The sequence below is a fragment of the Balaenoptera physalus genome (assembly GCF_965194825.1).
Source record: "Balaenoptera physalus genome assembly, chromosome: 14".
NCBI lineage: Eukaryota > Metazoa > Chordata > Mammalia > Artiodactyla > Balaenopteridae > Balaenoptera > Balaenoptera physalus.
This window is the reverse complement of record NC_138893.1, coordinates 15,964,704-16,108,882: the sequence shown is the minus strand read 5'-3', so window position 1 is coordinate 16,108,882 and position 144,179 is coordinate 15,964,704. Positions and strand designations below refer to the sequence as shown.

Genomic DNA, 144,179 nt, shown 5'->3' with positions numbered 1-144,179 from the left:
CGGGAACAAAGCACAAAGGAGAAGGAAGGAACAAACCGGGCTTGTGTCCGGTTCAGAGAGTGCCACTGTGTTTATCCAACAGGACAGAACTGTTGCATTAAAGACACATCACCAGGACCACCAAAGTCAAATCTTCCCCGACCAGACCCTGAGCGCCAGCCTGGGCCCAGGACTCTGGGTTGGTTCCTCTAGGGGCTGCAGGTGGGCAGGCGGCCTGGGCAGTGCCCACCGACCCGAGGACTCGCCTCCTATCCCCTGTGAGAGCAGAGTGGGCAGGGGGCCTCCAGAGACCAGCTGGAAGGGAGTCTGCGGGGGTTGTACTGATTTATGGGGGCCTTTCAGGGCCAGAATGACACCATCCACCCACAACCTACCTCCTGCTAGTTCATATTCTCAGGGCTTTAAATCATGGTAACAGCCCTGCAGGAGCTCTGAACACTCAGGGGCTTCCAGGAGCAGCTCAGCTGGGCCACGTGGAGGGAGAGGCGCGACTGCACTGCCCTCCTTTCCCCCACCTGCTCGAAACCACCCCCGGCTCCTGCCTCTCGGGCCTCCACTCAGGCAGATAATCAGCAGGGCAAGGACCTTCTTTTCACTGACTTAGAAGCTTCCTCAACAGAAAAAAAATACAGAAGCTAGAAAAAAATGATTGACATGACAACTCACACTTACCTCGTATTCCTAGTAAGCTTCAAAGCAAACACCTGCTACTGTCAACAGAGCAAATGGTAAAGCACTAGGATGGCTGAGTTCTTTCTTTAAACAGATTCTACCAAACCACTTCAGTCTTGCTGGGCTGGAGAAATTTCTGACTGCCCAGGGAATCTGAGTGCCCACCCCAGCTTTCAATGCCAGACCAAACCTTTGAAACCTACGGCCTCTTGTAAGAAAAAGAAATAAAAACCACAGCACACTAGAAAACCTGTTTGTTGTTGAGGACTCCACAATAGCTCGCTCTCCATATGGTAGCTATAGTGAAGAGCACGAAAAACAAAGCAGGTAGAAGCAGAAATTAGGCAGGAAATGAAAACCAGGCTAGCTGGAAACTGGAGGAAAACTTTAGGAAGCAATGTGACAAGGAAAAGGGAAATGGGTGGATGATTTCTTCTCTGAGATCAGAACTGCGTTCCCCAGCTAATGTTTAAGGCGAGCCATGCAATTACCAGACAGCCAGGAGGCGTTAATTATGCTCCCACTATGTGCTTGCCATTGTGTTTGGAATTAGAGGTTGTCTCTGAGATGATCTAGGCTCTTCTAGAAAAAGAAATCCAGCATTATGAATCTAAATCATCCAGAGATGCCCATGGAACCCTTCCTGTACTGCTTCTTACAACAGAAGAGATTCTCTTTCTGACACAGGGAGGCCGGGAATGCGCTGTGATCCATCAATTCAACTCAAGCGAGACGCTCAGGAGGCCGGGACACACCCCGCTACCCCCAACTTGCTTTATGTTCGATGGACTGTCACATCACTGTTTTCTCCAAACCTCCAAGCAGGAGGTGAGGACTGTGATTTCCTTCAAAGGGTACAGTGGGCGCCAACACCGCCAGTAAAACACGCTGCTTGAGGAAAGGTTCTAAGTGCGCAGCCCCTGATAGCCGCCTGGGGAGTTTGTTTTTTGAGTTTTATTCTCTTATGATCAAAGCGGTGATTGGAAAGGGGGACATTGTAAAATGGGGCTCTGATTAGGACTCTCTGAATTTATATTCCAGCTGGCAAAAAACACATCTGAGTCATTGACAAACTCCAAGATTCTATGATTCTACTAGCTATTGGAATGAATAAGAGACACATCATTCCAAGAATAGTGAGATGAGCAACTACAGACAGCATGGGACCCAGATGAAGCAGAGGTCAGAGCGGGCAGGGATGAGCTTGGCCTTCTTGATGGGGGGACTGGGCTGATTTCAGACAAGAAAAGGCAAAGGCATCACTGTCATGGCACCATGGGCAAAGACGGGAAGTGAACATGAAGCCAACAGGTTTCTGAGGATGCGTGATCCGCCCAGCAGGCGGGGAACGTTCACTGGAGGAGGAGACGGAGGATGAGGTCATCAGTCGTACGGGGGTCATTGGGGACCTATGAGTGGGAATCAAGATATTGAAATCAGTCTTTTACAAAGATTCATCCGGTATCAAAGGGTAGAAAGGATAGGAGAAAAGACAGAAGAGAGACAGAGGAAGTCTCTAGGAAGCCCGTACAGTAAGGTAAGGGCCCCTGGACAACACAAAAGGCAAGACTCAGGGTCCAGGTGACCACGGAAGGCAGAGGGGTGATGGAGACACGTGGAGAGGGTGAGCTCTGTGTTTCCAGCTAACTCGGTAGCACTTCCATTGAAGCTTCTCTAGCTGCCACCATTGTCACATCCAAATTCTGCCTTCAAATCAGAGTCTGATCCTGCAAGTTGGCGCCTCTCTGGGGGCTGTTTTCATTAGGAAAAATTTCAAGTGTTCTAGCAGAGACCCCAAACAATCCGGATTCAAGGTGGACACGGATTTCTCTCTCCTGTTATCATCCACGTGTGACGGTCCCCATGTGACAGGCCCATGGCCGGTACGGCAGCCGCCCACGTCTCAGACCAGGCCCCGCCTCCCCAGTCGCTCTGCCATCCCTGTGGTGTTCCCTTGTTGGCGTTCCCCAAACTCGCTGCTCCCCCCTCCATGGTCTTGGCGGCAGGATGGAAGAAGGGACGGAAGGAGAGAGCACTCCTTCCTTTTAAGGGAATGACCTAGAAGTTGCACCTAATAATCTCACTCACAGCCCTTTGGCCAGAGCTCAGCGTGTTGCCACGCCCAGGGGCAGGGAACTGGAAGGTGGAGTCGGGGTCCAGGGAAGCCCAGGTGAAAATCCCATCACTGTGAAAGAAGGAACGGATGGCTGTTGGGGGGTTGCCTGCAGTGTCTGTTACAAAAGCACTTCACCGAAAGTAATAAACCAGACCTTTTTGAGCAGTGTGGAAAGAATGGTTCCAAGAAAATGATGGAACCATTAACAGAAACAAGAGGAATGAGGAGGGGTCAGCAAGTCAAGTGAGATGATTAACTCATGTGGGGATGTTGTTTGTTTGTTTGTTTGTTTTATTGAAGTATAGTTGAGTTACAATGTTGTGTTAGTTTCTGGTGTACAGCAAAGTGACTCAGTTATACATATATTCTTTTTCATATTTTTTCCATTATAGTTTATTACAAGACATTGAGTATAGTTCCCTGTGCTATACAGCAGGTCCTTGTTGTTTATCTATTTTATGTATAGTAGTGTATACATGTTAATCCCAAACTCCTAATTTATCCCTCCCCCCACTGCACCTTTGGTAACCATGAGTTTGTTTTCTATGTTTGTAAGTCTATGTTTTGTAAATAAGTTCATTTGTATCATATTTTAAATTCCACATATAAGTGATATCATATGATATTTGTCTTTCTCTGTCTTACTTCACTTAGTATGATCATCTCTAGGTCTATCCATGTTGCTGCAAATGGCATTATTTCATTCTTTTTTATAGCTGAGTAATATTCCATTGTATATATGTACCACATCTTCTTTACCCATTCATCTGTCCGTGGACCTTTAGGTTGTTTCCATGTCTCAGCTACTGTGAATAGTGCTGCTATGAACATTGGTGTGCACGTATCCTTTCTAATTAGTTTTCGTCTTTTCTGGATATATGCCCAGGAGTGGGATTGCTGCATCACATGGCAACTCTATTTTTAGTTTTTTAAGCAACCTCCGTACTGTTCTCCACAGTGGCTTCACCATTTACATTCCCACCACCAGTGTAGGAAGGTTTGCTTTTCTCCGCATCTCTCGTGGGGATGTTCTCATGAGCCTCCTGAAGGGCACGGCTCCTCCATTTAGAGAACAGGCCCTGGAGCTCAGGCGAGAGGATGGGTTTGAAGACCCAGGTGACAGTCATGATGGCAGAGACCAGGAATGCCCTCCCTGGGACTGAGAGATGGGCCTTATCTGGGCCTGGCCAGCGGGCTCACAGTACTGTGGGCAAGTTCCGAGATTGTCTCCAAAATGCCTCTGTAAATCCCACTCTCTGTTGGTGTTGCTTATTCCCAGTGGCACTGGTGATTAACCTTGGGGAAAAAAAGGTCTGTATTTGAACCCTTGATTGACAATGACTTCTCGTTACTAAGCAAGCTGGCACTTTCTTGATGCCAGTCCCTTGTCGCATGTGTGCACCCTGGTGGGGAGGAGAGGCAAAGACAAGAAGAACAAAAGCACTGAGAATTTTCAAGCCACCTACCGCAGCGCCAGCTGCCTTTTCTTTGGCAGTTGCCAGCATTTTTAAGCATCTGGAGTGTTTCATTCCCCCACTGCTCAGTCGTCCATTTTTAAAGTGTTTGCGTCCATAAGTAGGATCGGGGTCAAGTGGATGGGTACCAGCACCTTCACCTGGTGGCAGAGATGGATCTCTGGCCAGTAGGAATGAAGTTGGCTCCAGAATATAAAGTGGTCCCCTGTTCCAGGCTGCTTGGCAAAGTTCTAGCTAAACTAGGGAGCCAGTAGCCCACCCGTCTGGAAGACAGATGTAAATGTCAAGTGCTGAAGAAATGTGGCAAATGTGGCCAAAGGGGGGGACGGAGGCAGTGTTCCAACCCACACATCTGCGGAAGGCTCTCGAAATCCCAACTGTAAGAGCACTATTTTGTCTGGGGACACTCTGCACATCAAAAGACAAAGTTTTATATTGAATAATTTCTGTCCTGGGGCAAGACCAGGAATGTCACACAAGATGTTTAGATTTACAGGGGGTGCAGGGTAAACCAGTAGTAAATGAAGTCCAGCCGATGTTTAACAGTTTGGGTTTCCTGCCAGCCAGTGAGGTACGGTTAGCAGAGAAGTGAGGGCATGCCCACTTTTAATAGTTTCGTGAACTAAAGAGGCAAATGTAACAAAGAGGCAGCTGATGCCTTTGCTTCCAGCACAGAAGGAAACTAATATTTATAGAGAACGTAGTGCATTTAGGACACTTTATATATCATAAGGGTTGGGTTTTGTTATTCCTACTCTACAGATGGGGCGCCTGAAGCTCTGAGAGGTTAAGTCACTCACCCAAGGTCACACAGCTAGTAAGCTGTGTGGGCAAGATACGAGCCCAAGTCAGTCTTCACACTGTAACTTACATCTGAAGAAAGGAGGTTTAAGAACAATCCATGCTGAATTTATTTCAGCTTAATATTGATGCCATGTCATTTTAATAGAGCAGAATAAGACAAAATTTAAGAGTGAGGTATTGGATACCATTTTGTAGGATGAATGAGAAGTGGTAAAAAAAAAAAAACCACTGTCAAAAAGAAATGCACAGCATAGACACAAAGAAGAATTCTTTATAGGTAGTAGAAAAGAGTGAAAATCATCATAAGTCATACCCAGAATTTTTTATTAGAAAGTGTTGTATAAAATCTTGAACATACAGTGTTTCCATAAAATGTAATAGCTATAGATTAAAAAGATTAAAATATCTATTTTAAAACTAAACTAGCTGGAGAGGGTGTGGAGACAAGGGAACCCTCTTGCACTGTTGATGGGAATGTAAATTGATACAGCCACTATGGAGAACAGTATGGAGGTTCCTTAAAAAACTAAAAATAAAATTACCATATGACCCACCAATCCCACTACTGGGCATGTACCCAGAGAAAACCATAATTCAAAAAGATATATGCACCCCAATGTTCATTGCAGCACTATTTATTATAGCCAGGTCATGGAAGCAACCTAAATGCCCATCGATAGATGAATGGATCAAGAAGATATGGTACATATATACAACGGAATATTATTCAGCCATAAAAAGGAATGAAATTGCATCATTTGTAGAGATGTGGATGGACCTAGAGACTGTCATACAGAGTGAAGTAAGTCAGAAAGAGAAAAATAAATATTGTATATTAATGCATATATGTGGAACCTAGAAAAATGGTACAGATGAAGTGGTTTGGAAGGCAGAAATAGAGACACCGATGTAGAGAACAAACGTATGGACACTAAGGGAGGAAAGCAGGAGTGGGGGTGGGGAATGAATTGGGAGATTGGGATTGACATATATACACTAATATGTATAAAATAGATAACTAATAAGAACCTACTGTATAAAAAAACAAAAAAGAAGAAAAACAAAAGAAAAAAGAAAAAAATAATAAAAATAAACTAAATGAGAATGGAAAAAGTAAAAATATTATATGTGGCATCAAATTAGCTTCTTAAAAGATATATGAAACCTACCGGAATGCTTAAAATTCGAGGACTGAAAGTACCAAAAGTCAGTAAAGGTTTAAAGCAGCTGAGCTCTCAGACACTGCTTGGTTGGAGGTTAAACTGGGCTTTTTTGAAAACTGTTTAACATTATCTACTAAAGCTAAACATACACCTACTCTCTGGCCCAATAATTCCACTCCCAGGTAAATACCCAACACAAAGCAAGTGCGTGTGTCTGCCAAACACCTGGGCACTCATGGCAACTCTATTTACGATGGCCAATTACTAGACACCACACAAATGCTTCAGGGTGGATATATCCAGTCTCTTGGCTTTAAGGTCGTCCATGATTTCCTACTGCTTTCCTGATCCAACTTTATCCTCCGTTCCTTTTACTTAAGAGCTCACAGTTCCAAAAAGGCAAAGTACCTCAATACCAGACCCGCACTGGGTACGGTAGGGAAACGGCATGAATACGTTGGGACTTGGGCAGTCAGGGCAGCCCGGGTCAGAGGATGAAGGATAGAGAACAAGACTTGGGAATCACACTACTATATCCAAAATAGATAACTAATAAGAACCTACGCTATAGCACAGGGAACTCCACTCAATACTCTGTAATGACCTACATGGGAAAATAATCTTAAAAAGAGTGGATGGATGTATATGTATAACTGAGTCACTTTGCTGTGCAGCAGAAAGTAACACAACATTGTAAATCAACTATACTCCAATACAATTTTTTAAAAAGGCTTGGGAGTCAGAGACAGAAAATTCATTACCCTGGGAAGGTTTGCCTGTGCTTACATTTCAAAGGGTAATAAAACCTGGATACACTCACTTCCATTCCAAAAGGCTATAGCAACCCAGGGACACCAGTGTTTTGATTTAAAGAAGGAAGCAATTCACAAAAGGGCTAATAAACATATTAAAATGTCCAAGCTCATCAATACTCAAAAAAGAAATGCAGCAAAACCTGGTACCATTTTTTGCTTATCAATTTAGCAAAGAGTTTTTAAAGGTTTTAATATCAAGTGTTGGTAAAGGTGGAGGTAAGCCTTCTCATACGGGGGGAGCCAAAGATGTGTTGGTAATAAGTCATTAAATACCTGAACTCACACACACGCCTTGTCCCCTTTTTGAATCATCCAGGAAATGAGAGTGGATCCATGCAAATCACAGGGTCATTTCTGATAGAAAAACCTAATAGTCCAACCATAGGAAGCTGGTTAAATAAATTATGGTATATCTATCCATTTTGAAATATTTAATGACACGAAAATATTCACAATATATCATTTGCAAAGTTTATGAACCTATATGTAAATACATGCATAGACACATACGTAGACGCACACTGGAAGTCTGTATACCAAATATGGGATATTTAATTGTCCTTCCTTCTGTTTATCTATATTTTGTAAGTTTTCTAAAATGAATTCTCATGACAGCTGGATTAAGGAAAACAATAAACCAACGTTATTACGTTTAATAATGTCAAGGACTCAACTGAGAACTGGATGCAGCCTGGTGGTTCCTGGGCAGGACCTTGTCCCACACCAGCTCCCACCCACCCACTTCCTCCTGCCCCTGGGCTTCTGGGGCCGTGAAAGCCACAGCCAGTCTCTATGGGGCATCGGCGGGGGAAGGGAGGGAGCTTCCGATGCTCCTGGGCGGGGAGTGGGGGGATGAGCCCCAGTGTCTCCTGAGCCCCCAGTGCTCACTACACACCCGTCAGTCTTCGCAGTATTAACAGATGACTTTACTGTGGGTTGAATAGGTGTAAGTGAGCTGGCAGTCACCTTATCACCATAACACAATAGTTTCTATGAAATACATTCCAGGTTCCAAAAAAATTGACTTATTAGTAACTTTTGGCAGCTAACATACATGTAAATTGGGAACTGCCCATTTACGACTTTTGGCAATTTGGGATTCAGGATTCCTGGAGGAGAGCTGCCCTCAAAGGTTCCACCGCCAGTGACCACCTCTTGCTACTGGCCCCGCGGCTGTAAAGTAGATCCACGCTGCGTTACGTGGGGGCCTGTTAACTCTGCCCTCATCTCCACCTCGATGGAAACAACTTATTGCAACAATGATGACGTCACGTGACCCCCTTCGGGGCTGCTGTCTCGGGAGGGCTTGTGCCCTGGCCAGCAAATCCTGCCCTAAGGTCACCGCCTGTCAGGGAGCAGGGGACCCCAGTCCCCGCCCGCCTCTGCCCACCTGCAGGGCTGTGACATTCACCTCCAACTGCAGCTCTCTGAGACCCCTCACCTCCCCCGAGGGGCTCCTGCAGGACCACTCACCCACATAAAAACAATGAAATTTTTCTTTTTTCTCCAAAGAAGGTGAATGTGGAAAGGAAAGGTGGATAGCGGTGTGAAGTGAAAAGGGCGGAGACCAGAGGTCTGTGAGTGGGAGGCTCTGCTCGCTGCAAGTGTCTGGTCTGGCCCTGTGCCTTCACCACATAGGTTGTATTCTTCCCAGTTGACTGTTAGTTAGCTGATCAAACCTCTGATCTTAATTTCTGTCATTGTTTGAGAATGAATAAACCTATACCTACCCATCATTATCCTAAGAAAACCCCATTTTCTCCAAAGAAGGAAAGGAGTAATTATTCGGTTCCTGAAGAAGGAATCCCTGAGGTCCCCCTAGGTGTGAACATGTCTCCCACACCTGGTTGACAAGGACTCATGAAGAGGAGAGCCCAGGTCAAATCAGGGCCCAGGAACAGGCCTCTAGACCACGGAGCCAGCAAACTATGGCCCAAGGGCCTCTCTGTAAATAAAGTTTATCAACACACAGACGCCCTCATTTGTTGGCTATTGTCTATGGCTGCTTTACATGCTACAAAGGCAGAGTTAAGTGCTACAAAGACAGAGGCCATGCAGCCTGCAAAATCTAAAATATTTACTGCCCGGCCCTTTACAGAAAAAGTGTGCCAACCCCTGCTCTAGGCAGTGGAGCCATCCTTTGCCCTGGGCACAGTCCCCAAAGAGCCGTCCCAGCACCCACATCAGTTTAGGGGAGAAACAAGTGTGAGAGAGCCAAGGACAATTGAAGATCTTCAGTAAAAGAGAAGGCATCTCAAAGAATTACATAAATTCATAAGCATATATATAATTACATGTACAAAATTATGATCCTACTGTAAAGTCTTCGCCAGGACCTAAATCGAGTACATCTGTTACAAGCCAGTAGGCATCATAAAGATTATAGTAAGAATAACAAGCCACCTTAGTTTCTAGAGTGACTCCTTGTAGCAAGTTCAGAACACTGCCTTCTACTCTTTCATCCACTGTCACAGCATATACGAGAGCTGTTAGACTTCGTCCAACAGATGAGAAAGCAGATTAAGCTACAACAAAATTGGATTTGAGGTTTCTTAACTTCAGGTGACCATATAGTTTTTCATTTAATAAGCCTTTTTGTGAGTGAATGGGGGTATAATTAATGATTACATTCAGGCAACAGATGTAAACCAGAACTGTCCCCAGCACACAATTATTCTCACTTAAAAAAACTGTAGTCCAGAGAGAAATTGGAATGAGGAAACTTCAGTGTATATGATTTTCAGCAAGTCAAATACCACCAACCAATTTCTTGGGACTTTGGAATGTAGAAAACAGAAAAAAGAGGTGGTTATTCAGAAACCTCACAGGCCCAGAATCCTAGGAAATGTCTGAGCTGCCCAGTTCCAGGCCTGAGGCCACAAAGCAATTAGCCCATCAACTTGGCACTGGAACTTCCAAAGCAGGAAGACTTCTGAGGAGGAAAGCGGGGGAGGCCGGGGCAGGGAAGCAATATCTGTTAGCCAGAGGCACTCTGAAATCCAGCAGGGGGGTGAGGAAGGGGGCAGGTCCACAGCTGCAAGCTTATATTCTTGGGGGTGGGGTGGTACCAGCCTTTGTTGGCTATTTATCTTTGTATCTCTTCCTGTCACACATGAGACATCCCATAAATGTTTGATGAATGAACGATTGGTTGAATGTATTTCCTTGATAGGGACTTAAGCAACAGAATTACCAGAGTCAATATTGGAACAGCATTTGTAGTCATACACCAAGGCTTCAGAAGCCTCCACAACTTGTACTATTTTCCTCTGCATTAGTCCAGATAACTCTCCCAAGTCCTGTAAAATCAGGATAATAGTAATGTGTATATAATTATATTATGGAGTTGATGTGATGACTAAAAGAGTTAATATATGTAAAATGCTTAGAATAATACCTGCCTCATAGCAAGCATTGTATAAGTGGAGGTGAAGGTGGAGGTGGCAGAGGTGGTAAAGGTGGTGGTGATGGAGGTGGTAGAGGTGATGGTGATAGAGGTAGTAAAGGTGATAGAGGTGGTGATGGAGGTGGTAGAGGTGACGGTGGTGGAGGTGGTAGAGGAGGTGATGGTGGTGGTGATGGAGGTGGTAGAGGTGATGGTAGTAGAGGTGGTAGAGGTGATGATGATGGAGGTGGTAAAGGTGATGGAGGTGGTGATGGAGGTGGTAGAGGTGATGGTGGTGGAGGTGGTAGAGGAGGTGATGGTGGTGGTGATGGAGGTGGTAGAGGTGATGGTGGTAGAGGTGGTAGAGGTGATGATGGTGGTGATGGAGGTGGTAGAGGTGATGGTGCTGGTGATGGATAATTTGAAACAGTCTAACATACGTGCAGCTGGAGTTCCAGGAGTGAATAGAAAGAATAAGACGGAAGAAATATCTAAAGGCATGATGCCCAAGAATTTCTAAAATGATTGAAGAACCACAGATCCAAGAAGCTCAGAGAACCCCAGGCAGGATCAACACAAAGAAAAATACACCTGACACATCCTAGTCAAACTGCTGAAAATGAAACCAAGCTTTTCTGTGTCCCTGTTTCTTATTTGCAGGAAAAAGGCTTCAGACTCCTAGACCTCCTGAATACCAAAAGGCAGATTCAAACAGTTGCTAATCAAGGATTTAAGGGGAAGCAGAAACAAAGGAGGAACAGTCAAGAAACAATAGTGCAGCAATTAAAGCAGGATCCTGGTTCCTCTTCAAGGAATATACATAACAATATCTCTGAGTTTTCTGCGGGAACTAAGGCCCTCACCCAGGTGAAGGATGGTAACTTCAGGCTGAGCACAAGATTCCTGGAGCCCCACCCTGTTACCTCATTAACAACCAATCAGAAGAAAGTCACATACCCTACAGCCTTCACCCGAAATTCTGCCTATAAAAACTTCTCTCCAAAAAGCATCAGGGAGCTCAGGTTTTTTTGAGTACGAGCCACCCATTCACCTTCCTCAGCCCTGCAGTAAACCTTTCTCTGCTCCAAACTCTGATGTTTCAGTTTTTTGGCCTCACTGTGCCTCAAGCACATGAACTTGCATTCGGTAACAAAAATTCAAAGATAAAGAACAAAATCGTGAAGGCAGCTAGGGAAAGAAATTACTTATATAAGGTAAGAAATGATAAAAATTATAGCTGCCTTCCTGAGAAACCATGGAAGCCAGAAGACAAAGTGTAACAGGGAAGGGCAAAATCTGACTCCATGTTGGATCTGTTTCTTTCACTTTAACCTTTGCTTTTTATTGCTTTTGTCATTCTAATCACTAAAAGGATGCTGTCTCTAGCCGTAAGCATATGTAATGGCCTGCCACAAGGAACCCAGCCCACCTGTGAATGGCTGCAGAAAAGAAGAAATGAACACATCCCCTCCCTGATGCGGGCCAAGCCAGGAGATATCTTGCAAGATTAATGGCCTTTTTACTTTACTTCCTCACCTCCTCCCCCTCTCTGTTGTATAAGAGAAACTGGCATCCAGACCCCAATAAGATGGTTATTGGGGACACTAGTCCTCCATCTTCTCGGTCTGCCGGCTTTCTGAATAAAGTCATATTCCTTGCTTTACCACCTCGCCTGTTGTGCAACAAGCAGAGTGAGCTTGGACTTGGTAACAAGATGAAATACATCTTTACAAGAATGAAAGAAAAAGCTTGTCAACCTAGAATTCTATACCAAACAAAAATGTCTTTCAAAAATGAAGGTAAATTAAAGATTTTTTTCATATAAACAAAGGCTGAGATGATGTATTATTGGCATACCTGCTGTACAAGAAATGCTGAATTTCTTCAGGCAGAAGGAAAATGATACCAAAGGGAATTTGGGATCTCAAGGAAAAAAAAAAAAAAAAGTAAGAAGAGTGACAGATAGGGTAAATATGTGGATAATTTTTTTTTTAATCTACTTCTTTAAGACATAAGTTTTGACTATTTAAAGCAGGGGTTACAAACTATAGCCCACAGGTCAAAACCTGTCTGCTGCCTGTTTTTGTACATAAAGTTTTATTGGAAAACAGTCATGCTCATTTATTTACTTCTTACGGTTGCTTTTGTGCTACAATGGCAGTGTTACATAGTTGCAATAGAGACTATACAGCCCTCAAAGCCTAAAATATTTACTATCTGGCTCTTTACAGAAAAAGTTTGCCAACCCTTGTCTACAGCAAAAAAACTCCAAAGGATTATGGGATTTATAACATATGTGGACATAAAATACATAGCAGTAATAACAGAAAGGATGGAAGGCAGAAATGGACTGTTGTATGATTCTTATTGTAGACCCTAAAGAAACCACCAAAGAATAATAATAAAACAAACCCTTGGAAACTGTGTGAGATAATATTTGTTGTTTCAAACTGCTATATCCTGGGGTAAATTGTTGCACGGCAAGATGACTAATGCAAGAGAAAGTTCAGCGTGCTGCCAGGGAGTGAAGAGGATGCTGAGCCCAAATGCTGGCGGGGACGTGACAGGACACGACTGCCCGCCTGGCACCAGAAGCCAGGCCACCCCCTCTGCCCATTAGCATCAGATCAGTGTCAAGACAAGGCTAAGTCTTGCTGAGCAAATGCTGGGCAGCCTCATGTCCGGCCCCAGCTTCTCCCACCGGCTCTGGCCTCGCTGGTTCCAAGTCTACCCCCATCACCCTGCTCCCTTCACTCCCTCCCTCCAGCCTCTCCCCAGTTCCTTCCCCACTTGCACGTGGCCCTTGGCTTCCTAGTTCTACACGTGCTCACCTGACTCCTCACCAGTCACGTGGGCTGTCACATCTCCCGGCGTGTTGGTTGGCAACTCCCCACCAGGGAGCCGTACACCCCAGAGGATGGAGGGCCACCAGGGTTCCAGGGAGGATCTCGAGGTTGCCTGAGAGCCCAGGGGATGAGCAGGTGGGGATGCAGTATCTTCTGAACCGTGAGAGCTGATCTCGTCACCCACACCAGGACCCATGGGTGGAGACCAGCAATGTTGGCATTGCTGCAAAGGGGTCTGTGTACCTCAGATAGCCCTTCACTGTTGTTGTAAGACAACGACAGAGGAGGGGAACTCCTTGTTGCTCTTCAGGTAAGAGAAGCATCTCTTTATTTCTTAGTAGTGACAGACATTGAGAGACACAGGAAGGGAAGTCTCTGGCACACCTGCTCCCTCCCACAAATCTTCAGTCTCCTGGAGACAGCTCTTGCCATCCATGCACAACCAGAGGACATTATTTGGAAGTCCTAGTAACTGTCTGCAGTAACTGTCACACAGGGATTTCTGCCATCATCCCTTATGATAAATGGAGCTTCCTATCAAAAAGTTATATGCACCTTAATGTCCATAGCAGCACTACTCACAATAGCCAAGATGTGGAAACAACCTAAATGTCCATTAACAGATCAATGGATACAGGAGATGTGGTACATACCTACAATGGAATATTACTCAGCCATAAAAAAGAATGAAATAATGCCTTTCCCAGAAACATGAATGGACCTAGAGATGATCATACTAAGTGAAGTTAAGTCAGAAAGAGAAAGACAAATACCACATGATATCACTTATATGTGGAATCTAAAATATGACATGAACTTATCTATGAAAAAGAAACAGACTCACAGACATAGAGAACAGATTTGTGGTTGCCAAGGGGGAGGGAGGGTGGGAGAGGGAAGGACTGGGAGTTTGGGATTAGCAGATGCAAACTATTATATAGAGAACACATAAACAACAAGGTCCTACTGTATAGCACAGGGAACTATATTCAATATCCTGTGATAAACCACAATGGAAACAAATATAAAAAAGAATGTATATATAATATGTATAACCAAATCACTTTGCTGTACAGCAGAAATTAACACAACATTATAAATCAAAAAAATTTAGAACAGAGCTTCCTATAGGCAAGGCCGTGTTTTCTAACAGCCATGTCACTTTCACAAAGTACTACAGTATACATCCTTCTGCCCTTTTTCTTCAAGCTTCCTAAAACTACGTTAGGACCAGCTTCTGCAGTCCATGCATTTAGTTAGTCAAAATGATTTGTTAAGCCCATTGATTCCTGAGAGTTCAGGTTTTATGAACAGGAGTCAACAGACATTGGGCTATGGCAGATCAGGATAAGAGCCATCCTGCCAAATGACCTGGAAATTGGTGAGTTTGTAGGGCTCCCTCACCCCCATCTGTGAAGCAGGCAGAAATCAAGCTGAGTTTGGGGCCAACACTGTCCTCCTGTCCAGGCTGTGGGGCTGCCGTACAGATGAGGGACCTCAGCAGTGGGGTCAGACCTCCCTCAGCAGCCACTCAGGCCCTAAGTCTAGAAGGAACAGCAAGAAATTAGAGGGGAAACGAAGTGCTTTTCTTCACCAAAGTGCGGCGTTAAAGTTTTAGTGTATCCATTCCAAAAGCAAAAAGTATAGCGATTATCTATTCTGTGTCTGGCATTGCTGGGTGCCAGACCTGCAGAAAAGAGTACCCTGTATTACAGCCCTGAAGGAACTGACTCTCTGCTTGAGATAAGCATTACAGGGCTACCAAAGACTAGGGATGCCTGTTTTGTAGGGCAGAGGACATTCAAGCTGGACTTTGAGGGATGCATAGGAGTTTGCCAGGAATAGAAAAGGGCAGCAAAGCCCTGGAGAGGTGAGCAGGTGTGGCAGGTTTGGGGATTTGAGTGGAGTAACCAGAACATAATGGGGGTTGCTATCACATGAGGCAGGAAAGGGAAGGGCCAGATTATGACAATTTTAGGCACCATGCTAAGCAGCTTGTGTTTCACCCTTTTTTGATAGTCTGGCATTTAGTCTGATCACAAAATAAAGATCTCCTGATGCTTCACTAGAGCTTTGCTTCTAAGCTTCATCTGTTCTCTTAAGGATGAAAAGTGGCTTTCTTCACTCATTTCTTTTCTTTCATTTTTTCATTTCTTTAACCTCTAGTGAAGGTTAAAGGTTTTATACAAATCTGAATACTCATGGCTATTGTTATGCAGGGGAAGCCCAAAGGCACTGCAAAACACAGCAGAGAGGCCAGTTTCCTGGGGACAAAAGGAATTGTGTTAGATCTGACCGCAGGGCTCTGGCACCAGGGGCAGCTGGGAGGGAGATAAAAGTGCAGAGTCAGAAACTGAGCTGAAATCGACGCTAATATCAGCAGGGAGCCCAGCTGCATGGTCTCCACAACGTGTCCCCCACGATGCAGAGTCTATACATCCACTCAATGCACAGTAAGTAATGCCACGCTTCACAACCCCCTTCCTCTCCCTCTCTCCACTCATCCCCGTCGGCTGTAACACCAGCTGTATTTCTCTGACTTGACCTCACTTGACTCGTGCATCCACCTACCTACTCAGCACTTGACAGATCCTGGTCTCCGCATCCCTCATGTGGCAGATTCTACTTCCCAGAGATAAGCGCCAGGGTATTCCCCATTCCATACGCTCCTCTACAACGTGATGCTGACACCCTCCCACGGAGAGCCGGGTCTGTGTCCCCTCCCCCTGAACCTGGCCGACCTTTGTGACTCCCTCAAGCAATAGGGGACAGTAGAAATGAGCTGAGGGGCTTCCGGGGCTGGGGCCTAACATGCCATGTGCTTCCACCTTGTCTGGGGAGACTCAGTCTTGAAGCCCGGCCCCCAGGCTGTGAGGGAGGTGGGATGTGGGGTTTCTGGCCGAAGGTCCAAGCTGAGGGTCCTGCTGACAGCCAACATCAACAGCAGGCACGTGCACAGAGCCAGAGCCTCAGATGGTCCAGCCAGCGTGTGAGCCGCCGCGGCCACTAGGTTCCCTCTGAGCTCTGCCCTCACAGGCAGCCCTGTGAGCAGAACTGACTTTGGGATGGTCTGTCCCTCAGTGATAGACAGCTGGAACCTCCAACCTGCGCCCCCACCCCCCCGGCAGGCTCCCTTTCTCAGGTAATAGAACCGTCCTTTACCCCACAGCTCAGGCCAGTACCGGATGCACTGTTGGCTCACTTCTCACGTCTCAGATCCAGATCCAGTCGATTCTACCTTCAAAATACACCCAGAGTTCATCCACTTCCCATGGCTTCATTGCCCCACCCCCAAGCCGCCATCGTCTCGGGGGACGGTGGCAATAGCCCCCGCTCTCCAGCACGCGGGGCCACCCTCCCTTCTTCCACTGGACACATCACTCCTGGCATATTCCACATTTACTTATTAATTCCCTCAAGTTCTGTCTGGAGACAGGAGGCAGGAACGTGGCTTTGTCCACTGCTGCAGCCCCAGGAACAGAGCGGAGCCCGGAATTGGTGGGCCTACAGCGAATGTTTGCTAACCAGGTGAATGAACAGAACCAGCAGCAAAGGGCGCTGTCAGCACAGATGTGAGTGAAGCAGAGGAGCCCACCTTTGTGTCTGCCTCCTTAGCGCAGACTTTTTTTTTTTTTTTTTACTGGACAACCCAAACTGACTTCTTTCTAAGATGTGGCCTTGGACCAGCCACATCTCAGCTCCGAGATTTCCCTTTTCTCCAAAATGGGAATACTAAAACCCGGTCCTTGCAGGGGCCTTTGAAGGATGAGAAAGAGTATGAAAGTCCCTGCCACACAGAAGACACTCAGTATGATGTTACCATTCTTGTTGTTGTGAAAAGTAAATTGGAGTCAGATTAGGATGTGCTGAGGGGTTTTTATCCTGGGCACTGGGAGTCATGAAAGTATTTTAAACAGGGACTTACACAGTTAGATTTGTGTTTCACAGAGCTCTCTGTGGACCTTGAAGCCTCCTGAAACTCTCTAGAACATTCTGTGTACATGCATTATGTACCTCACTGGAGGGAGGGTCCATAGGTCTCTTTAGGTCTCAGTGAGTCTGCAGGCCCATAAAGGTCAAGAACCACTGGGAAGGGAAAAAGGTGGTGAGGTAGGCAGGAAGGGGCAGTGGGAGGGATGAGGAGGTGCCATGTCATGAAAACATTCAAGCAGACCTCCGGAGAGGACCATAGTGAGGACCTGAAGCCTCAGGCCAGCAGCCGTGTGAGGGCACCATCCTGGAAGTGCGCCCACAACCCCAGTCTAAACTTCGGATGGTGCAGCCTCACAAGAGACCCCAGACCAGAAGCACCTAGTTAAACTTCTCCGGGTTCCTGAGCCACAGAAACGGTAGGCAGTAATACAGAGTTATTGTATTCAGACCCTAGTTCTGGTGTAATTTGTCACAGAGCAATAAATGACAGATTCCTTTAACTTTCTCCAACTCTCCTGGGCATCAGTGCCTTTGGCTCACTTGATGATCCAGTTTCCATGATATTCTCCTTTATGATGTTTCCCTACATGGACCAAGGCAAACCGACATCAGAGTCTAGCTCTTAGCCTCTGCACTGCACGACATCCCAGCTTCCCTTGCATAATAATGTAACACTTGCACAGAGCTCTACAGCTTACAAAATGCAGGATCACACTTCATCCTCATGGGAACCTTGGGGTAAGGAAACGCTTTTGCATTTCTCCATTTTGTAGTTTAAAATAATGAGGCTCAAAGAAACGGAAGTGATTTGCCCAGGGTCACAGAGGTAGTGCGTGGTAGCTGGAATTCCAGACAGGTCTTCTGACTCCAAATCCCCGCCTCTCTCTATTAGTTTGCTGGGGCTGCCATAACAAAATAGGGCAAATGGAGTGGCTTAAAACAGTAGAACTGTATTCACTCACAGATCCAGAGGCTGGAAGTCCAAAATGAAGGCGTCAGCAAAGTCCTTCTGGAGGCCCTGAGGGAAGATGTGCTCCACACCCTCCCCCAGCTGCTGGTGTTGGAGGCAGTCTTGACCACAAGTCCCCTGGTTTGTGGCTGCACCATCTAATCTCTGCCGCCATCCTCATGTGGCCTTCTCTCCTGGTGTGTCTCTCTCTTCTTCTTATGAGGGCAGCAATGTTATTGGATTAAGAGCCCACCCTGAAGACCTGATCTTAACTTACTTCTTAGCTACATCTGCAAAGATCCTGTGTTCAAATAAGGTCCCGTTCACAGGTACCAGGAATTAGGTCTTCATCATATCTTTTGGGGGGACACAGATTAACCCAGAAAACCTTCATAAATTACATTCTTCCCTAGTAGACAATCCATAGACAATCATCCAACTGGGCCTAAACTGGGAATTCCTGGGGTTGTCCTTGCTTGGCCCCAAAGTGCAGCCTGGGGCTCAAGCAGCCTGGGAGAGTCCACGAAGTGCCCACCAGGGGGCACCACTTGACCAGACAATAACTCCAAAATACCTATGGGTTTATTGAATTCCTTCATGAATTGTTTCTCAACTTTATTTCTTAAATTATGATCTTCAAATTTGCTGGGCCAGAGAGATTCCAGGATTTACTGGTTTTCCAATCACAGATTTCTGAGCAGCTTTGAAACTCATTGCACCCACGCTTGCAGCCATGGACTTGGAACCACCCTGCGCTGGTAGGTTCTTCAGGCAGACAGTGGGTCTCCTCGGTCCTTAAACTGGGCACTCCCGTGGGATAAGCTCAGTTAGAGGAGCCAGGAGCCCCCACTGATTCTGAGATTCAAGTGAACAGAAAAATACGTGGAGGAGTAGGGTGTCTGTCCCTCCAGGACTGGCTCAAGCTCCTGTCTCGCTAAGGTAATTTCAACCCTCAGCAAAGTTGCCCAAGAGAAGTCTGCTTTGGCCACCACTTCCCCATGGGCCCTGTCTCTCTATCCTCCTTCCTGCTCAGACTCACGTCCCACAAGCTTGCCCCCAAACCCACTGCACACTGGTTCCCAAAGAGCCCTCAAGTTCCAAGACCACGTCTCCCACAAACAGAATCTCCAGTTCCCTGAAGGTCATTAGTTATGAAAGGTCCCTCTTTACTCACACACAAAGTGAAACTCGTAAGCTGACTGAGAAGGGGCAGAAAGAAACCCACAGAAGCCTCGGAATAAGCACCCCTGAGCCCTGGGCCTGGGTGGCTCGCCCATCCTGGGGATGCTGGTATGCGGCCTCGGCACTGACTGCGGGCTCCCCTGGGACGGTTTAAAGGCTCATCATCATCTCCGTGGCCATGTTTACTGTTTCCACACAGGTGGTTCCAGCTTCCACTCATCCACTCACTCATCCCACACATATTTGGGGGCATCTGAAAAGTGCCCCAGTGCTCTGACTGGGTCAGAGGCTCCAGACTCCCTTCCAGGCTGACGCTGAGCCATCGCTCAATCATGGGGTCAGGAGAGTAAAAGAAAGAAAAAAACCAAAGAGATCGGGCTTTAAGAAGGAAATGGGGATTAACCAAGATGGCGGAGTAGAAGGATGTGCTCTCTCTCCCTCTTGCGAGAGCACCAGAATCACAACTGGCTGCTGGACAATCATTGACAGGAAGACCCTGGACTTCACCAAGGAGGATACCCCTCGTCCAAGGACAGAGGAGAAGCCACAGTGAGACGGTAGGAGGGGCGCAATCAGAGTAAAATCTAATCCCATAACTGCTGGGTGGGTGACTCACAGACTGGCGAACACTTATACCACAGAAGTCCACCCACTGGAGTGAAGGTTCTGAGCCCCACGTCAGGCTTCCCAACCTGGGGGTCCGGCAACAGGAGGAGGAATTCCTAGAGAATCAGACTTTGAAGCCTAGTGGTAATTGATTGCAGGACTTCGACACGACGGGGGGAAACAGAGACCCCACTTTGGAGCGCACACACAAAGTAGTGTGCGCATCGGGACCCAGGGGAAGGAGCAGTGACCCTGGGGGAGACTGAACCAGACCCAACTGCTGGTGTTGGGGGGTCTCCTGCAGAGGCGGGGGTTGGCTCTGTTTCACTGTGGGGACAAGGACTCTGGCAGCGGAGGTTCTGGGAAGTGCTCCTTGGCGTGAGCCCTCTCAGAGTCTGCCATTAACCCCACCAAAGAGCCCAGGTAGGCTCCAGTGTTGGGTTGCCTCAGGCAAAACAACCAACAGGGAGGGAACCCAGCCACACCCATCAACAGTCAAGTGGATTAAAGTTTTACTGAGCTCTGACCGCCACAGCAACAGTCAGCTCTACCTACCACCAGAGCCTCCCATCAAGCCTCTTAGATAGCCTCAACCGCCAGAGGGCAGACAGCAGAAGCAAGAAAAACTACAATCCTGCAGCCTGTGGACCAAAAACCACAGTTACAGAAAGATAGACAGGATGAAAAGGCAGAGGGCTATGTACCAGATGAAGGAACAAGAAAAAACCCCAGAAAAACAACTAAATGAAGTGGAGATAGGCAACCTTCCAGAAAAAGAATTCAGAATAATGATAGTGAAGATGATCCAGGACCTCGGAATAAGAATGGAGTCAAAGATTGAGAAGATGCAAGAAATGATTAACAAAGACCTAGAAGAATTAAAGAACAAACAAACAGAGATGACCAATACAATAACTGAAATGAAAACTACACTAGAAGGAATCAATAGCAGAATAACTGAGGCAGAAGAACGGATAAGTGACCTGGAAGACAGAATGGTGGAATTCACTGCTGCGGAACAGACTAAAGAAAAAAGAATGAAAAGAAATGAAGACAGCCTAAGAGACCTCTGGGACAACATTAAATGCAACAACATTCGCATTATAGGGGTCCCAGAAGGTGAAGAGAGAGAGAAAGGACCAGAGAAAATATTTGAAGAGATTATAGTCGAAAACTTCCCTAACATGGGAAAGGAAATAGCCACCCAAGTCCAGGAAGCGCAGAGAGTCCCATACAGGATAAACCCAAGGAGAAACACGCCAAGACACATAGTAATCAAAGTGGCAAAAATTAAAGACAAAGAAAAATTGTTGAAAGCAGCAAGGGAAAAACGACAAATAACATACAAGGGAACTCCCATAAGGTTAACAGCTGATTTCTCAGCAGAAACTCTGCAAGCCAGAAGGGAGTGGCATGATATATTTAAAGTGATGAAAGGGAAGAACCTACAACCAAGATTACTCTACCCGGCAAGGATCTCATTTAGATTTGATGGAGAAATCAAAAGCTTTACAGACAAGCAAAAGCTAAGAGAGTTCAGCACCACCAAACCAGCTCTACAACAAATGCTAAAGGAACTTCTCTAAGTGGGAAACACAAGAGAAGAAAAGGACCTACAAAAACAAACCCAAAACGATTAAGAAAATGGTCATAGGAACATACATATCGATAATTACCTTAAACATGAATGGATTAAATGCCCCAACCAAAAGACATAGACTGGCTGAATGGATACAAAAACAAGACCCATATATATGCTGTCTACAAGAGACCCACTTTAGACCTAGGGACACGTACAGACTGAAAGTGAGGGGATGGAAAAAGATATTCCATGCAAATGGAAATCAAAAGAAAGCTGGAGTAGCTATACTCATATCAGATAAAATAGACTATAAAATAAAGAATGTTACAAGAGACAAGGAAGGACACTACATAATGATCAAGGGATCAATCCAAGAAGAAGATATAACAATTATAAATATATATGCACCCAACATAGGAGCACCTCAATACATAAGGCAACTGCTAACAGCTATAAAAGAGGAAATTGACAGTAACACAATCATAGTGGGGGACTTTAACACCTCACTTACACCAATGGACAGATCATCCAAAATGAAAATAAATAAGGAAACAGAAGCTTTAAATGACACAATAGACCAGACAGATTTAATTGATATATATAGGACATTCCATCCAAAAACAGCAGATTACACGTTCTTCTCAAGTGCACATGGAACATTCTCCAGGATAGATCACATCTTGGGTCACAAATCAAGCCTCAGTAAATTTAAGAAAATTGAAATCATATCAAGCATCTTTTCTGACCACAACGCTATGAGATTAGAAATGAATTACAGGGAAGAAAGCGTAAAAAAGACAAACACATGGAGGCTAAACAATACGTTACTAAATAACCAAGAGATCACTGAAGAAATCAAAGAGGAAATAAAAAAATACCTAGAGACAAATGACAATGAAAACACGACGACCCAAAACCTATGGGATGCAGCAAAAGCAGTTCTAAGAGGGAAGTTTATAGCTATACAAGCCTACCTAAAGAAACAAGAAAAATCTCAAGTAAACAATCTAACCTTACACCTAAAGAAACTAGAGAAAGAAGAACAAACAAAACCCAAAGTTAGCAGAAGGAAAGAAATCATAAAGATCAGAGCAGAAATAAATGAAATAGAAACAAAGAAAACAATAGCAAAGATGAATAAAACTAAAAGCTGGTTCTTTGAGAAGATAAACAATATTGATAAACCTATAGCCAGACTCATCAAGAAAAAGAGGGAGAGGACTCAAATCAATAAAATCAGAAATGAAAAAGGAGAAGTTACAACAGACACCACAGAAATACAAAGCATCCTAAGAGACTACTACAAGCAACTTTATGCCAATAAAATGGACAACCTGGAAGAAATGGACAAATTTTTAGAAAGGTATAACCTTCCAAGACTGAACCAGGAAGAAACAGAAAATATGAACAGACCAATCACAAGTAATGAAATTGAAACTGTGATTAAAAATCTTCCAACAAACAAAAGTCCAGGACCAGATGGCTTCACAGGTGAATTCTATCAAACATTTAGAGAAGAGCTAACACCTATCCTTCTCAAACTCTTCCAAAAAATTGCAGAGGAAGGAACACTCCCAAACTCATTCTATGAGGCCACCATCACCCTGATACCAAAACCAGACAAAGACACTACAAAAAAAGAAAATTACAGACCAATATCACTGATGAATATAGATGCAAAAATCCTCAACAAAATACTAGCAAACAGAATCCAACAACACATTAAAAGGATCATACACCACGATCAAGTGGGATTTATCCCAGGGATGCAAGGATTCTTCAATATATGCAAATCAATCAATGTGATACACCATATTAACAAACTGAAGAATAAAAACCATATGATCATCTCAATAGATGCAGAAAAAGCTTTTGACAAAATTCAACACCCATTTATGATAAAAACTCTCCAGAAAGTGGGCATAGAGGGAACCTACCTCAACATAATAAAGACCATATATGACAAACCCACAGCAAACATCATTCTCAATGGTGAAAAACTGAAAGCATTTCCTCTAAGATCAGGAACGAGACAAGGATGTCCACTCTCACCACTATTATTCAACATAGTTCTGGAAGTCCTAGCCACAGCAATCAGAGAAGAAAAAGAAATAAAAGGAATACAAATGGGAAAAGAAGAAGTAAAACTGTCACTGTTTGCAGATGACATGATACTATACATAGAGAATCCTAAAACTGCCACCAGAAAACTGCTAGAGCTAATTAATGAATATGGTAACGTTGCAGGATACAAAATTAATGCACAGAAATCTCTTGCATTCCTATACACTAATGATGAAAAATCTGAAAGAGAAATTATGGAAACACTCCCATTTACCATTGCAACAAAAAGAATAAAATACCTAGGAATAAACCTACCTAGGGAGACAAAAGACCTGTATGCAGAAAACTATAAGACACTGATGAAAGAAATTAAAGATGATACCAACAGATGGAGAGCTATACCATGTTCTTGGATTGGAAGAATCAACATTTTGAAAATGAGTATACTACCCAAAGCAATCTACAGATTCAATGCAATCCCTATCAAATTACCAATGGCATTTTTTACAGAACTAGAACAAATCATCTTAAAATCTGTATGGAGACACAAAAGACCCCGAATAGCCAAAGCAGTCTTGAGGCAAAAAAATGGAGCTGGAGGAATCAGACTCCCTGACTTCAGACTATACTACAAAGCTACAGTAATCAAGACAATATGGTACTGGCACCAAAACAGAAACATAGATCAATGGAACAAGATAGAAAGCCCAGAGATTAACCCACGCACCTATGGTCAACTAATCTATGACAAAGGAGGCAAAGATATACAATGGAGAAAAGACAGTCTCTTCAATAAGTGGTGCTGGGAAAACTGGACAGCTACATGTAAAAGAATGAAATTAGAATACTCCCTAACACCATACACAAAAATAAACTCAAAATGGATTAGAGACCTAAATATAAGACTGGACACTGTAAAACTCTTACAGAAAAACATAGGAAGAACACTCTTTGACATAAATCACAGCAAGATCTTTTTTGATCCACCTCCTAGAGTAATGGAAATAAAAACAAAAATAAACAAATGGGACCTAATGAAACTTCAAAGCTTTTGCACAGCAAAGGAAACCATAAACAAGACGAAAAGACAACCCTCAGCATGGGAGAAAATATTTGCAAACGAATCAATGGACAAAGGATTAATCTCCAAAATATATAAACAGCTCATTCAGCTCAATATTAAAGAAACAAACACCCCAATCCAAAAATGGGCAGAAGACCTAAATAGACATTTCTCCAAAGAAGACATACAGATGGCCACGAAGCACATGAAAAGATGCTCAACATCACTAATTATTAGAGAAATGCAAATCAAAACTACAACGAGGTATCACCTCACATCGGTTAGAATGGGCATCATCAGAAAATCTACAAACAACAAATGCTGGAGAGGGTGTGGAGAAAAGGGAACACTCTTGCACTGTTGGTGGGAATGTAAATTGATACAGCCACTATGGAGAACAATATGGAGGTTCCTTAAAAAACTAAAAATAGAATTACCATATGACCCTGCAATCCCACTACTGGGCATATACCCAGAGAAAACCGTAATTCAAAAAGACACATGCACCCGAATGTTCATTGCAGCACTATTTACAATAGGCAGGTCATGGAAGCAACCTAAATGCCCATCAACAGACGAATGGATAAAGAAGAAGTGGTACATATATACAATGGAATATTACTCAGCCATAAAAACGAATGAAATTGAGTCATTTGTTGAGAAGTGGATGGATCTAGAGACTGTCATACAGAGTGAAGTAAGTCAGAAAGAGAAAAACAAATATCGTATATTAATGCATGTATGTGGAACCTAGAAAAATGGTACAGATGAGCTGGTTTGCAGGGCAGAAGTTGAGACACAGATGTAGAGAATGGACATATGGACACCAAGGGGGGAAAACTGCGGTGGGGTGGGGATGGTGGTGTGCTGAATTGGGCGATTGGGATTGACATGTATACACTGATGTGTATAAAATTGATGCCTAATAAGAACCTGCAGTATAAAAAAACAAACAAACAAAACAACTAATACTAAACTTTCATTGGGTTATTTTTATGGAAATACGTTAATATAAATGTTTCAGACATTACATGAAATTTCTAAAAATCTAAAAAAAAAAAATATATCATGATCTTCAACTTCAAGTCATTGCAATTTAACAAATGTTGCAGTGCTTACTACATGCAAGGCACTGTGCTAGCTGGTTAACTTCCCTCCTCCCCCACTCTCAGTGTTGTCAGACATGTGTCAGACATGGTCCTTTTAAAAATCCCTTGTTGCTTTTCACTTGGGATTTGCCTCCCAGAGAGTATTAAAGATATGAATAGTGAAAAAAAAAAAAAAAAGAAGACACTGATTTTCTGAGACAAACCTCTTGTACAAAATAAATTGAGAGATAATAAATCTCTATATAAAAATGATTGTACACACACACACTTATATGCCCACAAACACATATTTACCTTTCATTTTAAACAAATCACTAGGAAAATAAGGGTTGAAGGAAAAGTTCCTTGCTCCTTTACAAGGTAGGCAAATCAACATAGGGTAAAAATAATACCCCAAGTCACCTAATCTATTTTGGAATAGTAAAACCAAAAGAGATGAAGAATCAGTTTTATCTTGGGGAAGTTGTTTCTGATTTTAAAATGTAAGCACAATACACATGATGATAAAATGGACTTCTCAACTCAGAATAAATGAACTTTTATGAGTGTACATAACTCTAAAGTAATGATAATGAAGTAATTCAAATAAAGGGAAGGTTGGTGTGTGAGATGTCTCCAAAATTTTTCATAATATTTGGTTTTCCCTTTACTTAGGACTTCTTTTAAACAAGGCGAACACTTAAGGTTTTCTGGCCTGTTTTGGACAAGTTGTTATGAATTTTAGCATCTCATCTTTAAATCTCTATTCTTGAACTCCAAATGTTTCCCTCGATTACAGTGTACAGTAATAAACAACTGCTACTCTCTGCTTGTTCCCACCCACTTGTACAAGTAAGTCTGCAGTATTTCAGGACCTCTGATTTGGTTTTCAAGAGGCTTTTTCTTGTCACTGGCTCTCCTCCATTTCTGCTGACCCAGGCTTCCAAGAGTGTGAGGGATAATGGGATACACTCTCCGAAGAGTTTGATGCCTCTCTTTTTATTTGTTTTGCTCATCACTGTATTAAAAACATAAAATTCTAACTGAGTAAATGTGAAGATCGAATTGGCTTTATTCAGTGATTTATGAATCGGGCAGCATCCCATTGAGCAAGTAGAAAGGAGCTCTGCGGAGCTGTAAAAAATGCAAGAACTTTACAGGCAGGAGGGGGCAGAAGAGGGAAGTTTCCAGCTAAGAGTGGATTGTTTCAGGCAGGGTCACCTTCCTTTTGGGGGAAGGTGGGGGGGGGTCACCCCTCTAGTGCTGACCAGGTAATTCCAGATCTGTTGGTGAAAGGTCCCATTCCTGAGAGAGGCTGAAACTGCAATTAGGTTAGCTATTAAGTCTTGGTTTGCTGACATGGGACTTAGCACAAGTGACTCCATTTGGGGTTTGTTGTTTCTTTACTAACAACTGTATCTCATTCCTAGCTCTTAACCCCAGTACCTAGATACTTGCTGGTGAATGGATGACCAGACCAGTGAATTCAGAATTTCAGAGAAGTTCTTTATAATGAGAGACAGGCAGAGAAATGGCAGTTCTACCACCCAGTAAGTTTTGAACTCTTGCAGGTCTGATGCCCAAATCAAGCGTGGGAACGTGAACAGTGAAACTGAGTGAAAACACAGCAGTTCTTTGTGTTTCTGTTAGAGAAACACTGGTGGGAGACAGAGGACAAAGGAAGGAGACACAGGACTGGAGTGACCTCAGCTGGGGGCAGGGTTTCACAGTGTTGGGTGCTGCAGAGAGGTAGTCAGCAGGAGCAGGGGCTGTGTACATCATCAGAGGCATTTTTTATTTTATTTTATTGTTTTTATTGACGTAGAGTTGATTTACAATCTTGTGCCAATCTGCTGTATGGCAAAGTGACTCAGTTATACACATATAGACATTCTTTTTTTATATTCTTTTCCATTACAGTTTATCACAGGATATTGACTCTAGTTCCCTGTGCTGTAGAGTAGGACCTTGTTGTTTATCCCTCCTATATATAATAGTTTACATCTGCTAATGCCACACTCCCAGCCCTTCCCTCTCCCACCCCCCTCCTCCTTTGGCAACCACAAGTCTGTTCTCTATGTCTGTGAGTCTGTTGCTGTTTCATAGATAGGTTCATTTGTGCCATACTTTAGATTCCACATGTAAGTGGTATCACATGGTATTTGTCTTTCTCTTTCTGACTTACTTCACTTAATAATCTCTAGTTGCATCCATGTTGCTGCAGTCATCAAAGGCATCTTAGAAGAGGCTCTGCTTGCCATAGCTTCTGGCAGCGTTGCTTCCTACAGTGGAAAGAAGAATGTTGTTGATGGGAATTCCCAAAGTTAGGCTAAAGTGGGGGTGAAGTAACTTTTCTAGGTGAAGAGGTGATCTTTTTTTTTTTTGATTTGTATGTGTGTGTTTTATTATATATTAGTCTCTTAAATCAAATAGAAGACAAAAAGTGGAGCTACAAACCAAAGTTACAACAGTACTAGCTTTTCTCGTCGCCCGTCTGTCTACTTTTACCAGAGGTCTTTATTTCTTCATAAGGCTTTGAGCTACTGTCCAGGGTCCTTGACTCCAACCTGAAGAACTCCCTGTGGCAGGCGGGTCTGGTGGTTAAGAACTCTCTCAACTCTTGATTAACTGGGAATGTCTTGATTTCTCCCTCATTTTGGAAGGAAAGTTTTGCTAGATATAGGATTCTTGGTTGACGGTTTCTTTCCTTCAACACTTCAAGTACATTGAGTCATGCCATCTGGCCTCCGAGGCTCCTGATGAGAAATCTGCTCAATGACCTTCCTGGCAAACCTTCTCTCAGCTTCATAGACTTTCATAATGTACCGTATCATGTCTTATGCAACAGAACATTTTGTATAGTATCGTGAAGTCAGTTAAGTTGTAACGTTATTTTCAGACCAGAATTTAAGGAAAAGGAATTGAACATTTCAAGTGTAGACATTATGAGGTCTCTAAAATTATTACACATTTTCAAACTAGAAATAAAAAGGCCACTGAAGTATCCTGCAGATTTTTATTTATAACAAAGTGAATACCAATATCTAATAACACACGTAAAGAAAAATTTCTTTGGGATCCTTTTTCCTAAGTGTAAAGGGGCCTTGAACTCAAAAAGTGAGAAAACCACTGTGGTGTATCCCCAGCGGTGATGGGTCCATTTCTTGCTCTGACCTCAGAGTGCACCATTGTGATGTACTTCACAAAGCCCTATGAAAGAGAAAGGTGGGCCCAGGTTTTTGGTCCTTAGAGCCCAGGAAGCTGCTTTTGGTGACCTGACGGCCTTGGACCTACAGTTAGCTTGTGTTTTCCTTGTTTCTGCCATTTTGTTGATTTTCGTTTCTCTTTTCTCTACTCTTTTTTATTTGTGTCATTGTTCTTTCTACAGTTAGCATAGTGAGTATTGTTGGTATAGTTGATACTTGATTAGCATAGTTAGTGTAGTTAGTACTAGTTAGCGCTGTTGGTACAGTTAGCGTAGTTAGCGTTGTTACTAGAGACAGCATACTTAGCCCTGTTAGTACAGTTAGCATTGTTAGTTAGCGTAGTTAGCGTTGCTAGGTAGTGCTGTCAGTCAGTGTAGTTAGCAGATCACCAGGATGCAGGGCCTCACAGCCAAATCTGCTGGCAAGAAGGCTCATATTGATGACTTCCAGATCCTCCACACCATTGGTGAAGGCACCTTCGGTAAAGTGAAGTTGGCCCGGCACATTCTGACCGGGACACAGATGGCTGTGAAGGTCATAAAGAAAAGGCGTCAGAGCTTCTCAAGTGTCCAGGCACTTTTCCGGGAAGTGTGCAGTCTGAAGGCTCTGAATCACCCCAATATTGTAAAACTGCTGGGGGTGATTGACACAGAGGAGACCTTTTTCGTGGTGATGGAGTACCTCAGTGGGGGGGACATGTACCGCTACTTGAAGATCCATGGCCGTATGACAGAGGCACAGGCCCGAGGCCCGTTCCAGCAGCTGGTCTCCGCCCTGCAGCACTGCCACTGGAGGGGCATCGTGCACCGGGACCTGAAGCCACCGAGCCTCCTCTTTGATTCCAAGATGAATATCAAACTTACAGACTTTGGCCTCAGCAACAAGTGTGATGACATTTTCCCACTGGACACGATCTGCGGCACACCACCTTATGCTGCCCCGGAACTCTTGCTGGGGCAGAGGTACAGCGGCCCTGCGGTGGACGTGTGGAGCTTGGGAGCAGTGCTGTACACCATGGTAACTGGGTCCCGGCCCTTTGTGGGAAAAGACTCCCAGGAGCTGCGGAAGAAAATCCTACAAGGGCAATACCCCATCCCACCTTATCTGTCTTTGAAGATAAGGGATCTGTTACAAAAAATGATTGCCCTCAACCCCAGGGACAGAGGCACCTTACCTGACCTCATGAAGCATCCATGGGTCAAGATGGGCCAGAAGAAGCCACTCCAGCCACCCTGTGAAAAGGACCTGGAGGTGACAATGGTGAGGACTCCGGGCTTGACTTGCGACCAGATCCAGGACACTGGGACAGGCAGTGTGAGCGCCAAGAAACCCAAGGTGGAGGTCTCCATCATAACTCTGAAGCCCTTCTCTTGCGGGGACCTCCGTGGCAGTGAACTTGAGCCTTCTCCAAGCCCTGTGGAGTCCTCCCTGCAAACCAGGTGGCTCTACCACAGAAACGATGTGCAGCTGCAGGAAGACCAGCAGGCAGGGCAGAAGACCGGTGAGTCTGCCTGTCCCCCACCCAGCCTGGAGGCGAGGACTGCCACCCCCAGCCCAGCCCCCCAGTGTGGCACTGGGACATCCACCTCCAGCAGCAGCAGGATTGGAGCCCCAGAGGGAAGCAGCTGCCCCCTGGGTGTGTCCAACACTGGAAGGTCCTCCCACGCTGGGCAGCCTGAGAGTGTGTCCTCATCCACTGTCTCTGGCCAGAGCCAGAAAAAGCAAGGGGTGGCTGGGAGAATCTGCAACTTTATTCTGAAACATCTTTGTTGCAAGCTGCCCAGCATGAGGCGTCATAATAAAGTGAGCCCATGTGAACCCCATGGATGACCGAGGCAGGAAGTTCAGGCCGCCGCGCTCCCTGGGGCCCGGTGCAGGGGAAGAGGAGTGTGTTCTCTGCACGGCCTTCAGAAGCATCGTATCCAAGACCCTGGCCAGCTCAGAGGATGGTCCGGAGCAGCCCGGGCGACCGAAAGCGAGGCCACCGTGGCTGCAGGTCTGCCCCTCAACCCCCACCTGGGTGAAACTTGAGAGACTGGACTGTCATTCCTGGGGCACGTCTCCCCTTCCCTACTCTTCTGTCTTCCGTGTGGGTGGGGGAGGGGGATAGTTCTTGTTCCAAGAACTCCTTGGTTCTTCCAATTCTAGTTAATAAACTTGATGCTCCAGAAAAAAAAAAAAAAAAAAAAAAAAGAAGGAAATGGACCATCTCAACAGAGGGGATCAGGGAAAGTCCCGAGTCAAGAGCCTCCTGAGAAAGTTGAGAGAGTGAGGAGGGGGCCCTGCAACCCACCCGGTCCCCCCAGCTTTGACGGCTGGTGTTGGCTGCATCCCTGGAGGGAAGCTCTGCTGAGTGGGGCAGTGGTGGGGAGCCCTGAAAGGGAGGGAGCAGCCCCCAACATGGATAGCTTGAACGTTAGCCCATGGTGTATTTCCAACCTGTCTATACCTCTAACCAGAGAACTAGCTGCCAGCAAGACGTCCTCACCGCCAGACACAAAGGCCCCGACACCCACCGCATTTGACATTCCCCTCAGCCTCTGCTGCCCTCCATTCCATGCCCCAGAGGCAGTCAGTGCCTGAGTCCTTTAGCAATGAAGCGCCACCCACCCCAGCCCACATCAGGATTCCCCACGTGTGGGGACCACCTCCATCAGAATCCTTAGATGCTTGTTAAAAAGATGCAGATCCCTGGGCCCCGACCCAGGATCGGTAAGTCAGACCCTCTGGAGATGGGATCCAGAGTTTGTGCTTCGGCCAGTCTCCCAGGTGTTCACAGACTCTGCAGAAGCCTGGTCTTCACATCAGAGAAGAGAGCAGGACCTGTACTGACACACAGCATTGCTGTACTGTATTTACAGCTCTGTGGAGCATTTGGGTGACGAAAAGTGTTATTTATGGGTTGAATGGTGTCCCCACCCCACACTCATATGTTGAAGTCCTAACGCCCAGGTCCTCAGAAACTGACCTTTTATTTAGGATCAGGACTGTTGCAGATGTAATTGGTTAAGATGAGGTCATTAGGATCATTAGGGCTTAATCCAATGTGACTGGTGTCTTTATAAAAAGGGGAAATTAAAACACAGAGACAAAGGGAGAAGACCACGTGAACATGAAGGCAGAGATCACGGGGGTGCCAGTGACCACCAGAAGCTGACAGCAGAGAGAACAGATCCCCCTTCACAGCCTCAGAGGGAGCCAACCCTGCCCACACCTGGATCTTGGTCGAGTTGCCTCCAAGACTGGGGGACAGTAAATGTCTGCTCTCTAAGCTCCCCGCTCTGTGGTCCTTTGTTACAATAGAAATGGTATTGGCTACAGTTTGGGCCCAAATAAAGATGTGGAGACCAAAATAAAGGACCGAGTTTGGAGTAGGGAAAGCAGGCTGGAAACAGAGGATATGGTGGGTGTCCTCGCAGTAGAAAAACCCACCCCAATCTCATGGAACATATTATATTTTCCCATGGGAAAGCCAGTCATCTTCTATCAGAACTTCTTAAAAATTAGCCTAGAGAAGATTTAGAAAGAGCATGAAAGAGCTTTTGGGGTGACATGAAGGTTCTATATCATGATGGTTGTGGCTGTTTGTTACACGACTGTGTAAAATTTGTCAAAACTCATTGAATTGTACACAAAATTGATGAATTTTGTTGCATGTAAATTATAACTCAGTAAAACTGATTAAAGTGAAAAATCAGCCCAGGAAAGAAATTTTTGGTTAATTTTGTTTGGTGGTGATTAGAGAGAAAATCCAAGAAGAAAAGAAAAAGACAATAAACCACTTGTTTTTGCAAACCATCTTTTAAACAAGAAACCAGGCTAAAAATAGGCCATTTGATTTGAAACACAGTATGGAAAAGAAATAGAAAAATAGAAGAAAGATAATTCTATAGCATTTTTATCAGAAAATGAAAACACGTGTATTTTAACATCCTCAGGCAGATAGTTAATCTGACATGGAAAATATAATAAAAAGAAAACAAAAACCAGAAAATCTTCTTCTCCTTTTTAAAAAAATTTATTTATTTATTTATTTATTTATTTATTTTTGGCTGCATTGGGTCTTTGTTGCTACGCACAGGCTTTCTCTAGTTGCGGCAAGCGGGGGCTACTCTTCATTGCAGTGCGCGGGCTTATTGCGGTGGCTTCTCTTGTTGCAGAGCACGGGCTGTAGAGCACAGGCTCAGTAGTTGTGGCGCATGGGCTTAGTTGCTCCGCGGCATGTGGGATCTTCCTGGACCAGGGCTCTAACCCGTGTCTCCTGGATTGGCAGGTGGATTCTTAACCACTGCGCCACCAGGGAAGCCCCAATCTTCTTCTTCTGAATAAAGAACAAAAATTCAAAGAACTCGTGAGTAATCCCTGAATACAAATGCTGTTAAATGCAGAAATAAGCAGAGAAGCGTTCCTATTAGAACTAATGGACGGTTCACTGGTAAGTTTCAAATTAAAATATGAAGGGGGGGAATGACCACATCACTGAAGTGTACCCATAGCTCCAGCCTCGACTGAACACTATACACTGCGTACTCACATCAAGCATTTGCGGTATGTTCCCGCCACGTAAACAAGTCCATGTGCTTTTAGAGGAGGTCCAAAGCCTTGAGCTTGGTCATGGAGAACAGGACGTTAATTGCAGTGTTGTTTTCTATCTCACAACCGGAAGTGCTACCACTCACATCTCTGTACATTCAGCATTGTGGCGCCAGAGAGAACCCGGGTTTGGTGCATCCTCAGCTGTAAAGGAGGGTGAGGGGAGCTACCTGGGCAGGTGTTGTGAGGGTCAAGGGAGGGGACAGAAAGCACCCAGACAGGCCATCGGTTTTCTTAGGTTCCCCTACTTTAAACAATTTAATGCCTTTTCAAGTCACACCCCTGTGTTTTGGATGTTTTTATACTGCATTTTTTTTTCTCTTACATATTATAGATAAAAAGGAGACATGCCTAGTTTAGTTTGGCTTTAGAGAAAAATCCCAACATTGATACGTACTAGCAGTGAGAACTGGGGCAAAATATGTAATCCATCTAGACCTTTGTTTCCTAATCTACAAAATGAGATAATACCTACCTTATGAGTTTGTTGTGAGGACTAGGGTTTATAATACATGTAAAGCACTTAGCGCTATACCTAGTCTTTAATTAAGTCCTCAGTAAATAGTATTAGTTGATACTTTTAAATGGTTTTATTACAGCCTTTCCACAATTACATGGTGGCATATGAAACTACTGACTTTTAAACTTCCCATAAATCAACAAGTTTAAAATTAAGTTTATTATATTAAACTAAATCCAAATTAATAAAGAGCTGCTGAGTTTTATTTCATTCATTCCTCATTCAACAGCTACTTAATTATTGAGGGTTTTCTATGTGCCCAGTACTATTTTAGGCATGAGGTCAGAGCAGGGAATAAGACAGATAGATACATCCCCTTTCCTTACAGAGCTTACAGCCTAGAGGGGAGCAGATGATATACTAATACATGATGTACGGGGTAGATGCTGGGGGGACCAAAGGAGGAAGTGTGTGAAGGGCTGAGGAGGAGCGGGATCACTATTTTATGTCTGAAAGGGAGGGCCTCACGGATGAGGTGACGTATAAGCAGAAAACATGAAGGCTCTGGGGGTACAAGCCACATAGACGTCTGGGCAAGAGCATTCCAGGCAGAGGAAAGAACACGTGCAAAGTCCCTGAGGCCAGAGCCTGCTTGGTGTGTCCAAGACGCAACAAGAGGGCCTATGTGATCAGAGCCATGAGACTAGTGGGGGTGTCGGGGGGAGGAAAGCATCAGAGGAGAGATAGAGCAAGTGATGAGAGGAAGGGTTCTGAGCAGAGCATGGCCACCCACCACCCCCATCCCTGGCTGCTTCAAAGGATTGTTCTTTTTGTTTTTATCTACATTTTAATAGGTTTGCTCCAGCAGCTGTGGGAGAGCAGACAGCAGGGAGGCCAGGATAGATGCAGGGAGGCCAGTTAGGGGCACATGGGTGAGGCGGCAGCACAGTGGGCAAAGGTGATTCTGAAGGTGGAGCCAGGGGGACTTGCTGAGGGCCAAACACGGGCACGAGTGACAGAGCAAAGCTGAGGACCCCAAGGTTTTGTCCTGAGCAAACTGCCATTTGCTGAGATGGGCGAGCCCGCGGAGGGCACAGGTTGGCTAGGAACTTTGGATGTTCGGGTTTTATTTTGTGAGCATTAAGACACCTAAGAGGCGTTCAAGTAAGAGATATCAAGTAAGCGATTGTATACAGAAGCCCAGGCAAGAAGGAGATCTGGCAGCCTCAACTTTACCAGATATTTAAAGCCCTGCGACTGGGTGAGATCAATAATGAGGAAGTGAGTGAGGATAAGAGATCACAGCCTGAGGAGAAAGCAGCACCCCTGAGCTGGGCAGACAGAGTGGGAGTCCTCGGGGCCCAGTGAGGAGGGGGCAGAACTGTGCAGCAAGGGGGTCAGAGCCTCCAGGGGTCCCTTCACGCCTTCATCTATGGACCCGCACAGGCCTGCGAGGAAGCTACCTGGGGCCGGGGAAGGGTCACCTGCGGAGAGTGGAGGGGAGAATCCCCAGCACCCAGCCAGGGCCCAGGAGAGCGCCTAAGTCCAGAACCACAGCGGGTCCTCAAGTTCAAGGACACTGGGCGGAGTCGTCAGGAGGGGTTGGCCTCAGTAATGGGGCAAAATGCTGCTCTGGGGCCCCCACAAAAGCTTAAAAACAGGACCTGAGAGCATCAAACTCTTTCCAAATAGCTTAACTGTATCCCAGAACAAAGTGCAACAATACTTACATATATAAACAAAGTAAACGTCTCAATGTCTGGCATCCGATCAAAAATTACCTGGCATGGAAAACATTACTCACGACAAGGAGAAAGGCCAATCAATAGAAACTGCTTCAGAAATGACTCAGATGATAAAATTAGTAGAAAATGACATGAATACCATTATTAGAATATATTCCATAGGTTCAAGATGCCAGAGGTGAGACCAAGCAATGAACATGGTACACACACACCCAAGGTGAACTTCTAGAGATGAAACTACAATATGTGAAATGGAAAATACACTGGATGAGGTTAACAGCAGATGAAATACTGCAGGGAAGATTAGTGACTTTAAAGGCGAGGCAATAGAAATTATCCAAAATGAAACACTGAAAGAAAGACTGGCCAGAAATGAAACAGAGTAGCCGTTAACTGTGGACAAATTCAAGTGCCTGATACATGTGTGATGCAGTTTCCAAGGCAGAAGAGAGGGGAGGGGCAGAAAGACTATCTGAAGAAATAATGGCTGAAAAAATTCCAAATCTGATAAAAACTATAAACTCACACACACACACACACACACACACACACAAAAAAAAACAAAACAAAGAAATGTAATGAAACTGGAGGACAAAACCATGAAAAAAACCACACCAAGGTACATCATAGCACATCATAATCAAACTGCTTAAGTCAGAGATAAAGATAAAATCTTAAGAGCAGGCAGTGATAAAAAAGACACTGTGCATACAAAGGCATAAAGATAAGAATGACAGCAGACTTCTGATCAAAAACAACATAAGCCAGAAAACATTGTATTGGGGGAAAAAAACCACACATTAATTTAGAAATCGAAACTTAGCAAAAATATCATTCAAAAACAGAGATAAAAAAAGATTTTTTTAGATATACAAAAGCTGAAAGAATTCATCACCCACAGACCTGTGCTTCAAGATCCGCTTAGGGAAGTCCTTCAGGCAAAAGGGAAATGACGGCAAGTGGAGACGTGCATTCACACCGAGGGCTGAGGAGTCCTAGATATGCTACCTATGGGCTCAATATGAGATGTTGGGCCTTATTGTTTAAACCTGTTGAAAAGGGAATTTGCTGGAAAATGTGGTAAAAAACACACAGTGGAATATACAGGAAGGAGATTCTGACACGTGCTACAACACGGCTGAATCTGAAGGACGTGATGCTCTGTGAAATTAGCCAGCCACCAAGGACAACCGTGTGATTGCATCCACATGAGGTCCCCAGAACAGTCAAATTTATAGACCGAGAAATGGAATGGTGGTTGTAGGGGGCAGGGGGTGAGCAGAATGGGGGTGGAGGGTGCAGAGTTACATTTCCGCAAGATGGAAAGAGTTCTGTGGACGGAGGGTGGTGATGGTTGTACGATGTGAATACAGGTGACCCTTGAACAGTGCAGGTTTCAACTGCGTGGGTCTACTTATACATGGATTTTTTCCCATAAATACACAGTGGACTCTCCATATTCATGGGTTTCGCATCCACAGATTCAGCCAACCGTGGATTGAAATTTCTCTCTGTGGTTGGTTGAATCTGTGGCTGTGGAACTACGGAAACAGAGGGCCAACTGCACCATACCATCCTATCTAAGGGACCTGAGCATCCATGGATTTTGGTATCTGCAGGGGCTGCTGGGACCAATCCCCCACGGATACCAAGGGACTGAATGCCTCTGAACTGTACTCTTCAAGTCAGACAGTTGAGATGGTCAGTTTTATGTGTATTTTACCACAATTTTAAAAACAGAGGAAATTGCCTGCTTAAAGCAAAAATAATAACAGCATATATGGGGCATATGAGAAATATGGGGGCAGAAGATCCACAGCACCATGGGTGGGGAGAATGGTGGTGAGCTGCTAGGTATGGAAGGTAGACAGTGATGAGGTGAGGACCATATTATAAACCCTAAAACAACCACTCAAATAACCTCACGAGCCGTTATTCCTAATAAGCAAACAGCAGGTAAAATAGAATCATAAAAAGAAAAAATGCTTCTGTCCACCTTAAAGGCCTGGAAGCAGTGACATCCCAGGAGTAGCGACCATAGGTGTACACAGATACCAGAAAATTATCAAAGCGTGTGCTTTAAATGTCAGTTATACCTCAACAAAGTTGTTTAAAATAAAAGCAGGATGAGCTGCTTGCACAGGCAAGACCTCCTGGGCAGGGGCGGGGATGTCACATCTCTCCACGTAACCCCTTCTCTCCTTCTGCAGCAGTAACGACACTGTGTGCTCTGACATTAGGTGTGGCCACGTCACTTGCTCTGTCCCGTAAAATGTCAATGAAAGTGATTCTATCAGTTCCTGAAGGGGTCCTCACGAGCTAATGCACGTGGTGCCGTGTCTTCCCCCTGCCCAAGAGACAGTAGCAGCATGTGTGCAGCTGACCCTTGGGGCACCCTGGGTCTACCAATGCCACGTGGAGCTGAGCCTCTGCCAGCATGAGTGCAGGAGGCAGTCTGAGTGAGAGATAAACTGCATGGGTATGTTGGGACACCTTTGTTACTACAGCTAACTTAGCCCATCCTGACTGAACACCCCCTGACACCACACAGGTCCCATTACAGTGGAAGTTTTGTTTGGCACTAGAAGGCAAACCTGTCCAGTGGCCTCCGAGGTCTCTTCCACCTTGAAGACATGAGTTACATGTCACAAGTGTCAGCAGCCTGGGTGTCTAACTTAGGTACATTTTCAAGCCTCCACCGACCTGTACAGAACTTGGTACCTTCTCACAGTATCACCCAGATATTTCTGAGTCCCCAAATACTCAAACACAAGTTGGCTCCTGTACTTCACCTCCTTCAGTTACCAAGGAAAATCACAGTGACACAGAGACTGTGACCAGTGCCCCCCGCCAAGACGGGCTCTGCCAAGGATGCCACGTCCCTTTGTTCCCAGTGTCACCACTCCCCAGAATGTCAGGGTCATGCTGGATTCTCATCCCGAGCCCTAAGGCTCCCCTCCAGGGGACCAGGCCGCCGTTCTAGGTCTGACCCTGTGTCTAGGAGCCCATCTGTCCTCACTGGTTCCTCCAGAGATACCACTGCCCCTACCCATGTGGGCCTCTGCCAGTCCTGGGGAACAGGACTCCTTGTGAGGCTGGCAGCCCCTGAAGCTCCTAATCGCTCATTAAATGTGACACACTGCCAGGGAGCAAACAGGAAAGTACCAGGTGCTTCCAGGCCCCACTGACCTGAGGAGGAGTGGGCAAGACCTATTTTGGAAGAACTCCTTCTCCCTTCATTTCCATTAGACAAATTTCCCATGTGCCTAGGATTTTGGAAGGCTCCCCTGAAGAGAAAGGAGAAAATAACTGGAGAGAACACAGATTAATTTTGCAGTAAGTTTCCCTTCCACACAATCAACAGTACCTCAGAATCAAAGCAGTCTCCAAGAATATTTAGGAGAAATGTATTTTTTCTCAAAGACCCTACATTGCTGAGATGCAAATCATCTTTCACATTATTATTCAAGGAAGTTTGGCTCCTTCCAACCTCAGTTCTTGAGTACTTCCCTTTCAAGTTGTGATATTTTGGCTTTATATTTGCAAACTAAAACAAAAATGGCTTCTCTGGGTGGTTTTTCCAAAACAAATAGTCTTTTCCACAGGCCTATCTAAGCATTCTTTTGCCACAGTAAAGAAAACTGCTCTCAGCTTTGAAACAGTCACTTAATTTCTGTTTCTATCACGCTGTCCAGGTTTCACAAATCATGAGGTCCAGTTTCAATAACTCAGTGATTCCTTTCTTATTATCCACAGAAGTTCCTGACAGGAAGAAGACTTAGATGTAAAGAATGGGATCACTGTCTTTCTTCTGAAATAGCTCTAATTAGAGTCAGTCTGCTATACTCAGGAGTGTAAATCAAACCTAACCTGCAGAAAGCCAAATGAGAAAACAACAAAGTGTCCCAGCCACTGAACAAGGGATATATACAAAATAATTCCAGGAAATTGCAGTTCTCACCACATTTCAGCATGGGGCCTCCTCTGTGACTTAGAAGCAAGGATATCTATTTTCTGCTAGCATCAGAGAGTAGAGTAAAATGCCGAGCCAGATAGGCTTTGGAGAGGAGGGGAAGATCTCAGGGAAGGTCTGATGCCAATTTGGAGGACAGAGTCAAATGGGCTTGAATAAAATGCATTTCCTGGCATCTTCCCCACCATCCAAGTCACTTGGGAGCTTAGCCAGGGCATATTTTTAGTATTCTACTGTGTCTTTTGAACAAGGTTGGGTCTTATGAGATACCACGTGGCCCTGATCACGCTCCGAAGGAGCAAAATCCCAACCAAGAATCTCTTCCCAGTAAACGTTTATCGCTGCATTTCCAACAGAAGGGGATTCTGAATTCATTTGTGCTCCTTAAATCAAAATAGTCAACCAACGACTCCTACCCGTAGAAATGGGTCTGCGGCTGAGAGCCCAGAGATGCTTCCTGCCCAAAGGCCACATTCCCCAAAGTGAGGTGCAGAGGGGCCAACGTCTACAGTCTTTTTGGAACCGGTACGTCTTAAGCTTCTGTCAGTTTCCCCCAGACGCCAGCTCGGCCCCAGCGGCGACGGCCCCGGCAGGTCAGCCTGCCCCCCCGCCCGCAGGGCTGGCCTCCAGCTGGACACCTGGGGCCACGCACGGCCTCCTAGTTACACATTCACCCCGTCCCCGGGTTGGTCATTCCTCCAGCGCGGAGGAAGTCCTTCCCCGGCCGAGCGCCCCAGATGACGACGACCAAGCCTTTATCGAGGCGGCCAACCTGGCAAAGGGCTGCCTTCCTCGCCAGTGCGGGAATTTTGCCTCCTCTGCGCGAGAAAGGACCCCGCGGTCCCAGCCCCTGTGCCCACCCCGTCACCCCCAGGCCTGCGGACCGCCCGCCCCTCGCCGCCCCCCCACCGCGCCCCGATCCGGCTCCTCGGCGCCCATCGGCCATCCCCGCCCCGGCCTCCCCGCGCGCACGCGCGACCACAGCGGGGGCCGGGCCTCGCGCCCCTTCCCTCCTCCCCTGCCCCCTCCTCCGCGTCCCGACCGGTGGGGGGGTGGGGCCGTGCGCCTGCGCGGAGCGGACAGTCTGGCGGGGCCGCAGCCGCGGGGTGGCGGGCAGTTGCCGTGGGGACTGCGGGCCCCTCCCTCCTCCGGTCCTCTGCCCCTGGCGTTCCCTTCCGAGGCGCGGCCGACGACCGGGCTTCCCTGCCGCCGGCCCGGCGGAGCTGCAGACGGTGCCCCGCGAGAGGCGGAGCCGCTCCCAAGATGTCGCAGACGGCCATGTCCGAGACCTACGGTACGAGGCGGGCGCGCGGGCCGGGGCGCGGGGGGCGCGGGCGGGGCGGGCCGGGCCGGGGTGCCGGGGGCCCGGGCTTGCGGGCCGGGGTGGGGTGGGCGCGGGCGGCGGGGCGCCGATCCGAGTGCCGGGGCGCCGGCCGGCCGAGGGTAGCCAGTCTACGTGATCTGCTTCTCCGAGGGTCCTCTTGCTGGTTCTCCGCGTTCACGCCGGTAGGGTTTCCCTTTCTTAGTCTGATATCAGTAGTCGGGGTTTGGGAAGCCAGTTGGAGACTCGGTTCATCTGCGATATTGTCCCTAGCAAGGGATGTGAAGGACTTGAGGCGACGCCTGCAGTTGAGTGTGCTTCTCGGCTATTGCACTTTGAGCTTTCCTAGATTGGAAGTCCTTCCTTTGCACTGAAATTACAAGGACTTATCGATAGGCAAGTTCATCCATTTCTTCTTCCAGAGACTTTTCAGGCTGCGTGATGGCTATTTATAAATGTGTCTTTTTAAGACCATAAACACCTCCGAAGCACAGCCCAGTCGGCTTGATCTTTGCTTCCTCTGTAGCACCCACACCTGAAGGCACCCAACAGAGATTTTTTTTTTTAATAAACGAAAGCCTTCCCAATTCATAAACTGTGTGTTTTTGTCCTGCGTGGTAAAAATAAACAACATAGTACACTTCTGCTTTGTATCAAGGTTCATGAGGTGTTCACGAGTCTGGAATCACTCTCAGATGTGTGCATTCTCAGATTAAGTCTGATTTGGATTTTACAGTCCCAGGGAGGGGCTCAAGTTCAGAACCATTACTTCTAGGCAAATCAGTCATGTCTCTTCCGTGTGTCCTGGCATGCTGCCCCCTTTCCCATCAACAGATAGGCGTGGGCCGGCTTTATGGGCCGGCGTGGTTTCCAACACTACAAGGTACCCACCGGCACTGCTCTGCTCTCAGGGAGTTTACAGTCCGGGGGGGGGGGGATACAGTGTTAATCCAGGTATGATACTAATGAACGTTAAAAACTTCAGGCAGGCGTTCTGAAGGAATGTGGTCTCTGAAGGTATGTTAGAAAGAAACCTGAGCCAGACCCAGGCCAGGGAGGCGTTAACCAGTGCGCAAATACCCAGGCCCTGAGGGATCCAGGGTCCCTATAAGAGGAGTGTGGTTGAGGCCCCTTGGCCCCTGGGCATTTGCTCCACCTTCAGCCACTCCTGTGACTGGAACCTGCCCTGTTCTTGGTAACACTGGGAGCAGGATGGCTGTTCCTAGAAGGCGTAGGAAGTCTGACAGGACGTCCCTGGCTTGTAAGGATCAGTGTCGTGGGAGCTTCTGATGCTACAGCACCTGTCACATCCACGTGGTCTGCCTCTGTCTGTAGAGAACCACAGTCAGATTTCCTAAAGAAAAGCCATTTCTCCAGCAAGTTTTGGCTATGCTTTTGCTTTTTCTTTATTTTCAAGTGCTCCTTTCCCCACACTTCGTTTTTTCCTCTGACCCGGAGAAGGAGCACATGGGAGGGGTGGAAAGTCCAAGTAAGAAACCAAGTGGGGTTATGAGTTAGGAGGAATATGGGAAGATAGGGATTTTATTATTCAGTTGTCTCATATGAAACAATAACCTTGGTAAAATCTGGCATCTCCACTTCAGACAGAGCTCATCAAGCCTCCCAGGTTAACTGATCAGATTCTGTTCATCAGGCTTTGACCTTTAGTGTTCTTATTTCATGGTACCTTCCAAATATGTTTTTTACTTTTAACTAACTGAATTTAATCCTTCCCTCTAATAGAAGAAACGCATAGAAAATTAGTTTTAGGAAGAGCAAGTGTGGCACTTGAAAGTGCCAACCCAAAATAAGTCACCCAAAACCAAGTCCTAAGCTGTCACCTTCACTTATCATTGGTAGATTGGCACAGCATTGGTTCCCTGCTTCTGGACGTTCGCCTGTTAGGTAGCTGGTAAAGGAATGTTTGCCTAATCTTTAAACTCCTTTGTACTCTGTGCTCATTTTCTCTCTTCTGGAAAAGGAGTCTCTGTAGCTTGACAGGTATATGATGAAAAATAAAGAACCACTGCTTACCAGTATACTGTTAATGAGCTCTGTCTACCTGCCTTTTAGCTCATTAAAGCAGTATTTCACTTGCCAGTGACTGAATAGTGTTCAGTATTTTGCTGCTCTGAAAGCACCAACCGCATGAATAACATATGTTATGTAATACTTTACTTAATCTTGTAATACAACATTGAAATCTCTAACACATAGGTTTCTGGTTGAAATCCTCCCTCTGAATATCCCTAAACCGAAACAGTGTTTCGCAGACATTGTTAGATCCACAGCATTCTTTTTTTTTTTTTTAATTTTTACTTATTTATTTATTTATGGCTGCTTTGGGTCTTCGTTTCTGTGCGAGGGCTTTCTCTAGTTGCGGCGAGCGGGGGCCACTCTTCATCGCGGTGCGCGGGCCTCTCATTATCGTGGCCTCTCTTGTTGCGGAGCACAGGCTCCAGACGCGCAGGCTCAGTAGTTGTGGCTCACGCGCCTGGTTGCTCCGAAGCACGTGGGATCGTCCCAGACCAGGGCTCGAACCCGTGTCTCCTGCATTGGCAGGCAGACTCTCAACCACTGCGCCACCAGGGAAGCCCGATCCACAGCGTTCTTAACGCTCTGGCCACTTAGTATGGCTTGGGGCTTCCCAAGGAGCTCCAGATTGGCTGATCACAAATTGGCTTTAACTTCTGATACCAAGATTTGTGAGACAAAACTAACGAATCAAGTAGGTAGTATCAAGCAGTGATGTTCAGAAAGGAGCTGAGAAGCGTAAGTGGTGTAGAACAGCGGTCCCCAACCTTTTGGGCACCAGGGACCGGTTTTGTGGAAGACGACTTTTCCATGGACGAGGGGGCGGGGGATGGTTCAGGCGGTAATGCCAGTGACGGGGAGCGATGGGCAGCGTTGGATGAAGCTTTGTTTGCTTGCCGCCGCTCACTTCCTGCTGTGCGGCCCAGTTCCCAACAGGCCTCGGACGGTAAAGGTCTGCAGCCCTGGGGTTGGGGACCCCTGGTGTAGAAGATGCTAGAAATTAAAAAAAAAAATGTAAGGGCTGAGGCAGTTTGAGAGTGAGGAAAAGTCTAAGCCAAATCTCTGTACACACTGGACTTTATGCATTCTACAGTGACAACAATCTATGAAGCCAGAACACAAATTGTTGGTCATATACTAGTTTTATTATTGATACAGTATACTCAATATTTTTATTTTGTCCTCTATTTTGAAAGTATTACAGCATTTGACATATAACTTTGAGAATTATCAGGACATGTTCTTTTTAAAATGTTATCACTATAGGCTGCTGTGGGTTGAATTGTGTCCCCTAAAAGGTATGTTCAGGTCCTAAGCCCAGGCAACCTGTGGATGTGACCTTATTTGGAAATAGAGTCTTTACTGATGTAATCAGGTTCAGATGAGGTCATGTTGGATTAGGGTGAGCTCTCATTCAATGACTGGCATCCTTATAAGTTGAGAGGAATTTGACATAGACACGTGGAGGGAAAATGTAATGTAAAGACAGGCTGAAGTCGAAGTGATGTGACTACAAGCCCAGGACCACCAAGGATGGCCGGCAGCCACCAGAAGCTAGGAAGAGGCAAGGAGGGGTCCTTCCCTGGCATCCTCAGAGAGAGCCTGGCCCTGCCAGCACCTTGACTTTGGACTTCTAACCTAGAACTACGAGACTACCAAATAAGCCATCCAGTTTGTGGCATTTTGTTATAGCAGCCATAGGAAACTAATACATAGGCGTTGGTAGTCAAAATATGATTCAGGGAGAAATTCAGGCTTGATAAAGCAAAGTGGAGTGAGGAGAACATTCTAGGCAAAGGAAATAACGTCTTCAGAGTCATCTGGTTCCAATGAAGTATGAAAAAAACTTGCTGTTAGGGAAATCACCTAAATTGCCATTACTGTATTTTGCTAGACAGGGCATGTAAAAAATGTCAACAAAGGAAGCATATAACATCAGAATAAAGGACATTTCTCTAAATTGAATACATTTATTATTTTAAATGTTTGTATTTTTCTTTTTCTCACCATTGAAAATTGGTGAAAAAGAACCAACGTTTGGGGAACACTACAACCGTGGTTCTCAACTGCATGTGCCCTGAGCCCCCTGGTGTGTTAAGATGCAGATTCTGGTTTTGCATATTCACTTCTGCACCTGCCCAGCTCCCAGGCTGTGAACGCACTGTTGGTCCAAGGACCACAACTGCATATCAGGACACTATTCTCTACAATGCTTCCAGGCCCTAGAACTTTGAAAACATTGTTCTGTGGAAAATCAGAAGTTTATGAGACTTTTTCATGGTCATTTGAACTATAAAGCATTCCAATCCTTGCCTGTCATTTGCCTTTCTCTGAAGTCTCCTAAATATTTCTAGCCACATCAGTCCCTCAAGCTACATATCTTGTTTTCAACTCCCTACCTACCTATTGCGTGTGGATGGCCTAGAGGTAGCCTACCCCATGTCCCAAACCCAACTAATTACCCATTGCTATTCCCCAGGTACCCGTTTGCCTAAGAGATGATCTTTGCTCTGAATATTTTTTTGGAATGAGAAGAAAGCTGAAGTTTCTTTGATTTTTTTTTTTTTCTCCTTAACCATCCTTAGAGATTGCTCAGACTGCTGTAATAGATTTTTTTTTTCCCATTTCTAACAAATCCATTAGAATACTCGCCAGTGGAAATAGTTTGAGGGAAAACCTTTGATTCCTCTGTGTCCTGTAACACTTGTCTTTGGACGTCGCAGCTTTCTCTGCCAGTCTCATCTTGGTAATGGACTGAGTTCCATGTGTTTAAAGAAGACTTTTGCTTCTCTGTAGCTGTGAATATGAATCAAAAGCTAAACTGATGTGCAGGATACTATTGTTTAAAGGCGGATCAAGCAAGGCAGATGTAAAGGATAGGGTACTACAGCAGAACACATCAGTCAAACAAACACTGTCTGTCTACAAATTGTCTTCCTTTGTAATCCCCACCAAGCTTTCTCAACAAAAATAAGTTTACTTTGAGAGAGATTTGGCCAATAAATAAGTCCCCGATGATGACGGATGTGATACCTGGGGGAACCAAGCTTGATTGCTCTGCCACAGCTAGATGCAACCCTACACTACTCAGAACAGTAACTGCGTATATGACAACACTTGGTGACCTTGGCCTTCTACTTCTTTCTATTTCTCGTATATGCTGTGTTTTGGGCAGTTAAGAAGTCTTAAAAAGCAGCTAATAGTTAGAAATGGGGGGGAGGGACACCATTCATAAAGTGCTGATACTTTATGAATGAGACGATGTGTTTTAGAGGGAGGTTTACCATTTTTCAAATGTGAATTTTTAATCTTCCAGAAGAGACTGCGGACTTAAAATCACAGCGTCTTTCCCTGCTTTGCTGTGATTTAAAATGTCGCTACGTGCCCCGTGCTCGCTTCGCCACAGGAGGTTCTCTGGTTCACTTGCTTACCCTGGGTACGACAGGAGTCCTCACAGTAAACACCCGGCTTTGCTGCCTGCGGGGACTCGCAGGTCTGTTTTGCAATTCAGTCAGCTCTTGATGGTGGCAAAGCACACCTCTTTCAAGACTAGACCGCAAGCTCTTCGAAAGCAGGGCACTGCTTGCATGACTTTCTGTCCCCCATGCCGTGACCAGCCCCTGGACAGCCGTCAGGGAACGCTGAACGAGCCTTCACTTTGATTCCACTGGGGAGGTGGTATATTTTCCTCTCAGTTACAGGATGTGAAACAAAACGCCAGGGTGAATAGAAAAGCTGACTGGAAGATGTCGTTTAGTTCTTTTCTTTATGGTAGAAGTCTACCAGTTTTTTACACTGTACGTACTATAAATGCAATTCTAATTAAAACCTCTCCAAAGAGGTCACACAGGCATCCGTTTTGAGAATGGACTTCCCTTGGGAAGTCACATCTGAAACCAGCTCCCAGCGGTTGGAGCTGAGGGCTGCAGAGGCACCATTGCTTTGCTTCTGGGGCAGCAGCCCCTGACCGCTGCCCAGCTGAACGTAACTGCACCTGCAGAGAGAACATGATGGACATACGGCAGCTGGCCGGCCTGCAGGTACGAGAGTCCAGAGGCAGGCCTTAGTGTGTCCATCAGGCACTTCAGGGAGGTTGGCACCCTGCCCTGGGGCCTGGGGCACCCGGGCAGACTTCTCCCCACCCTGGGGACAGACACCAGGTGACCGGAATCTGTGTTCACCAAACATTCAAATGCCCGGCAGTTGGTAGTTATTAAATACATTCGAGGAATGCACTCACCTGGTTCTAAATCCATGTTTACTGAACCACCTTCTGATTATAAATTGACTCTATGTGATCAAAAATAAAATTTTTTAGAAATTATGCTTAAAAGAAAATTTCTGTTCAATAGATAATAGATTGTTAGCTCTTTTGGTCATTTTCTCAGGTGGAAGGTTTCCAACTGCAAGTGGCATAGGTAATATGAAAATGTATTTTTTTTTTCATTTTAGAGTACTTTATTCAAGTATTGGTCTGTTGGAATTCATTCTAGTGCACTCCTCTTGTTGCGTTTGAACATGTATTCTTGAAAATAGCTGTAGATGAGGTTTCAGGGCTGGTTGATTCAGAAGCTCAGCCATGTCAGCAAGGACCTAAATTTTTAACATCTCTCTCCTCTGGCTGTATTATCCTCGTCCCCTGAGTCATAAAACGGCTACTCTTTGTAATCTGGGTACCCTTCCTTGTTTACATCCATAGAAAAGAGGAGTGCTTTCCCATGTTTATGAAATAAAGTCCATCATCCCCATCTTATTGGGCCAAGTTAGGTCAAGTGCCTGCCCTGGACCAGTTACAGGCAGGGTAATGCCTTGCTCTCTTTAGCTGAAACCTGTGTTTCTAATCCAGTCTCAGGAAGGGAGGAGGGGCCTGGGAATCAGTTTATAAAAACAGCGCCTGTCCTGGAGTTCTCGGGTCCTGTTTCCCGAGGTTACTGTGGCTCCTTGGGGGAAGGCTGTTAGGCGGACAACGTCTACCACAGCAGTGCCTCCTGGTCTCCAAAAAATGTCAGCCGCGGTTCAGTTTGAACTTGTTTCTTCCAGTTAGTGATCTTCCTGAAGTAGAGGGCAGACTTAGATGTCCCTTCTCCAATGGGGAGGACGCAGCAGAGTTGTGGAAAGAGCGCGGACCTCCGCCGTGGGTGAGCACAGATGGGAATCCCTGATCTTCTTAGGAAGAGCGAAATTTCTCTTGTTATTTTGCAGACACAATATACTTGCCTTTGACCTTAGTTCTCATTGTCTTTGTGAAGCTGATAAAAATATTTGGTGTTTTGAAGACTAACATTTACCTTCAGAACCACTTTGACTGCACTAATTCTTTGGGCGGGGAATGGAAGTCAATTATTTGGTGGCCATTGCTATTTCCCCACTTTTCATAAATTAGCACCTTGAGTAATTTTGTCATAAATTGGTACATAAACTAGGATACTATACCTGTCACATACCTTTATAAGAATGAAGTCCTTACTTTGGATTGTCTTTTTAATATTAAAATCCGTAGGGACCTTCATAGTCTAGACATTGATAAAACTTTGTTGGTAAAATTGATATTAAAGTGTGTTCTGTTATTACATAAATAAGTTCAATAAATGTTCACAACTACGAAAGCATTATGAGTTAAAAGTGACCTTCTCTGTATTTCTTCTGGTGTGTATCATTTAGTAACAAAGTTAATTTTCCCTAGTTACATTTCCCAAGAACAGTGTTATTTCTAGCTGTTACGTGACTATTATTTCTAGCTGTTATGTGACTAAAGATGCTTTCAGGTCAATATCCTTGAATGAGATTCTTCTGGTATTGACCTATTACTCTGTTTCCATTGTACCAGGAAATCTTTCCTTATTGAGAAACCATTGGTGTGTCAACCTGAATTATAACCCTAATTTCTAGATGAAGGGTGAAGTTAGAATAATCTGCACAAGGTGCTTTGTATCCAGTGTCTAATCCTCACCAGGACAGGGTAAGGTAAACACTGGGACACACTTCCGGGTGAGGAAACTCTCTGAGAGGCTAGGTATCTGCTCAGGGTCCCGGAGCTAGGGTGGTGGGGCTGGCATTTGAGCTCATTCTCAAGGGTAATCAAGTCCTTACTCTCCTTTCCTTTCCCGAACAGAAATCTTTCTCCTCCATATAGGCTCTGATCAGTGATGACCCCCTGGATCTCATTGTCTAGTGCATGTGCTAGACAAACACTGGATGTTTGATACGAGTCAGAATCTCTCTCTAACTCAGGACACAACTGGGAGGTGGGCTCTGAAGCCTGTACCTTCTCAACGAATGCCAGAGACCTTTCCCATTCACATGGGGTGCTTTCATTTCTGTGTAATCTCTAAAATTGCAGATACTCTTATGGTACTCGAAGCTTGCTCCAAAGTTGTAGTTCAGAAAGACACGTTTTCTGTATGAATCCTCAAATACAAAAATAACTGTTCAACTTTTCTCTTTTTATTACCCTAGTTGGAGTGTTCTCTGCAACATTTTGGCAAACAGCTTGCCCTTAGTTCTTCATATAATTTTATCCTCTCGTATACCTCAATCAGATTTAACATTCTACTCTTTAAAGTATCCAAACTTGTTTCCTGGTTAAGGATCATTGTTTTTTTATTAGTTCTCTTCATTTCTGTCTGCTTCACTGGCCGCCAACTTCCTTTTCTGGGCAGTTTCTACTTTAGGAGAAGAATTCCTCTTCTTTTTTTTCTTTTTCATGTTATTACATCAAGTAGGTATCACCTAAGAACTTGCAGTTTTGATGCTGGCTCGCTGGCCAGGCTCACTCACCTGCTAAGGAAGCTCAGGCCCCCGGTGGGTCTGACCCGCACGAGCGTGTCCGCACCATCTCAGAGCCTGTCCGTGACCTTGAGCAGCCCTTGGGGCCTGTGCCGGGAATGTTAAACCCACGATGTCACAGCTCCTCTCTGCCGTCATTCAACTCAGGCTCAGGAGAAGCCCCAGCGCCGCTGCCAGCAGCCAGGCTGCTCGCCGTCTGTCCCGCCGCCATCCGTAGGTCACCGCTCTCCTGCCACCCAGACCGGCCACCTCGCCTAAGCCAGCACTCCACCAAGGGTTTTGCTGCTTGATTCCCCCTGCCCAGTAAACCAGAACTTTTATTTTTGGAAGTACTACAGGTCACCCGATGTTCTGCGTGGTACTGTGTCCTCCCTGTTGCTGTTCCCTGGTGTCCTTGGGGCTGTTCCTTACCCCCCAGGGTCCCCTGGGCTAGGGTCCCGCTCTCTCCTACAGCTCCTCGCCCACCCTGGGCGACGGCAGGGTCCCCGCTTGGATTCTCAGTGCCTCGATGTCGTTGCCTGTCCCCTTCTCCTCCTTCTCTTCTGCCCCCACTCTGTGGCCCTCCCGTCCCCGGCTGCTCTCTGGACGTGGCCGCATGCCCCGTCCCGATCACCCTCCCCCGCTCGTCCCCTCAGGAGCTCCGGGCGCCCGGCCCCTCCAGCCCCTTCTGTTTGGGCGATGAGGGGCTCCTTCTCTAGCTGTGCCGCGCACGGCCTTTCCTTCGCCTCTTCCTTCCTCAGCTGCACTCGCCCTGTGACCCCGGCCCTGGCTCCCCACCATCTGCCCTGCCCGCGGCCCTGCGGACAAAGCTCTTCTCCGACCGAGATCTCTGTAGACGGATGGCCTGTGCATCCGGCCGGGTGCGCGGGGTGCCTGGCCGCCCTTCCCTCTCTCCTGGCCGCCTCGCTTTTCCTCTGCATCTGCTGGGTTAGCCCTTCATTGATCTCAAGCCCTAAGCTCTCCTCCACTAGGTGACAGGAAGGGAAAGGTGCCGTGCTACGGAGACTGCCTGCCTTCCCGCCCCTTCTCCAGCCTGTCTTCACCTCCACGCCTCACCTTAGCCCTGGTCCTGCTGTCTCAAGAACGGAGGTCTCTATCGCTGCGGAGACTGAGCCCTGCCTCCTGCCTCACACCTCGTCTCTCAAGTCTTAGGGACGTGTGTCACCAGTCATCCCTTTTCTACTGGTCACTTCCCACCTGCTGACATCCACGCTGCACTCTCCCCTCACTGACCTGGCCCTTCTTTCCATCCCAGCCAGGCTTCTGGCCAGAGCTGCCAGGGCTTTTTATCTGCAGCCTCTCACATCCCCTGTCCTTCAGCAGCCCACCCTCGCCCCCAGCTCCAGTGACCTGGTTCACCGCGGGGTGCTGGGGGTTGACCTTACTGAGCTTCCGTTCACAGTCAGCACTTAGAGGAACCACCTCCCCAGATCTCCACGGTCGTGGGCATTTGAAGTGCGATCCCTGGATCTGCGCCCACAACGTGGACACGTCCTCAGAACCTTCAGGCTTTCTTACCTCAGTTGTTGGTGTCACTGACCAGCTGGTCCCTAAGCCGGAAACCCAGGACCCCTTCTCAGATGACCCGCTGTCCCAGCGCCGTTTCTGCCAGGACGTGGAATACATGGAATGAATCCTGCAGTCAAGGCCGTCATCCACCTTTGCTTCCTTTCTGACCTCTGGAAACCTTAAAAGCAGAACCAGTGCTTGGCGAAACGAGGAAGGCGGAGGTCATCTGGTCTACCCAGCGTGACTTACTTTTCTTGAAGGCTGCAGGTCAGCGGTGCAGCAGATGTGCGGCGCTCTTAGTGCCGCTTTCTGGCCTGGTGCCCGGTTCCCCATCACTCGTTACTGTGCCTGTAGCCACAGTCACACTGTAGCATGTGCTACCGATCTGCTACGGTCCGGGAAATTGGAGGTTGCTTGAAATGAGTGTAAAAACAAGTCAGTAGGTTCCAAATGAGGTTTCCCCCATGGAGCTAATCCTTTGACTTTGTGTTAGCTGCTTCAGTGGAGGCCATTTTTTCCTGATCCAATTTTGTCCGTGTTCCTCAATGACTGACTTTTGCCCAAGACTGGTTTCTAATTATTCAGTACCTTTCCTGTTATCTCATTTAACATTTCTCATGCAAAATTAAAAATATATTAGCAGCGTATATCCCTTTTAGGTTTTCTATTTTGGGATATGATCTTTCCCCCACCCTCAAGCTTAGCTCATTCTGAGGAAACCCTCATAGTGATCATAAATTGGATGCAAAAAATTTCTTTGTGATTTTGAGCAAAGTGACATCCACTGTAATAAAACAACATCAAATCCAATTGAAGTAGACATAATTATTTAGCTCACAATTAGTTATCTTATACAACCTAACAATGTGCCCTACACATCCCTCCATAAATTACTGTGTAACATGCCTAGTTACCTGCTCCTGGTATGCCTTTTTTGTAGCTGTTAAGCACTGTACACTTGTCATATAAAACATACATGATATGCAATGTGTATGTCATCCAACTTCCAGCAAGGAAAGCGGGGGAAAAAACAAACAAACCACAGATCATAAAAACAAAAGAAATCAGTCAAGCCAGCAAGCGCACTTTGTACCAAACCCATGGATATGGGCCTCGTGAGTGAAAGCCTCACTGCTGTGAAAAACCAGCCAACCTCCCGCCCCGAGGAGAGAGTGCCAGGCTTTGTAGATGATGCCACTCAGCTCCGAGGAAGCCTGTGAAACCCAGATCCCCTCGTCAACAGGAGGAGTTTAACAGAAACTCTTCGTAAGTTGGATCCTTGTCACCTACAGGGAATAAGTCATTGCCGGTTGTGGTGCTTGGTCGTGTTTGTGTCAACCAAACACATGTATCTCCAGACGGAAAATAACAGGACACAGAGCCTCGCATCTCACCTGCCGGTCCCTCTCTCTGGGTACCACGTCCTCCTTGAAGCACACCCTTCAGTGGTCCTTTCAGCGTGGGATGTGCAGAGTCAACTTACAGAGTCGCTGTCTGACAATAAATACCACCTATTCTTTTATTTTTTTATAGAACTTTTTATTTTGAGATCATGATAGAGTCATAGGTTTAAGAAAAAATAGAGATCTCACGGACCCTTTCCCCTGTTGCCCGCGGTGGGAACATTGCAAAACGGTCGTAAGATAACCAGGATTTTGATGTTGCCTTGGCTACCGATACAGATCACTCCTATCGGCACAAAGATCTCTCCTGCACCCTTTAAAGGCACATACTCTTCCTCCTTGCTCCCACCCCTCCCTAGGCCCTGGCAGCCGCTCATCTGTTCATCTGTTTCAGGACTGTTCTGGAAGTGGCATCATGCAGTGTGTAATCTTTTGGGATTGACTTTTTCACACAGCATAATTCTCTGGGGATCCATCCAGCTTATCGCATGTGTGAACGGTTCACTCCTTTTTATTGCTGAGTACTGTTCCTTGGTCTGAATGTACTAATTTGTTTAACCAGTCACCTGTTGAAGAACATCTGGGTTCTTTCCAGTTTTTAGCGATTACAAATAAAGCTGCTACAAACATTCACGTACAGGGTTTTGTGTGAGCGTAAGTCTTCATTTTTCTGGGATAAATGCCTGGAAGTGCAGTTGCTGAGTCATCTCGTGGTTGCTTGTTTAGTTTTTTTGAGAAACTGTCAAGCTATTTTCCAGTTCACTGTACCATTTTATATTTCTACCAGCAATGTATGAGTGATCTAGTTTCCGCACATTCCTGGCCAGCATTTGGTGTTGTCACTACTTTTTATTTTAGCCTTTCTGTTAATGTGTAGTGATACCTTATTATGATTTTATTTACATTTTTCTAATTATTGGCTAATGACAAACATATTTTCATGTGTTTATTTGCCATTTGTATATCCTTTTCAGTGAAATGCCTCTTCATGTCTTATGCCCATTTTCTAATTGGGTTGTTTGATTTTTTAATTAATTAATTATTGAATTATAGTTGATTTACAATATTGTATTAGTTTCAGGTGTATAGAAAAGTGATTCATTTATATATTTTTTCAGATTCTTTTCCATTATATGTTATTACAAGATATTGAATATAGTTCCCTGTGCTATAGAGTAAATCCTTGTGGCTTATCTATTTTACGTATGGTAGTTTGTATCTGTTAAGCCCAACCTCCTAATTTATCCCTCCCCTCCCCTTTCCCCTTTGGTAACCATAAGTTTGTTTCCTATGTCTGTGAGCCTGTTTCTGTTTTGTATATAGATTCATTTGTACTGTTCTTTAGGTTCCACATCCAAGTGATATCACAATAATATTTGTCTGATTTACTTCACTAAGTGTAATATTCTCTATGTTGCTGCAAATGGCAATATTTCATTCTTTTTTATGGCTGAGGCATATTCTATTGTACATATATACCACATCTTCTTAATCCAGTTGTCTGTTGATGGGCACTTGGGTTGCTTCCATATCACGGCTATTGTACATAATGCTTCCATGAACATTGGGGGGCATGTATCTTTTCAAATTAGAGTTTTTTTGTCTTTTCTGGATATATACCCAGGAGTGGGATTGCTGGATCATATGGTAGCCCTATTTTTAGTTTTTGAGGAACCCCCATACTTTTTTCCATAGTGGCTGCACAGATTTACATTCCCATCAACAGTGTAAGAGGGTTCCATTTTCTCCACACCCCCTCCAGTATTTGTTATTTGTAGACTTTTTTTTTAACATCTTTATTGGAGTATAATTGCTTTACAATGGTGTATTTCTGCTTTATAACAAAGTGAATCAGTTATACATATACATATGTCCCCATATCTCTTCCCTCTTGCATCTCCCTCCCTCCCACCCTCCCTATCCCACCCCTCTAGGTGGTCACAAAGCACGGAGCTGATCTCCCTGTGCTATGCGGCTGCTTCCCACTAGCTATCTATTTTACATTTGGTAGTGTATATATGTCCATGACACTCTCTCACCCTGTCACATCTCCCCCCTCCCCCTCCCCATATCCTCAAGTCCATTCTCTAGAAGGTCTGTGTCTTTATTCCCATCTTGCCACTAGGTTCTTCATGGCCTTTTTTTTTTTTCCTTAGATTCCATATATATGTGTTAGCATACTGTATTTGTTTTTCTCTTTCTGACTTACTTCACTCTGTATGACAGACTCTAACTCCATCCACCTCATTACAAATACCTCCATTTCATTTCTTTTTATGGCTGAGTAATATTCCATTGTATATATGTGCCACCTCTTCTTTATCCATTCATCCGATGATGGACACTTAGGTTGCTTCCATGTCCTGGTTATTGTAAATAGAGCTGCAATGAACATTTTGGTACATGACTCTTTTTGAACTATGGTTTTCTCAGGGTATATGCCCAGTAGTGGGATTGCTGGGTCGTATGGTAGTTCTGTTTGTAGTTTTTTAAGGAACCTCCATACTGTTCTCCATAGTGGCTGTATCAATTTACATTCCCACCAACAGTGCAAGAGGGTTCCCTTTTCTCCACACCCTCTCCAGCATTTATTGTTTGTAGATTTTTTGATGATGGCCATTCTGACCGGTGTGAGATGATATCTCATTGTACTTTTGATTTGCATTTCTCTAATGATTAATGATGTTGAGCATTCTTTCATGCGTTTGTTGGCAGTCTGTATATCTTCTTTGGAGAAATGTCTATTTAGGTCTTCTGCCCATTTTTTGATTCAGTTGTTTGTTTTTTTTGATATTGAGCTGCATGAGTTGCTTTTACGTTTTGGAGATTAATCCTTTGTCAGTTGCTTCATTTGCAAATATTTTCTCCCATTCTGAGGGTTGTCTTTTCGTCTTGTTTATGGTTTCCTTTGCTGTGCAAAAGCTTTTAAGTTTCATTAGGTCCCATTTGTTTATTTTTGTTTTTATTTCCATTTCTCTAGGAGGTGGGTCAAAAAGGATCTTGCTGTGATTTATATCGTAGAGTGCTCTGCCTATGTTTTCCTCTAAGAGTTTGATGGTGTCTGGCCTTACATTTACGTCTTTAATCCATTTTGAGTTTATTTTTGTGTATGGTGTCAGGGAGTGTTCTAATTTCATTCTTTTACATGTAGCTGTCCAGTTTTCCCAGCACCACTTATTGAAGAGGCTGTCTTTTCTCCACTGTATATTCTTGCCTCCTTTATCAAAGATAAGGTGTCCATATGTGTGTGGGTTTATCTCTGGGCTTTCTATCCTGTTCCATTGATCTATATTTCTGTTTTTGTGCCAGTACCATACTGTCTTGATTACTGCAGCTTTGTAGTATAGTCTGAAGTCAGGGAGCCTGATTCCTCCAGCTCCATTTTTCTTTCTCAAGGTTGCTTTGGCTATTCAGGGTCTTTTGTGTTTCCATACAAATTGTGAAATTTTTTGTTCTAGTTCTGTGAAAAATGCCAGTGGTAGTTTGATAGGGAGTGCATTGGATCTGTAGATTGCTTTGGGTAGTAGAGTCATTTTCACAATGTTGATTCTTCCAATCCAAGAACATGGTATATCTCTCCATCCATTTGTATCATCTTTAATTTCTTTCATCAGTGTCTTATAATTTTCTGCATACAGGTCTTTTGTCTCCTTAGGTAGATTTATTCCTAGATATTTTATTCTTTTTGTTGCAATGGTAAATGGGAGTGTTTTCTTAACTTCACTTTCAGATTTTTCATCATTAGTGTATAGGAATGCAAGAGATTTCTGTGCATTAATTTTGTATCCTGCTACTTTACCAAATTCATTGATCAGCTCTAGTAGTTTTCTGGTAGCATCTGTAGGATTCTCTATGTATATTATCATGTCATCTGCAAACAGTGACAGCTTTACTTCTTCTTTTCCAATTTGGATTCCTTTTATTTCTTTTTCTTCTCTGATTGCTGTGGCTAAAACTTCCAAAACTATGTTGAATAATAGTGGTGAGAGTGGGCAACCTTGTCTTGTTCCTGATCTTAGTGGAAATGGTTTCAGTTTTTCACCATTGAGGACGATGTTGGCTGTGGGTTTGTCATATATGGCCTTTATTATGTTGAGGAAAGTTCCCTCTATGCCCGCTTTCTGGAGGGTTTTTATCATGAATGGGTGTTGAATTTTGTCAAAAGCTTTCTCTGCATCTATTGAGATGATCATATGGTTTTTATTCATCAATTTGTTAATATGGTGTATCACTTTGATTGATTTGCGTATATTGAAGAATCCTTGCATTCCTGGGATAAACCCCCCTTGATCATAGTGTATGATCCTTTTAATGTGCTGTTGGATTCTGTTTGCTAGTATTTTGTTGAGGATTTTTGCATCTGTGTTCATCAGTGATATTGGTCTGTAGTTTTCTTTCTTTGTGACATCTTTGTCTGGTTTTGGTATCAGAGTGGTGGTGGCCTCGTAGAATGAGTTTGGGAGTGTTCCTCCCTCTGCTATATTTTGGAAGAGTTTGAGAAGGATAGGTGTTAGCTCTTCTCTAAATGTTTGATAGAATTCGCCTGTGAAGCCATCTGGTCCTGGGCTTTTGTTTGTTGGAAGATTTTTAATCACAGTTTCAGTTTCAGTGCTTGTGATTGGTCTGTTCATATTTTCTATTTCTTCCTGGTTCAGTCTCGGAAGGTTCTGCATTTCTAAGAATTTGTCCATTTCTTCCAGGTTGTCCATTTTATTGGCATATAGTTGTTTGTAGTAATCTCTCATGATCCTTTGTATTTCTGCAGTGTCAGTGGTTACTTCTCCTTTTTCATTTCTAATTCTATTGATTTGAGTCTTCTCCCTTTTTTTCTTGATAAGTCTGGCTAATAGTTTATCAATTTTGTTTATCTTCTCAAAGAACCAGCTTTTAGTTTTATTGATCTTTGCTATCGTTTCCTTCATTTCTTTTTCATTTATTTCTGATTTGATCTTCATGATTTCTTTCCTTCTGCTAACTTTGGGGTTTTTTTGTTCTTCTTTCTCTAATTGCTTTAGGTGTAAGGTTAGGTTGTTTATTTGAGATGTTTCTTGTTTCTTAAGGTAGGATTGTATTGCTATAAACTTAGAACTGCTTTTGCTGCATCCCATAGGTTTTGGGTCGTCGTGTTTTCATTGTCATTTGTTTCTAGATATTTTTTGATTTCCTCTTTGATTGCTTCAGTGATCTCTTGGTTATTGAGTAGTGTGTTGTTTAGCCTCCATGTGTTTGTATTCCTTACAGATTTTTCCCTGTAATTGATATCTAATCTCATAGTGTTGTGGTCAGAAAAGATACTTGATACGATTTCAATTTTCTTAAATTTACCAAGGCTTGATTTGTGACCCAAGATATGATCTATCCTGGAGAACGTTCCATGAGCACTTGAGAAGAATGTGTATTCTGTTGTTTTTGGATGGAATGTCCTATAAATATCAATTAAGTCCATCTTGTTTAATGTATCATTTAAAGCTTGTGTTTCCTTATTTATTTTCATTTTGGATGATGTGTCCATTGGTGAAAGTGGGGTGTTAAAGTCTCCTACTATGATTGTGTTACTGCCGATTTCCCCCTTTATGGCTGTTAGTATTTGCCTTATGTATTGAGGTGCTCCTATGTTGGGTGCATAAATATTTACAATTGTTATATCTTCTTCTTGGATTGGTCCCTTGATCATTATGTAGTGTCCTTCTTTGTCTCCTGTTTGTTGAGGATTTTTGCATCTATGTTCGTCAGTGATATTGGTCTGTAGTTTTCTTTCTTTGTGACATCTTTGTCTGGTTTTGGTATCAGAGTGATGGTGAGTTGTTTGAACTTTTTTATTCTAGTCTTTGTTTTAAAGACTATTTTGTCTGATATGAGAATTGCTACTCCAGCTTTCTTTTGATCTCCATTTGCATGGAATATCTTTTTCCATCCCCTCACTTTCAGTCTGTGTGTGTCCCTAGGTCTGAAGTGAGTCTCTTGTAGACAGCATATATACGGGTCTTGTTTCTGTGTCCATTCAGCCAGTCTATGTCTTTTGGTTGGAGCATTTAATCCTTTTACATTTAAGGTAATTATCGATATGTATGTTCCTATTACCATTTTCTTAATTGTTTTGGGTTTATTATTGTAGGTCTTTTCCTTCTCTTGTGTTTCCTGCCTAGAGAAGTTCCTTTAGCATTTGTTGTAAAGCTGGTTTGGTGGTGCTGAATTCCCTTAGCTTTTGCTTGTCTGTAAAGGTTTTAATTTCTCTGTCAAATCTGAATGAGATCCTTGCTGGGTAGAGTAATCTTGGTTGTAGGTTTTTCTCCTTCATCACTTTAAATATGTCCTGCCACTCCCTTCTGGCTTGCAGAGTTTCTGCTGAAAGATCAGCTGTTTACCTTATGGGGATTCCCTTATGTGTTATGTGTTGTTTTTCCCTTGCTGCTTTTAATATTTGTTCTTTGTATTTAATTTTTGATAGTTTGATTAATATGTGTCTTGGCGTGTTTCTCCTTGGATTTATCCTGTATGGGACTCTCTGTGCTTCCTGGACTTGATTAACTATTTCCTTTCCCATATTAGGGAAGTTTTCAAATATAATCTCTTCAAATATTTTCTCAGTCCCTTTCTTTTTCTCTTCTTCTTCTGGGACCCCTATAATTCGAATGTTGGTGGGTTTAATGTTGTCCCAGAGGTGTCTGAGACTGTCCTCAGTTCTTTTCATTCTTCTTTCTTTATTCTGCTCTGCAGTAGTTATTTCCACTATTTTATCTTCCAGGTACTTATCCGTTCTTCTGCCTTAGTTATTCTCCTATTGATCCCTTCTAGAGAATTTTTAATTTCATTTATTGTGTTGTTCATCACTGTCTGTTTGCTCTTTAGTTCTTCTAGGTCCTTGTTAAACGTTCCTTGTATTTTCTCCATTCTATTTCCACGATTTTGGATCATCTTTACTATCATTATTCTGAATTCTTTTTCAGGTAGACTGCCTATTTCCTCGTCATTTGTTTGGTCTAGTGGGTTTTTGCCTTGCTCCTTCATCTGCTGTGTTTCTCTGTCTTCTCATTTTGCTTAACTTACTGTGTTTGGGATCTCCTTTTCACAGGCTGCAGGTTAGTAGTTCCCTTTGTTTTTGGTGTCTGCCCCTAGTGTTTAAGGTTGGTTCAGTGGGTTGTGTAGGCTTCCTGGTGGAGGGGACTAGTGCCTGTGTTCTGGTGGATGAGGCTGGATCTTGTCTTTCTGGTTGGCAGGTCCACGTCTGGTGGTGTGTTTTGGGGTGTCTGTGGCCTTATTATGATTTTAGGCAGCCTCTCTGCTAATGCATGGGGCTGTGTTCCTGTCTTGCTAGTTGTTTGGCATGGGGTGTCCAGCACTGTAGCTTGCTGGTCATTGAGTGGAGCTGGGTCTTGGCATTGAGATGGAGATCTCTGGGAGATTTTTCTTGTTTGGTATTACGTGGAGCTGGGAGGTCTCTCGTGGACCAATGTCCTGAACTTGGCTCTCCCACCTCAGAGGCACAGCCCTGACACCTGGCTGGAGCACCAAGAGCCTGTCATCCACACAGCTCACAATAAAAGGGAGAAAAAAAAGAAAGAAAAAAAGAAAGAGGATAAAATAAAATAAAATTAAGTAAAATAAAATAAAATAATTAAAATAAAATATAACTATTAGGAAAAAAAATTTTTTTAAGTAATAAAAAAAAAACGGATGGACAGAACTCTAGGACAAATGGTAAAAGCAAAGTTATACAGACAAAATCTCACACAGAAGCATACACATACACACTCACAAAAAGAGGAAAAGGGGAAAAAATAATATATCTTGCTCCCAAAGTCCACCTCCTCAATGTGGGATGATTCATTGTCTATTCAGGTGTTCCACAGCAGCAGGGTATATCAAGTTGTTTGTGGAGCTTTAATCCGCTGCTCCTGAGGCTGCTGGGAGAAATTTTCCTTTCTCTTCTTTGTTCGCACAGCTCCCGGGGTTCAGCTTTGGATTTGGACCCGCCTCTGCGTGTAGGTCGCCTGAGGGCATCTGTTCTTCGCTCACACAGGACGGGGTTAAAGGAGCAGCTGCTTCGGGGGCTCTGGCTTACTCAGGCGGGGGGAGGGAGTGGTACGGAGGAGGCGGGGCGAGCCTGCGGCGGCAGAGGCGTCGTGACGTTGCAGCAGCCTCAGGCGTGCAGTGTGTTCTCCCGGGGAAGTTGTCCCCAGATCACGGGACCCTGGCGGTGGCGGGCTGCACAGGCTCCCGGGAGGGGCGGTGTGGAGAGTGACCTGTGCTCGCACACAGGCTTCTTGGTGGCGGCAGCAGCAGCCTTAGCATCCCATGCCCGTCTCTGGGGTCCGCGCTGATAGCCGCGGCTCACGCCCGTTTCTGGAGCTCATTTAGGGGGCGCTCTGGTACCCTCTCCTCGCGCACCCTGAAACAATGGTCTCTTGCCTGTTCGGCAGATCCAGACTTTTGCCGGACTCCCTCCCGGCTAGCTGTGGCGTACTAGCTCCTTCAGGCTGTGTTCACGCCGCCAACCCCAGTCCTCGCCCTGCGATCCGACCAAAGCCCGAGCCTCAGCTCCCAGCCCCTGCACGCCCGGCGGGTGAGCAGAGAAGCCTCGCGGGCTGGTGAGCGCTGCTCGGCGCCGAGCCTCTGTGCGGGAACCTCTCCGCTTTGCCCTCCGCACCCCTGTGGCTGTGCTCTTCTCCGCGGCTGCGAAGCTCCCCCCTCCGCTCCCCCGCAGTCTCCGCCCGCAAAGGGGCTTCCTAGTGCGTGGACACCTTTCCTCCTTTACAGCTCCCTCCCGCTGGTGCAGGTCCCGTCCCTATTCTTTTGTCTCTGTTATTTCTTTTTTCTTTTGCCCTACCCAGGTACGTGGGGAGTTTCTTGCCTTGTGGGAGGTCTGAGGTCTTCTGCTAGCGTTCAGTAGGTGTTCTGTAGGTTTTGTTCCACATGTAGATGTATTTCTGATGTATTTGTTGGGAGGAAGGTGATCTCCACGTCTTACTCTTCTGCCATCTTGAAGCTCCTCCTGTAGACTTTTTGATGATGGCCATTCTGACCAGTGTGAGGTGGTGGTACCTCATTGTGGTTTTGATTTGCATTTTCCTGATGATCAGTGATGCTGAGCATCTTTGCATGTGCCTGTTGGCCGTCTGTATGGCTTCTTTGGAGAAACGTCTATCTAGATCTTCCACCCATTTTTTGATTGGGGTTTTTGTTTTTTTGATATTAAGCTACATGAGCTGTTTGTGTATTTTAGAGATTAACCCCTTGTTTGTCTCATTGTTTGCAAATATTTTCTCTCAGTCTGTAGGTTATCTTTTCATTTCATTGATGGTTTCCCTTGCTGTGCAAAAGCTTTTAAGATAGATTAGGTCCCATTTGTTTATTTTTGCTTTTATTTCTTATTTCTAAGAAAATATTGCAACCATTTTTGTCCAAGAATGTCTTGCCTATGTTCTCGTCTAGGAGTTTTATGGTATCATGTTTTATATTTAGGTCTTTAAACCATTTTGAGTTTATTTTTGTATATGGTGTGAGGCAGTGTTCTGATTTCCTTTACATGTAGTTGTCCAGCTTTCTCAACCCCACTTGTTGAAGACACTGTGTTTTCTCTACTGTATTATCTTGTCTCCTTTGTCATAGATTTATTGACTGTGGGTTTATTTCTGGGCTCTCTGTTCTATTCCATTGGGCTATATGTCTGTTTTTGTGCCAATACCACAGTTTTGATTACTATAGCTTTATAGTATAGTCTGACGTCTGGAAGGGTTATGCCTCCAGCTTTGTTCTTTTTCCTCGGGATTGCTTTGGCAATTATGGGTCTTTTTTGGTTCCATATAAATCTCAGGATTGTTGTTCTTGGTCTGTGAAAAATGTCATGGGTATTTGATAGGGATTGCTCTAAATTTGTAGATTGCTTTGGGTGGTATGGACATTTTGACAATATTAATTCTTCCAATCCAAGAGCATGGGATATCTTTTCATTTCTTTGAATCATCTTCAATTTCCTTTATCAATGTTTTATATTTTTCAGTGTATAGGTTTTTCACCCCCTTGGTTAAGTTTATTCCTAGATATTTTTTTGATGAAATTTTAAGTGGGATTTTTTTTTTTTTACTTTCTCTCTCTGATATTTCATCGTTAGTGTAAAGAAATGCAACAGATTTATGTATATTAATCTTGTATCCTGCTACCTTACTGAATTCATTTATTAGTTCTAATGGTGAGTTGTTTGAATTTTTTTACTGTGAAGTTTTTTTTTTTTAATTAATTTATTTATTTTTGGCTGTGTTGGGTCTTCGTTTCTGTGCGAGGGCTTTCTCTAGTTGCGACAAGCGGGGGCCACTCTTCATCGCGATGCGCGGGCCTCTCACTATCACGGCCTCTCTTGTTGCGGAGCACAGGCTCCAGACGCGCAGGCTCAGTAGTTGTGGCTCACGGGCCCAGTTGCTCCACGGCATGTGGGATCTTCCCAAACCAGGGCTCGAACCCGTGTCCCCTGCATTAGCAGGCATATTCTCAACCACTGCACCACCAGGGAAGCCCTATTGTGGAGTTTTGAGAGGGTTTTTTTTTTAATTGATGAATATGTTCTAGATGTTAGTCCTTTGTTGGATATTTTGCAGATCTTTTCATCCAGTCTGTAGCTTGTCTTTTTATTCTCTTAGCAAGGTTTTCTACAAAGCAAAAGTTTTCAATTTTGGTGAAGTCAGATTTATCAGTTTTTCCTTTTCTGGATTTTTTTTTTTTTTTGGTGTCCAGTCTAAGAGCTCTTTGCTTACCCATAGTTCCTTCTCCTATTTTTTCCTAGAAGTTTCATAGTAATGTTTTACCTTTTAAGTCCATGATCTATTTTCAGTTAATTTTGCATAAGATACGAAGCTTAGGTCAAAGTTCTTTTTTCCCCCCCATGGATGTCCAGTTGCTTCAGCACCATTTGTTGAAAAGGCTCACTTTCTTCTGTGAGATGATTTTTGCACTTTCAAAAGCAGTTGGACGTATTAATGTAGGTCTACTTCTTAGTTCTGGTCTGTTCCATTGATCTGTGTGTCTCCCTCATCAGTCCCTCACAGTGTGATTGCTGTAGCTACATAATAACTCAGGTAAGGTGATTGCTTCCACTTTGTTTTTCTTTTTCAAAATTGTTTTTGCTATGCCAGCTCCTTTGTCTTTCCATATAAATTTTAGAATAATCTTGTCTATATGTACCAAAAAGTCTTGCTACAAATAGGAATGAATTGGCATCTTTACTTTGTCTAGTCTTTAATCCATGAACACAGTATGTCTCTCTATTTATTTAGATTGCCCTTTGTTTCTTTCATTAGCATCGTGCAGTATTTTTTATCATAGAAACCCTTTACATGTTTTTGTTAGACTTATGCCAGAGGTTTTTTTTTCAGTGATTGCAAGTGCTGTTATATTTTAAATTTTGATGCTCATGTGTTTGTCATTAGTATGTAGAGATACGATTGATTTTTATATCCTACAATCTGGACCTTGCTGAACTCACTTATCAGTTATAGGAGGGTTTTGGGTTTTTTTTATTTTTTTGTTTTGTTTTTTGATTCCTTGGATTTTCTATGTAGACAATCATATCATCTGCCAATAGGAACAATTTTATTTTTTCCTTTTTGATCTGTGTGCCTTTGTTTCCTTATGCCTCACTGCACTGGCTAGTACTTCCTGTATGATATTGAATAGAGTGGTGAGAGCGGGCATTCTTACTTTGTTCCTGATCTTAGCGGGAAAGCAGTCTTTCACTGTTCAGTGTAAGGTTAGCTGTAGAAATTTTTAAATGCTCTTTATCAGTTGAGGGAGTTCCTCTCTGGGTTGCTGTCTTTTTTTGTTTTTTAAGTGTTTTTATCACGAATGAGTGTTGACTTTAATGAAATGCTTCTGCTGCATCAGTTGATATAATCGTGTGATTTTTCCTTTTAGCCTGTTAGTAGAGAAATTACACTGATTTTCAAATATTGAACAGCCTTTCGTCCCTGAAACAAAGCCCACTTGGTCATAGTGTATAATTTTTATATATGTAAAACTGAATTCTTTTTGCTAATATTTTGTTAATGTTCATAAGAGATACTGCTCTGTCATTTGTGTTGTTTTAAGGCTTTTTCTGGCTTTGGTATCAGGGAAATACTAGCTTCATAAAATAACTAGAGAAGGGTTCCCTCCTCTTCAGTTTTCTCAAAGATGTTATATAGAGTTGGTGTTGATTCTTTTTTTAAATGTTCATAGAATTCTCTAGTAAAACCATCCGTCCTAAATGTTTCTTTTTTGTTAGTTTTAAAATTACAGATTCAGTTTCCTTAAGTTACATGGCTATTTAAGTTATCTATTTTATTGGGTGAGTTGTACTACTTTGTGTTTTTGAAGAATTGATCCATCTCATCTAAGTTGTCAAATTAAAGTATGTGGAGCTGTTCTTGATACTCCTTTGTTACCCTGCTGGGTCTGTAGTGCTGTGACCTGAAATTGACTATGTGTGTCCTCCCTTTGTTGTTGTTGTTGTGAGTCTTTGTTACATAAATGAGGTAAAGATGGCCCGGCATGTTGGCCTCTCTGTGGTGTTCTTCTTCACAGCAAGCTGAGACGTTAGTTCAAAGCCTTGCCAGCACCAAACTCCATTCTTACCCACTCAGTTGCTTTAAATATAGCCCCAATACGCATATTTTTAGCCATTTAGAGGCTGCCTGCTTTTGAATACCCTGTGAAGCCGCACTCTCATCTGCAAACTTTTGCTTAGACACACTCTGGGGCTGTGACAGGCCTCTAGCTGGTGCTGTCTGGCTTCCCTCCCATGCAGCCAGCCAAAGTGCTACCCAAACGAAGGTGGTGTGTGCTGTGACCATCTCAAGGTCCTGTCTTTTTCCTTGATCTGCCCCCAGACCTTGAACTCACCAGTTTTGCTAGAGGTTTATCAATTTTAATGATCTTTTCAAGGAACCAGCTCTTTGTTTTATGGATTTTCTTTGTTTTTCTGTTTTCAGTTTCATTGATGTCTGCTCTTTTTTTCCTTCCTTCTGCTTTCTTTATTTATTTTGCTCTTCTTTTTCTGTGTTCTTGAGGGTAGGAGCTTAGATAATTGATTGAGACTTTTCCTCTTTTCTAGTGTATGCATTTAGTGCTCTGAATTTTCCTTTCAGCATTGCTTTAGTTGTAACCCACAAATCTTGATAAGCTATATTTTCATTTCCATTCAGCTCAGTGTATTTTTCTGTTTCCCAGGAGACTTTGTCTTTAAGTCATGGGTTATTTAGACATGGATTGGTTAGTATCCAAACATTTGGAGATTCTCCTATTGTCTTTATATTATGGATTTCTAGTTTGATTCCCTTGTGGTTGGAGAACACATTTTATATGATTTCAATTCTTTTAAATTTGTTGAGGTTTGTTTTATGGCCAAGGGTATAGTCCATCTTGATTTACGTTCCATCGTCCCTTGGAAAGAATATGTGTCCCACTCTTGTTGGGCAGAGTGTTCTGTAAATGTTGACTCCATCCTCTTGGTTGACTAAGCTGCGTTCTTCTGTGTCTTTGCTGATTTTCTGTCTAGCTGTTTTATCAGTGTTGGGAGAGGGGTGTTGAAGTCTCAGCCATAATCGTGGGTTTGTTTCTCCTTTCAGTTCTATCAAGCTTTAGTTTGATGTATTTTGTAGCTCTGTTTTCTGGTGCACACATTGAGGCTTCCTATGTCTTATTGGTGGAATACCCTTTTTTCATTATATAGTGACACTTTCTTTCTCTGGTCATTTCCTTTGCCCTGAAGACTGTTTTAGCTGATAATGATAATGATTTACTTTGATTAATATTTGTGTGATATACCTTTTTCCATCCTTTCACTTTCACCCTGCCTGAACATCATAATTGAAGGGAGTTTCTTGTAGGCAGCTTATAGTTGGGTCATATTTTTTCAACTAATCTGCCAGTCTGTCTTTTTCTTGATATATTTATATAGTTTACATTTAATATAATTGATCTATTAGAATTTGTTTTTGCCGTTTTATATTTTTGCTTTCTGTTCTGTTTTTCATTTTCCTTTTTTCTTTTTCTAGTCTTTCTGTGGTTTATGTGAACATTTTTTAGAATTCATTTGATTTACCTGTAATGTTTTTGAGTATATCTCTTTGCATTGCTTTTTTAGTGGTTGCTCTAGGTATCACATTATATATACATATCACAGTCTACTGGTGTCATCATTTTACGTTCGAATGAAATATAAAAACCTTGCCTTCTCTTACAGGCATACCTTGTTTTATTGTGCTTCTTCAGAGACTGCGTTTTTTACAAATTGAAGTTTGTGGCAACTACATTGAGCAAGTCTGTTGGCATCGTTTTTCCAACAGCATTTGTTCACTTTGTGTCTCTGGGTCACGTTTTGGTAATAATCAAAATATTTTAGACTTTTTCATTATTATTATATTTGTTATGGTGATCAGTGATCTTTGATGTTCCTGTGGCAAAAAGATTATGACTTGCTGAAGGTTCAGATGATGGTTAGCATTTTTTACCAATAAAGTATTTTTTAAATTAAAGTATGTACATTGTTTTTTTAGACAGAATGCTATTGCACACTTAATAGACTACAAGATAGTGTAAACATAACTTTATATGCCCTGGGAAACCAAAACAGTTGTGTCACTCACTTTATTGTGGTTTTTGCTTTATTGCAGTGGTCTGGAAGTGAACCCGCAGTATCTCTGGGGTAGACCTGTGCTACCCCACAGGTAGACCTCACTTGTAATATAATCATCTTAAATATAATCATCTTAAATATTTCCTCCTCTTATATTTAGTCACATCAAACAGTGTTACCATTTTTGCTTAAACACCCAAACATACTTTAGAATACTCAAGAAGAGAAGAAGAAAACCCTATTGTAGTTACCCATATTTTTATTTACCATGTTCTTCCTTCCTTCATGATGTTCCATGATTCCTTTCATCACTTCCTTTCAGGTTTTTTTGTTTGTTTTTTGCCACGCCGCACAGCTTGCAGGATCTTAGTTCCCCGACTAGGGGTTGAGCCCGGGCCCCAGCAGTGAAAGGCCGGAATCCTAACCACTGGACCATCAGGTAACTCCTTTCCTTTTGGTTTAGAGAGCTTCCTTTAGCCATCTTTTAGGGTAGATCTGTTGGTGACAAATTCTGTTAGTTCTTTTTTTCCTCTAAGAATGTCTTGATCTCCCCTTCATTCTAGGATATAAGATTCTGGATTGAGAGTTCTTTTCTTTCAGCCCTTGAAAAATATTGGTGCCACTTCTGGCCTCAGTGGTTTCTGATGAGAAATCTGTTGTCATTTTCCTGTAGGTAAGGTATCATTTCTCTCTGGCTGCTTTCAAGATTTTTTTTGTTTATTTGTTTTTAGTTTTTAGAAATTTAATTATGTATTTTGGCATGGATGTATTTGGACGTTTGTTCGGAAGAATCTAGCTGTTTGAATTCAGTAAGCTTTGCGAAGCTGGATTTATGTGTCTTGCCAAATTTAGGAAGTTTTCAGCCGTTATTTCTTTGAATACTTTTTCAAACCCATCCTCTTTTTTCTCTCCTTTTGGGGCTCATGAAAGTTAGATTTTTTTTTTTTTTAATAATCTCAAAACTCCATGAGGCTCTATTAATATATTTTCAGGCTGTTTTCTGTTTGTTGTTCAGATTAGATATTTTCTGTCATTTTGAAGTCCAGTTCACTGATTGTTTCCTGTGTCCCATTTTGTTTTGAGCCCATCCACTGAGCTACATACATCAGTTATTGTATTTTTCAATTCCAAAACGTCCATTTCGTTCTTCTTTATATCTCCTTTATTAAGCCTTTCTTTTTGCTGAAGATTTGTCCTTTTCACTTGTTTCAGTCATGTTGTTATTGCTTGTTGAAGCATTCATGATGGCTGCTTTACAATCTTTGTCAGATTGTTCAGACGTCTCTATCATCTTGGCACTGGAATCTGTTGATCATATTTTTTCTTTCCGTTTGAGATCTTCCTGGTTCTTGATATAATGAAGGATTTCCGTTTGAATCCTGGGCATTGTTGCATTATGTTATGAGACCTTAGATTTTTATTTAAATCTCTTGTTTAACTCGTCTCTGCTCTTGGGCGCAGCTCCGTGACTGCTGGGTGAGTTGGAAGCCCAGGCTGCCCACCAAGCTCCCTTGGACACCCAGGGCCAGGGCTGTTCCTTGTACTGCTGGGCCGGGGTGAGAGCCCCAGTGTCCGGCCTCCCACACCCCATGACCACATGTCCCCACGGGCACTGTGGCTCCGTACCTGGCCTTGTGACACCGCCCTGCTGGGGGCATCAGGGAACCTCACTGCAGCCTCGGAAGGGTGGTGGTCCGGGCTCCCCACTCAGCCATTGGTGGCATGAGGCCACAGTTTTTCCTGTAATGTTTGTCTGGAGTAGAGCAGTTTTGTGTAAAAGGTTTCTCTCTTGCTAGGTTGCCCTTTCCTGGTTCGATGACTTGAGAGAGCAGGCTTTTGTTGGGGCTTCTTAAAATCTGCCTCCATTGGCATTTCCAGGCTGCCAGCTTGTTCGGCTCCAAGACTGGGAAATACGAGGGAAAAGGAAAAACCCAAGGGACTCATCGCTGTGTCATTCCTCAGGCCCCAAGATCCTTGGCCAGTTTGCCACCTTCTCTACACTTTTCAAAGTCTTCTTATGTTTCTTTTGTATGTAGCGTCTAGGGTTCTAAGTTGGCCTGAGCAGGCGGAATGGGGAAAAGTACTTCTACTCCATCTTCTTGGAAGCAGAAGTCCACGTTGGTGTTAAGGATCATTTTTTGCACGTCGAATTCTGCATTAGACAGTTCCTTGTTTTTGTGCTCCTGCCCCAACACTGTGAAGATGGTGACCTTTGTGGTTAAGGAACCTCGTTCCTTAATAGGGAGTTTTTCCTTTCTTGCTGATTGCTTTTACAGTTTAATACTGACTCTACCTCATTCTCTGTTTTGTTTTGTTTTTTTTTCCATTCCAGAATATGTACTAGACCTATATGTTGGACCTTTTCCTTCAATTCTGCATTTTTCTTAAACTCTCATATTTTCTCTCTCTTCATTTCTCTGTTCTGCCTCCTAGTAATTTTCTCCAGTCTGGATTGCAGTTCACTAATTTTCTCCTTAGTTTTGTTGATTCTACTCTTTAACTCATCCATTGACTATTTATTTTTAATGACTGCAGTTTTTATTTCTAGACAGACACATTCTGGAAATCTGCCTTTTCTTTTATATCATTTTTTATGGATTCATCTTATGGATTCAGTTCCTTTTTTATGGTATTAATCATCCTGAGTATACCTTGTCAGGTTCTTTTTTTTATCAAATTCTTGAAATTGTAATGTCTTTGGATTGCTGACTCACTCATGATGGATTGTTGAAGTGTTTTGTAATTTTAGATTGTGAGGATTGCTCATCTTCAGAGGAGCTGTAAGCATGGGACGCCTATGTATCGCGGTTTGAGGATGTGTCCTTCCAGAGTGATCTGCATTTGCATCTTCCAGGCATCCTGTTGATACCACTTTCTAAGGCCATTTTTGTTGTTTTAACTTTCTTGACTTGGAGGTTCATTGTCGACATGTTTTTTAAGTTTGAATTTCACACTCACCTGTGGAGCCAGCCCATGATAAATCTTCAGAGGGTAATGTTTTTCTGCTAATCCTGCTGAGAGGTCAGGCAGAGTCAGAGAAGGTTTCTTGTCCTCCTGAGCTGGTGAGAGGATTTTTCCAGCCTGTCCTTCACTTGTTCAGATTCAGCTCTCTACTCCTTCCTTCACGTGGGCACAAGCTCTTGAAAATCCTGTCCCACAGATGTTAAAACTCAATACTGACAACCCTCCATCTGGGGCCCCTACTGCTTTTTCCAGTTCCAAGCATCTAGAGATTTCCTTTTCTTTCCTGAAAGGTCAGCTGTGTATTTTTTTTTAATATGATATATTTTTTCCAGCATTTTTAATTGTTTAACCCAAGAGGGTTTTCAAAAAAAGGGTTTTCTATTTAAGTATGAAAACTTACCTCTTGGAGCTACAAGATTCAGAGTGTGAAGAGTTTTTTGGAGGAATTAAATATTTTTACATATGGAAATTACACATCTTACTTGTCTTTTGTCCAGCAAGGTGCAAGTCAGTTGATATGTTACCCTTTTACCTGTTGAGGTTGTGGTATAATCTGGAAAGCGATTACCATAATAGAGTCCATTTAAGCAAAACTTCCAAAGCAGAAAATAATAATGGAACAAGCATTAAGCCAAAGTCTGTGCTTAGATCTATGAGTTTTTGTTTCAGGATTAGATGGATTTGTGAAACTCCTTTTGCTATGTGCATATAAAACATGGGAAACATTCGCATTTGTATATATAAATTATTTTCACTCTCAAGACTTACTTTTGCCTATGTACTGGCAGCATCTTTACCTGGTTCTCATCTTCCAATGTTTACAACCTATGTAATGTATGTAATGTATTGGGCTTTATTTCTTAAATAGAAGAGGATATTGAACAAGATTGAGAAATTTCAGTATTTTCATTTTAACCTGGCAATCTTAATTTCTTGGGCTGTAAAAGCTGTTCAATGACAATGATGAGACTTGCGTATTTTATTTTGTATGTGTGGTAAAATATACATAGCATGAGATTTATCATTTTAAAATCAACAGTTCAGTGGCTTTAAGTACATTCACACTGTTTTACAATTATCACCACCGTCCATCTCCAGAACTTTTTCATCTTCTCAAACCGATATTCATATCCATTGAACCCTGACTCCCCATTTCCCCTCTCCCACCTCCTCGCAACCAGCCTTCTACTTTCTGTCTCTGTGAGTTTGACCACGCTGGGTACCTCATACAAATGGAATCTTGTGGTAGTTCTCCTTTAGTGACTGGCTTAGTTCACTTAGCACAATCAAAGTTCATCCATGTTGTAACATGTATCAGAATTTCCTTCCTTTTTAAGGCTGAATAATATTCCAATGTATGTATGTACCACATTTTGTTTATCATTTATCCGTCAGTGGATATTTGGGTTGCTTCCATCTTCTGGCGACCGTGACTAGTGCTGTTATGAACACTTGTGTGGCATGCTTTTAAAACAGGCAGTGAGATGCATAAAACTGTAGGCATTTTTTAATGCTAACAATCGTTAATAGCACTATCCTACAAGTTTAATTGCCTGTAACTATTTGAAAAGCATGAAAGGTTGAATAGGCTTGACCTTTGGGTGATAAGGAATGTAGTTCTTAGGAACAGGGCTGGACCAAGCACCAGCAAAGAAATTGACCGTTTGTGCTTCACTGGGTGGGCGGGGGGAGAAGGAGCCAGGGCTGGGAGTGCGTGATCGGGTCTGAAACAGGAGTGTGCAGGTGACACCTTCAGAGGTGCCCCCAACAGAACCAGGAATGTGGAGCAGGCCCTTCAGGGCCACAGGATGAGCCTGGCAGCCGGGGGTCAGCAGACGTGGGTCGGGGTCAAAGTGTGAGGGTGGAGAGGGGCTTGGTGCCTGCAGCGCTAGGCTGAACAGAACTAGAGTTCTTTGCCAACAGAAAAATCAAAATGAATCACCAAGTCAGTGTCAGGCTACCGATGCCCCATCGTTCCGATTCACAGACTCCATTCTAGAAAGGCTCTATTTCCAGTTTATGGAAAGTAGGATCCCAAATTAAATCTGTTCCCCTGTGTAAAGAAGAAGTGAAGAGCTCTCTCTATATTGAATGGGACAAATATCACACGCGGAGTACTGACCCAAACCCCTGGGCTTAGGCCGGCCTTCCCAAAGGTCACAGACACAGGAATAAAGGCAAGGCCACAGAAGTCTGCAAGTGCAGGGAGAACTTACACCTGTTTTTGAAAGAAGAAAGGAGTGGACTTCTCAAAGCCTATAAGTCTACCAGGTTTTTTCTTTTGTACAGAAAAACTGCAATTTCTAGGCGATTTTTGCTTGTCACTGTGTGTGTATTTATTTGAATAGCAAAGAGATTTCAGTCATTACAAGAGGAGTTTTCAAACTTCCAGTATCAAAAGAAATTGTCCCCAGAGCAGTTTGAAAAGGCACTGGGTTAGCATATAAGCCATATATCGAAAAGGTGGAAAGGTAAGTCAGTGTGTTTATTGCCATTTTCACAAAATATTCAGTTACCTCTTTTTTCTTTTATATTAACTGAGATTTCATTAAATTTTATGATTGTAGTCTAAGTTCACAGCACCTGTTCTGAAGTTATGTTTCACAGTCTCTTTATGTTTTTCAGATTTTTTGTTTAAATTCTTGGTTATTGGGAACGCAGGAACCGGCAAGTCTTGCTTGCTTCATCAGTTTATTGAAAAAAAATGTAAGTGACATCACATGGTCGGTGCTTCTTGCATGTCTTCTCCCGAGGGCACGCTCTTGTGCAGATTTGTTTAGGACAAAACTTCCGAATATGTTTTCAGGGAAAATGTCATAGTTTAAAAATATTTTTAAAGGACATAAAAAGTTTATGTTATTAAACGTTTAGTAATCTGATTTTTTATTTAGCGTTTCAGTTTCGTAGTAGGTCATTGTTCATTATGTAGTGAATTGTCCTGTACATTTTCCAGATACTAAAATACAGTATGGTGCTGTGGAATTCTATTTCCTGGCAGGAGTGGCCCGAGAACCCTAGTTGTACAGTTTGGATAAGATAGCATTTGGTCCCCAGCGGCCTTGTATTGTTCTTAAGGCAGCTATTGTCGTCAGTCCTGTTTTACAGGTAAATAAACAGAGGTTTACAGGACTTGGTGTGTGCACTCGGGATGGTCACCTAGTAACGGTGCATGTTAGACTCAAACCCAGGCCTTTCGACCACAGAAAATATCTTGTGCCGTTGACTCGCCCTGTGTTGGTGAGAGAGATTGAATTTTGTATTCCAAGCTACTGTAAAAGGCGGTAAGTTTGAAAGGCCCTTAAAATAAGCCGTGCTTATATAGTAATGGAAAGAATTGTGGAGAATGACCTGTCTATCTAGAGGTAGTCAGGTGAAGGCCCGAACACAGAAAATTAATCTCACTTAATGAAGTGCCTCTTAAGTAAGAATGCGTGAGATGCATTAGGTGGCGGGCGGTGGAGACAGAGGCAGCAAAGGGTGTCCTGGGGAAGAGCTCTGAAGAATAAGATTCTAGAAGTGTTTTCTGCTGCTTCCATTTCCATCGACCAGGAGCTTGTTGGAACCTCCATGTAGTGACACGGACCCAGCGTAGCTCAGTCCCTCTTGAATTTGACAGGCGTTCACCCGCTGGGCGGCCTGGGGTTCTGTACGAGTTACCCAGACTTTACATTGTTCCATCTCAGAAGAGGGGACGCTGGGCCAGGTGCCCGGCCTCGGCGGACACCCTCCCTTCACATCCTCCCCTCACCCCTCACGACCACAGTAATGATGTAACGAGGCTTCACTGTATTGCTCTCGTAGCTGTGTCTTAATCAGGATGCCCTTGGCCTTTCGTTACTGCCTTTGAAGGCTTTTCCTGCCAGGCTGGCCCAGTAGCTGGACACCAGCGGATGTCCACGCCGGTCTGCACTGTCTGGGCCTGAGACAAGCTGCTGGAATCAGACCCTTTCCTCCCCCAGGCCCCCAGGGAGCAATGAACACAGCCGTCAGATGGCGCCCTGGTTTCTGGTACAATTAAATTTTATCCTACAGTTATAAAATATAAACCAGTCAATGGACTGTGTAGCCAGGATATTTGTTTTTTCTTTTCCTTTCACATCACAGAAATTTTCTTTTATAAGACAGCTTATTCCATTTGGGTTTAGCAAACTACTTACTTTGCCAACCTCCCTGCCCATTCAGACAGTATTGATTTCTCCAGCAAATTCATTCCAAATGATTGCCATACACAATACTCGAGTTCATGAAACTCAACAGCTGTAATGTGCATAGAGGTCTTGGTTTGGGGTGTGTTTGTCCTGAGTTTTTTACTCTTATCTTTTCCTCTTTTTCCCTTAATCTTTGGTGAGCATCAAGTTTCTTTCTTGGGCTACGGTGCTTTTCCTTCCCTTTACTTATATTTCTTTAGAATGTTTGTCCGAATAGTTGAAACTATCGTTGGCCAAATTGCAGTCTGTCACTGGGCAGTAAGCCCTCCAAGATGGTACCCAGTATTTTGTGCAGTTGCCATTCACGAGAACCTTAGCGGTGGTCAGGTAGATATGGTCTTATATGGCGTGGCCACCAAGCCTCAGCTTTAAATATATGGCTTGTTTAGGTGTTTTGAGAAAAAGCTTTATTGTGTCTTTGAGAACAGGAACTGTGTATATTCTGTTTAAAACAGTGAGTGCTTATTATCATCTGACTGTTGGAGAAATGAATGGCGACAGTAAATTACATTTTCCATTGACAGAAAGAACTCTTGATTTTAATGTTACTTGTATAAATCTATAAGCCTGTTTCCCTAATGTTCTAAAATTAAATTTCTTTTTCTTTTTCAGTCAAAGATGACTCAAATCACACAATAGGAGTGGAATTTGGCTCAAAGATAATAAATGTTGGTGGTAAATATGTAAAGTTACAGATATGGGACACAGCAGGCCAAGAACGATTCAGGTAGCTTTTTCTCTAACTTAATAACAATACTTGAAAATTGGGTTTGAAATAATCAATTATATTCTCTTAATGTACGTGGTCCCCTCCTCCCTCCCCCCACCCTCACAGATTTTAGAAAGTTCACCTCTGGAAGCTTTATGACAAGCTAAAAGTCAGTTTTTCTCCACACAGCATTGATTTACGAAAGAATACATTAGAATCTCTTCCGAGTGCACACAGCCTAATTTAGAGGCTAATTTATTCTTTGGGACCTAATGGTACATTAGGAGGTCGTGGCATTGCATATTCCACAATTTACTTTTAGATTAAAACCAAGGCAAAGTAGTAGCACAAACAATTTTTCTCTATATTTCACTTTAAAAGGAGAATTTTTTAAAACCTCTTTGGGGGTTGGTTTTGCTTTACATTAAAACATTCCACAGAATATTCTCTACTCAGCACTTGCATTACACTGAAGTCATAATCGACGTTTAGAATGATGACTGAAGTCCACAACAGATAGGTTCCATGTTTGATATTCTGTAACTACTAAAGCAGGAAAGTAGATTAATATTTTAGTTATGTTTTTTTGAATAGATACAGGAAGTCAAACAGAACAAGATATTCACAGTTTCAAAATTCAGTTAAATAAAACTCAGTCCCAGTGCAAGCATTTCACTTAAAGTCAGGTATAATATTTTAAATGCTCAAAAATTGTGTGCTTCAAAAGTATCATAACTAGACTTCAGACAATATTACTATAAAGCTGTAGTAATCAGAACATCGTGGTATGACTTCCCTGGTGGCGCAGTGGTTAAGAATCTGCCCACCAATGCGGGGGACATGGGTTCGATCCCTGGTCTGGGAAGATCCCCCATGCCGCGGAGCAACTAAGCCCGTGCTCCACCAACTACTGAGCCTGCGTTCTAGGGCCTGTGAGCCACAACTACTGAGCCCACGTGCTGCAACTCCTGAAGCCTGCACGCCTAGAGCCTGTGTTCTGCCACAAGAGAAACCACTGCAATGAGAAGCCCGCACACCACAACGAAGAGTAGCCCCCGCTTGCCACAACTAGAGAAGGCCCACGTGCAGCAACGAAGACCCAACGCAGCCAAAAATAAATAAATATATAAATTTATTTTTTAAAAAAAAGAAAGTACCTTGGACAGACTTATAAGGACTTTCTTATTTAAAAAAAAAAAAAACAGCGCGGTACTGGCAGAAAAATGGACATATGGGTGAGTGGAACAGAATAGAGAGCCCAGAAATAAACCCACACACCGATGGTCAATTAATCTTCCACAGAGGAGGCAAGAATATACAATGGAGAAAAGACAGTCTCTTCGATAAGTGGTGCTGGGAAAACTGGACAGCTACATGTAAAAGAATGAAATTAGAACACTCCCTAACACCATACACAAAAATGAACTCAAAATGGATTGAAGACCTAAATGTAAGACCAGGTACTGTAAAACTCCTGCAGGAAAAGCAAAGGCGGAACGCTCATTGACATAAATCGCAGCAATATCTATTTTGATCTGTCTCCTTGAATAATGAAAATAAAAGCAAAACTAAACAAATGGGACCTAATTAAACTTAAAAGCTTTTGCGCAGCAAAGGAAACCATAAACAAGACAAAAAGACAACCCTCAGAATGGGAGAAAATATTTGCAAATAAACCAACTGACAAAGGATTAATCTCCAAAATATACAAACAGCATGCAGCTCAATATCAAAAATAATCAAACAACCCAATCAAATAAATCAGAACTACAGTGAGGTACCACCTCACACTGGTCAGAATGGCCAACATCAAAAAGTCCACAAAAAATAAATGCTGTAGAGGGTGTGGAGAAAAGGGAACCCCTCCTATGCTGTTGGTGAGAGTGTAAGTTGATACAGCCACTATGGAGAACAGTATGGAGGTTCCTCTAAAAACTAAAAGTAGAGGCCCAGCCAAGGGCAGGGATGAGTGAGGCAAGGACTGGAAAGACAGAAATTAAGTGAAAGTCTGCTGACCCTCACCCTCTTCCCCCACCTCTTCCTTAGCTGCTGGCAGCCAGGTGTGTATGTCTCAGGCAGGAGAAACGATTCTTATCTGCAGAAAAATAGCCCCAAAGAAAAGGCTTAAAGATACTAACATTTTGGTTTCACCAATGAAATAGCCCAATTTCTGTCCAGCTGCCTCACAGTGAATAGCCCACACATAAAGAGCATCTTTTAGAGTTTGGCATTCCTTGTTCTTGAATATAAATGATCAACCAAGAATCACCAGACACTTGATGAAAGTTTTTAAGATAAGAGAAAGAGCCCAAAATAAAGAAAATAGAAACTTTCAGGGAATAGACAAAAACTAAACTACAGTATCCTCACAAATAAGAGTAGATATTGCATTCAGGGAATAAGAACAAAATTATAATTTAAAAAGAGCAATTAAAATAATATATTAAATGGAGTAGTGCTCTTCCAGAAAGTTAAACAGTAAACTTTAGATGAGAAAGGGAAGAAAACATAAAAAATCATACAGAGTTAGTCCAGGAAGCTCAAGGCCTGACCAGTTGAGCCTTCCTGAAGACAGAAGAAACAGTAAAAGAAACAATTGAAGAAAAGTTTCCACTAGAGGAATGAGACTCCGTAAGATTCCACCTTACACCAAACACAGATGAGGGGGGAAAATCCAGACCAGGGTCTGCCACGTAAAATTTCAGAACACCAGGGATGAAGTGAAGATACCAAAAGATTCCAAGAGGGGAAAGCAAATCACATATCAAGAAATGAAAATGAGAATTGCACTGGACTATTGAGCAGCAACGCTTGGAAGCTAGAAGATAATTAAAGCCTTGCCTTCAAAACCCAACGTGAAAAAATTTTTTTCCAACCTAAAATTCTAAACTCAGCCAAACTATCCATTAAGTGTGAAATAAAATCAAAATGCCTTCAGTTATAGAAAAATGGAGGGGAACAAAGGTTGTCTTTCATATATTCTCTCTTAGAAACTTCAAGAGGATATACTTCACCAGCACAAGGGAGGAACCAAGAGAGGAAGGTGGAGCCACCGGGGCCCCAGCCTGGGAAACAGGGAGGTGGGAGCTGTCTGAGCCCTGTTTCTTAGGGGTCCTTAGGGAGGTTCCAGTCTGCAGGCACGATCGATTAGATCACTGACCACTGGGGGTTGAACTTGGGCCCCAGTCCCTGAGCACCAGGGCCTTGTAGGCCTCGAGGAGGACCTGGAGGATGGACTGAGGGACACAGGTGACAGAGGGGACGCATGTGGCAGGGGTCCAGGCAGAGCTGGTGGTTCGGATCAGGACGGTGCTGGTGAAGGTGTAGAGACGTGCACGGTATAGGACCTGACCACTTGGTGAGACGGGTCCTGACTGATGTGTCCACTGTGGGACACGTTGCATCTCATCACTTTGTGATGGGCACAGAGTGGGTGGAGAGATTTCTGGCTATGTAAACAGAGTGGGTGGTGGGGCCCCCTCCAGGAGGGGCCTGTAGGCCGGGAGCCGAAGAGTTCTGCCTGACAGGTGTTGACTGTGACGCGTTCATTGTGGTCACACAGAGTTGCTGGGCTAGCGCATGGCTCTTACGGAAGAAGTCTGAGCTGATTAAACCTGAGTTGAGAGCGTTGGTAGAAAAGAGAGCCCAGGACCCAGCCTTGGGGAAGGAGCTCCAGGACCAACGGGGCAGATTCAGAGGAATGGTCCAGAGTAGCTGGTGTGAGAGGAGACTGGGAGGGAGTGGGGCTGCGGCCTGGGGGGAGGGGGAGGGGTCCAGGCAGCGGGGGAGGGCAGGTGCCGCGGGGTCGGTGGAGCTGCTGTGTCCACGGAGCAGGAGGAGGCGGTGCTGGCGAAGCAGCTCCTGAGAAGTTTGGGTGCGGGAGGAGCCCGCGATCGGACGGTAGCGGGAGCCTGGTTCTCGTCCAGGACGGGAGGTGCCGGAGAAGCACATTGTATTCTGCTAGTGGGAAAATCTGCCACACGGGGAGAGAGTCGAGATGCAGGGGAGGAAGTGTGTTACTGCAGGAGAAATCCTGGAGCTTGTGGGGACGGGCGAGCGGTGCTTGGGTGGGGGTTCACTGAAGACAGGTGAGGCCGTGGGGGCACGAGCGCGGGCAGCGCGGCCGGGCGTCGGGGGCGCAGCCGCGCGCTGCCTCACGTCCACAGGAAGGCACGGGCCCCGGGCAAGCAGAGGGGCTGCCGGGGGCTCCGTGCCCTGTGACCCTGTGATGCCCCCTTTCTGCCCCTCCCCCGCCGTTCTCAAAGGCACCCTCAGTTGTGCGGGGCAGCCTCACGCCCTGCAGGGAGGACCACACTCATCCCAGCCTCGTGTCCCCACCTCCCCGTCGCTCCTGTGACACGATTTCAGGCAGGACAGCCCTTCATGCCCATGTTCAGATAACTTTGAATCATTTCTCTTTAAAGCCACCTCTGTCCCCGTGTTGTGGTTTCCAAGGCAAAAATGGGTGTTTTGTGTGGGAAGATGGTGCTCAGGGGTACGGGCTCCGCGTGGTGGAAAGTGAAAGCCTGTCACTCTTCCAGGTCTGTGACGAGAAGCTACTACAGGGGCGCGGCAGGGGCGCTGCTCGTCTATGACATCACCAGGTAATGACACCCTTCCGCGGCCTGTGCTCCCCGAGGTCCGAGCCTCCCCGCGGGTGTGCTGGGCATGTCGGTGGTAGGGCTGTGGGTCGGGAAGCCCCTCAGCCCTTTCCCTGGGGGTCTTGGGGGTTTTCGAAGCAGCCCCTTCCACCACTTTACCATGTAAAGCAGCGTGTTCCCAAGCTTCAGATAGATAAGCATCCCCAGTGTCATTATGTTTCTTAACATGATGTTTTGATACTTTCCTTAAGGTTTGCAAAGCGAAGCTTTGCGTGTGGTAAATCATTAGAAGTAACGGACCTCCATCAAGCACAGGCTCTAGGCTGGGATGGCCTGGGTTCAAAACCCAGTTCCCGTCACCAGCGGTGTGAGTACTCCGGCGAGGTGCTCCGCCGTCTGGACTTTAGTTTCCTTGTCTGTTCCATTGAGTCATGACCACGTAATACTCGTGAGGTTGTTGGGCGGTTGATTTGGTTCATACAGAGCTCTCGGCCCATCATGAGGATCTGAGTGCACTGTCCTGCGTGTAGCTATCACCCAGGTATCACAATTAAATTTAAAATTCAGTTCCTTGCTCAGTCCTTAGAATATACGAGGATTTTATCCTTAGATAGATGAGGGCTGAAAACAGTCCTGAAGGTGGATGCACCTGGTGAAGTCCCGGCTCTGCCGCTGGCTGCTTGTGTGACTTTGGGCAACTTAGTCTCTCTGGGCCTCAGGTTTCTTGTGGAAACAGGAGATAATAAGAGTCTGTGTCACAGAGTCCTTACAGAGAATCAGTGTGTTAAATTCCCGTGAAGCGTGTCACACGGATCCATTGAGCGGCAGCAGTTAGGCTTAGGTCTTGCTCACGTGTCGCATGAACCAAGAGCCCAGTAAATACTGCACCCTGCTTGGGCAAACGACAGGCAGCAAGCTGTCTGACTTGCTGCCTCATTTTCACGGAAACGAGAGGAGATGCACCCTGTGGGTGTGGCGTACACCTGGGGCACCCAGGTCGTCCGCGTTGCCGTAAAGGTTGTGGGCATCGCCCTGCGTGTGCCGAAGCGCTGCGAGTGGTGTGAGTGGCTGGAAAGCGTTGCTAGCCTTATAAAATACCTGTGCTGTTCTCACAATCTTGTATCACGCAGCCGAGAAACCTACAATGCGCTTACTAATTGGTTAACAGATGCCAGGATGCTGGCGAGTCAGAACATTGTCATCATTCTCTGCGGGAACAAGAAGGACCTGGACGCCGATCGGGAGGTCACCTTCCTGGAAGCCTCCCGCTTTGCTCAGGAAAACGGCAAGTGGCCTTTCGCCTGTCACACCTGCTGGGGCTTTCAGATGCAGCTGTAGTTAGGAAGCGTGGCGCCTCCTATTGTCTTTACTGTACATTAGACTCACGGAGCATGGTTTCACCCTACTGCATTCTGCCTACGAAGGTCACTATGATGAGGTACTTCCCTGGGGGCGCAGGTTCGATCCCCGGTCGGGGAACTAAGATCCCGCATGCCCCGTGGTGTGGCCAAAAAAAAAAAAGGTTACTATGATGATAAAAGCTAATCTCTTAGCATTCTGTGGTGACTTTTCAGTCTAGGATCTTTGAATATCACAGGTCTTGGTTTAAAGTGAAATTTATTAACAATCTTTAAAGGCCCTAATCAGATGATGTCATCTTTTAGAAAATGTAATTTGAAGCTAAGTTAGTGAAATATTAGATGTAAATAGAAAGGGAAGCAGTAGAAGACATACTGGACTAATTGGCTTTATTTCACTTGCATTAAATTTAAGTCATTTGGCTAAAGATGCCTTTGAAACTTCTCTGAATTTCCATATAGAATACATAAGGATGACATATAAAGTTAACAGTTGCTTGTAGACAGCTGAATGAGAAGCATTCAGACATTTTAAAATAACTTTAATTTTTAGAAGCAATCAATAACTAAAATATCCTAATATCAACTTTCAGTTGGACTCCAGGACGACCAACTTACACTCTCACAAACGAACAGGTTTTCTGCTAAGGAAATAAACATGCGATAAAAACATACGCCTTCACGAGTTTGTAAAGAAGCTGTTTAGAAATATGCACGCTTAGAATGTTAAAGCTCGAAAGGAATTTATCTGTTATTTAAATGAAACTCATTTTTACAAGGAAGGAAACAAGGGTCTGGAGAGGTTATGGTTTGCTCACAAAAGCAAGGAGAGCAGCCTCCTGCCGCATGAGTCACCAGCTGGTGAAGAAGAAGAGGGCTCATTCGTGTAAGATCCCCTCACTGTCAGGGCGGCACACCAAACGTCAGCACTTGTAGGTTGTATTTGTGGTGACGTGAAGACTATTGGAAAGGCAATTGCTAGTTTGTCTTATATCAACAGCCGGGTGCCTTCAGCCAGCCTGCTTCCTTACCAGCATCCTGCTTGCTTAGTTTCTTCAACACATTTAAGTGCTAGCACAAAATACTAGTTACTTTTCATAAAAAGTTAGATTTCTTCTGATATTTAAAAAAGTATCTTGACATTTATTGATTTCATATTTGCAGAAATACCTGGTTTTAAGTACTAAATTCTCTTTCGTCTACTATTCTAAGAGTGTACTAAGCCGGCAGTTATGAATCGAATAATTGTGATTGTCTTCTAAATATGGTTTCGTGTTTTGTTTGATGTCGATTTTAGAGCTGATGTTTCTGGAAACGAGCGCACTAACCGGGGAGAACGTGGAAGAGGCCTTTGTACAGTGTGCGAGAAAAATACTTAACAAAATTGAATCAGGTAAAAGGCTGTCCATTAATAAACTTTCCTTTAGCATAGTTTCCTCTCTAGCTCAATAGTGTCACTTTTCAGTACTTCCAGGAGTGATTTGGTCAGAGAGTGGCCTCTCTCCCCCTTCCGACCTGCAGTCGCCACTCACGGGCTTGAAGGTCTTGTCCGCGGCTGAGGTGGGAGCCCACACCTCCTTCACAGCGGCCTCCTTGGCCCCAGTGACGCAAGGGACAGAGTCAGGGTGTCAGGGCGTGTTTGCTTTTAGAACCACAGCCTTTGTTGGAGCCATCACTTCAGGAAGGACGGACCTTTGTCCGCGCTCCGTCAGCACCTCGGACTCTGCTGGGCCAGCGGTCGTGTGTGGTGGAGAGGCACCAGCCGTGTGGCTTGACGTGATCTATGGGCACCTCGCGGGGTGCCGCTGGTTTAGATCAGGCATTGGGGAGAATTTACTCCCGAAGCTCACTGAGCGTGCCTCAGTAGTAACCTGTCTCATCATTGCTGTGTTTGTTGCTTCAGTAAAAATAAATTTACAATACCCCTAATTTAGGCAGCTGACAAACTAATATGTAGTTGTCATTTATTAGAGTTACTTTTTATTTAAATATCACCAAAATTATATGTGGACATTCAGTTTTTAATTGATTCATTGAAATATCTGAATGCCTATTCTTTGTCAGGTGCTGGGATACAGAAATATATTAATCACAACCCTTGCCCTCAAGAAACTGTCTTTCATGGGAAGCAATCAAAAGATAATTATAATACGGTGTGGTCGATACAGTAACTGAGAAGCGCACAGGATCTTGGGGCACACGAAGAAGGAGAACCTACCTGTTTAGGAGGTGATATCAGGAAGGGCTTCCAGGAGGAGGTGGCAACTGAGCTCAGGCTGTCAAGTGTGAGGAGGAGGCGGCGGGCAGGGGAGTGGGGAGGAGGGGAGGCCAGCAGGGACAGCACGAGTGGAGACTGGGGGAGAAGTTGAAGTTACTAGAACAGAAGGACCACAGCGGGGAATGGCAGGAGAGGAGGCTGAGGAGAGGCAGCTGCGAGGCCAGGAATCGTGATCCGGGATCTAGAACGTTACCCTGTGGTGACCGAGTCTCCACCCTGCCTGTATGCTAGAGTCTCCTGGGATGCATAAAATTTGAATTCCGAGACCCACCTCTACAGATGCTGAATTAAGCCCTCAGCATCAGATTTTAAAAAGCTCTCTCGTGTGATTAATTCTGACGTTCGTCCAAGATTGAGGACCACTGCGGTAGGGGTGAGTGTCCATTCAGGGGCGGGGGCAGTGAATGATGTGGTCAGATTGTGGCTGGAGGCAAATCCTGTGTGTGGGGGTGGTCACATCAGGGACATACTGAAGGGAGCCCAGGGCCGATGGCCAGGATAGCAACTAAGGCATGTTTGAGTAATCCGAAAAAAGATGCCTGATTAAAGCTTTATCGAGGATGTGGAAGCGGAGATGATGAAGAGACATAGATGAATCCAAGAAACGTTTTGGCAGTGGCGTGGTGACTCAGATGCTCAATAGCAGAGCAGGGCCGTTGACTGTGGGGAGGGGCTGAAGAGGCGGGGTCAGGAAGGGAGGGGCAGCCGCGGGTAACTAACTCGGTGACCCAGAGGGTCATGGCAGAGCCAGAGGGTAAGCCGGCTCAAGGGAAGCAGGATGGTTCCGTTGTGGAGGGTCCCTGGGCAGCGTCACTGGAACAAACACGAGGAGGCATCCAGGAGGCTGTGGGGAGAATTCCTGGCTGGCAGTGTCTGCTTGGGAGCCATCAGTCTGTAGGAGTAGTGGCAGCTCTGGAAGGAACGAGATCATTCAGCGATCAGTGGAGAGTGGGCAGAGCAGTGGCCCAGAGCGAAGCCCTGGAGACCAGAGGATGAGCGAGAGAAGGAGGGGAAAAGGCAGAGGTATATGAAGAGACCCGGGAACGTGGGTATCACTTTAGCTGAGGTTCAGCCAAAGGGTTGTTCATTATCAAATGCATCAGGGGAAAGTCTCATAAGCTAAGACTTGAGCTGAAAAGTATCCCGTGGGGCGGGGCAGTAGGAAGTCACTGGTCATCTTTACCAGCAGAATGACAAAGGGAGAAGACAGCAGCTGAGCACAGAGAGGAGGTGAGGAAGCAGAGCCTGGGCGCCTCCCTGGAGGAGGGTTAATTTAATGAGAGGTTTCAGCAACAGAAGAAGTCTTAGCATGTGTAAATGACGTGAGAGAAGAGAGAGGAAGGTAAAGGGGAGAAGGCAGGAGGGGAGCGGACGGAGAAGGTAGGGGCGGGTGAGGCAGTGGGAGAGCGTCGGGGTCCCAGACCGAGGGCTGGTCTCAGCAGGAAGAGGGCCGCTTCACCCTTCTGTGGTCTTTTGATCTGAAAACAGCAACAAAAAGTTACTCAACCTGGTACAGAACTGTTATTTTTAAAGACGAGAGCATAAGTAGTTATCATTAAAATTGGTGTGATGTTGAGTATTAGCAAGCTCAACATGAGCTTTTATTTAGATTACCTTCCCCCTTTGGTATCCACCCATGAATACAGTGTGTGTGAGTTAATTCATATAAAGCTTTCAGGATCTTTTTCTTCTGAGATCATCCAAATCATAGTTAACATCAGATGAAAAACTATAAGGATATGTTAGAATTCTTCAGCAGTACTTTTTTTTCTTTTAGATTTTATTGAAGTATAGTTGATTTACAATGTTGTGTTAATTTCTGCTGTACAGCAAAGTGATTCAGTTATACATATATATATATTTTTTTTCATATTCTTTTCCATTATGGTTTGTCACAGGATATTGAATATAGTTCCCTGTGCTATACAGTAGGACCTTGTTGTTTATCCATTTCAGCAGTACTTTTTAATTTTAGTTTTCTAAAGAGGCAGTACATTCGTATGGTTCAAAAACCATTATTTTCTCCCCTCCTTTTTACACAAAAGTTAGCGTACTATGAACTCTGCACTTACTATACCTACCAGTGATGACAAATCAGTATTTAGAGACTTCCATATACATATATATGCTAATGTACATATACACACATAGTGTGTGTGTGTGTGTGTGTGTGTGTGTGTGTGTGTGTGTGTGTAGTGTTCAATTTTGTGTATTGCCATAATTTATTTAACCAGTCTACTTTGGACATTTGAGTTGTTGCCAGTATTTAGCTGTAACAAAAAATGTTGCAGTAAATAACCTTTTGTATATCATTTCACATGTGTGTGAGTGTATGTATAGGATAAATTCCCAGAAGTGGATTTGCTGCGTCAAAGAACACAAGCATTTGGAATTTAGGTAGAGGCTGTCAAATTCCTCCATCGGGGTTGTAGCAGTTTATCATCCCACTATAGTGAATGAAGGTGTTTATTTCACTAAAGCCACACCCACAGGGTGTATTATCATACGTGGGTTTTTACCAGTCTCATAAGTGAAAAATGGTATCTTTGTGGTTTAATTTTAAATTAAATCTTTGTATACATAATATATTCACATAATTCCAAATTCAGAAAGTGCAGAAGAGGATACAGTGAGTCACCCTCTGTTACCCCATCTCCTGTCCCCTAGCTATCTAGAGCTCTTTCTTGAAGTCAACCATTATTACCAGTTCTTTATGTATCCGTCCAAAGAGGTTTTTATGCCCATACAAGCAAATGTGTGTATTTTTTCCTCTTTATTCAAAATTGTGTTGTATATGCACAGTGTTCTGCACTTTGCTTTTTTCACTTAATATATTGTGGGGATCACAGAAGCATCAAAACTTTTTCTAAAGACTTGCTTGGTCCTCAGGTGAGCTGGACCCAGAAAGAATGGGCTCAGGCATTCAGTATGGAGATGCTGCCTTGAGACAGCTGCGGTCTCCACGCCGCGCACAGGCCCCGAGCGCGCAGGAGTGTGGCTGCTGAAGCAGCGCGGGTGCACAGGTAGGTGCCCGTGTCGTGGCGGCCCCGCCGCCCTCGGCCTTGCCCCCGGTTTGCTACCCAGAGCCCTGCGCAGGCTCAGAGGTGGAGGCTCGGGCCATAACACACACCTGATCACATTTAAAAGAATAGAAATCATCCAGTGTCTGCTCTCAGACCACAGTGGAATTAAACTAGAAATCAGTAACAGAAAGATAGCTGGAAAATCCAAAATACATGGGGATTAAACAACACACTTCTAAATAACACATGAGCGAAAGAAGAAATCTCAAGAGAAATTTAAGAATATTTTGAACTAAATGAAAAAACACAACTTATCAAAATTTGGGAAGATTCAACACAAACAGTACTTGGAGTGAAATTTATAGCATTGAATGCATATATTAGAAAAGAAGAAAGGTCTAAATACCATCATGTAAGTGTCCACCATAGAAAACCAGAAAAAGAAGAGCAAATTAAAGCCAGAGTAGGCAGAAGAAAAGAAATAATAAAAATTAGAGCAGGAAATCAATAGAGAAAAATCAACGAAACCAAAGCTGGTTCCTTGAAAAAGACCAGTAAAATCAGTGACTCTAGCCAGGCTAAGGAAAGGAAAAAAAAAAAAAAAAAATATATATATATATATATATATATATATATATATATTATATATATATATATACATAAATTACTAATATCAGAAATGAAAGAGGGGACATTACTGCAGATTCTATGGACATTAAAAGGATAATAAAGGAATACTGTGAACAACTCTATGCCCACAAATTTGATAACCTACATGAAATAAACTAATTCTATCAAAGACACAATTTGCCAAAACTTATACAAGAACAAATACACAATCTGAATAAGCCCATATCTATTAAAGAAATTGAACCGATAATTAATAATCTTCCAAAACAGAAAGCACCAGGCCCACACGGGTTCACTGGTGAATTCCACCAAACATTTAAGGAAGAAACTATATCAATTCTCTTCAGTCTCTTTCACAGAACAAAAGCAGACCGAACACTTCCTAACTCATTCTGTGAGGCCAGCATTACCCTAATTCCAAAACCAGACAAAGACATTACAAGAAAAGAAAACTACACACTAGTATCTCCTGTGAACATAGATGCAAAAATTCTCAACAGAATGTTAGATTGAATCCAACAATGTATAAAAAGAATTACATCCTTCCAAGTGGGATTTATCCCAGGTATGCAAGGCTGGTTCAACATTCCAAAATCAATTAATGTAATCATCACATCAACAGGGAACAAAAACCACATGATTTCATCAAGCGATGCAGAAAAATCATTTGACAAAATCCAATATCCATTCACAATGAAAGCTCTCAGTAAAGTAGGAATAGAGGGGAATCTCCTCAACTTAATAAAGAAAATCTACCCAAAACCTACTGCTAACATCCTGCTTAATGGTGAGAAAGTTGAAGCTTTCCTATTAATATCAAGGCAAGGAAGTCCCCTGTCACCATCATACTGGAAGTCCTAGCTAATGCAATAAGAAAAGGAAATAAAAGGTATACAGACTGGGAAGGAAGAAATTAACTTACTTTGTTGACTGATGATAATCTGTGTAGAAAATCCAAAAATTCCACAAACTCTATATAGCACAGTTGCAAGATACAAGGTTAATATACAAAAGTCCATCACTTTTCTCTATGCCAGCAATGAACAAGTGCAATTCGAAATGAAAAACACAATACCATTTCCGTTAGCATCCCCCCAAAAAGGAAATAGGTAGAACTCTAACAACATCTGTATGAGGAAAACCAAACTGATTCTGAAGTTTATGTGGAGAAGAGACAAAAGACCCATAATAGCCAACACAGTATTGAGGGAGAAGAACAAAGTTGAAGGACTGTTACTACCCAGCTTCAAAACACTATAAAGCCACAGTAGTCAAGACAGTATGGTATTGGTGAAATAATAGACAAGTAGATCAGTGGGACAGAATAGCCCAGAAATACACCCACATACTGATGTTTGATAAAGGAGCAAAGGCAATACAATGGAGCAAAAATAGTCTTTTCAACAAATGGTGCTAGAACAACTGGACATCCATGCAAAAACATGAATCTAGATACCAGACCTTGTACCCTTCACAAAAATTAACTCAAAATGGATCACAGACCTAAATGTAAAATGCAAAACTATAAAACTCCGAGAAGATAAAAGAAAATGTAGATGACCTAGGGTATGGTGATGACTTTTTAGACACAGCGCTAAAGACACAATCCATGAAAGAAATAATTGGTAAGCTGGACTTCATGAAAAATAAAAACTTCTGCTCTGCAAAAGACAATGTCAAGAGAATTAGTAGACAAGCTATAGACCAGGAGAAAATATTTGTGAAACACATACCTGATAAAGGACTGTTATCCCAAATACACAAAGACCTCTTAAAACGCAACAGTAAGAAAACAAACAACCCAATTGAAAAACGGGCCAAAGACCTTAACAGACACCTCACCAAAGAAGATATCCAGATGGCAATAAGTATATGAAAACATACGCCATACCATATGCCATCAAGGAAAAAGCAAAGTAAAACAATGAGATATCACTACAAGCCTATTAGAATGGCCACAATCCAAGACACTGACAACACCAAATGCTGGTGAGGACGTAGAACAGTAGGAATTCTCGTTCATTGCTGGTGGGAATGCAAAATGGTGCAGCCACTTTGGAAGACAGCTTGGCATTTTCTTATAAAACTAACCTTAGGACTTCCCTGGTGGCACAGTGCTTAAGAATCCACCTGCCAGTGCAGGTAACACAGGTTCGATCCCTGGTCTAGGAAGATCCCACATGCCGTGGAGCAACTAAGCCCATGTGCCACAACTACTGAGCTTGTGCTCTAGAGCCCGTGAGCCACAGCTACTGAGCCCACGTGCTGCAACTACTGAAGCCCGCACGCCTAGAGCCCATGTGCCACAACTACTGAGCCCGAATGCTACAACTACCGAAGCCCGTTCTCCTAGAGCCCATGCTCCGCAACAAGAGAAGCCACTGCAATGAGAAGCCCACGTACTGCAACAAAGACCCAGCACAGCCAAAAATAAAAATTAAATTAAAAAAAAGAGTAATGCTTAAAAATAAATAAATAAATAAATTAGCAAGACATGTTTATAATCAATGTTTAAACTGTCAATCGTATAACACGGGTAAAACCATTAGATAGATAGATAGATGAAACTAAACATACTCTTACTGTATGATCCAGCAGTCTCACTCCTTGCTATTAAGCCAAAGGAGTTGAAAACTTATGTCCATACAAAACCCTGCACATGGATGTTTATAGCAGCATTATTCATAATTGCCAAAGCTTGCAAGCAAACAGGATGTCCTTCGGAAGGCAAATGGGTGAACTGCAGTCCATCCAGACAATGGAATATTATTCAGCACTAAAAAGAAATGAGCTGTCAAGCCTTCAAGGCATATAACTAAGTGAAAGAGGCCAATCTGGGGATTTCCCTGGCAGTGCAGTGGTTAAGACTCCACGCTTCCACTGCAGGGGGCACAGGTTCAATCCTTGGTCGGGGAACTAAGATCCCACATGCCATGCGGTGCGGCCAAAAAAAAAACAAAGAAGCCAATCTGAAAAGGCTACATACTGCATGATTCCAACTATGTGACATCCTGGAAAAGGCAAAACTGTGGAGACAGGATAAAGATCAGGGGCTGGGGACGGGAGGGATGAATAGGCAGAGCACAGAGGATTTTTAGGAGAGTGAAAATACTCTGTATAATACCATGTGCTGGATATGTGTCATCATTTATTTGTCCAAATCCCTAGAACATAGAACACCAAGAGTGAACTGTAATTTAACTATGGATTTGGGGTGGTTACGAATTGTCAGTGTAGGCTCATCAGCTGTCACAAATGTACCATCTGGTGGGGACGTTGGTAACGGGGGAGGCTGTGTATGTGTGAAGGCAGGGCAGCTTTGGGAACTCTACATACTTTTCCCGCCTCAATTTTGCTTCGAACCTAAAACTGCTCTAAAAAAATAAAATCTTAAGAAAAAAATCCTAAAGCAACCACTGAAACAACACAATGAAGAGTTTTGGCTAATAAGCCAACATGGGAATTAAAATGGAATAAATACATAATTAATCTAAATAAATCCAAAAGAAGGCAGGAAAAGTGGAAAAAAGGAAGTAAAGAGCAGATGGGGAAAATATAAAACAAATAGCAAAATGCTAGATTAAACCCAGCCTTACCAATTAAAACAAAACTTAGATACTCTGCTGGAAAAATTTGTGGGAAATCCTTATACTCTTGCTGAGAAAGGAAAGTTGATGGGAGTGATTGAGTGAGAGGTTCTTCTCCCTTTATGTCAGTGACAAGTCTTTTCCTGGGTTCATTGAAGTCTAAATGAATGTACCTGTAGCTAAGGCTCATTTATAAAATTTGCAAGTAGAGATTTTAACTTTCTAAAGCTTCCTCTTTTTTCTGTATAGTCCACATTATCTAATAAGCCTAGGTAAGTTTAAATAAAAATTGGAAGTATTCATTCACTAGTTCCCTTTGTGAGTTGAATCGATGTTTGTTTGTACATTTTTAGTTATGCATATTTCTAAATTGTTCTTAATATTTTTTAGGTGTTCATACAGTGGTATTTGGGACACAATTGTTGGAGCTTGAAGAAGTTTTTTTTTTTTTTAACCACCACCTTTTTCTACTTTATATGGAAGTAGATCTTTGTGCAAAAAAAATAACTTGGGTTGTTATGCAAGCTCGTAGATGTGGCACAGCAAACGTATAATAAATCCAATTCAGTGGACAAGACCATTAAATGTATACATGTATGTAAAAATGTTCTGTTCCATTTTCGCCCTTTGACCCTGGTTTGAATCCTGGCTGTGTACTGTATATATGCTAGTCCAGTACGTCTCCACAGCATGGTATCTGACGTATGGTATGATTGATAGAGCGTTGCACTAAATGCAGTCTAATACTTTATTTTTTTTTTAATCGTCTGAACTAAAATCTGTTCATTGTGAGGTGTGCTTTGATCATTGTGTCGGTTATATTGCACAGTTGGTTATGTTTATGACCTGATATTCAGAGACTCTGGCATCGATCGCCGATGCAGTGCTTAGTTCATTCCATTTGCCACAGTCCACAAGGTGTTATGTGAGCCACACTCGAAATACTAGATCAGTAGTTACTCACATACCAAAATAAAATGAAAAATGGAGTTTTTCCATGAACTTGACACTGTCCGGCACCCTGTTGACTCTAAAGCATCTTCATCAGATCAGTTCAGGAAGTAGAGCTGAGCACCTGCTCTGTCTCAGGCGCTGTGATCAGTGCTGAAGATGCTGGTGCCTTGAACCAAACTTCCTAGGCAACCGACCTACTCTCAGCATCTGCTCAGCGCAACAGATGAACCACGTACCAGGGGCTGCTCACCTGGTCCCAGTTCGCTGAACCACCTGTCTTCCTGTTAGAAAACACATCGTTTGCTACTGTGCTTTTTCTGGGATTCAGTATTAGAGCATCACTGCCTCCTTTTTAGTCTTCTATTGTTTTGTGTTCATTTTAAGGCAACCCGCTAAATCAAGTTAATTTTAAAGGGACACCACTAAGAAGTTTCTGTACAGCTTTTGCCTTATGACAGTTACCGAGTTAACATGTTTTTAATTCACATGAGTTATATTGAAGTCTAATATATATTGTATTACAAAGACTTGTTCTACTATTTTAAAATGTTTATGTAAAAAATATATAATAGAACTTTTCTTTAAAGTTAAAATACAGCACTATTTAAAGCTGAAAGGTTTAAAAGCATTCTTCACCTTATATGTGTTCTTCCACTGTGACTTTTAGCTGCAAACTGGTAAATTTCATTACCTTTAAGTTGGAAGCTGCCTACTGCTTTTGTTGTTTTGTTTTAACCAACAGAGCACAGCAGCACTACAAACTCTGGGAAGTGACTTGGATAAAAATATCAGGATATAGCTGTTTTCGGTACTTTAATTTTGCTTCTTTTATGTCTTGAATATTTGATTTTGAAAAGTCAGAATATGAAGCAAATTCTCAGACTGAACTGCTTCTTGGACCTCGCTAGAAGAATGTTTCATTCAGTATCTCATTTACAGTGGATTTGCAAGCTGCTCGTTTTTGAACAGCTTTTTGCATGGGGTAGGAGCATGTCTGTTTGACCACATCAGTTTATTCAAAAGCAAAATTTTTTTTAAATAAGATAAATGTTAAGTTGATTTATAAGTGAGCCTGTTAATGAAACCCCAGGTACTGCGTATAATTCCACATCCCTTGACCAATAAAAGTTGCTGGAGAACCAAACCATGGTGGTTCTTAATAAAGGCCTTTAGGAAAAATGAAGAGGGGAGAAAATGTGGTATTTGGTCCTTGGAGTGTTTTCCAACACCACCAACCAATCCTCTGGTTCTTCACACACCAGATGGGTTCTGTTCTGACCCTGTCTACCCGGACATGGCATCAGATCCCACAGGTTAAGGGCTGAGCCGGCATCACCACCACCGCCACCACCCGCGCCCAGACACACACTGCAGATGCCAGTCACAGGTCCAGGTTGTTACCTGTGCTTCTGACCTACCAGCACAGGTTAAGTGCTGAGGTTAAGTCAGCACTAAGTCTGAGGTTCCCACGACCCCCTCCTTGGGTTTGATTAACTTCTAGAGCAGCTCACAGGACTGAGAGAAACAGTTTCCTTACGAGATTACTGGTTTTTTGCAAAGGATATTAAAGGATACAAATGAACAGCAGACGAGGAGATACATAGGGCCAGGTCTGGAAGGGTACCGAGCACAGGAGCGTCTGTCCCCATGGAGTTTGCGGTGCACCACCCTCGCGGCACATGGATGTCTTCCTGTTCACCAACCCGGAAGCTCAGAAGCTCCTCTAATCTTGCTGTTCAAGAATTTTTCTAGAGCTTGCTCTCCAGCACCCCCCTTCCCTGAGGCCAGTGGGTGGAGCTAAAAGTTCCTTCGATCTTTCTGGTGACCAGCCCCACACTGAGGCTCTCTAGGGGACACACCTGAAGTCAGTTCATTAGCATAAACTCTGCTCACAAGGGACCCCTAAAACTCAGGAAATTCTAAGGGTTTTAGGAGCTTTGTGTTGGGAACCAGAGATAAAGACCAAATATATCTAGTAACAAATGTTATATATGTATTTCCCACAACTTATTAAGTTTTCAGGATGCTCTTAATTTACATACCTAGAAACGCATTTTCTCAGTCTTCCTAGAAAAAGATTCTACACTCCATCTGGACTTGAGATTATAATTTATTCTTTCACAGTCCAGCATTTAAGTGAAAATGAAAACATCACAATTTGGGATACTATAATGGTTTTTTGAAAACATATTACTTGTGACTTATGTAAGAGTTTTTGAAATCTTTAAGAACATTGATTCCTAGCAGATCAGTATTATTCAGAGTGAAGAAAATGCTAAAATTAATAATTTAAATGATTTATAATTCATACCATGACACAGTAGATGGTTCTTCATTTTCAGTCAAATTTGTCCTATTTTTTTTTTTTTTTTTTTTTTTTTTTGCTTTTTTTGGAGGGGAAAATTAGAGGGACTTTAAAACACCTGTGAAGTTTAAAGTAATTTTTTGTGCTAGTTGTAAAGTGATTTCTCTTTACTAATCAGTCTACCTATGCACCTACAAACAATCTGAGTTTATCCCAGTTGTTGCTTGGTTGCGTCCTGATTGTATTTACTTCTTTAAGGAGTTGCTTTTAGAACTGTAGAGGGATTTATCTGAGAACACTCAACTTGCCAGCTTCAGGAAGAGGAGTCATTTGTCGGCCATCACCCTCTAAGGTTAGCAACTGACTTATGGGAGTTTTTGAACATACACAAGTATGGAGAAAATAGCACATAGAACCACTGTATCAGCTAGCTTCCACAATTGTCCACATTATGCCAATCTTGTCTTATCTATTGTACCTTTGCCCCACTTTTTTTATGCTGTAATATTTGGAAACACCCAAAACATCTGTCATTTCACCCAAAAATAGTTCAGTATGCATCTCTGACAAGAATATATTTTTTTAATTTTATATAATCAACATACCGTTGGGAACTTCATAAAAGATACTGTTACAAGCCAAGAATGGCTGTGGTTTTTTTCTTGCAATTATATAAAGTTGTCTTTCTGGCATGTATTGAAGAAGCAAGATGCACATCTTTAATCCAGTATTACGGGAGGTCATTTCCCAATACGTGGCTAATTGTGCTGGAAGTTCTGTCCCCGAGCCCAGGGGACAGTTGTACCTTCAGCAGGGACACGGGGCAGCCAGCCTGCCACCCACAGCCAGCACAGCTTCAGAGTGGTGGGACCCCTCGCCAAACTGGTTGTTAGACCGTCTCAGTATCACCCTTGCCACTGTAGTAACGTGAGGCGCACCTAATTTAATCATCTCAGCGTGTCTACATGAAGGATGTATTGAACTTGACCCATGCATCTCCGGAAGTTAACGCTAACCAAGTATGAAGTGGGTCGAGCTTGCAATAATGTCAGCATGCTCCTTCATCCTAGAGGATGTTGTCCTTCACCTGTGGGAACTGGATGAAAAATAGATAAGCCTGTGCTCTGACAGCTCCTTTCTCTTAACTTCTTGCTGTCATGTGTAAATTTCATTTTAAAGAAAAACTAGCATTTTAAGAAAACAAACACTAAATTTCTGAGTATGTCACGTTCCAAAATGCCATAGAAATAATTATGTTCACTAAATATTTAAGGGCCAACTAACTCTCTATGAGAGTAGAGTGCTAAGTTCTGTATGTTGAGTGGGGAGCCGTCAAATCATTTTACATCGACTAGGAAAATTTGTGATGTGATTAATTTGGGGTAAGTCCACCACACCATTCTCCTTTCCAGAAAAGTCACCATGTTGGTTTCTGAGGCCATAAACATCTATCACATGCCCTCATGCTGTGCCTATTTCCTGGGGAAAATGGTGCTTTTACAGGACACACTTGTGTTTCTCTGAATGCCCCTTGCTTTCTCATCGCCTCTCTGCCTTTGCATGGACTGTTTCGTTGCCCTCACCTGTAACGCACCCTGCAGGCGGTCCAGGTCTGTCAGGCCGCAGCCCCCTTGTCCTGACGGGTGCAACTGGGAGCCTTCAGTAACCCTCTCCCACTCCTGACACGTGCAGACACGCTGCTCCAGTCCTGCGCTGTCCTGACCTTGCTTTTGGTATTGGTCACGTCGATCCGTAGATAGTCTTTGTCTTCTCTACTGGGCTGAGACTTCCCTAGGAAAGGGCTGCCTTCTGTGTGCCTAGGGCCTGGCAAATAGAAGGGACTCCAGTGCTTGTGGAGAGGACAAATGATCAGAGTCAGCTGTGTCCCCAGGTCCTTCTAAAGTACCTGGATATCGAGCCTATCCACTGCAAGATGCCTGTTTTGCAAAATCTCCCGAAAGGTGGTTATATGATCCTACTCAGTCCCTTCCTTTGTGGGAGGGAGTTTCAGAACTCCTAGAGCTCCCTTTCAAATGATATCACCCCCCGGCCTCCATCCCCCTGCCTCCCAACAAAGATCAACAGTTAGCTATCCACAGAGGAAAGCAGCTCTGGGAGAACTCGGGAGTCCACTTAAGAAACTTCAGCTGCTCAGTGGAACAAAAACCTGAAAATCATCGCACACAAAGGGAAGGAAGAACAGCTTCGTTTTGTCTGCATCGTCCCATCCCCGAGGCCAGCACTGCTCAGCACCAGGAGGGAACTCCCCAGCTAGAAAGAGTTCTCCTCCCCAGGAAAGAGGGGCTGGTGTGAGCGACCAGCTTCCCCAGCCTTTTGGGGCAGGACCTGTTCAGTTTCACCCCACCTAGAGACCAGCAACGCTGAGATGTAGAGCCAAGTGTCAAGCCATGCAGCTGGAACGACCACGGTTCGTAGTGCCCTGCTCCACAGGGGAGCCCACCGGCCTTCAGTAGTTGTCACCCCGTGGGTACTCCCGTCCCTGGGCACCTGCTGCCTGAGCCCCTCCCCATCCTCCCCGGCCCCACCAGGGCCCAGGATCTGCACTGGCAGCCTGCCCAGGCCTCTGCAGCTACATAGGCGCGAGATGCCCGCCGAGGGCCCTGCGGCTGACCCCCGTTGCCAGGTGTGCAATGTGGCCAGCCCCTCCCAGCTGTGCACCTGCACGCCCCCAGGCTGATCCCCGTCACCAGCCTCCGCCGTTGTGTACACACCTGTGGGGAGATTCTACAGCTCTAGGAAAGTACACCCCCTGCCAGGGCTCCCGCAGCTGCACTGGGCCCACGCTTGGCCCAAGCCCTTGCGACTGGCCCTGTTCCCCACCACTACGTGTGAGTCTGCGACCAGCCCCTGCCACTACACGGGCACCTGCAGCTGGTCTCCGCAGCCAGGTGTGTGCACACCTCCAACACCTCCAACTCTGGCCATCACTGCTTCCTGGCCTGTGCCCGAGCAGCTGAACCTGGAGGTGCCGCTGAGGAACCCACCAGCCCTTGCAGCCACTGCAGAGCCCGCACAGTGCTTGCCAGGAACCACACAGTTGATGCCGTGACCCTCAGTGACCTGAGCCAATGGCACAATATCCCTCCCACCCAGACCACCCCCTGACCCTGCACTTGGCACCCTGCACCGCTAGGGCTGGGATCACAGCACACTCCAGCATGCCCCTGCCTGCAGGTGAAGGTCTTTCCTTATACCAAAGTCAGCCCATAAAGTCTGGAAGAGATGGCTGCTTCTTCAAGTGCACAGATACCTATTAATAGCAAGACTTCAGGGATCACAAAGAATCGGGGAATCGTGAGACCACCAAAGGAACACGGCAAACTTCCAGCAACTCTCCCCAAAGAAATGGGGACGCATGAGTTGGCCAACAAAGAATTCAAAATAATTGTACCAAAAATGCTCAGAGAGCTACAAGAGAACACAGATAAAACGACAAAATCAGGAAAACAATACAAGAACAAAATGAGAAGTTCAACAAAGAGATAGAAAACATAAAAAAGAACCAAACAGACATTTTGGAGCTGAAGAATACAACGACTGAACCGAAGAATTTAATACAGAGCTTCAACAGCAACAGAAGAAAGAAACAGTGAGCTTGAAGACATATCATTTGAAATTATTCAAACAGAGAAGCAAAGGGAGGGAAAAGAATGAAAAGCCTACAGGACTTACAAGACACCATTAAGAGACAGTCTACACATCACTGGAGCCCCCGGAGGAGAAGAGAGGGAGGGAGGGCAGGAAGCTTGTTTAAAGAAATGATGGCTGAGAACTTCCCAAACCTTGGGAGGCATTTGGAGTCCAAGTTTCAGTCCACAACTCTCTTTCCAAGACACATGGTAATGAAACTGTCTGAAATCGTAACTCTCAGAGCAGCCTCTTTGTTTGCAACTGTTGACTTCAGTGCCTAGTTACCCAGTTGTCTTGTTTCACATTCTAGGGTTGAGAGCTTTGCTGTTTAGGTTGCAGGTTTTGTTGTTTGGATCAGTATTTCTCGGGAACGCTGTCTGTGCACTCTTAGTTGGCCTCTTGGTACCTGACGGTACAGCCTGTGGGCAAGCAGGCGTCCCGACTGCTGTGCTGTCCGTGTGCACTGACCAGTCACCTGAGGCTGTGAGAAGCAATGGAACAGACGATTTGTCGATAAACATCTGCTTTCAGGCCTAGGCCTGCTCAGCTGTCCAGGACTTGTAGGATGGGCCATAAATGCTTGGGGTGAAATGTGTCAAATCTCTCAATTCTGCTAATTACACACACTCTGTTACAGTTGACAGGTCCCCACACCGAAGCAGAAACCAGAGCTATAAACACTCAGTAACCGCCGCCTTTTCAAAGCAGTAGGAGACGAACGGCAAATAATGGTTTTCCTACTCTAATTTTAAGATGAAATGATTTCACCTGAAGCTTTTAAATTTGGTTTTCTATTTAGGTTGTTTATACATGTTTTTACCTGATTCTTCAGACTTTAGCCCTATCTGAGCCGTGAGAAATATACTTCTGCACTTGGAGAAATCCAGTACTCAAGTGCCGCGTTGGTTGTTCAGTGTGTCTCCGATCAAAGTATAGGATTTCATGCCCCCTTTTCTTTTCCTCTTAAAAACAAAAAAAACATAGTTTATTGAGAAATTACTGGAGAATTTTTGTTTAGCAGATTCCTCATTTTTAATACTGTCATTTGAAATGATCATAAAGCCTCGAAGGGGCATAGCACTTTTTTACAACTTAAAGGTGTTCTCACATTTAACATCTGATTTAACCTTCAAAATAGCCCTTTGCAGTGGCTCAGAGAACAGGGGCCCGAGATGCAGAGGCCAGGGCTGCCACCCCCAGGAAGTGGACGGCAGGCCCCGGGGCGGGGGGCAGCCCTGTGGTCTCCACAGCAAGGCATGGTAGGACAAGGCACCGGGATTTCTGTTGACTGGCACCTTTTTTTCTTCAAAATTCATGGAAATTTCAAACACACGTGTTTACTGGAATTTCAAGGACTATAAAGCGTTCTTATTTTAACTGGTAAGAGTGTTTTCCATGTTTAACATACCTTTAGTGCCAAGTTGTTGGAGGTGGGAAATAAGTTGATTTCATCACTGTGAAACCATGCTTTGATTTAAAAAAGAAAAGAAAAAGAAACCTGCAAGCTTGATAACTTGCCTTTTTGTCCCTGCCTTCAGTACACTGAAAATATTATCAATTAAAAATGCATGACTGAAAATGCATGCCAGCTGGTTTTCGAATGCTTGTCACAGTCGTATTGTATTTGGTGGCTAAAGCTGTACCGAAGTTGCCTGTGAGTCGGATATTTCTCTGTGAAGGTGAGGCAGTGCCTGGGGGCCTGTGCCGTGGCTGTCGCCCTTCGCCCGCAGGAGGGTGGTCTCTGCCTGACGCCCCTCACCCAGCAGCATCTAACGTCTGCAGTTACTGTGGCAACACTCCTGTGCTGTCTGCCAATAAACCCCTGACCCGGCTGGCCCTCGCCTGTCCTGCTTCTCTTCTCTGTTTATTTGACTGAGTCCTTGAGCAAGAATAGAAGAAAAATGTCTTTAGGTACTCGGATTTTTTTTACTTGATCTGTAACTATCCGATTACTGTACTCTGGCCCTCCGGTCTTCCTCTTTTTGTTTCCAGGAGTAATGTTGGCGTTAAGCACTCGCCCGTGACTTCAGACCTTTGCCCAGTGTAGTTACGTTCTGGCATCCTCGATGTAGCGGCCTCGGCTTCAGGCCGTGTCTGGTGCTTGTCCTCGGGGACGTCGTGGTGAGATGGTGTCTCGCCCGTTGTCAGGGCCGTTCTCACAGGCTGACGCCACACAGCAGAGCACTCGGCTGGGCGTGGGGACGCGTCGAGTCCACGGAAAACGTCGTAGAAAGCACAGCGGGCAGTGTCGGGGACCATCCGTGAGGGAGGGGAGTGTGGTGCCGGCCGGGGCCCCCAGCAAGGCGGGCTGGTGGAGGGGGCCCTTGGCAGGAAGCAGGCAATTGGTCCCGACCCCCAGGATTCCTCTCAAGGAGCGGAAGGCAGCACAGAGACAGAAGAACCTCCAGTTCCCTTGAAGCCCTCAAGTGAAACGGGCTGGCTGTCTCGGGCCCTGGTCAACACCTAGGTCATAAAACCAGTAGAAGGTGGATTAATGGCGATGTTAGCTGTCACAAGCAGTCACTCTTAACTGGTTCAGACTACCGCTCATAGCCAACATGGCCAGTGTTTTGGGTTTAGGTTGAAGCCACACTCACAGCAAGATCCCAGGCAGCAGGCATGGTGTCCCCTGCCCGTGGGCCACCAGGCTTCCTGAACCGGTGCAGACGTGAGCTGAGGGTGTCGGCTGGGTCTTCCAGATGCTCAGGGCCGCCCGCACTTCCCTTTCCTCATTCCCCACCACCATAGGCGCTCCGATGGAGGCAGCGTGCAGATGTGCCCCGTCTGCCCGGGACGCTGCGCTGTGGTCACCTCCCTGGGCCCACGTGGGTATGTGGGGAAACGCTTAGGAGCGGAATTGCCAAGTCAAAGATGTGCTTCTTTTTTTTTTTAATGTCTGAAACATTTATATTAACATATTTCCATACAAATAACCCAATGAAAGTTTAGTATTAGTTGTTTTGTTTGTATTTTTATACTGCAGGTTCTTATTAGTCATCAATTTTATACACATCAGTGTATACATGTCAATCCCAATCGCCCAATTCAGCACACCACCATCCCCACCCCACCGTGGTTTTCCCCCCTTGGTGTCCATACGTTTGTTCTCTACATCTGTGTCTCAACTTCTGCCCTGCAAACCGGCTCATCTGTACCATTTTTCTAGGTTCCACATACATGCGTTAATATATGATATTTGTTTTTCTCTTTCTGACTTACTTCACTCTGTATGACAGTCTCTAGATCCATCCACGTCTCAACAAATGACTCAATTTCGTTCCTTTTTATGGCTGAGTAATATTCCATTGTATATATGTACCACAACTTCTTTATCCATTCACCTGTTGATGGGCATTTAGGTTGCTTCCATGACCTGGCTATTGTAAATAGTGCTGCGATGAACATTCGGGTGCATGTGTCTTTTTGAATTATGGTTTTCTCTGGGTATATGCCCAGTAGTGGGATTGCTGGATCATATGGTAAAAAAGATGTGCTCCTTTTTAAGAGCCGTAAAGCCAAACTGCCCTCCAGAGAACTTGTGCCAATTTCCCCTCCCACTATTAGTGCATGAGGCCCAAGCTTAAATCCATGCTGTATGTAAGAAAAAGCCGTTTTTTAAAAAATAAAGGTTTATATTTTGTTTTATTAAATTTTAACCTTTGCCATACATACTGTGGCAGTCATGAAGAAGGTGTCCTTTAATCTATAAACAGCAGTCACAGGCTACAGGAGCACTGTTGTTATGAAGGACACACCGCGGGCATCCCTGGGAAATCAGTCCTGCTGTGGAGGAAAGTGGAACAGAATCTGTGTGTCCCAATCAGAACACATGGAAAAGCCAGCAGCCTGGCCCACCTAAGCAAGCCCTGGGCCTTCTGAAAAACTCGATAAGCTTCTATTGTTGGTGTAATCAAGTTCAAATTTTATTCCTAGGAAAGGTTAGTCTTTTTGGTGGAAATTCAGGATTTACACCTCACTATCCAAAGATCTCTGTGTTTTGAATATGGTAAGGTTCAAAGTACCCTTCCAGCCAGCTTCAGGAGAAGGGGGCTGCAATTGCTGGCCTTACAGGCCCCTAGCTGGCTCTGCCGTCAGCCTAGCTTAACCTAACACACAGCTTGGAGTTTTCAGGGGTAGACATATCTTCAAAGAATGGGTATTCAGTTTTGGGTTTGTTTGGTTTTTTTTTCCTGTTTTCTCTAGGATTTTTAAAAATAGCTAATACGTTCTTACATGTCAAAAATCAAAGCAGGATGGAAGGTCACCCTGGGGCCTCCTTGCCTCTCCCTCACTCCCTCCTCACCCCACACCTACAGTACCCACTGGCTAGTGTGTGTATCCTTCCAGAGTTCTTTAATGTGGATACAGGTATTATTCCTCCTCCCTTCCTTAAACAAAAGGCAACATGTTACACACACTGTCTTTTTCCATCTATACTGCATCTTGGAGCTCTTGGCCTGTCTGGGTACATTGAGAGCTTTCTCCTTCTTATCGAAGGCTGAATAATGTTCCATTGGGTGAATATGCCATGTTTCCTTTAACCACTTCCTTGCTGATAAACAATTGGGTCATTTCCAATTCCCTGGTTCTTTTGAGGTAATTCCAAAACACATGATTAATGACAGCATCGTCAACTTCTGTCTTCACCCACATTTCTGTCTCCTTCCTTCATTCATTAGAAAAAAGGTAACAGCATTCCTCCCAGTTCAGCCCCTTTCCTATGCAGAGGCAAGAAGCATTTACAAAATTTGATGGAAGGGGGAAAAAAAATCCAGCAAGAAATGTGAAAGACCTTTTTGATGAAAACTTTATTGAAATAAATATAAGAAGACCAACTTAAATGGAGACATACTCTATTTGGGGATAGAAAGAGTCAATATTATAAAGATGTCAGTCCTCCAAAATTAGTAAATTCAATGCAGTTTAATAAAATTCCCAAATGGAATGTTAAAATGGAAATCGACAAGCTCATTCTAAAGTTCATATAAAAAAGAAAATTGCCAAGGAAAGCAAAGAACAAGGGAGGGTAGGGAGACTTGCCATACCAAATACTAAAATGCACTGCAAAATTAAGTTAAAACAATGCTGTGAGCTCAGGTGTAGACCAGCTGACCCACAGAAGAGCAGTGTCTAGAAACTTTCCCTTGTATCTGTGGCAATTTATGAAAAAGTATGATGTGACATTTTATATCAGTAAGGGCTCTTCACTAGATGGTGTTAGGCCCTTTTTCTTCCCATTTAATTGATTTTTTTTTAAAAAGCTTGGCTCCCTAATTCATATTCACCAAAAAAGTTAATTCCAGTTGGATTAAAGATCTAAAAGCAAAAGGTAAGATTTTTTTAAAGGCATTGGAAGAACATAAGAATTTTTTTACAACCAAAGGGTGAATCTGTAGGTGACTCAAAATACCCCATAAAGAAAGGGTTTGAGGTTTGACTCTGCAAATTAGTTTTTTCTATACAAAAGAAAGCATACAGTTAGCAACGGGCTATGACAAAGCATTTGCAACACGTTTGACACAAGATTGGGGTCAGATAATACAGAGATCCTAGCTAGTTAAACAAACAGATACCCACGCGGGGGTGGGGGGGGAGAAAAAAAGGCAGTGTGCTTTTGTAGTTTTCCCAAAATAATTTTAAGCTTGGCAAAGCACATAAATAGGCCATTCATCAAAGAAATAGATGATTGATCAACATGAAAAAGAAGGTAACCCTAATAGTGAAATGCAAATTCAGATAATCACGTTTTATTCCTGATATTGCTAACGTATGACTTGTTCTTTTTTGTCAAGCTTGCTAGAGGCTTATCAATTTTACTCATCTTTTCAAAGAACAAGCTTTTGGCTTCATTTGTTTTTGTTATCAATTTTATTGATTTCTGCTTTTTTCTTCATTCTGGAAGATGTGGGCTTACTTTTGTCTCTTAAGATGGAAGCTTAGATTATTGATCTGAGGCCTGCTTTCCTAATATAAGCCCTCAATGCTATAAATTCCTTCAAAGTACTACTTTCTTTAACTGTGCCCACAAATTTTAATGTATTGTAATTTCATTTTTCTTCCATTTAAAATATCTTCTAATTCCTCTTGAGACCATCTTTTTGGTGGATTATTTATGAGCAAGTTGTTTAATTTCCAACTGATTTGAGATTTTCCTATCTTTACTTATTTCTAGTTTAATTCCATTATAGTCAGAAACATACTTTGTATGATTTTAAATTTTAGGTTATTTTAATAACCAGGATCTGAACTGTCTTGATGAATGTTCCATGTGAACATGAAAATTTTGTGTTCTGCTTTTGCTGGGTAGTGTTCTATAAATGTCAGAGTGATTTGGTTAATGGTGTTGTTTAGCTCTTCTGTATCTTCACCAATCTTTTGTCTACTAGCTCTGTTACTGATAGGCGTGTTGATGTCTCTAACTATAATTGTAAATTTGTCTAGTTCTCCTTTCGGGGGTCAGATGTTCCTTCATATATTGTATTTTGCCTCAGGACAGTCTTCTTTGTAGTTTTAGCCTTTTTCCCAGAAGATCAGCTTAATCTGCCCCCTGTAGCCACTCTGTTTACTTTCGTAGCACGGCTTTCCCCGTGCATGCAGAGAACCCTTGCTGGTCTTGCATTCTGTCATTTTGTAGGGGTGATGTCTGCCGTGCTTCCCATAGGAGCCCGCCAGGTTTTAGGAATGTTCACACGCTCACACTCATTCACTGTGGGCTCAGACACTAGTGTGTTTGGAAGCTCTTGTTAGGTTCTCAGGAAAAATCCACTGCTTTGTCTCCTCCATGCCTGCACTCTTCCACCTCTGACCCCAGGTGAGTGGGAGCTTCCCACACATCAAGCAATCCTTTGACACCAGCTGGATGTCCTACAATTCAGCTCAGTTCTGACACTGTCTACCGGGAGACAGTGGCGGGTCCCACAGGTTAAGGGCTCAGCCCCACAAGACTGCCCCCCGCCCCAACGTCAGACGCCAATCACAGGTCCAGGTTGTTACCTGTGCTTCTGACCAACCAGCTGTAAATTGGAAGGTCCCAGGACCCCCTCCCTTGGGTTCAATTAATTTGCTAGAGCAGCTCACAGAAATCAGGAAAACAGTTTACTTACTGGATTACTGCTTTATTGTAGAGGATATAACTCAAGAACAGCCAGATGGAAGAGATGCATGGGGCACAGCACAGGGAAAGAGTTTACATGCTCTGTGGGTACCACTTTCCTCACATCTCCATCTGTTTGCCACCCTGGAATCTCTACGAACCCCGTCCTTCTGGGTTTTACAGAGGCTTCATCACATAGGTGTGAGTGATTAAGTCATTGGCCATTGGTAACTGACTCAATTTCCAGCCCCTCTGTCCTCCCCAGAGGTCAGGGATAGGACTGAAAGTTCCAACCCTCTCCTCCCAGTTGGTTTCCCTGGCAACCAGCCCCCATTCTTAGGGGCTGGCCAAAAGTCATCTCAAAAGGTGTGTTGGGAAGGGGCTTGTTATGAATAACAAGGCACTCCTTTCACCTTTCTGGCTCTGGAGCTGTTTCAGGAACCGAGAACAAAAGACCAAGTTCTAGAACTGTTGTTCTCATTCCCCGTGTTCCCACTTTCCTTTTGGTATCACTTCTCTTCTGTCTGAAGTACATCCTTTGACTATTCCTTTAAAGCAGGTCTCCTGGCTATCAATTCTTAGTTTTCCTGTGTATGAGTATATCCTTATTTCTCCCTCATTCCTGAGGGATATTTCACTGGATACACAATTCTGAGTTGACAGTTCTTTTCTTTCAGCACTTTAAGAAACGTGCCACTTCCTTCTGGCCTCCGTAGTTTCTGATGAAAAAACGCACGGGCATTTGAATTGTTCCCTTGTAGGTCATCTTTCATTTTTCTCTGGCTGCTTTCAAGATGTCTGTTAGTTTTCAACAGTTTTCAATTTATCTAGGCTTGGATTTCTTTGGGTTTATCCTGTTTCAGCTTCACTCAGCTTGCTTGGGAGGTTTTTAGCCATCATTTCTGCACGTTTTTAAAGCACTACACTCTTCCTCTTATCCTTCTAGGACTCCTACAACACAACCCGGAAACTTTTTCTTCAGCCCTTCTTTCTCTCTGTTGTTCAGACTGGATGATTTGTATTGATTATCTTTATTTTGTCATCTTCAATCTTCTATTGAGTCTATCCAGTAAGGTTTTTTTTAATTTCAGTTGGAGTATTTTTCAGTTCTAATATTTTCATTTAGTTCTCCTATCATCAGTTTCTCTACTGATAATTTCTATTTCAATGCTTATTTCAAGAGGGTGATTGCTCGTTTGAACTTTTCAATAATAGCTTCCGTCAAGCCTATGAGGGCAGCTACTGATTGTCTTTCTCCGTGACAGCCATTGGGATTGAATCTTAGGCATCTGAATATTACATGATGAGACATGACCAAGTACTGTGGAGAATGCTGGTATTTTTGTTTCAGCAAGTAATCAACCTATTTAGGCTCAGGCCCCAAGTCCTGTGGGTGTTGGTTCCAATGTCAGTTCAGTCTTCAAAGCTTTGGCAGTGCTATTTGGACCTGCCCCACGTGTAACCATCTTGTGGTCAGTCTGAGACCTGAGGAGGGGTCTGCCAGGCCAGTCTCAAGGGTGCTTGGTGGGCTAATTAGTATCAGCTCCACTGGGGGATGTTGTGAACAAGGGGAGCAGGTGGGGGAAAGCTGGGGAGTTACAGAAATGTGTTTAACATTATTCCATATTTGTGCAAAAAAAAAAAAGTGTGTATGTACCTCCAAGTGCCTGGAAAAAGGTCTGGAAGTTTACACACCAAACTTAACACTGGTTTCCTCTAAGGAGGGGTGTAGAATTTTGGTGAGGGGGTGGTACTGAAAGGAACTTGCACTTTTTACTCTATAACTTCTCTTGAGTTACTTTACCCATGCCCTATCACTTTTGTAATTTTCAAAACAATAAGAAGGTGTGAGGGAAGACTGGGGAAAATGCGGCATTTAACGCAAAGTATATACACAGAACGTGTCTTTTCCTGGATGTATCTAACGTATCTTGTTAAACATTTATCTAATGAAAAATCCATTTAGGGGTCAATGTGATCATCCACTTTCTTCAACCATTTATGTGCTAATCAGAATTATTTTGCACAAAACAGAAGTTTCAGCCTGTAACATTAATGAATTTTATTCACATTTTTCCAAGTAACTGCAATATTCAATACAAGCGAAAAGCAATACATAGTTCTTAGAAAACACAGCCCCAAATTCCCACTGCCTGAGCCTTGTGATGGTAAGTGCCCAGCCTTTGTTCTTCAGAATGTTAAAGTGAATGCAGTGCTCAAAATAAATATACAATAACAACACAGGGAGACTGTTCTTAAATACAGTTTTGCTAATTATAAAAGAGATCCAAAAAGAGGCCTCTACTGTCTTCACTCAGGTGTCCTGACTTTCAAAATGGAAATAAGTAATACACGAGCAGCTTTTCCCCGTCTCACACTAGCAAGCTGGAAGGGAGCAAATCTGGGCCCAAAACCTAGACGTCACCCCTTGCACAGAATTTGGTATTAAGCACACACCTTACATTGAAGAGCTCCCTATTCATCCTATTGTACAAAATCCATTTCAAATACAAGGTCACACTTTTAGGATCACTTTTTAAATATTATTTAGCTGATCACAAGACTATAGTAAGAACCTTATGAGTCAGGCATTGACAGTTTGATCCCAAACCAACTACAGAATCAGACTGTGTAAATATTAGCACCGTTTTGTATCTAGTCCAGTGAAATGTAAAACTATCCACTAAACTATTTTCTACTGAAGCAGTCAACAAGGAAAGTTGTTTTTACTTCTAATATATGCTTGGCCTCTCTCCCGCTTTGCCAATAATACGTTTGAACACTTTGATTATCAAGTACTAACCTTCCGTTGATAAAGTATACGGCCAGCACAGCCTTAGAACTCAAAAGCCACCTTTCTTTTGTGCAGTTTAGTTGGTTGAGTTTATGTGACCCAGTATACACACCTTTCAGGTTACTAGCAATTTACATTTGATGAATCAATGACAAAGCTATTTCATAAGAAGCACCACAAATGTGTGCTTACTACCTTACAAGTTAATTCAGATAACCTATGCCCTATTTTACTTTTAGTGAACTTGAAAAAATGTATATATGTGCTTGGAAATTTTCTGACAGTAGGGGAGTACAAGCATTTTGACACCTCCTAAATGAGAGCGATCTTTTAGGTTTTAAAAGAAAGAAAACGGACAGATTCCTATTTAGTTCTCACTCACCTCGGTCCAGTGGAGGTGTTCAGGTGTTACTCAATATTCTATTATTGCTTTTAATAAAAGTAACACAGAAAACATGTTTATGGCAAATTGTTTTAATTAAGAACTTAAAACCAAAATTTTAAAAAGAGAGTCCTATGTAGCAACTATTTTATTCTATATTTTAAATATCACCGGATTCTCAGTTTCAGACTTTTCAACATGATAGGTAATTTTAAACTACCTTGCCATCTTATAAGTTGTCCAAAGAAATGGGAACATGATCACAACATCAGTTTCTAGAATGAGAAGGAAAAAGTAGGACATCAAATAGTTACAACTTCAAAAATTTTGTAGGCTTAAAAGATAATCTTTACCCCTAAAGAGAAAGAAAAGTAAAGAAACCCTAACCAACTAATGACTTGGACATAGGAAGGGGACTCACAAGTACTTCAAATTGACTCATTCATTGTTCATGCATACTAAAAGTACTTTAAAAATTTTGTTCATTTGTCCTCTACTTAAAAATGGGGAAAAATTGGCCAGTATTGCCCTCTAGGTTCTTCCAGATCTGCATCTGGAGTTTGCAGTAATAAGTAAGCACATTGAATATGAGTCTGTTTTCTAAAGGAGAGAGTCTGGCTTGCTCAGAGCCTCGAAGGGTCGGGTTTCTAAGACAGTCCATCCGTGTGGACCCGAGCTACTCCCCTCGGCCTCTTCCTAAGATTGTCAGCTGCAACGGGAATGGAACGCCAGAGCCGGTGGCTGAAACCGAACATGCAGGAAGTGATTTTCAAGAAACAGTTTCCACCATCACGACGCCACAGGAATTTCATCTTTAGGTACCTGCAATGTTTAAGGACTATAATAACAGCAAGATTCACCAGAATCACTAGCGAGGTTGTTTTGGACAACACACAGACCTTCTTCGTACTAAATATACATCGCAGTGACCAGGAGAGCTCACGATGTATTCACCTAAAAACAATGCAAATATTTTTAAAGTTTTTTGTTTTTTTTTAAAAAAGCTCATGATTCTTCAGTATGAGTTTGCAAAACTTAATACAGTTGTGTAAGATGATACTGTGTGAAGATTTTACATGGAATAAAACATTTGTGTTCTAAAAATTGACCATAATACTTCAAAGACCCAGAGTAAAAATGTCAAGGAAATGCTCAAACTCACATCAAACACCAGATTTTCATTTACACGCCTGCACGTGCTAAGTTGGCAAAGTACTTCCTTCTCTCCTATGAGGAGTTTACCATTCATCCTTCCTGCAGATTCCTGTCTCTCCTGGATGGAAAGCAGTGTTTCTCAAAATCACTTTCTACCACAAAAGCAAATGTACTAGAGAAAAGGAGCACTTCATTTACATACACCTCTGCCCACGCACACACCAGCATCCTCTCGCGTTAGGTTCTACACAAGACCTACCGGCTAGCAACCTAGGAGGAATGTATTTCAACCAAAAGTCTGAACAATGTACATCATCAAGGCTTTGTTACTGGTGAGTTCTATGGAGGAGAAAGTAGGGGTGGTCCACATCTCTAATGGGTATCTTAAAATCTGTCCCCATCCCCAATGGGCAGGACAATTAAATTCTAAATGTCATTGCCAAACTATCAGAAAGGAGGCAAAAGTCCACAGTGGGTGTGTGTCAGAAGGCCAGACTGCAGCAAGTGAACGGTACCCCATTATGTGTTCTTAAAAAAATCTCACAATCAAAAGTGACAGTCTTTGACTCAAGAAACCAGTACTACTTCTAAACACACTGCACTGGCACTTTGTTTACTGGAATGCACTTGAACTATTAAACTATTAATAAGTGCCTAGATGACAATTTAAAGAGAAAAGATGACCCTCACCCAACCCAATAATTCTTAAATATCACAGCCCACACGAAGTGGTGCTGAACTGAAATGCAAAAGAAGGTTTAATTGTTAGGAACTACCAAAGCTCTACTTTCACTATACATGGAATCAGTACTAGCGTTGAAACTCACTTTTAACGTGATATTCTTTCACAAAGAAATCTACACATAAGGAAAATGAGTCTTCTGCCGCAGCTGGTGTGACCTTACCAGCTATGGAATCTCAGAAGTCGTTCAGAACAGAGCAACACAGGCTCCACCTAAACTGAGGGAAGATACTGAAGTTAAGAATCTGTAAGCCATTTAAAGGCATTTGGTGTCAGTATCTTAAAAGATTAAGATGCTTGAAAACAAAACCCTTATAAGAATATCAAAGATTTAGGGAATTCTCATAAATAACCAAATGTCTATGGCTTTCAGCTGTCACCCTACTGCTGAGGTAGGTGACCAGGATTCATCAAAAGAGACAATCTTCTGGAAATTCCCTAAAAAAAGTCTTGCATAATCAGCTGGTTTCTTAAACCTGTGTCCAGTTTCTTTTGATGGTTTTTGTTTTGTTTTTTCCTCTCTTTCATTTACACCTTTTAAAAGAGGTCGTCTGAGCAGCTGTCCCTGCCCTCAAGCCCTGGCGGAGTAGCATCTCATATACTCCGTCATCCACGGGTTCTCCGACGAGGCAGGCTTGACGCGCCTGGTTCTGTCCACGTCGGCGGAGTGAGCCCGCTGCCTCTGCGCCGCCAGCCGCCTCTTCTCCACCTGCCTCCTGCTCTTGGCTCGCAGTGCCGATTCATGGATCTAAGGGAGTCAGAATAAACGTACACTCACTCGGGTGGCTTTGGCGCTAGTTTTCCAGAACGTTTACAGTGAAGCTTCCCCCAGGTCACCTGGAGCAGGGCAGAGGCAAGCCAGACTCACCATATTCAGGACTTCTGTGTATAAAGGCTTCTCCAGAAGGGCCACTGCCCTGGATTCTGTCTTACCCATCGTCAGCAATAAAGAAACTAGGCAACAGAAAATGTCCACCGGACTAAATTTCAGATATAAATGGTAAGCAACTAATCTGCAGGTGCCTTGAGAAACTGGCTCTGGAATATTACTGGAACTGCTTAGCATTAAGCATGGATCAGTATTCCATTGAAGGAATTTAAATGTTTTACAGGGACTTCCCTGGTGGCGCAGTGGTTAGGAATCCGCCTGCCAATGCAGGGGACACGGGTTCGAGCCCTGGTCTGGGAAGATCCCACATGCCACGGAGCAACGAAGCCCATAAGCCACAACTACTGAGCCTGCACTCTAGCGCCCACGAGCCACAACTACTGAGCCCATGCACCGCAACTACTGACGCCCGCGTGCCTAGAGCCCGTGCTCTGCAACAAGAGAAGCCACCGCAATGAGAAGCCCGCGCTCGCCGCAACTGGAGAAAGCCTGCGCGCAGCAGCGAAGACCCAACGCAGCCAAAAAATAAATTAAAAAAAAAAAACTTAAAAAATAAATAACGTCTTACAGCAAAATACTGACAAATCTCAAAGGATTTTACCAGCTAAGACGTTTAATGAACCCTGTTCAACTTAACCCCACCGGGTTGCCAGAGGACAGCTCTGTTGTCTCAAATATCACTCCAAACAGCACCATCCGCTAGGGCTCAGAAGTCTGTTCGGGGAACACTGGATCCTGGTATTTAACCAGAACTCCAACAGCCTGAACTTTCTGCTTCTTTTCCTTCCTCTTTGCTGTGGGCTGGAGTGACGGTGTTAGTGCTAACGCAGTCATTGCTTTGTGGCTCCACGCGTGAGGCCCCCTCGTCTGCCGTGTCCTCAGGCCTTCGCACAGGGACACGCCAGGGCTGAGTCCGAGGAGAACCAGACCTCCGGGGGATGGATGAGCAGGGGAAACGCAATCACTCTAATTTAATCCAAAGAGAAAACGAGAGTCTAGATAGATGTCGGGAATGCAGGAGATGTGATCTAACAGACAGACAGTAACAAAGGGGTCAAGGGGATGGATACCAGTTATCAAGGCTGATGGAGCAGGAGCCTCTCAGGAGGCCAGAGGCAAATCCAGACGGGCAGCCGCCAGCCCTGACCGTGCCCCACGGCTGCACCTCCTGGCCCCCCAAGGACTTGAGAACCCCGAGTCCTGGCACTTCACCTGGCTCGGTGTCGGTAAACCCTTCCAGGTACCAGAAAACCCCTGACCTCCAGGCAGCTAACATCCTGCATCCTGTTTGCAAATCAGATGCCCAGTTCTAGGCTTTCCTTGAGCCACCTAAGACCTACCATGTCGCAAAGCATCACAGTGACCACAGGATATGACAGCCAATGACAGAAGCGAGGCCATCCCCCATCCTCCAGGGGGAAAGCAGAGAAGCCCGTTCACTGGCACCCACCTCATGCACTGAGGCAGAAGCACAGACGTTGTGAGTTTTTTGGCTTCCTGTATCCGTCTGTTTTTCTCCCCACCCATAAAGGGCAAACGGATGCTTATGTTCTTTAATTTTAGTTGATGACCTTTGAGGACTCTTGACCGCTCTCCTACTTCCTCTGGCAGGTAAGGCACTTGGTGGTTGTTGAGGTTCGGTACTGCTGGGTAATTTGTCAGGCTCTCTGGTCCTGATCTGTCGTTCAGGTTTTTCTTTTATGTCTTTCACTGGCAGTGCTTTTTGAAAAAGGAGATAAAATAAGATGAATGCTTTAAATTCCAGTTTACATATAATTACATATGATTTAAATATTTGGGATGAAAAATTCATAATGCTTAATGAAGTCAGTAAGTTTTTCACTTATAGCTCAATTCACAAGTTTCACTTAAAACGGAAGGACAAACACGTTAGTATAATAATTTTCAGTCTATCCCATTTTAACATCAACAATAAATACACCAAGATTGAACCAAGCCTATTCAAAAGTAACAACTACCACTCGCATTCTGAGATTAAGCATCTGAATTAAATACTAAAAGCTAAAAAGCAACTCTGCCTAATGGCTTTCCCCATGATAAGTCCAATCATCTTATCGTCTTGCTTCAGGGGCAGATCTGGACCTGTGACAATCATTCAACAACTGCAGAAGGTTAGTTTTCAAGTTACTCAGCTGGAGTTCCAGGACTGCATTTCTTTGTGACGCTCCATGATTACGGAAAGCGCTCCTCTCACTCTCCTGTGCTCCTTGTAAGAGCTGGCCAGTGGCCTCATCTTCAAAAGCCCTCCATCACAATAGGGAGGGTTTCCATAGCTACTCTCACACACACACACACACACACACACACACACACACACGCACACAGCTGGGCGCCCCCAGTGTGAGGAGCTGGGAAGGGGGCTCTAGTTCTTGACGTGAGCCAGGGCCCCTGGTCTACACAGTCCTAAATCTCTCAGCAGGGCTGGGGAAACTCCAGTGGGAAATAGACTGCCCGCCTGAGGTAAACGCAGACACTAAGGACACACTCCAAAACGCAACTATTTCCCTTAATTACCCTTCATAACTTTCCATTCATTATTTTTATAAGCACTTTATGATCTTGTAAAGGTTGTACTCTTTGTGTACACCCCTAGTGAGCCTGTGTTTCATCTCAGACTAAACTTATGTCCGAATTAGAGCTCCTTGTGAATCCAGGCTCCACTTCACGGACCCCCTTGTTCACATCTGTGGGAAACCCCTCGTTTTCAAGGCTCCAGAATTTGGCTCTAGGTGATGATTTTCCAGGTTGCTATTCCCAAACCCCATCACTTTTAGGACACACTCGGGTCCCTCACTCCTTTAGTGGATCCCTCCCTGCCGACATCCATGTCCCCGTGGAAGTAGAGGCCCTCACACAAAATGCACACGTGTGAACCCTGACAGATCACCGTCATTTCTGTCTTCAGCAATGACCCTGATCTACCAAACTGTTTCATTTATTACTAAGCATTTTAGGGAGCAGACAGCCTGCGTCCGACCCTGGGGCTCAGTGCTTCGCACCCCCGTGCCCCATATCCATGAACCCAGCCCTGTGCTGCCTGGGGATGAGGTGAGATGCCAGCCTTCCGCTGTATCATGAGAACCCAAATCCACCCATCACTCACACACCCCTCTGAGTGATGTGTCCACACCTCGTCCTCTTCTCTTCCCTGGATGTAGGAAAAGAGGAAAGAGCCCATCAGGACCAAGACAACAGAGAGTAGAAGGGGGACAGAGGCTGGTATAGTCACAACACTGAGAGAGAGGGGAACAACCTAAATCATCTTCATCGATTCATTTCCCTTCCTTCTCTTCCTCTAACCCACGTGGGGAGCCTGCCCAGAGAAGACAATAATGATTTGGTTCAAAGGACAAGGTAACGCCAGCCACGAAGAGGTTAGGAAAGTGAATTCCAGAAAGAGGGATTGGCTTGTTCAACGGCCTGGACAGAAGAAAGAATATACGTAGTTCAAAATGAAAGGCACACAGAGAGTCTAGGGATGAAGGCACAGGGCGGGGGGGTGGCGAGTAGCAGTGGGGAGAAAAGACTTTCTGTGCCAAACTCAGAAGTTTTATTTTTTCCTGAAAGTGAATAAGAATCACTGAAGGATTTTAGGCTGAAAAATGATGTGGTCCTATTTGCATTTCGGGAATGAGGTCTCTAGCAACGAACGTGAAGGACGGGTTAGATCACAGAGGTGGGGACACAAAGGACAGCTAGGGAAAAACAGCAGCGTCCAGGGAGGGGAGGGGAACCCACAGTGATGGCAGCGGCGGGGCGGTGAGAAGGACCAGAAGAGCGCCCACCACCCCTGGCCGCTGCGCAGGCTCACCCGGGCACCTGTGAACTGCGCACTGATGAGACCGCAGCGCGGAGAGCCCAGCGGCAGAGGGCGAGGTGGACAGGGCAGCGGGCGACGGACACCGCGAGGATGCTGGCAGGCAAACGGGAGTCTGCGTCCTCAGGGCTTGGGAGTGGCTAGTCACGCTGTCCTCCAGCCGAAGGCCGCCAAAGGACGGGGAAAGGGTGCTCGACGCCCCGGGTGTGAGATGCGCCTGGAGCCACCAAGAAGGCAGCAGCTGGACCCTTAATCCGGGGCCGAGAAGTGAACGTGGAATCGTAGGACGTCATGAGCGGGCGGGTGGGGGCCGGGGCTCAGACGGAGAGCGGGTCCCCCAGTGGGACGCGGAGTACGCGGTGGGAGTGAGGGGAAAGGGGGCGGAGGGCGGCCCCGGGGAGGAGCCAGGGAGCCAGGGAGACGACAGCCAGCAAAGTCGAAAAGCTTCCAGGAGAGAAGGACTCTCAGAAAAGGAGAGAGCGGTGAACAGGGGCGAACACTGCAGAGAGGGCGGGAGGAGGCAGAAGAAAAGAGACGGCATTCTAGGCGCAGGGGCTTATGACGCGGCAACTACTGCGTAACACATGAGTGGCTGCAAGGGTGTACTGCACAGCGCAGGGAATACAGCCGACACTTCGTAACGATTATAGACGCAGCGTAACCTTTAAAACTGTGAATCACTATGTTGTACACCTGAAAGTTATATGATATTGTGAATCAACCATACCTCAACAACAAAAAACAGGATGGTAACTTTTATGTTAGGTGTATTTTACAATTAAAGTATTCAGTTTTTTTTTTCTTTTAAAGAAAGACTCAGCACTTGGCAGCCAGGCTGTCTCACGGGGGAATGGAGGGGAGCATGGGGGGAGGGGTGGGGAAGCAGGTCACAGCCGGCTGCGCAGTGAAGAGTGGGGAGACCCCAATGCAGGTAGTGGACCAACTCTCCTCGCCACGGAGCACTAAAAGGGCTGACACTATAAACAGCAGGGTCCACAAGCACCCAACACAAGAAACTAAAATCCTCTCTGGAGAGCCTAGGCCTCAGATTATTCCTACAGATAATCTTCCAAACACAACGATGAGTGTCCTGGGACGGCGACCAGGCACACAAGAGGCAAGAGAGTAAGGAAGGCCCAGCAGGAGCGAGAGACTTGGGATAATGGGATGATCACTGACCATAAAACAACCGTGTTCACGCTCTGTACTTAAAAAACACAAGCTCAAAAATATCTGTAGCAGGAGACAAAAGATGGGAAACACAGAAGTGACAGAACTTATAACTATAAAACTAATATTTATAAAACTCTTGAAATAGTGCCTGGTACAAGATAAGTGTATACCCGTATATGTTTCAAAATCCTATTCAAAGTTTTAAATAAAGACATTTCCAGACAGACAAAACAGTGTCACCACCAGTTACTGTGAAAAATTCTAATACCCCCTTTCTCAGTAACTGAAAAATAAGCTCGGTCTTGATTTAGGCCTATGCTGTGCAATACAAAAGCCATTAACCACATGTGGCTATTACATATGTTTAAATTAATTAAAATTAAGTAAAAATAAATATTCAGCTCCTCAGTTACACCAATCAGAGTTCAAGTGCTCGATTCCCACATGCGGCTCATGGCTACCACGCTGGATGGTGCAGACAGAGAACCTGCCCCTCATCACAGAAAGTCTGATTGAACAGATTGATTTTTTAAACTATCTGAACAACAGAATTAACACATTTGACCCAATGGGTATACACAGAACACTGCACCCAACAACTGCAGAGAATATACAATCTTGTCAAGCACATGTGGAACACTTACAAAAATCTACTTATCCAAGCAAGGTCATAAAGCAAATCTTAATACATTTACAAAATTGAAATCATATAGAATGTATTCTCTGACTATCATGTAATTAAGCTAGATACAACAACAAAATAAATTACTTTTTTAAATCTCCAGTTTTGAAATTTAAAAACTTTTTTTTAATTGAAGTATAGTTGATTTACAATATTCTGTTAGTTTCAGGTGTACAGCAAAGTAATTCAGATATATATATATATATGACAAAATTCAAAAAAATATGTATACGAATACATTTTGAAAAATGTAATCGAAGAGTTGGAAGATGAGGTTGAGAACACTGCCCAGAAAAATAGAAGAAAATGACAGATGGAATGGGAGCCGGGGTAGAAAATTACAGGATACATGTGTGAAGTCTGACATCCAACTAAGGAGTTCAAAAAGAAAGGAACAGAAAAAAAAAAAAAGAAAAGAAATGAGAAAACAATTCAAGAAAACTTCCCAGAATTACAAAACATGAGTTTGACTGCAAGGACCTATGAAAGCACATTGGAGGAAAACAGGCCTGGATCGGGGAAACTTTTCAGAACACAGAGGACGAAGAGAAGACCTGAAAAGCTTCCCGAGGCGGGGAACGTGTTATCAACAAAAGATTAAGAGTCAGAACAACAAGGCAGTGTAATGGCAACATCAGAAGTTTCAACACTGGACAGCAACGCCTCCAGATTTTTTAGAGACAATTACTTCTAACCTAGAATTTCATGCCCAGCCACAAACTACTGAATAGTGAGGGTAGAATCTTTTGACATGCAAGGTCTCAGGAAGTTAAACCTCTCACACACCCTTTCTCAGGAAGGTACTAGAAGATAATTTTTGTCAGGAGAGGGTAAACCAAGAAAGAAGACATGTGAGAGCCACACAACAGAGGGTCCTACCCAAGAGAGAAGACAGGGAGTCCTTGCGGCGGTGGCCAAGGGCCATCCCAAGATGCAACCAGGCCAGATGAAAGTAGGTCAGAGGCCCTGGGAGGGACGTCTTAAGATGGGGAGGGTGACAGTGAACCTGCTGTGTCCGTGGTGTTGCAAAAGAAAGAAAAGGGAATCACGGCAATAACAATATAGGGCGGCTGTGAGCCACCTTTCCACAGGCACTAACTGTGAATCTAACAAACTCTATGATGACGGTACTGAGAGGGTGGGGATAGGCCATGTGTATGGGTTAGGAGATCACTAAAAAGAGTTAAAGCCAATAGATGGTGCTAAAAACTGAAAAAGATCAAGAAGTATCAATAAAAGCCATGTTACCTGGAGAAACAGAAATACACATCAAGGAAAACCAGAGGAGTGGGAAGTGGCCGCCTAGGGAACAGGCAGTTGGTGGGGAGGGGAGCTGCTGTACTGTACTCAGCCATATAGAGCTGCACGATTCTGTGCGTACACATGGCTTCAGCAAAGACAAGGACTAAGCGCTTACGTTTTATAGAAACTCAAAAGCGTGCCCATCATTCCAGAAAGACCGTCCACTTAAAAACAAGGACTTTCAATCCTGCCAGACACCGGGATAGACAGGGGCTGTGACAGGCATGAGCAAACCAAAAGATCCTGGGATTGGGAGTCCTGGAAGCAGAAACATCCTTTCTTCTCCTGGATGCCTAAACCACAAATATTAGCAGAGAAGAAGTAACTACTTAGCCACTGGGAGGATTTAGTGTCTCTGAGGAAATCAAAATAATCACGAACTGTTGCAAACACAGACCCCACCCATACTACAGTGCTGTCTAAAAACTGCATTTATATACGCATGGAAATAACTGACAACTCTTTTGCAAACAATGAAGGGGAAGAGGCGGGGAGAGAAAAGCCCATTCAGTCTGATAAAGTACATCGCATAACTGAGCTGGTAGATCAGTGCCCCCTTACCCTCTCCACCTTCTGTTATGTGAACTTCTAGCAAAGGTTCGGAACGGGTGGGAATTCACACGTAACATGAGGGTGGAGGGGCAGCTCTGCCACAGATGATGAACTGAGAGTAGCTGAGAACAGTGTAACAAGACTCAATTTCCTCTCCTCAGCATCTCACAGAGAAGCTAGGATGAGAGTTTGACTGAGTACCACTTGCAATTTGGCAAACAAAATCACTGATCATTTATTCTGAGTTTCATCTATAAAACTGAGATAAAAGCTATGGTCCTATCTCTTAGAATTGTTTTGAATGTTGAATGAGAAAATACATATTCTAAGATCAGTGCCTGGATGCATGACAAGCTCTCAGTACCTTTTAGCTATTTTGCTCACCAGAGCCTCTTTCAAACTGAGCGACGCCGGGTGGTGCCTGGCCCACGTTAGAGTATCAGGAAGAAAGCGGCGGCTCCTCCAGGCTGTATCTGGGGCATCCATTCAACTTGGCTCTTAGCACCAGTGACCAGCCAGCCCGCCTCACACGCCGAGGGTCCCCCCAGCTCCGCGCTCCTCCGGGCAGGAGAGAAGGCGCGGAGCCCCGGCAGCAACTGCAGATGCACCGCCCCCAAGAGCCATTTTCCAGCTGCCGCTCCTCCCGCTCAGAGCAGCAGCCGGAGGAGGGGAGGCGAGAAGCGGAGGGAACCCGGCACTTACAAGGATTACCTCCCACCAGCCGGGAGTTACGCAACAATCTGCGTAAACAAATGCAAAATACTCCTTAGGGACAGCGCGGCGAGGTCAGGGAGTTAACACAGAAAACAACGGCCCCATTCACAAGACAGAGCGCTTAGCTCAGTGGTTCCTAACCTCCGGCGGTCACCTTCGAGAATCTGATGAAAGCTAGGCGCCTCTCATAAACAAACGGGCGCTCGGAAATAAACAGATGGCAGTTCAGTGGTCCAGAGGCCACCAAGGCCACCGGATGAAGACCCGGGGACTTCGCCAGGAACACGTCAAAGGCGTTCACATTGGGCTCAACCCAGAGCCACCTCATTACGGAAATAAAGGGTGGGAGGGCGGAGGCGGGGCAGCCACCTTCCTTATTTTGTCAAGGGAGGCGCATTCTCCGCCTACCCAAAATACCTAGATTAAATAAAATCAAGGAAGCGCCTGCTCTGAGCGCTGCGACAAACAGCTGGGCGGTTCAGAGGCGACCCGAGAGCAAATCCAGTCCCGCGAGCGGGGCCCTCCCCGGCCAGGTACCTGGCAGCGCCGAGTCCTCCGCGTCCTCCGCGTCCCTGGCCTCCGCGTCCCCCGCGGCCTCCGCGCCCCGCTCCTCCTCCGGGGCCGCGCGCGCCCGCTGCTCCGGCTCCTCGCGCGCCGCTGGCTCCACGGGCGGCGGCGGCGAGGCCGGGGCGCACTGGGGCGCGGGGGCCCCGGCGCCCGAGGACGCCGACGACGCCGAGTCGTCCGAGGCGCAGGCCGGGCCCCAGTCGTCCCAGAGCCAGGGCGCGTGCGCCTGCTCCAGCAGCCGGCGGCCCAGGCGGTAGTGGAGCAGCGCGCGGTAGCACGGCCCGTACTCGTCCCAGCGCGGCTTCTGGTAGCGCTTCATGTACTCGCTCTTCACGCCGCTCCCCGGGGACATGGTGCCGCCCGCCGGCCCCGAGTGCCCGCCGTTCCGTGCCGCGCTGTCGCCTACGGAACCCGCGGCACGACACAGAGGCGCGCCCCGCCCCTCCACTCGCCCGGCCCGCCGCGACGTTTAAACCCGGAGCCCCGCCCGCACGGGGCGGGGCGTGGGGCCTGTGGCCTGGAGTGCGGGCGGGGGCGGGGCGTGGGGGCGGGCACGGCGGGGGCGGGCCGGGGCGGTGGGCGGGGCGAGGGGCGGGGGGAGCGCGCGGCCTGCCCGGGGAGGGGGAGGGGGAGGGGGACGGGAGGGGAGGGGTAGGCGGAGGGGGGAGGGGGAGGGGTAGGCGGAGGGGGGAGGGGGAGGGGGCGGGGACCCGGGCGGGCGGCCCCGGCGGGGGTGGGGGCCGAGCGGCAGCGGCTGCGGGGCGTGGGGGGGGGAGGGTCAGCCGGGAGGGCGGCTCCGGAGCTCAGAAGCCAGAAGCCGCGGGAGCCCGCGGATGGGCGCTGGAGGAGGGAGGCGAAGGAGGCGTGGGCGCGGGGAGCGGGGCGGCCTCGGGGTCCCAGGAGAGCCCTTCGAGCGCGGCGTGCGGGTAGGAGGGTCGGACCCGCTTACCTTCTCCGTGCGCCCCCGGCCCCGCGGCGCCGGCCGGTCCTCTGCGCGCGTGGCGCAGCAGCCCGGAGCCGCCGGCTCTCCCCGCGCTTTCCTGCCGAGCAAGATGTCGCCGCCGGCGCGGCGGCCCGCGCTCCTGCAGCAGGCGGGAGGGCAAGGCGCCACCTCAGTCCCGGGAGCAGACGCCTCCCGCGCGCGCTCCCGGGCCCCGGGCCCCGGCCCCCGCCCCGCTCGGTGTGGGCGGCGACTTCGGCGCTGCGCGCGGGGACGCGGGCGACTCGGCTGGCCCGGGCCCCCGCCGCCGCAGGACGCGTCCGGGAACGAAGCCGCCACCCCAGCCCGCGACGTTCTGTGTTCTCTTCGCGACACCTGCGCCGGTCGCGCTTCCCAGAAACAACCCCAAGTCCGCACGTTGGCTCTTGCTTCCTTCTCTCTGTTCACAGCACCTGTTACTCTGGCTTTAACCCCTTTTCAACGCTTTGGTACAACTCCTTTCTCGTCTACACCCCGAACATTTTTGAAGCTATTGATTCAAACTGCCAAGCCACCCTCTCAGAGACTCGTTTGCACAGAAAAGCTTGGCCGACTCAGTTGCGTTGTGCTAAGTATACAACGTTGCTCTGGTTGTTACAGTTTCCAACGTGGCCCCATGCAGATTCTTCCCCTTTATTAAAAGGAACCTGGATACATTAGTAACAAAAAGATCTGAAAGAAAAGAAGTTCGGGGAAATCAAAACATTAGCAGTTGAAAAAAAGGCCCGGGCCGCGATAAGTTACCCGGTTGTCGCTTCTATACTGGATTTCCACCGACTCACGGCTGTTTTCCATTCTGTCTCCTGTCTCTGCATCCTGCCCCGCCCCCCATTACAGCCAAAAGATCCAGAGGTAGACGCGCGGCCCAAGCCTGTTCTGAGAACTTGAAGTCAGTTGTCCAGAAGTCATTAACACTAATTGTTAATGGCAGTTTTCTGGAGAGACACTTGTGACCTCCTACTGTTGACACCCCCATGGTGGCCCTGACTTCTCCCCTCCCTAACTTGACCTTCTGTAGCTTGAAATACCCCAGGAACCTTCTAATGTATCCCCCTTTTATTTAAACTGGTTTCCCATGGTTGCAAACAAAAGAACCTTAATAAATATATTAATAACGTGGGAGAAATGACGATGTGCAGTTACACGAAAAATTCAGACCACAATCTGTTTCAGTTAGCTTTGGTTGCATAATTAACCACCTGCTGTGGTTTAAAACAACTAAGGTGTATTATTTCTCACGATTCTATGGGTTAGCTGGGCAGTTCCTCTGCTGCTTTAGACTCATTTAAACAGTTGCGTTCAGCTGGAGGGTGAGCTGGGCTGGAAGGTTCAAGATGGCCTCACTCACACACCTGGCACTGAGGCTGGCTGTGGGCTAGGCTGGCTGTGGGCTGGGCTGTCTTGATCTCCTCCTTGCGGTCTCATCCTCCAGGAGGTTAGCCTGGCTTCTTCACCTGGCCCTTTCTTCCAAAAGGTTAATAGCAGAAGTTGGAAGGCCTCTGAAGGTCATATACATCTCTTCAGCTGCATTCTAATGCTCAAATAAGTCACAAGGCTAGCCCAGATTCGGGGAGAGAGAAATTCCACCCCTCCACGGGAGTAGCAGCAGCAAACTTACATTGCAAAGGGGCATGCATACTGGATGGAGGAATGAGCGGCTATATCTTACAATCACAACCACACACACACAAAGTATATAAGGTATGATACCATTTTTTGTATAACTGAAAAATAGGGTTAGGAATGATTTTGTTTTGTTTTGTTTTACTTTTCCCTATTTTGCACAGTTAAGTGTATTACATTCATTCTAATTTTGTAAAGTGTTATTATTAGTCAGGGCTCATCCACTTGGAAGTGACAAAAACCCGATTCAACTAGCTTAAACAGAAAGAATATTTATTGGCTCCGACAGACCTAGACCCGGGGATCCGTCAATGTCACTGGGAGTCTACTTCTTTCTCTTGGTTTTTTGACCTCTGCTTTCCTGGGGTGTGAGGGTGGGAGGAGGGCTGGCCTCTTCTCCCACTGCAATGGACTTCCTCCACACAGCTGGAGAAAGTGCCACTTGTACCCCAAGCTTATGTTGTCTTCGCTGAGGACCACCAGCAAAAGAGAACTTCTTGGTATTCCAATTATAGAGACAGATTCTTCAGTCACATGCTTAGCTGTTTCCAGGGGTAGGAGGTGATGTGATTGGCCAGGCATGGGTCACGTGCCCATCCCTGTAAATGGGGATAGGTGGGAGGCTGAAATTGACAGGAGAACCACAGGGAACAAGGAAGAAGTGGCTTCCCAGAGGAAGGAGCGGTAGGCAGACAAAACAACATATGCCCATCTATATATTCGTCTTTGTGTTTAGAAGAATAACAGGATGAGAAAGATCTAATTTGACAGCATTTGTGAGGGGAAGTCTTCTGGGATCTATTTGACCATAAGTAAAGTATGGTTGTTAAGAAATTGAATACAATCATAAGCAGTAACTACAAAGTTGTATTTCTATATCAGGGGAGGTAAACCTTTCCTCCAGAGAATCCTCTGTTCATACGGTACTGAAGGACTGCCCGTGTGGATGACGGTATCGATTTGTTCTGCAGGTAGAATCAGGACCAACGAGCAGAGGTTACAAGACACAACTGTGGCAAATGTTGTGGACTTGCAACTGGTTTCCAAAGCAAGAGGGAAACTTTAGGACTGGCCTAAGGAGCTCACAGAAGAAACAGAGAGAGTAGAAAATGGGCAGGCACCAAAGGGACCTCAGAGGCCGGGCAGCAGGGTCCCTGCATGGAGAGGAGAGGACTTTGGTAGAAGGAGCCTTCAGTGAGAGGCAACCCTGGGCGGGCCCCTCCATGAGGGAGAGTCAGAGCCAATAGAAAGGAAGGTCAATGCCGGACTCCTGAAAGATCATAGAAAGATAATAGAGATTTGCTACATAGACATACAGATTCCATATAAGAAGCCTGCTACTGACTAAGTCTGGCAGCACTGGGATGGCAGCCTCACAAAGTGGCGAGCCCCGCAGGCTGTCCTCCTTCTGGGGTGCTGGGCTGAACTTCCTGCACTCCCTACTTCCAGAGCCCTGCCACCTGCCGCCCCTGGCACTGTCACTCCCTCCCCTCAGGGTGCCATCCCATCCTGTGTCAATCCGTATCCTTCTGAGCCAAGGGAGGCCATCTTCCAAGAGCTTCCCTGACTTCACCCTTCCTTCCTCCCAAGTTGTTCTTTCCATGTCATATGCTCGCCTCCTGCCTCTCCTGACCCCTCCCAGCCGGTGCTCCCTCCATCAGCCTCCGTCTTCCCATTCGTCTCTGGACTTCGCCTCTCTCTGTCTCTGTCTCTCTCCTTCCCTCCCTCTCCCTTGCCTTTTCCCTCTCCTTCTCTCTCCAAACACAAACAGACTCAGGAGTCCCCTATCCCCACTACCCTTTTTATAAACCTATCTCCCAGTGTGGATGCTACAGATGCTATATTTCCCCCAGCCTCCCTTGCAGCTAGAGTAGTCCTGAGACCTAAACTCTGCTAATCAGATACTCCTGCCCCAGGCTTAGAATCAGGGTCTGCTGGTGCAGAGAAGCAAGGACCAGGAGGGTCTCTCTTTGGCTGAAATGCCAGTTTCAGAACCGAGTTCCTGGAGCAGAAGTGGCCCCAGTGCTTGCAGAAATGCCAGCGTCCAGAGCCAACGGTGTCCGTGATGCAAGCCCCATTGGTCTCCATTGGTGTTCTTCCTCTCAGAGCCCCAGACCTCTTCCAGAGATTCTGGAAGCCACCCAAGTGACTTTTAAATATGTGTCTTTTCTGCTGAAATGAGCAGAGTTGATTTCTCTGAGAGCAATGGAGCACTTCGTTCGATACACTGGTCTGTCCTGACTCCTTCCCCCTCTCTGATCGGCTTCCGGTTTCCTTAGCAGCTTCCTATTCCTCCTCCTCCTCTTTCTTAAACTAAGGATTCCTCATTCTTTCCTCACCTCTCTCCACCTGCCATCTCTGCACAAGGGACCACATAGCAGTGATGACTGCTCTATACCAGGGCATCAATACCTCCCTGGCCCCCACCCCGCACACCACCGTCCAGCTCACTGGCCATTCTCCCCTGGTGCATAGCTTGCCAACAGCTCACGTTCGGTGTTCATATTTACCATCTTGCTCTCCCCACCAATCCCTTTGTCTCCTTTCCCCATTTTTGTTAACGGCATTTTCATTCTCCCAGTCACAGGGTCAAAATGTCAGGGTCATCCTTGAGCCCACATGCAGAGAGGCTAGGGCGATCATGTCCATCGGATGGTGTCTCACATGTCCATCCCCCCTCCCCTTATCACCTTTTTCGGGGATGGGGGCACACTCACAAGCATCAAGCCCCCTTCGTGGCCTTGCAGAGAGCGAGGACCTGATCCGAACAAGGGGTCTGCAGCCCGAGCAGGCCCGGCTAGTGACTGCACCCTCAGCCCCGCCCCCATGCACGACTGCTGGGGAAGCCACTCCCATGGCCCCAGAGGGGGCTGTCAGAGCCACAGGCCGCTCCAGACTGCTCAATGAGGGCAAAGAAAAATATTAAAACCAAAAAATCCTCAAGTGCAGCTCTGTACTGTTTAACTGCCCTCTTTCCCTTCTTGTCTACAGTGGATGTAGCCAGGGACTATCATGTAGAAAAATACATATGAACAGTTCCTTTTATGTGGACAAGGTCTGGGCAAAGCCTTTGCGTCACTGGATTAGTCCTGGTGGGTCATAACCTTTTGTCTCAAGGCCATACCGGCCACAGGAAAAATCAAGAATATGCATTGAAAACAACGAAGTACTTAGCTTGAGTTCCTACCAAGAAGCCTGGGGGAAATACCCCCAACTTGATAGCCTGGAGCCCTGTTCACGGGAAGAGGGTTCCCAAACAGCAAACCCCAGCCTCAGTGCAGAACACGCTCTGTCTATGCAGCAGTGAGGGTGCCCAGACCCCTGCTTATCTCAGGGGCTTCTGGAGTCCTTCACTTCCTGAGAAGAGGCAAAGAGAGGCTCTGTGCTGGCACCCACTGACCACAGACCCCGACCTGGACCACCAGCTGAGCCCTTCCCTGAGAGGCTACTCCGCCCTGGGACGGGCTCTCAAGTGAAGACCCCGTCTCTGTCCGATGGGGCCACTATAACAAAGTGCCACAAGTTGGACGGCTTATCAACAACAGACATTTATTTCTGACAGCGCTGACATCAAGGTGCCCGCCAGCATGGTCGAGTTCTGGGGAGAACCCGCTTCCTCCCTCTCACAGACTGGGCCCTCACATGGTGGGCAAAGGGGCCAGGGAGCTCTCCGGGGCTTCTTCGCTTAGAGCAGGAATCCCATTCATGAGGGCTCCACCCTCAGCACTGAATCACCTCCCAAAGACCCCACCTGTTAATACCATCACCTTGGGGAGTAGCCTTCACATATGAATTTTAGGGAGACGTGGACATTCAGACCATAGCAACACTTGTCCTCTGCCCTTCCTCTGCCGCTGCCGCTTCTTATCTTCTAGGGCCTCTCCTGCACAGCCCCCCCAGCTCTCCCCCTTCCTCCCCCTCCCTCTCCCCCCTCCACTTCCAGCAGTGCCTCTGTCTCCCTCCAGAAAACTCCCCTTCCCTGCTGTTCCCACTCTCGGTCCCATCTAACAGAGAAGCCAAAATATCCCCAATTACCTTGACTACTGGATAATAAGCCATCAAATCCAGAAAAGCAGTGTGATTACCATGACAATTCGTCAGAACACAGAATTCTACGTGTGTCCCCTCTGGCAGCATCCGGAACGCCTGCTTTGAGGGCGTGCCCAGACTCGAATTCCAGCTGTCTTGCTCTGTGCGGTGGAATGCTGAGCCCTGGGCTGCCTAGTTGTGTGCATTTCTGAAGGCATTCTCGACCAAACTGCCCATACTCCATCAGCCCGTCACCATGCACATCAGGATACCGATCATTTTCTGCGGCTTCAGAATATTCATGAGAGGATGACATTCTTAGTTGAGCAGCACAGACTCCCTACGCTTCAGGTTTTCCCCCCTAGAGAACAGCGCCAGGCTGGGGAGCAAGAAAATATCCTTCATGGAGGCTTGCTAATGAATATGCACTCTCTCCGTTGCTCTAGGATTCCAAAGTCTATTTTTTTTTCCCTTGCATTCTAGCCAATTTACTAGAAAACAGTGTACTTCAAGAGCACTGCTCTGGCCCCTCACAGAATTGCTTTTTCTGAATTGCACTTGGTGTGAGGCCATCAGCTTCCCTGAGGCACTGGACCAGAAACAGGCAGACGGAACTGTTAGATCCCTGAAGGGAGGTGACCTGGTCCACGCTTCGCCTGTGACCCCCTGTGACAACTCATGGAAGAAATTCGTCTCGGGCTTTTATTGACAAGCTGACTAGTTTTTTACATTTTGGACACTGGAAATTCTGGGGGTTTTTTGTTTTTGGTTTTTTTGTTTTTGTTTTTTTTCTTTGCTTCAGCTGCTATAAAGTATAGAGCCAAATTTGTATCCCAATTTTGTACATTAACATAACACGGTTTTATTCTATTTTATATTCTTTTCTTTTTCTCACTCTGATTTCCTCTCTTATGGATTTGATCCTTTTGTATCGTGTATTTTGGAAGCTGACTTAAATGCTTTTTTAAATGTTTGAAAATTGTTATTTATTTTCCAGAATTCATGTAAAATGTGAACTTTTTAATTCAATGAGACTTGCAGGAAATGTGTAATATAAAACTACACAGATCTCATATAGATATATAAGATACATAAGATATATTAAATACCTTAATTGGAAATCAATATCTAAATAGACGTGAATCCTGTGTATGTATATATGTGTATCTATTCATTATGCCTACATATACATACACACATATACATATATATGTATGCATAAATGAATCACTTTGCTGTACACCTGAAACTAACACAACATTGTAAATCAACTATACTTTAAAAAATAAATATATATATGTGTGTGTGTGTATATATATATATGTATATGTATATGTATGTATGTAGGTATGTATGAATCCTTTTTGAACTGGGGATGGGTATAACAAACCGCAAGTAGAAGGGTAAAAATTAAAATGAATAGTTTGTGTTTCTACTCTTCACATGATAGCTGCTATTATTTTAAGGTACTCCAGTGAAGTCAGGGCAAAGAGGGATAATAGAGACTTGCCATACAAACAGTCATCCCCTCCACCCATGTAGTAGTCAGCTAGCAATAAACGTCATAGTGCAGCTTGATTGATGTAATCAGTATCATTTTCCAATGCAGCATTTGGGATATTCAGCTTTGACATATTGTTATTGGACTAAACATGTGGTCTGGAAATCTTTTAACCATGAGCATCTTTGAATGGAATGAGGACAGGCTGGTAACATCAGGGACCTCACTGTGCCAGGCCATGACATAGCTGCTAAATTCCAGTGGAATTCAATTCCATGCACGTTGCTGAAAGCTTTCTGTGTGCCCAGCGCTGCGCTCAGGGGAGGAGACCTGAAAGACCCAGGTCCTGCTGTGGCCCAGCTGTGCTGAGGGCAGGACATGTGAATGACTCCGGTCTCAACCTCCAGACTCAAATTCAGTGGTTCCCAACATTCGGGGAGGTCCATACTCTCTTGGGAATATAATAAAAGCTGTAGTCTTTCTCCCCAGAAAAAAATAAAGGTACACACAAGACATTTGCCCGCCTGTCAGCCTCTCCCCGTGCTGGCTTATGGATCCCAGAACAAGAGCCCCTATCCTGTGTTCAAGAGAAAAACAATATATGATTAGCTTTCTAATAGAACTGGCATCAAATGCCCACTATATATCAGACATCTTCCTTACATTGTCTCAATTAATTCTCACAGCAACTCTTTGAAATAGAATCTACTATTACACCCATTTCACAGATGAGGAAACTGAGGACTAGACCTAATAAATAACTTGACCAAGATTACACAGCTAGTAAGTAACAGAGATAGAACTGGAACTCAGGTATGGCTGGCTCCAGAGTTAACACTCATGTTGCTCGAAGGGATTGATTAAGACAAAAGGAATTCGACAGAGGAATAATCAGCCAGGCACTCTGAGACAGAGAGAAGAGAGGGTGCAGACAACGTGGTGTGGGGGTAAGTATACAGGACACTGGAGCCAGGTTGCATGAGTTTGAATCTTGGCTCTGCCACTAACTCCGTGACCCTGGTCAAGTAATTTAACTTCTTTGTGCATCAGTGATCTTAGGTATAAAATAAGCTTAACAGCAGTTCTTGTGCGGATTAGATTAAATTACAGTTTATGAAGTAGTTAGAACTGTGTCTGCATTTAATAAGCAATCTATAGATGGTAGGTCTTTTTATTAGAAAGCAGCACAGCAGGATGACCCCAGGCCTTGGGGAAGAATCCAGGCCCATCACACTGGGCCCCCATTGAAGGGCTAAATGTATCTTGGACACATGTTCTTCCTGTATTTGTAGGTCATGCTGACAACTTTGGGGGGATTACACTGTATGAGCCTGCTCAGGCTGCCATAACGAAATACCACAGATGGAGTGCTTAAACAATGGAAACTTACTTCTCACAGTTCTGGAGCTTATAAGTTCAAGATCAAGGTCTGGCATGATGAGATTCTGCTGAGAGCTCTCTTCCTGGCTTGTAGATGGCCGCCTTCTTGCTGTGTCCTTACGTGGTGGAGAGAGAGCTCTGGTGTCTCTTCCTCTTCTTATAAGGACACCAGCCCTGCCAGATTAGGGCACCCTTATCACTTCCTCACAGGCCCTAACTCTAAACACAGTCACATTGGGGTTGGAGCTTCAACGTACGCATCTGGGACTTTGACAGTTTTGGAGATCCCATTGTGATGTCCAAGTGGATCCAACTTTCAGAACGTCATTGCCCAAAAAGTTGCACCTCCTAGGCCAGGTAAGCCCAGGAACATATTTTCTTGGTGCCTGGAGTGAATCCCAAGTGGTAATAGAATTCACCTCTTTGACTCTCTGTTTCTCTGCATTCCACCCCTGTCCCATGATTTTTGGTTCTATTTCTGGTCCTTAGACTAGTTTGTTTCTGGTTCTGATTTGCACGTGGCCAATAATTTATTCCCCACTGGCAGCAATGATTAGAAATCTGGCTTTATGGTCTAAGCATATAGGAAGATGATGAGAATCTTTCTCTGCCACATGAAATACAGTAAAGACTTGGGGTTAATAGTCTTTGTGAGGGTGGGATGCTTAATAGTCTCGTCTGTCTGTTTATGAACTCAAGTCAATCACGTAAATATTTCATGCACACCATAAAGGAGATCAGTTCTCTGAGGTATGGACTTGCTCTGCTCTAAACTAAAGAGTCTGGAAGTTGGATTACAGCAGAGAATGATGGTCTAAAGGATGTTGGTGGAAAGGACTCCGCCAGAAACTTCTAATGATCGATAGCTCAAGGAATAAATTTATGGCTATAGACTTCCAAGCTGATGCTGCTTAGACAACATTCAATATCAGAGATTAAGTCAGAATTTCCAGAACCCTTATTAGTGGTTCCCAACCAATAGAGATGTGGCATTTGGCAATGTCTGAAGACATTTTTGGTTGTCACGGGGGAGAGGGGTGCTAGTGGCATTTAGTGGGAAGAGGGCAGAGATGCTGCTAAACACCTTACAATACACAAGACAATGCCCACAACGATGAATCATCTGGCCCAAAATATCAGTAGTGCCAGGGTTGGGAAACCCTGCGCGAGTGGTATGTATCTTGCTTAGTTATTGATTAAAATTTTTTTAATTGTGTAAGGATTGGTGTTAACTTGTAAAAATGCAAATAATTGTTTATTGTGTTTATTTATGTTTTTATTTTATTATTTTATTTTATTTATTATTTTATTTTATTATTTATGTTTATTTATGTGTTTATTGTGTTTATTTATATACGTAACCCAAAATTTACCATTTTAATTGTAGTGACATTAAGTGCATTCACATTGCTGTGACTCTCATCTCCAGAACTTTTTCATCTTCCCAAACTCAAACTCCATACACATTAAACACTAACTCCTCTTTCCCTCCTCCCCCAGCCCCTGGCAACCACCATTCTGCTTTCTATCTCTATGACTTTTGACTGTTCTAACTCAAATTCCACCTCATATAAGTGGAATCACAGGGTATTTATCCTTCTGTGACTGACATATCAATTAGCATAATGTCTTCAGAGTTCATCAATTTTGTAGCATGTATTAGAATTTCCTTCCTTTTTCAAGCTTAATAATATTCCACGTTTTGTAGACCACATTTTGTTCATCCATTCATCCGTCAATAGACATTTGTGTTGTTGTCACCTTTTGGCTATTATGACTAATGCTGCTGTGAACATGGGTGTACAAATATCTGTCCAAGTCCCTGCTTTCAAGTCTTTTGAGTGTATACCCAGAAGTGGAATTGCTGGGTCATGTAGTGATTCTGTGTTTTATACAGCAGCTTCACCATTTTACAATCCCACCAGCGATGCACAAGGATTCCAATTTCTCCACATCCTTGCCAATACTCCTAATGGGTGTGAAGTGGTATCGCATAGTGGTTTTGATTTGTATTTCCCTAACAGTCATTAATGTAGACTGCAGAGCATTTTTTCATGTGCTTATTGGCCTTTGTATATCTTATTTGGAGATATGTCTATTTAAGTATTTTGCCTATTTTTAAATCGGGTTGTTTTAATTGTTGTTAAGTTGCAGGAATTCTTTATATATTCTGGATATTAACCCCTTATCAGATATATGGTTTGCAAATATTTTCTCCCAATCTGTGGGTTGTCTTTTCCCTCTGTTAATAGTGTACTTTGATGCACAAAATTTTAAATTTTGATGAGGTCCAATTTATGTATGTTTTCTTTTGTTGCTTGTGCTTTCAGTGGCATAGCCAGGAAATTGTTGCCAAAGCTAATGTTATGAAGCTTTTCCATTTTCTTCTAGGAGTTTTATAGTTTTAGCTCTTACAGTTAACTCTTTGATCCATTTTGAGTTGATTTTTTGTATATGCTGTAAGGTAAGGGTACAACTTCATTCTTCTGCATGAGGATATCCAGTTTTCTCAGCACCATTTGTTGAGAAATCTGTCTTTTCCTTATTGAATGGTCTTGGCACCCTTGTGCCAAGGTTTATTTATGTGAAAGGGTTTATTTGGGGGCTGTCTATTCTATTCCACTGATATATATGTCTTTATGCCAGTATCACACTTTTTAAAATTACTGTAGCTTTGTAATAAGTTTTGAAATCCAGAATTGTGAGTCCTCCAACTTTGCTTTTCTTTGTCAGATTGCTTTGGCTGTTCAGGGTTCCTTGAATTTGAAGATGAGTTTTTCTATTTCTGGAAAAATATCATTGGGATTTTGATAAGGATTGCATTGAATCTGTAGATCACTTTGGGTAGTATTGGCATCTTACAGTATTAAGGCTTTTCAATCCGTGAACAAAGGGTGTCTTCCCATTCATTTGTGTATTCTTTAATTTCTTTAAGCAATGTTTTATAATTTTCAATGTACAAGTCCTTTGCCACCTTGATTAAGTTTATTCCTAAGTATTTTATTATTTCTGATGCTATTGTAAACAGAATTGTTTTCTTAATCTCCTTTCTGGATTGTCATTATTATTGTATAGAAATACTATGGATTTTTGTATGTTGATTTTGTGTCCTGCAATTTTGCTGAATTCATTGATCAGTTCTGACAGGTTTTTTTGTGTAATCTTTAGGGTTTTCTACATATATGATCATGGTATCTGTGAACAGAGATAATTTTACTTCTTCCTTTCTAATTTAAATGTCATTTATTGATTGATTGATTTTGCTTAATTGTTCTGGCTAGAACTTCCAACACTATTCTGAAAAGAAATGACAAAAAATAGGCATCCTTTTCTTGTTCCTGACCTTAGTGAAAAAGCTTTCAGTCTTTCACCATTGAATATGATGTTAGCTGTAGGTTTTCCTATATGGCCTTTATTATTACGTTGAGGAAGTTTCTTTCCATTACTAGTTTATTGAGTCTTTTTATCATAAAAGGGTGTTGAATTTTGTCAAAAATCTTTTTCTGAATCGATTAAGATGATCATGCGATTTGTTTCCTTCATTCTGTTAATATGTATTACATTAACTGATTTTCATATGTTGAACCATCCTTGAATTCTGAGAATAAATGCTACAATCCCACTTGGTCACAGTGTATAATCCTTTTAACGTGCTGCTAATTTTGGTTTGCTAGTATTTTGTTAAGGATTTTTACATAATATTCAAAAGTAAAGGTGTGTAGTTTTCTTTTCTTGTAATGTCTTTGTCTGGCTTTGGTATCAGAGAAATTCTGGTTTCATAGAACAAGTTAGGAAGTGTTCCCTCCTCTTCAATATTTCAGCACAGTTTGAGAAGGATTGGTGTTAATCCCTCTGTAAATGTTTGGTAGAATTCACAAGAGAAGCAGTCTGACCCAGGGCTTTTCTGTGTTGGGAGATTTTTGATTACTGATACAATCTCCTTACTAGTTAGAGGTCTATTTATATGTCCTATTTCCTCATGATTCAGTCTCAGTAGGTTGTGTGCTTCTAGGAACTTGTAAATTTCACCTAGGCTATTCAATTTGTTGACATACAATTGTTCCTACTACTCTCTTATAATCCTTTTTATTTCTATAAAATAAGTAGTAACGGCCCCATTTTCATTTCTGACTTTCGTAACTTGACTTTTCTTCTCTCCCCTTTTCTTCCTAATCAATTTAGCTAAAGATTTGTCAATTTTGGGCTTCCCTGGTGGCGCAGTGGTTAAGAATCTGCCTGCTAATGCAAGGGACATGGGTTCGAGACCTGGCCTGGGAAGATCCCACATGCCGTGGAGCAGCTAAGCCCGCACACCACAACTACTTAGCCTGAGCTCTAGAGCCCGCAAGCCACAACTACTGAAGCCCACGCGCCTAGAGCCCGTGCTCTGCAACAAGAAAAGCTACGACAATGAGAAGCCCACACACTGCAACAAAGAGTAGCCCCGGCTCACCGCAGCTAAAAGAAAGCTCGTGCACAGCAACGAAGACCCAACACAGCCAAAAATAAATATAAATAAATAAATAAATTTATATAGAAAAAAAGATTTGTCAATTTTGTTCATCTTTTTCAAGAACCAACTTTCGGTTTCACTGATTTTTTTCTATTGTTTTTCTATTCTCTATCTTATTTATCTCCACTCTAATGTTTATTACTTCCTTCCTTTCGTTAGCTTTGGGTTTAGTTTTTTCTTCTTTTTCTCAACTGTAAAGTTAGGTTGTTGAATTGAGATCTTCCTTTTTATATGTGTTTACAGCTAGAGATTTCCCTCTTAGCATTGTGTTTGCTGCCTCCCATAAGTTTTGACCTCCCATAATTATGTTTTGTTTTCATTTTCATTTCTTGCAAGATATTTTCTAATTTCACTTGTAATTTTTTCCTTGACCCTTTGGTTGTTTGAGAGTATTGTTTAATTTCCATATATTTGTGAATTTTCCAGTTTTCATTTGTTATTGACTTCTAGTTTTATTCCATTGTGATCAGAAAAGATATTTTGTATGTGGCTTAACAGAAATAGGTACAAAATAATTTTGCTAATATCACTCACAAATTATTGTTATCCAAAGAATTTCGTCCTGTAGAGATGCAAATGATTTATACCTTACAGAAAAGAAAACTCCAAATGTTATTATTCCACTATAGAACATTAACCAATTTGTATGGAATTTTGTAATCTTCTTCCAGCATTCTTTCTGTGCCTATAAATACTTCTGTATCTCCCATAACCCCTTGAACCAGCTCTCTCAGCTCACTGGCTCCTTCAATCATGAGTTAAATAAATCTTGGGCTTGTGTTTAATCTAATAAACAAACAAAAAACTCTAACAGAAAATTGGGATATAATTAGGTCAAATAAAAATGTTTATCAGAGACAGGAGTAACCTGTTCATATTTGGAGAAGGGGAAAAATCGAGGAGAGAAAGGGGCTAAAAGTGGGATAAATGAGACCTCACGCACAGGCAGAGGTCTTAGCCTTGTGGAGCCAGAGTGTTGCCCATTTTCTGAGCCTGGAGAGAAGGAGAAAACGGGTATGTGAAAGGTAATCGAGTGACAGTGACAAATCAACTGCAGATTTTGAGGCTGCTGACATTGTTCTGCATCTCATCATGCCTTCTTTTCAGAACGCTGGGAATTGGCAACCACGACCAAAATAACAGTACTGGTCAGAAGCCAGGTTAAGCCTTGACCACTCTGTGGTCAAGGGGTGGTAACCCTTCCACAACTCCATCCATTTGTGCTGCTGGTGCATGTAACATGTCACATGCCATGACCTGTTGATAGAGAAGACATGGCTGAGATATGGCAAGGTAAAATATGTCAACAATTAACACAGGATTCTCCAAGCACAATAGCAGGTGTTCAAAGTGCCTTTACTGTGGATGAAGCTGTTGACTGTTTTGTCTCAAATAGAAAACAAGATTTAAAAAAAAGAAAAAAAGACTGGTGTTTGCAAGCTTATCTAAAAGAAAACATTTCTGCATATGCAGTAAGAATTTTAACATTGACCAATAGGAGGGCTGACCTTTGCCCTCACCGCCTGGTGGGTAATTTCTAAGCCTTTGGAATGCCCTACCGATGAGTGGGGCATTTGTTGACCTGGAGTTTTGGACTGCACCAGAGTGTCTAGCAATGTGTTGATGGTGGGGGGCTTTTGAGTCATGCAGTATCAGCTCAACCTCCAGAAGGCTTAGAGACTGAGGTCAGCCACTCGGACAGTTGACCCTGAAGCTCCAATAAAGGCTCTGGACACCAAGGCTTGGGTGAACTTCCCTGGTTGGCAATATTCCCCGCATACTGTCACACATCATTGCTGGGAGGAATTAGCACTGTTCATGGCTCCATGGGGAGAGGAGACTGGAAGGCCCGAGTCAGGAGCCCTCCCTCCTGGACTCCGCCCACGTGCTTCTCCACTTATCTGATTTTAATCTACATCCTTTTGCTGTTATAAACTGTAACCATGAGTATATCGGCTTTCAATGAGTTCTGTGAATCCTTCTAGAGAATTACCAAACTCAAGTGTCCAAAGGGAAGGTGGTCTTGTGAACTGTTCTCCCTAACTTCTCACTACTAGAGATTGAACACATGGACACAGGTCATCAAGAAATCTTGATTAAAAAGCATAGATAGTAGAGGAAAAGTATCCGAGCCTTCTGATCAAGACTGCAAAGTTAAATTAGAATCCCTGTTGGTGGGGTTTGGGAGCGGTGGAGGTGGGATTAAGTATAAAAAAATATTCCCTCATGGGTCCTCTGAAATTCAGAGGCTGCTTAGATATTCCTTACTCCACATCCCATTAGTCTTGAAAGCTGAGAGCTCATTTACAAGGCCCTAGTGAAGGTAAGTGAGTGTCCCAAGATCATACCTTTACTGACAGAGCTGCAGAATCCACTCCTTCATTTGACTCATTCACATGGAAGAAAATATATTACATTCTGTAAGAGCCACCTGCTATAAACCCCAATGATGATTCCGAAGAATACTATTGTCTATGGTTGATGATAAAGATGTTTCGAAAAATAATTTCGATGTACAGGATGTTCCAATAGCAACAAAAGCACAGCACAAGATCCTGAGACCAATGGCGAACAACACCATTCATCCCTCACCATGACTTTGAAATGCACTACGTAATACTCCTCAGTTCTGTTGTGTGATGCCTCTCTCTGCAGTGGACGGCTGGTTGGAAACTCTCCTTTAGCTCTTTCCTTTTCCTGTGCAGATTCTTTGTCTTCTTAAAATGGAAAGGTGCATACAGAATATAGTGTAGCAGGACATCGATGACTCGTGAATGCTTCGTGATTCATTTATTGGAGGTCTGGGACTCAGGTTTCACCTCAGGATAAAGAACTTTCTGACAAATTAAAGTGGGCCAGAAATGTGTTTGAGGGCTCTACCAGGGAGACTACGGAAGACACTTGTTGGGGACTCAAGCATTAGTGGAGGATAATGAGATCAGTGGAGTCACTTAGCCGTTAGGAGAGAGGGCTCTGCAGTCAGATGGACTAGGGCTGAGAACCCAGCTCCCCGCCTACCTCCACTGTGCCCAGGGGAGCCACCTGCCTCTGTCACCTCAGCTTCTGAACCTGAAAAATGGGGCTGGTAACAGCACCTGTGTCATAGGGTTGCTGGGAGGCTGAAGCAAGATGCACACTGGGGGCTTCACAAGCCCTCCATAAATGCTAGAAATTTTCATTTATTTTATGCCTTTTGAAAAAACAGCAGAAGCCTTTTATTAAAGACAATCTGACCAAAGGAGCTTGAACCAGTAAAGCAGATAGATGAAACCAAGGTGACAATCCTCACTCTCTAGAAAAGTAGGGAAATCTGAGCAGGCTGCCTTTCATCACATCTGGATAAGATAATAGTCCCTGTAAACACTTCCTACTTGGTCAGCGTATTAGACAGAACAAGGAACCACCAGCTTCTATAGTAGACAAATTCAAACATCTCAGTATTTACTACTCAGCCATAAAAAAGAATGAAATAATGCCATTTGCAGCAACATGGATGGACCTAGAGATTATCATACTAAGTGAAGTAAGTCAGACAGAGAAAGACAAATACCATATGATATCACTTACATGTGGAATCTAAAAAAATGATACGCATGGACTTATTTACAAAACAGAAACAGACTCACAGACATAGGGAACAGACTTGTGGTTGCCAAGGGGGAGGGGGGTGGGGGAGGGATGGACTGGGAGTTTGGGATTAGCAGATGCAAACTATTATATATAGGATGGATAAACAGCAAGACCCTACTGTATAGCACAGGGAATTATATTCAATATTCTATGATAAACCATAATGGAAAAGAATATGAAAAAGAATGTATATATATGTATAACTGAGTCACTTTGCTGAACAAGAGAAATTAACACAACATTGTAAATCAACTCTACTTCAATTTAAAAAGTCTCAGTATTCAAAACAATAGGAGTCTATTTCTCACTCAAACAAAGAGGGACTGTACTCCCAGCATGAGTCAGAGGCACCAGATCCCTTCATCTTGTGACACGGCCATCGCGACACATAGCTTCCAGGACCCAGGGAGAAGGGAGGGGAGGGTTTCCTTGGAGAAAATCATTCCCTGCATGTTTCACCTTCAGCCTCACGATACCACTCACTCACAACACTCCCGACACCGGAAATGTAGGTTTTCTACGCATCAAGAAAACCTGTGACACCAGCTGGGTGTCCAGCAATTCAGTTCTGACCCTGTCTACCTGAAGTTTAGCATCAGACCCCACAGGTTAAGGGCTCAGTCCCACAAGACTGCCTCCACTTCAGATGCCAATAACCCGTAGTTGGGCCCCAGGTGACCCACACCTTCTGTCCGACTTGGCTGCAAATCAGAGGTTCCCATGAGCCCCTCCTTGGCTTTGATCATTTGCTAGAATGGCTCACAGAACTCAGGGAAACATTTACATTTGCTGGTCCGTTAAAAAGGAGATAGTAGAAGATATGAATGAATAGCTAGATGAAGAGACACATAAGGCAGGTCCAGAAGGGTCCCGAGCACAGGCGTTTCTGTCCCTGTGGAGTCGGGGGTTGGGGGGCACCACCTTCTTGCACGTAGATGTGTTCATCAGCCCGGAAGCTCTTAGAACCCCGCACTCTGGGAGTCTTTATACAGGCTTTACCATATGGGCAAGATCAGTCATTAACTCCATCTCCAGCTCTCTGTCCTTCCCGGAGGATGTAGGGGTAGGGCTGAACATTCTAAGCATGATTAGAATGGCTTGACCTTTCTCGTGACCAGCCCGCATCTGGAAGCCACCCAGGAACCCACCAAAAGTCGCCTCGTTAGAATAGCAGACATGCCTATCGCCCAAGAAATTCCACAGGATTTAAGAGATCTGTGTCAGGAACCGAAGTCAGAGACCCAATATTAGAACAAAGGATGCTCCAAGTGTTCTTACCACTTGGGAAATTACCTGGATTTTAGGAGTTCTGTGACTGGAACAAGGGACAGAGACTATATATGTGTATATATATATATATTTTATAATTTCAGAAAGATGGAGGAGACACACCAGCTCGTAACATCCGTGGCCGTGAGGTGACGCATCCTTTTTAGATCTGGTCGCATGAACTCAACCAACCGCAGAGGAAAATGTAGAGGAGCTCGTGGGTGTTCGCTGAGCACTGTGTCTGCCAAGGTCAGCGACCTGGACCTGCAAACGGGCCCCTCTGCACGGCTCCACCTGGAGCCCGTCCGACTGCTGTCACAGGGGCGAGCCCCGACTTGTCCCTAAGCTCAGTGCAGGCCTTCGGACCTCCAGCTGCTGCACTGCCTCTCACAGGGGACACCGAGCGCTTCTCCTCCCAGCCTTTGGGACCCACCTTGGGACCAGGGCTGTCCCTCTCCCTCCAGCCCACGAGGGCTGAGGCAGGAGCCACCAGAAATGGCTGAGCCCCCAGTGTGTGACTGGCACTGGTGTAGGAACAGATGTGACAATGTGAACAGAACCCACCCTCAAGGAGGCCATAGCCGCTCAGGCAGGCAGGGCAGGTTTATGTGTGCTTTTTAATCACACCACACTGTGGTTTATTTAACAACTCCCCAATTATTTTTTCCATGAATTGCCAACATGTTTCTCCCATATTTAAAATTTTTGTTTTGTTTTGTTTTTAATTTTTATTGGAATATAGTTGATTTACAATCTTGTGTTAGTTTCAGGTGTACAGCAAAGTGAATCAGTTATACATATATCCACTCTTTTTTTCATATTTAAAATTTGAAATCCAAACTTGACCTTCATCTTGGTTGGTATTTTATTCATTGATCTGATCTACTTCATACTTTATATTTCATATTTTATGAAATCAGAAAAATGCTCCCTATGGGCTCCACCTGAGGTACTAACTGAGCGGTATGGTCTGAACAAGGAGGGGTGCCAGGTTGGCATGACCTGCTCTTTCTGAACTAGCGCAGACCCCCGGCCATCTCTGTGTCCTTTTCATGATAGTTACAAACCGTATGTTCAACAATCAATCCCAGGAGTTTTCTGGGAAGCAATGCCAAGCAGACATACAGTTTCTTAGGATCTATTATATTTTCCTTAAAAAAATGCTTGTCTGATTCTAATCTTTTTGTCATTCCTACTATTCTCAATGATGCCTTAAAAATCGCCAAAAAAAAAAAGGGCTCCAAATTACATCCAGGAGCATCTTCAGAAGGCCCAGCTGTAGATTATCTGGGTCTGGGGTCTGGGTGGTTAAAGCATCTTGCTCTACCCTGGGTTGTGCCGTTGCCTAAAAGGACAAGACAGAGGATGGTGAGGCAGAGGGAAACTGATTTCCATTAAAACGCGTGAGAGCTTCTCTGGGGGCATAAAGTGACAAAATGGAGTGCTGGAGCCTTCCAACCCCAGGACCTGTTACAGGTCCAGACGTTTCCCAACCTACCAGCGGGGGTCCTCAGGGACCGAAATTTCCCGCGGGGCCCTGGTTCCCTCAAGAGCTCAGATGGCTTCCCCGGGCAGCAGGCCACCTGGAATTAGAAGGCAAATGACATCATGGCCAGATTCAGACTGGGGTATCTGTTCCGACCTCCCCAGACTTCAAGTTCTGTGTGACCCGCTTGCCAAGGCAGGCATCACTGTGTGTCACATTTATAAATAGCTCCAAACATCTCTGGAGGGGCCAGGGGCCCCTGGGCACAAAGGAAATAGCTATCCTTCTTCAGCGGTTGCTTTGCATGAAATAAAAGCATTGAACCAAGCCCATACAGAACCGAGGGCGTTCAGATCAACTCCCTTTTGAAGTTAGATTTGGGGGGTTTGACAATGGTCAGCACCGGATGGGAAGTTTTCTCAGAGGTTAGGGAACTAAGTTTGGGGTGAGGGGGTGTAATAACTGAGATGTGGAAAAGAAGACTTAGCTCCCGAAGAGGCTGAAGGCTTGATTTTCTTGAGAAGCTGGAACCCGGTTCCCGTCCATAGCTGGACGCTGTGTTCAGCCTGGTCCTCTCCGGCATCTCGGCCGGGAGGGCAGACTTAGCACCTTCTCACTGACGGGGGCTGAAGATCCAGATCCGGTTTCTCGGGAGAAACAAAGGTGGATTTGACTGGGGAATTTATCTGAAGAGTGGCCAGCAGAATCGATGGGTCCTAACTTCCAAGATCCTTGCCCGGTAGTATTCTACACAAAGCCAGGCAGCTCGTAAAGCACCCAGGACCGTGGTCTGAAACAGAAGCACGTCACCCGTGGAGGAGGTCTAAGGCCTCAGACATGCTGACTGACTGCCCACTGAGCAGCTGCATGGCCGGCTTGTGTGCTCAGCGGGAGGCTGCTGTCAGCGTGGACCCCAACCCGGAGAACCGCCACCCGGGGTCAGCATCACTGTTTATCGCTGACCACAGCCCCACAGGTGAGGACCAGAGTGTGGGATGCACCAAGGCCCAACTGCAGCGGGCAGCAGACCAGGTTCTAGCCTGCCCCTCGGTCCTGCGAGAAGCGAGGCACCCCTGAGCCGGAGCAGGGTGGGGAGGGGCCGGGACTGTCCCCCGTAGGCCCCCAGGGAGGGCACGGCCGCCCTGCCGAGGGGTGATGCAGGAGTCGGGCTGGGTGAGTGCAAGGTTTGCAGTCCCCAGAGAACAGTATCCATCCAGTGGGGACTTTCAGGGCCACCTCCCTCGTGGGGGCCGGAGGAAGAGTGTTGATTTCTAAAGGAGTGCCTGAGATGGCTTTCCTGCCAGCAGGTCAGACAGCTGGGTACACTGGGCCGTTGGCTACCAGCCAAACTGCATGGGTGAAAGCAAACTGCGTGGCTTTCCTCTCTTGGAGCCCCCCGACCCCTGGCCCCTCTGCTCCCACTACAGTTAAATCGTGATGGCCACCAGCTTAATGACCTTGGTTCCCAAACCCACCGCAGGGGTCCATGAAAATACCTTCCCCAGGTCTGTCCGTCGTAACCTGAGGGCCCCATAGGGCTCTGATTTCCACTCAGAGTTCAGGAACCTGAGCCTTCAGACTTCAGCAGGTCCTTTGAGCAAACATGCTGCGTCCCCCCATTGCCCCTTCCGACCGCCACACGGGCTGGAGAAGCAGGAAGAGCAGCCCCCAGCCTCAGAGGCTGAGTTCCCAGACGTAAGTGTGAGGACCTGCCCTGGGGCAAGACTCAAGGCAACGAGGGACCCCAAGTACCTCTGTGAACAGCGTTCCACGTCCGAGCGCCCCAGGTCTGTGATGGCTTTGAGGTCAGCTCCAGGGTCCCTGCTGCCCAGGTGATGCCCAGGAAGACTCAGGAGTCCAACCTGGACCAGATGCCCTGGGTCTCAGCGCTGGAACCAGAGCTCCTCCAAGGCCAGGTGCAGGTCTGACGATTCTAGGACCGAGTCCAGCGTCAGGGGAGCTTTTCCCTACACTGCCAACAAGCAGTGCTCTGACGGCAGCTGGGGGTCCTACAATTCAACTCCGTTCTGCCACTCTCGACCCGGAGACGGCATCAGGTCCCGCAGGCTGAGGACTCAGCCCCACAAGACTGCCGCCGCTTCAGACGCCAGCTGCAAGTCCAGCTGTGCTTCTGACCAACTGCCTGTAATTTGGAGGTTCCAAGGATACCCTCCTGGGGTTTGATTAATTTGCTAGAGCAGCTCACAGAAGTAAGAGAAACCCTTTACTTACTAGATCACTGGTTTTTTATAAAAGGATATAACCCAGGAATAGCCCCGTGCAGGAGATGCAGAGGGTGAGGCATGGGGAAAAGATGTGGAGCTTTCCAACACCTCCATGCGTTCCCCAACTCAGAAGCTCTCTGAACCGGCCTTTTGGGTTTTTACGGAGGCTTCACTCCATAGGCATGATTGATTAAGTCATAGGCCATTGGTGATTGAGTCAACCTCCAGCCCCTCTCCTCCCAGGAAATCAGGGGGTGGGACTGAAATTTACACCCCTCTGTTTACCGTTGGTTCCCCTGGCAACCAGCTCCCATACGCAGGTGCCTCCAAAAGCCTCATGGACATAAACCCAGTAGTGGTGGAAAGGGGCTGGTGAATAACAAGACACCCATGTCACCTTCGTGGCTCAGAGGACAAGAGACCAAGTAGAACAAAAGATGCTCCTGTGGTTCTTACTGTTCAGGAAATTCCAAGGGTTTTGGGAGCTGTGAGCCAGAATCGGATCAAAGACCAAATGAGTATTTCTTATTATAAATCACAGTATCACAGTGTCCTTTACTCAAAGCAACACGTATTTAGTAAGCACAGAAGTGGTTGGGGGCTTCCCTGGTGGCACAGTGGTTGAGAATCTGCCTGCTAATGCAGGGGACACGGGTTCGAGCCCTGGTCTGGGAAGATCCCACATGCCTCAGAGCAACCAGGCCTGTGAGCCAAAACTACTGAGCCTGCGCGTCTGGAGCCTGTGCTCCGCAACAAGAGAGGCCACGATGGTGAGAGGCCCGCGCACCGCGATGAAGAGTGGCCCCCGCTTGCCGCAACTAGAGGAAGCCTTTGCACAGAAACGAAGACCCAACACAGCCAAAATAAATAAATTAAAAAAATAAAAAATAAAAAATAAATTTAAAAAAAACACTCCCCAACACTTCATAACGAAACATTTAAAAAAAAAAAAGTGGTCTTTTGCTTCGGGGACCCCCACTTGAACTGGTCCCTATTGGGACCAGCTCTGGGAGGGACTCTAGCCACATTTTTAGAAAGTCATAGATTTTGGTGAAATTTGCAAAAGTGAGATATTTAACCACAACTTTCCCTCCAGTGCATTTCACTTCATATGGGATGGGGATGGCTGCTGGTAATTTGGGACCTGGCTGGTGGGATGTTGAGATGGGGACGCTTGAGTTTGAGTTGGAGGGGGTGCTTATGTACGTGGTCACCTCCATCTTTGCTAGTCATCTCGGGGTGGCTCCGGGACCCTGCCCCCTGCTGACCCACCGGGGCCCTGAGGCTACCACGCGGCACCGAGACAGCACTGGGACAAAGTGGGCCTTACTGAGCCCAGCCCTGGAAGATGTGGAGCCACAGCCTCAAAACTAGGTGGCAGAAACTGGTCTGTGTGAACATATTAGAGACGAGTCAGTCAGCTAGTTAATACGATTCTACTATTTTCCTGTATCTTGTATATTTGTGACCTTTGTAGGCTTTTAAAATCTTAGAATGTGCTATGTTTTCTCATGCTAAATAAATTATTTATTTTGAACCTTTTTTTTTTTTTTAATTTTGAATTCTTTGTCTTAAAGAGGCCCTCCCAAATTGTGCAAGCTTCAGGCCCAGGGACCCCGGCCCTGGCGCTGACCATGGGCTTGCTCTGACAGATATTCTTCCAGGCACTGGGGGTACGGCCGTGAGCAAAACAGACAAGCCCCCTGCCCAGTGGGTTTGCCAGGGCTCGGCAAACACCTAATAAACATTACCTAGACCCAACTGCACCCTAGAAGGAGTCAGCTCCTTAGGGGGCCCAGGGCTGACCCCAACTGCACCCAGGGTCACTGGGGCAGGTTTTCATTACCAGCCCTAACTCTTCAGGGTCGTGTATCCAGGATGGCATCAGGAAACACAGGTTGGGGAATGCCTCCCCCCAGGCGTGAGCTGGTGGACCGTGGCCTGCACTCCCCTTTGGCCTGTCCCATGGCCTGAGACACTTACTCATAGATGACTTTTTGTGTTTCTTGGTTTTG

At 44.7% G+C, this 144,179-nt stretch overlaps 2 protein-coding genes across 24 annotated transcripts; one reads left to right on the top strand and one right to left on the bottom strand.

The window, feature by feature from the left end:
* Window positions 1-40,741: 40,741 nt before the first annotated feature.
* RAB4A (RAB4A, member RAS oncogene family) lies at window positions 40,742-135,669 on the top strand. 7 transcript variants are annotated; one of them, XR_014253442.1, is made up of 9 exons: window positions 40,742-41,014; window positions 72,968-73,048; window positions 75,163-75,277; window positions 79,801-79,863; window positions 80,991-81,145; window positions 82,516-82,611; window positions 86,386-86,519; window positions 112,791-114,076; window positions 133,224-135,669. XR_014253442.1 is itself a non-coding variant. In XM_082425022.1 (8 exons), exons 1-7 carry the CDS (start codon window positions 40,984-40,986, stop codon window positions 86,499-86,501), a joined length of 657 nt encoding a protein of 218 aa, XP_082281148.1. In that variant the 5' UTR covers window positions 40,742-40,983; the 3' UTR covers window positions 86,502-86,519; window positions 112,791-116,496. The 7 variants fall into 7 exon arrangements, 4 of the variants coding, with proteins under 4 accessions (XP_082281148.1, XP_082281149.1, XP_082281147.1 ...); XR_014253444.1 differs by lacking the exon at window positions 133,224-135,669 and having other exon boundaries at window positions 112,791-112,833; window positions 113,881-116,496; XR_014253443.1 differs by having other exon boundaries at window positions 40,743-41,014; window positions 112,791-112,833.
* On the bottom strand, window positions 106,777-120,603 carry CCSAP (centriole, cilia and spindle associated protein). Of its 17 annotated transcripts, none has more exons than XR_014253432.1 (5): window positions 119,500-120,091; window positions 112,152-112,420; window positions 110,347-110,560; window positions 108,815-108,869; window positions 106,777-108,737 (listed from the first exon to the last, which is right to left on the bottom strand). XR_014253432.1 is itself a non-coding variant. In XM_082425004.1 (4 exons), the coding sequence occupies exons 1-3, from the start codon at window positions 119,879-119,881 to the stop codon at window positions 110,384-110,386; spliced, it is 828 nt and encodes a 275-aa protein (XP_082281130.1). In that variant the 5' UTR covers window positions 119,882-120,091; the 3' UTR covers window positions 106,777-110,030; window positions 110,347-110,383. The 17 variants fall into 17 exon arrangements, 7 of the variants coding, with proteins under 7 accessions (XP_082281130.1, XP_082281131.1, XP_082281125.1 ...); XR_014253436.1 differs by having other exon boundaries at window positions 109,898-110,560; window positions 119,500-120,090; XR_014253430.1 differs by lacking the exons at window positions 106,777-108,737; window positions 108,815-108,869 and adding exons at window positions 111,303-111,667; window positions 120,479-120,603 and having other exon boundaries at window positions 110,455-110,560; window positions 119,500-119,931.
* Window positions 135,670-144,179: the final 8,510 nt, after the last annotated feature.

Coding starts and splice junctions, on each gene's coding strand:
- RAB4A (XM_082425023.1), top strand. CDS start 40,984: ATGTCGCAGACGGCCATGTCCGAGACCTACG. Junction 75,278..79,800: donor GCAGGCCAAGAACGATTCAG/GTAGCTTTTTCT, acceptor TCACTCTTCCAG/GTCTGTGACGAGAAGCTACT. Junction 81,146..82,515: donor CCGCTTTGCTCAGGAAAACG/GCAAGTGGCCTT, acceptor TGTCGATTTTAG/AGCTGATGTTTCTGGAAACG.
- CCSAP (XM_082425002.1), bottom strand. CDS start 119,881: ATGTCCCCGGGGAGCGGCGTGAAGAGCGAGTACATGAAGCGCTACCAG. Junction 112,421..119,499: donor GGAGGACTCGGCGCTGCCAG/GTACCTGGCCGG, acceptor TTTTTCAAAAAG/CACTGCCAGTGAAAGACATA. Junction 111,668..112,151: donor CTTCTGCCTCAGTGCATGAG/GTGGGTGCCAGT, acceptor GGATTAAATTAG/AGTGATTGCGTTTCCCCTGC.